The sequence below is a fragment of the Patella vulgata genome, chromosome 1 (genome assembly GCF_932274485.2).
Source record: "Patella vulgata chromosome 1, xgPatVulg1.2, whole genome shotgun sequence".
Taxonomy (NCBI): Eukaryota; Metazoa; Mollusca; class Gastropoda; family Patellidae; genus Patella; species Patella vulgata.
In genome coordinates, this window is record NC_065879.2 from 93779427 (window position 1) to 93915782 (window position 136356).

Consider the following 136356-nt stretch of genomic DNA (forward strand, 5'->3'; position numbering starts at 1 on the left):
GACGAAAAGTTGTGACAACGTTGTACGGACGTCAAAGCAACATTGTCACAACGTTGTGTGGTGGTTGACGAAAAGTTGTGACAACGCTGTACGGACGTTCAAGCAACATTGTCACAACGTTGTGTGGTGGTTGACGAAAAGTTGTCACGACGTCAGAATTTGTTGTTTTTCAACGTTGTGTGGTGGTTGGCGAAAAGTTGTCACGACGTCAGAATTTGTTGTTTTGAGGTTGTATAAAACCCAGTATAAGCCCCATCCGAACTCCCTACAGTTCTGCCCCCACTGGACTAACGAAGACGGGAATAGGCGGCCGGGCACGATGGAAGTTAAATTAGGTGTGTGTTCGGGGAAGGGGGGGGGGGGGGTGTGCTTAAATGCCCGACAGATTTGGGCCACGGTTTTGACATAGTGAAACGATACGCGAAGTTTCAACACCCTCACTGAATTAGAATCAAAGTTATTGTGTCCCATCACAACCAATCTAATTGCTTCTTTCTGAATAAAATCAGTATCAATTAATAGGACAGTACGTAGTTTCAAAACATTCAATTCAAACGATTATATTACAGTCAATATTAATGCTAGAGTCATATAACTTTGCAGTAATGGGTAAAGGTAATAGAATCTGATCATTAAATTTTACGTAATGGTCATGTAATGAGTAATGGAAGATTTCAAAAGTAATGAGTAATGGAAATGTAATTAATTACATTCCGAAAATCATGTAATGGTCAATTACATTTCAATTACATTTAATGGCGCATTCTTTGAATGGCATTTAGTAATTAGAACATAATCAAATAACGCACTTTTATGAAATAACAATTACTATGGTTTATTTCACTGCAACGTTTCAACAAGATTTCACAAGTCGTTTTCAAGCATATATACACAAATAAATAAAATGAGAAAGATATGAATATATATATATAAACATCAGTGCGAACTATCCAATGGTATGCATGTCTTTAAATCTGATTGATTAAATGCTAAATTAGCACTAATCTTTAAATAGTAATAAAATGTAATTATTTACTTTCAATGTAATGGGTAATGAATGATATTGCTAAAAATGAGAAAGTAATTTCAATGCAATTGGTACTGTAATAATAATAATAATTTATTATTTATAATGCGCCTATTACCAATATAAAACATTCAATGCTCAATGGCGCAGTTAACATTTTGTGGACATCACACATAGAAAATAAAATAAAATTAAATGGATGATAAAAGAACTTAAAATGGCTTATAAAGATTATAATAAAATATGACATGTAATAAACAAATTTAAACTGTACATGTACTTAATTGGTCCCTCTTCTGTCCGGCTCATATTTTAGATGAGCCGAAACTGCTGTTATTATCTCGGCTTCATTGCAGCTCGGCTGACTGATCATTACACTATCTGAAGAATACAAAAAACTGTATATTTACTCTGTCAAATTTTGTAAATTATATAATTCAGTCCGATCAAAAAGGTGGTCCTAAAGCTGTAACAGATAATTCTGCATCCCATGAATTATGGACCAAAGGTGGCTTATTGGGTAAAACGCTGGCTCGCTTGTCTGGAGGTCGCATTTTCGATCCCTACATTTGCCGAGAAAGTTCAGTAGGCCTGACAAGGACAACTGTTAGTCGTTTGGATGGTATGAAAAACCGAGGCCTCGTGTACACATTGACGTGCAAGTAAAAGATCTCTTGGCAGTTTGAATTCGAGTAGGCCATAGTGCCGCTGCCCGGGCAAATTTTTCCTTCATTGCACGCGGTATAGCGCATGCCCATCTTCATTAGCCTAGTCTGAGCAGAACAGTAGGACGTTAAACCCCATATGAATTATATTATATATGACCCAATAACACATTCTATATGAGACATCGCTTGTGTTATTACTTTCATATTCTCCATAAATTTGTACGTGTAAGAAAGGCATGGGTGTTAAATTACAAAAAAGATAGGTTGCCAGGCAACGAAACATACGCCCACAGCAGCTAAATCGTCCGGGCAGTCAACAAGAGTTGTCGCATATCTTTACTTTTTTCGGTAATGAAACATTTATAATACACTAAAATCTGATTAAGAGCAAAAACTCAGAAAACCATTAGAATTTGTTTGGTTTTTATAAAGTTCTGCCCCATGCTAACGTTTTGTATACAAAACTTTTAATACTGTATCATGGATTTAGCTGTCCAAGTCATAAAGATAGGTTGCCAGGCAACGAAACATACGCCCACAGTAGCTAAATCGTCCAGGCAGTCAACAACAGTTGTCACATATTTTTACTTTTTTCGGTAATGAAACATTTATAATACACTAAAATCTGATTAAGAGCAACAACTCAGAAAACCATTAGAATTTGTTAGGTTTTTATAAAGTTCTGCCCCATGCTAACGTTTTGTATACAAAACTTTTAATACTGTATCATGGATTTAGCTGTTTCAAGTCATAAAAATTCATTGAAAATCAATATACTTGTTTGCCTCAAGATCTTAAACTCTGTGTATCAATCTGAAGTCAATTCATTGAAAATCAATATACTTGTTTGCCTCAAGATCTTAAACTCTGTGTATCAATCTGAAGTCAATCGGATATTAACTTTGGCCTCTAGAGCGTCCCCAAGATTTTTCAAAGTGATCAAGGGCCATAACTTTGGCAGTAATTATCAGAAATCTTTGAAAATCAATAGGATTCTTCGCCTCGTGACCTCAAACACTGTGTATAAATTTAAAGTCAATGAGATTAACTTTAGCCTTTAGAGCATCCACAAGGTTTTTTGAAGTGATCAAGGGCCATAACTCTGGAAGTAATTATCGAAAATCACTGAAAATGAATAGACTTCTTCGTCTCATGACCTTAAACACTGTGTATGAATTTAAAGTCAATCGGATATTAACTGAGCGTCCACAAGATTTTTCAAAGTGATCAAGGGCCATAACTCTGGCAGTAATTATCGTAAATTGCTGAAAATCAATAGGCTTCTTCGTCTCATGACCTTAAACATTGTGTATAAATTTAAAGTCAATCGGATATTAACTTTGGCCTCTAGAGCGTCCTCAAGATTTTTTGAAGTGATCAAGAGCCATAACTCTGGCAGTAATTATCGGAAATCACTGAAAATCAATAGGCTTCTTCGTCTCATGGCCTTAAACACTGTGTATAAATTTAAAATCGATCGGATATTAACTTTGGCCTCTAGAGCGTCCACAAGATTTTTTGAAGTGATCAAGGGCCATAACTCTGGCAGTAATTATCGGAAATCGCTGAAAATCAATAGGCTTCTTCGTCTCATGACCTTAAACCCTGTGTATAAATTTTAAGTCAATCGGATATTAACTTTGGCATCTAGAGCGTCCACAAGATATTTTGAAGTGACCAAGGGCCATAACTCTGGCAGTAATTATCGGAAATCGCCGAAAATCAATAGGCTTCTTCGTCTCATGACCTTAAACACTGTGTATAAATTTAAAGTCAATCGGATATTAAGTTTGGCCTCTAGAGCGTCCACAAGATTTTTTGAAGTGATCAAGCAATTGTGGACGCCGGACCGACGGACGAACGGACGGGGGCGAGGACAACATACGACCACATTTCAATGTCGGCGTATAAAAAGATCAACACTCATCGATGAAGTAATAAAAACTCGTGTATGCCCATACCATGTTTGATTATCCGATATTTAAGGATATGTTCGTAAATTGAGTATGATAAAAACAAACCTCTGACAACTTTGTAAATTTCTAAGTCCATTATGGACCGCCTCCCTTTATTTCCCTTTAAATTAAATTGGGCCATTAGGGAATTAGACATCAACCTGTTAAAATAAAAAGACATACTGTTTATGCGTTTGACAATACCACGAATTTTGACTTTCCATTCCTTGACACCTAGAAATGGACATAAATGGGTTGCAACGCATATAATAATGTAATATGTTTGTATATTAACTGATTTACATTCAATCGTTTCTGTTTTTACTGTAATGTCTAATCAGTTATGTTCGGCGAAATACGCGAAGAGAGAGAGAGAGAAATGGGGTTTAACGTCCACTTGACACAAACTTGGTCATTTCGGGACTAACACATGGTTCAATTTTATTTCAATAATTCGCTAGCGCGTAGGGGTCTTTTTAGCAGTGGGAGGAAACCGGAGGACCCGGAGAAAACCCACCAGGTTAGACAGGCGACCAAACTCCTTGTCACGTACAACCGGGGAATCGAAACCCCGCCAGTTGACTCAATAACAGACCGTATGATACAGCGTGCGCGTGCTAACCATTCGGCCATCCAATCCCCCATACGCGAAGAGTCCAAACTGAATGCCAGTCTTTGGCGTCTGGTTATTCAAGTTTACACCCGCATATAGTATTCTCTTGGGTATATTTAACTTCATTCTTCGAGTCTCTCTATTACAAATGAAATTTGAAAGCATTCTTGCACGCGATTCGTGTGGCAATTTCAAAACTTTAACTTTGTGTTAAATATTGGACATTAGAAGCCCATCTTTTTACGGTTACAACATTGATGTTGGGTTTAATTAAACAATGAGTCCCATGGTTGCAATGTCGAAGACTGTGGATGATATTGAGTTAGAGACTTGACTCCTTTAAGACGAAGACGATTGGAAAACGAATGTACGATTATTTTATCAATTTGTTTTCAAAAGAAAGAATACGACTTTAAACTGGTAACCACCAAGGCTCATCAGATGGGTTACCTATATAGCTATAACATGAAATAAATGAAACACATCTAGTATATTATTATATTTCAATCACTGTAATATTTACAATCAATGTCAGTTCAATTATGCAGGTGTATGCTCATGGATATTGATGTTGTACATTTAATAATAAAATTACCCTTCACTTGAATTAAATCTAAAACCCACAAGCATGTAATTAAAGAGCTGTGGTGTTAACAGTCGCACTAGCCCGGCATTATATCCACCTGTCCGTAGATCGACAAAGTACAAGATTTAATTTTCAGAGCATATATGTTTTGTTGCGTGTCAACCTATCTTTTTAATTAAGATCGTAGACTTGGTTGCCTAATAATTAAGATGTATACAGCGACTTGGTTAACCGTTCATCGGTTACTACTGGTGAAACGGTTAAAAAAATTACAAACCGATATTCGTTTTCATATCACATTTGACATTCAAAACCAGGAATGGTAGCCAAATATGTTTTCATTCACTAAAGACTATATTAATAGTTCATACAGCACAAAGTTAATATAGCATTTGTCATTTGTAATATATCACGGGAAATTAATGTCTTATTAATTCCTGCTCGAAGTTTTGTACACGTTACATTATTATTAACACTCCCTGCAAAGCTTGGGGTAGTATCAACTTATCTAAACAATTCATGAAATTGGTAACCCTATAAATTTAAAGATGATAGATAATGGGAAAGTCCATTATACAATACTATAAATATTGAAATGGCCCCTTCCAATTCCAGACATAGATTGAAATAGCTCTTTCCAAATCCAGACATAGCAAATGACCAAAAACTAAATGATTAAAATGCAATACAATTATAAAATAAAAACACTAAATGGACACAAAATATTAATTAATCGTAACATACCTAATTCTCAACTGTTACGCCTTCTAGCAACTTATAAAACTCGATAGTTTATCACAGCTCTAAAAAAGCAGCCATGCCGGTTTGGCTGGGATTCCTTTTTGGCGGAAAGATGTTTAAATTTGATTGGGCCAACTGTCAACCTTGGGTGTGTTTTAAAATAAAATATGTATAAGATAATTAATCTTGACCTTTATTGGGTTTTTTTATATACCGGTACATTAAATATAGATATTTTGCAATTAAGTTATGAACGTAATTAAGTTTTAAAGGTGTAATAAACGTTTAATAAATGTTTTTTAAAAAAAAAAAAATTTCAAATGGCGTGTATAGGTAATTGTTACCTATTCATTGCGGGTTCTTTATAAACGGTTCATAAACGTTTAAAAAAATCATATTTACGGTACTACGTTTTAATGGAAAATTTTGTAAGAAAACATCAATTATGAACGTTATCTAAACATATTATATTAAACATTTTTATCAATATTTATCGAAAACTTCTGAAAAACTTACACTTAAAACATTTAAAAAACGTTTAATAAATATTTTTTTTTTTACATAACCTTTTAGAAACAAGAAAAATAACAAAAACAAAAACAAAAAACGTTTTTGAAATATTTTGTGCTTGCTGGGATTCACTTAGAACTGTAATTAATTAAATAATGGCCAGGTTTCACACTTATATATACTGAGCGCCATGGAAAACGCATCACTTAGTTTTTCGTATAACAAAATGATCCTGTAAACATATCTTATTTATTTTGCTTCTTATTGTGAACAATATTCAAATGGGAACACATCAATAACAACACATTTGTACACTTATGGATGTTTAATCTGTAATCAATGGTACAAAGTCAGAGGGGTCAAAACCAAAAGTACGGCACAGATGTCAGTAGCGCGTGTGTCCTCCACGGGCTTTTACGCACGCTGTGCAGCGACGTCGCATGGAATTAACCAATGTTTGAAAGAAGGCCTGGGGCAAATTGTTCCATTCTTGGACAAGAGCAGCTTCTAAAGCAGCAATGGTGTGCATCTGTGGTCTCCGATACAGACGGCGTCCAATCTCATCCCAGACATGTTCTATTGGTGCCATGTCCGGAGACATGGCTGGCCAGTTCAAGACATTGATGTTGTTAGCAGCCAGGAAGTCCATACTAAAACGGGCGGTATGCGAACGTGCATTATCCTGTTGGAAGTGCTGAAGTTGTGGGTGCGCTCGAAACATCGGAACAACAATTGGTTGCAAGACATCATCACGGTAGGCTACAGCATTAACGCGACCCCTGCAAATGTGTAGGGCGGTCCGGTGATGAAATGTGAAGCCTCCCCACATCATTACACTTCCCCCACCCCATCGATTCGTTTCGAAGACGCAGCAGTCTGCAAGACGTTCCTCAAGACATCTCCACACACGTTGACGGCCATCAGCGTGATAAAGATGAAAGCAACTCCCATCACTGAAGAGCACACTTTGCCAGTCTACTCTTCTCCATGTCTGGTGTGTCCTTGAGCCCCTATCAAACGCCGCTGACGGTGATGATCCCTGAGGATAGCTCCAACATAAGGTCGTCGTCGAGTCCTACTTCTCTTAGACGACGTCTTACGGTGTTGGCACTTACTGGTCCTTGTCTTTCGACCACTGCCGCACATGTTTGAGTCGCTGGGCAGAATCTGTCACGCAGATGAGTGACCCGGATGTAACGGTCTTGAGCCTGGGTTGTAACGCGTTGTGGACCAGGACGTTGACGGTCACGCGTTGATCCAGTAACTCGAATACGTTCCACCAACCTTACAGTAGTGGACTGATGACAATTGAGGTGGTGTTTGGCAATAATAGCACGCGTAGACATGCCAGCCCTGGACATTCCCATGGCTTCATTCCGTTGATTTTCAGTAAGTCTCGGCATCTCTAGCTCGATTCCTTCACACGTCCAACAACAAATTACGACAAATTGACGTTTCACAGTTCATGTACAACACATTAAGTTGAAAACATGCTTTTAAATGGCTCACACACAATGCTGCACGTGAATATTGGGTTTTTCATGTGCATCTCATGCAATTTTTTTTGTGCACACGGGCCGAAATTTTTTGCGTTTGGGAGCATTGTGTGAAACAATAGTTCATAGTATTGCATAATATTATACATACAAAACCAACTAGTAATAAAATAATTGGGAAAAAAAGTGATGCGTTTTCCATGGCGCTCAGTAATATAACGGTATCTACTTAAAATGATCATTTAAATACTTAAAAGAGATTGAATTGATTTCATTATTCTTTTATTATTATTTCTTTTTTTTTATACCGGAATAGTATTATTAAATTTACATTAGCACTATTAGATGTCGATCTACGGCTGTTTTTATTAATAATTTGTTTAGTGAAACCGAATGATAAAAATTGCGTTAAGTCTACGTCGATCGAGATTTTGCCGTGGGTAACAAAACTCCGTCAAATCAAATAGCCCAGTGACGTGTAGAATAGATCAAATGGCTTGCTATGTGTCGCAAATTATTCGTTTAACGGCTATGTATATGAGTAATATGAAAAAACTAATGATGAGAGATTTCATTTAGATTAGATCTACTTGCGCAACACATCAACGCAAATGTCTAGCCTAGACTAGTGCAGATCACGTCGGTTCTAAATTCTACGTCGCTTGGCCTAGACTCGTGTATTCTGAGCGGACTGACACAATCATGCAGCTGGTCCAGCTAGTTTTAATAGTTAAAGCAAGAATTTCATATTTTCTAAGAAAGTCAAAACATAATTATTTCTATATCTTATGCTCAATAGGCTGTCAACTCAATATTATAGGATCATAGGTATCATTATGACACTTATAAAATCATTCACACCGGAAATAATAACACAATTACCACCTTTGTTGTTCTACCCCCCCCCCCCCCATGGAAAAACTATCTGCAAACATTTGAATTTGAAGTTGAAAATGATATTTTGGCCAATTTCTCAACTGGCAATAGTGATCAAGGTAGAACTGTTTATAGATACCATCTATTTTAAAGCTTTACTTTAATACATTTTAAAAATATAACTTAAAAATATGAAATTCACTCGGCACAGTTGCAGTCTGAGTGTGTTTTGAAATGAACGTCGCCACTGACATCGCGGTCGTCAACAAAGTCCATGCCTACATTGCCGGTAATCATATTCGAGGGGCTTTCATATTCAACTTAATAATAATAGTCTCTGTTACTACATGATGTATGTATAGGTGCGCGTGTTTTACATACATGTAAATATAGTTGGTGTTTTTGTTGTTTTATAGCCATTGATAATGCTGTTGCGTAGGTAGCCTAATGTTTTGTTTGTATTTGTATGCTGTCTCTAATAGCCGAAGGGGGGGTTAAGATACAATATAATTTTATCTGATCTTATATTAGCCTTAGAAGAAGCCATTGACGATTTTTATATCCCTTCCACATACCCGGTTGAGAGTTAAAATAATAGAACTTACCTTCGGCACGAACCAAAAAACCAATATGGCGTCCCAGAAGCATCTTTCGCGGCAACATTTAGAGTCACGTTATCAGTTTCCGCGGGAAAAAAACCCGCTAGTGTTACCAGATAATTTACTGAAGAATTAACCGGAATATTTGTCAGCTTCTAGTTGTTTTACAATAAGCCTTAAATAAAATGTATTATAATTTGTATTGTGTTATTAAATCTCGATCTACGTCGTTAACCAATACAACTGTACCCAAGATCATACGTCAATTTCTATAGATAAGCGCATTGCAATTCCTGTTTTATGCACTGAATTTGTGTAGCAAACGCTGCACACTACACAATATGCATTAATCACCATTTTCTGTGCTTTGTGTTATTATTTCAATTGAAAAACACCGGATGTAAAAACAGCGACATTTAGGTGCGGGAGAGGCATCTCGTTTACAGTTCATAATACATTTTTATAATACTTGACGGACGCAAACGCCTTTTCTTGCTTTCCCAACCCGTGTGCTCAGCAACATGAAAGCAAGCCAGTATTGCCTATTTAGTACACCAATAACTTTAATGCATTAAAGGAAATTATGATTTCCGAAAAATTATAAAACAAATAAATGACCGATGTCGCACACCGCCGAGTGGGACCCGACGAAATGTTTCAATCCGCTATCAATGCAGTACAAATTCGCCGTGTTCAATGACAAGAAAGTGAAAATGTTTTATTATACTTAAAAATCATCGAATTTGGGGCTCTTTATTTGACTGACAAGAAAGCAAAATATTTTCTTCCAAATAACATTCTGAAAGTTCCGCTTTCACTTTCTCTCGGGATTTTGAATGTGACTTTTTACCTAAATTGCTGCCGGGAACAGGGAATGTCAGGCAATGTCATGACCTTGACTCAGGTTACAACCCCAAAATTGACCTTGCGGGTGCGGGTCACGACTTTGACCATGACATTTATTCGCGATATCTGGGTGGTACATGAAGTTTTGGGACTTTTTCGATCACAAGGTCAAGGGTCAGGTCAAAGGTCAAGGTCCCATTCGAAAGGTCAATGAGTTGCCTATCCATGGTCATGACCTTTGATTTGCCGCGTAGACCAGGGGCCCCACCATGTGCCCGGGAGCATCGAACTCAGTAGATATTTTGGTGACCTTGACCCTTTCAGATGACCTTGACCTACCGGGGTCATGTGGACCAAGATGACATTTTGGAAGGTCAAGGTCCAGTGGTTCTGACTTTATTAAATAGGCCCCTAGGGTTCAAAAACCAAAATACTTCCGGGGCCCCTAGCGGGTCAAGGTCACGACTTTTGGTTGGCGATTTTAAAAAATGAAGAACAAATGTTGGGTCAGTCTATCGGGTCACCAAACCCTGGGGCGATCGGAAGACATTTTTGGGGCAAATTTCCCTAGAAAGTGAAATAGCTGAGCATTACAGCGGTGTGGTCTAAGGGCAGATAACTCGCCAATCCCAAATCGGATCCGACGACCTTGAGGTCGTGGCTATTTAAACTAAATTGACCCCTGGGAGTCTCGTGGTGACCTTGGTTTGACAATCAGAGGTCAAGGTTCGAACTGCTATATATGACGTTTCGATAACGTTATGACAATGTTGTGACAACGTTTTAACAACGTTGTGACAACAACCTGTATATGAAGTTTTGATAACGTTGTGACAACGTTGTGACAACAACCTGTATATGACGTTTTGATAATGTTTTGAAGACGTTGTGACAACGTTGTGACCACGTTGTAACAACGCCGTGACAACAACCTGTATATGACGTTTTGATAACGTTGTGACAACGTTGTGAGAACAACCTGTTTAATAATGACGTTTTGGTAACGTTTTGAAGACGTTGTGACAACGTTGTGACAAAGTTGTAAAACCGCTGTGACAACAACATGTATATGACGTTTTGATAACGTTGTGACAACAACCTGTATATGACGTTTGAATAACGTTTTGATGACGTTGTGACAACGTTGTGACAACAACCTGTATATGACGTTTTGATAACGTTTTGAAGACGTTGTTACAACGTTGTGACAACGTTGTAACAACGTTGTAACAACGCCGTGACGACAACCTGTATATGACGTTTTGATAACGTTGTGACAACGTTGTGACAACAACCTGTATATGACGTTAGAATAACGTCTTGATGACGTTGTGACAATGTTGTGACAACGTTGTGACAACAACCTGTATATGACGTTTTGATAACGTTTTGATGACGTTGTGACAACGTTGTGTCAACAACCTGTATATGACGTAAATACAACGTCGAATATTGGTCGAAAACACGTTGTACAACGTCACGACCAATATTGACGTTGTCACAATGTTGTAACAACGTTGCGTGCCCGCTGGGAAACGGGTCCGACTAAAAGCCGGAATTCACCGGAATTCACTTACAATCGCCGGAATTCACTTGAAATCACTTAGAAAACACTCCCACAAAACTAATTTATTTTAAATGTATAATACATTATGGGGGGTTGGATGGCCGAATGGTTAGCACGTGCGTTCTGTCATTGAGTCAACTGGCGAGAGAGAGAAAATGGGGTTTAACGTCCACTCAACTTAAACTAGGTTATTTCGGGATTAACATATGGTTTAATTTTATTTCAATAATTCGCTTGCGCGTAGGGGTCTTGATCAGTGGGAGGAAACCGGAGGACCCGGAGAAAACCCACGAGGTTGGACAGGCAACCCTACTCCTTGTCACGTACAACCGGGGAATCGAAACCACGCCAGTTAACTCAATGACAGGCCTCATGATACAGCGCGCACGTGCTAACCATAAAGTGTTATGTACTTACGCGTAGTATTTTTTCATCATGAAGCACATCAAAGAAAATCAGTTAAAACAACGATAACTGAGTAGTGATTAATTCGTATGTATCTGTACTCAACCGGGTTACTACATGTAGCTGCAGAATCTGTAGCCGTGATATTTCTTAATTACGGCTATAATTGATAAACTATTCAAGGCTTTGAGCAAGTAAAAAGAGGTTCAATTGCAAAATAATCACAGTTTGCATGGAAATAAGTAATGTTACAAATAGTGAAGAGTGGAACACTGAAATCTTAATCTTATCTTACCAAACAATTATTCTGTATTTTCGAGCAAAACGGAAGACATCAGTAGTGGACTACTCGAACCAATAATAAAGTGTTGTTTTAATACTTGAAAATTGTGTTTGTTTTAATAAACATTGAAATAATAAAGTTTTATGTACTTACCCGTGGTATTTTTTTCATCATGAAGCACATCAAAGAAAAACAATTAAATTGTTGATGTAATAAAGATAAATATTTGCTAATATGTACTTACCGGCAGCGGACATTGTTAAGTTAATGTATATAGTCATCTATAAATTATTCGCCTCTTTGTATTGTAATTTAATTATAAATAACATATTGTCTGTATTATATTTTTAAAATGAATATGTCAAGCCTTATAATATAATTTTATTGGTCCGAGGGGTCCTTTGGGTTGGTCCGAGTAGCAAAGATAATATGGGTCCGATATTATGCAATATCGATACAGGTTCAATCACGCAACTTGCGTGTACACCGTTTTTTTTTTTTTTTTTTTTTTTTTAATAAATTTATTCACAGAACAATAGGTATATACATCACATATTTCAATTACATGTATTTTAATTTTTTCAAACAATAAATACATTTTATAATTAGTCGAGACTATAATAGAAATATAATTACATCCACGGAAACAATTATTTACATAGATACATCGAGGCAAAGAATATTTTACAATAATAAAAGCAAGTATTTTTGGGTATTTATATTTTTATAGTGTGCAAAAGTAAAAAGTAAAATATATTATGTACATTTAAAAACATTCCCCGGATTTATACACTTATATAAAGCAAAAATATACGGGTTTTAATTTCGGTCAATGCCAATGATAAAAAGTCCTTACTCACGGAGCCACCGTGACTCACCTAGCAGAAATGGCATTAAACCTGGAATTTTTTTTTTTTGATAATTTATAATTTAATACAGTGTATAGCTACTTTCTTATATACAGCTAAAAATATATTTGAAGTCTGTAGTGGAAAAGCGTCTGGTTGAAAGAGAGTGTGATGTTTCCCAGCACAAAAAGAACGTGCATAGGGAATTGTGGGATGTTATGATGGCCATGTTAATGTTAGAGGTGAGTGTTGATTACAGTGAATAAATAGCGGTAAAACAAACGGGTAAAACTTGAGTTAGTGTTTAAATGTTTTTAATGGATTTCTATTTTACTGTTGGACATATTTCAGTGGGTGTATAGGTATTTTATTTATATGACAGAGTGAGATAGTGCCATTTAACGAAAACGAAAGATGACTAAGATGTCAAATTGAGACAACTTAAAGTAAATAGCACGGTCTGTTTAGTCATATAGTAGAGTAATTAATATGGAAGCTTCATACAGGACGATAACTTGCCTTATACAGGAGAATTCGGTAAGGCAGAGTAGGCTGAAGCTTGGTGATTTCGATTTTATTTCCTTTTGTATAATATTGGTTTATCAATTAAGCCAAAATTTTCCAGAATTTATATGGGGTAGGCCTACAGGTGTTTGGTTATTTTCGCTTGTAGGCCTACATTCTTACTAAAAATTGCAAAGAGTGCTCATATACGAAAGAATTATAAGAAGATGTCTATGGTTGTAGCTACTTATTATAGTAGCAAAGTCAATATTTCATAGGCTTAAGGAGGGTCATAAGGTAGTGAAGACTCGAGCTTAAGAGAGTAATCTTTATTTTTGTTTTCTTTTTGTATAGAATTGGTGGATAGAGGGTATGTTCGGTTAGACCATATGATCGACAGGTATAGGTATATATCATGAATGTATTTAGATTTTATATTGTGTAGATGGATTGTATTGTTGTTGATTTTGAATTCTTTGGTGAGATGAATGTTGTTTATATGTGTAGTAATGAAACATTTATAGAATTTTAATTTGGGGCAATTCAGAAATAAATGATGGTAAGATTCAGTTGCTCGGTTACAATAGTGGCATTTATAGTTGATAGTATATATATTTCTGTATAGCATAATGTCTTTTGTTAGTACTGCATTATTGATGATTGTATACATGAAATCCTTTTCTTTTTCAGATAAGGAGGAGCATTTATAGAGGTTTGTCCAGACTTTTGAAAAGTCAACATGAGGTAATTGTTTATTTATTTTTGGTTGTGTCTGTAATAAGTCAATTAGGGACCAGTATATGTCTTTAAGTTTTGTATTGTATGTATATTTGATGGATGATTTGAGGCTATTGTAAGTTTCTTTTATATCTATATATGATTGGGGGAGTTTTTCCGAGTGGGTATAATAATTGGATGCATATCTTGGCAGAGTATCCCTTGTAGTAAATCCTAGCCAGTATATGTATAGGCCTAACCAGGGACTGTTGTTGTCTTTGATTGCTTTTACTATAAGTTGTTGTTGCATTGCCTGGATTTTTAGTCGAATGTTTGGCACTTTAAGGCCACCATTTTTATGCTCTAGGTTCAAGGTGTTTCGATTAATTATTTCACTTTTATTTTCCCAGATGAAATTGTAGATTATTTTATTTATGTTTTTAATAATTGAGTTTGAGGGAGGAACTATCCTAGCAACAAACCATAGTTTGCTGAGTATATAGGTGTTTAAGATGCATACTTTTTCTTTATATGAAAGAGAGTGATTTTCCCATGTCTGGATGGTTGAATTGATTATTTGAACAAGGGGTAGCCAGTTCTTTTCCATTTTATTTGAGCCAAACCAAATGCCTAGTAATTTTATAGCGTCTGTTCTAATATTAATATTTATATTTACAGGATAGGAGTAGTGTGATGGTTTTCCAACAGAAAGGATTTCAGTTTTATCATGGTTTAGTTTGGAGCCAGATATAGAGCCAAATGTTTTGAATTGTTCGAGGAGAGTGCTGTATGAAGAAAGTCTAGATATTATAGCAGAACAGTCATCTGCATGCTGAAATAATTTAATCTCTGAAGGGTGGTTAGGGATCCTGATGCCTTTTATGAGGATGTTTTTGTTTATGTATGAAGCAAGGGGGTTGATACACAATGAGTATAGAATCATGGATAGTGGACATCCTTGACGAATCGATCGGTTAATTTTAATATTTTGGGAAAAGGATCCATTTACTTGGACTTTACTAATCAAGCTTTTAAACAATATTGTAACCCAGTTAAGGATGTAATTTGGGAAATTAATATGTTTAAGTAGATTTATGATATAGTTGTGTTCAATGCGATCGAAGGCTTTTTCTTGGTCAAATGATAATATATAGGCACTGGACTCATTTGTGTTTATATAATTTAGTATTGTATCTATTGAATATAGGTTATCAAAAATGCTTTTATTTGGTCCAGCTCCAGTTTGTGTATTAGAGATTAATTTGTTAATAACAGAATTTATTCTTGTGCTTAGAATTTTTGTTATGATTTTATAGTCCACACATAACAGGCTTATCGGTCTATAGTTCTTGAGTAATCGATGGTCGCCTTTATTCTTGTAGTTAATTGTTATGATACCAGTTCTCATTGTGTTAGGTAATTCCCCCTGTAGATAGATGTTGTTTAATACTTCTGTTAAATCGTTTCCTATAATGTCAAAGAATTTTATGTAGAAGTCTCCTGGAATACCATCTATACCCGGGCTACGGTTTGTTCTAAATTTTTGTAACGCCTTAAGGACTTCATCTCTAGATATAAAATGTGATATTGAATCTCTTTCCGTGTTTGTTAGTGTGTTTATGTCACTGTTTTCGATATAGGACTTCATTAAGTTATCATTAATATTTTGAGAAGTATATAGTTGTTGGTAGAATTGGTGAATTGTGTCTAATATATCTTGTTTATTGTCACAGATTGTATTATTTTGATTGATCAGTTGTTTAATTTGCTTTTTTGCACCCTTTTTAACTTCTGCTAATTTATATATTTTAGAATTAGTAGATACATCAATTTGGGGTATTTCTAATTTTGAACGTATAACGTAGCCTTGTTTGGTATTATATTTTATAAGCTCAATTTTTGATTTAATCTCGTTTATAGAGTTATTCTTACTAGGTATTTCATTTTCTAGGGATTCCAGTTGTTGATAAAGGTTACTGAGGATATGTTTGTTCTCAACTGCTAAGGCTTGACAGTAATTTTGTGTAATATTTCTAATAGCGGCTTTACCTTTTTCCCACCATTGTATGTTGTCAATGATTTGGTATTTTTTGTTTTGCCAGCTTGACCAGAATGTTTTAATTTGATTTTGGTAGTTTTTATCATCTAGAATAGAATTGTTAAGTTTCCAATATCCTTTACCCCATTTAAGATTGTTAAGGTTGATATTTAGTTCCACTGCTTTATGGTCAGTGAAATGAAGTGGTATATGTTTAATTGATTTGATGTAAGTTGCATATTTATTACTTATGTAAATGCGGTCTAATCTGCTAGCATGTCCTTGTGAGTTGTGATAGGTAAAAAGGGGAGTGTCAGGGGAGATAATTCTGTAACCATCACTTATATTAAGTAGATTTTGTATATCAAGTAGATATCTTATAGCATCTTTTGGATGGTTATTCATGTTGCCATGTTTGTTATCTTTACTGTTTTCAATAAGGTTAAAATCACCAGTAATAATATAAGAATGTTGTGGATTATGAATAGTTTTGACATATTCAAGAAGTCTCTTGTAGTAATAAGTTTTCAATTCTCTCTTGCAGGGACCATATATATTGAATATTTGAATAGTTTCATTATTTGCATTTACCTCCAGATGTTGGAGCCTACCTGCTAATTCATCAGGTGTATTGTAGAGTTTATGTATAATGTTTGGGCTTAATAATAGGGCAATGCCAATCTTTGTTTCATTATATGCAGTGTATAAGTTATAGCCAGTTTCGTTTTCAACATTTTTTATTTGATGGACATTGGATTTTAAAATTTCTTGTATACAAACAATATCTAGTTTGTTAAATATATTGCTAATTTGTTTAATCTTTTGAAAATTTCCTTGTAGAGCATTTATGGAGTAAATTAACATACTAATTAGGTAAATAATAGGGATAGAAGGCTTCATTGTTAACTAATATGGTTTTAAGAACTTATAACGTCTTAATTTGTTTGATCTCTAAACTTCTGTTTCGGTAAGCGGGGATTCCGCTCGCGCCCTTTTATCATCTATTTCTGTTTCGGATAAACTATCAAGGCTTCTTTCCCTTTTACTTACTGTGTCACACTTAGTGACTGTAGAGTTATTTAACAATGAGACATCAGCGTCATAGTTAAGCTTTGACTGCGATGTTTCAGGGATATCATGGGATGAGTTGTCAATGATACTGTTATCCTCTAAATAACTTTGACCCACTGAGGATCCTGTGTTAATGGGGGTGGAAGAAACATGACCACTAGATGTATCAATAATAGACTTATTAACATCATTGATAAAATGGCTATCAGGGCTGAGGATAACATTTGTTGTATCGGTAGTGATAGGAATGTCATTGTTGACTACTGTAGTTTTTATGGAGTCTAGAGTAGCTAAGTCCTGGTTTAGACTTCCTGGGTTTGCGGGTTTGACTTGACCAGAATTATAGACATTTGTTTTTGTCGTATTATTTTTTGAGGGGATAATATTATTGACACCAGGGTTATTGTCTTCACTAGGGTCATAGCCTAAGACATGGTTATTGATATTTAGGTGCTCATGATTAGGTTCATAAATATTATCAATATTATGGGTGGGTTCAGTGGCTATATCAGCAGATACTATAGCACTGTTTGGACTAGTTTGGGGTTGAAGGGCAGGAAATTCCATTTGATCATCAGGATTTGGTGCATTGGGGTTGGTTGGCAGACTATATCTTTTGTCTGGTTTTGTACATTCACGGCCAAGATGCCCATGCAGGCCGCAGTTGTAACAAATTTTGCCCCTAGTTTGGCCCTCATATTTAATGGATACATGTATCCCTTTTATATAAATGTGCGATGGAATAGGTTTAAACATTTTTTTTACATAAACAATTCTAACACCGCTTTCGACCGTTGGAAATGGTTTGAAGCAGGATCTGTCACATTTAACCAATTCACAATAGTTCGTCAATTTGTTAACCAGATATTTATTGTCCATTTCGAATGGTAGGCCGAACACCGCAACAGGAATTGAATCAACAGGGTAGTCCCATGTGATGTTTCCAGCCGACTCTACTGTATAATTGCAATTCTTCACTGAGAAGGTCTTGAGATTCTCAAGAAATAACTCCTTGGCAAGTATATCCTTAAGAGTTAGGCAAAACTTGCCCTTACCTACATTTTGGAGACATTTTATATTGCTGATGTCAAAATCCTTAGCTTGTAGGAAATATAATATGTCTACTGAGGCAATACCAGTGGAGGGGTTATCATCGTCGGGAATCAGTTCAACAGTATTGTCACGAATTATACGGTTTGTTACACTCATCTCCCCATTAGGGTTAATTGTCATCTTTGTCGATTTTATGTAACTCATTGTCAATAAAACACTTCAACAGCTTGTATGTGGTCTTAATTAGAGTTTAAAGGTGGTGAATCACGGTGGCCATAGACCGGCCATGACAATATGGCTGACACCAACACTGAGAATTCAAATGTCTTGTCACAGTAGAACTCGAATAGTTTATACAATTATCAACTCTGAGATATTAATCCATTACAGGGTAGCTGGGTCGTATCTATACAAAAGATATGATGGCCATTGTCGGACACTAAATAAATAGCTCTTTATAAACGCCAGTAGAGAGAGAGCTATCAAGACACGTCTTGTCAGCTCGGCTACTACTGCAGATCTCCACCGTCTTGTATAACTCTCGAGCTTCTAGATTTTAAACGTAAACATACATGTATGTATAAGCTTATAGATTGCGGTTACACAGGGTACATGTATATGCAGTAGAAAATTGGGAAGTTGGACGTGCAATTAAATGGAATCATTCAGAAAGTGTACTCAAAATAATTAAATTATAACGAGGTGAAGGAGAGAATTAACACACTCGTGGCCATTGTATAAATATATGACACGCGCATGTAATTTATACGTCTGTGTGTGTGAAATGGCTTTATTCAATATCAGCTTCCACCGAAATGAATTGGCCAACAGTAGATGTATATTGTCACAGCGGGGATTTTTCTACGGCTGCGCAAGATCCCGTAAGAATATTCCTTGGTTGAATGCATGTAAATTTACAGTATTATATGTATACATAATTTGTAAAATAACAAATACATAGTGCTGTCACTTTTGTGACCTTCGCAGTGTACCCCCTCCAACCCATATCGTTTAAATGCTTCGTAATACATTATTATCATATACCGGTGACAGTCAAGATTTACTAAATACTTTTCGCCGAGTAACACAGCGTAAGAATATAGTTCCAATCTTTTGGCGCGTTTCTGACCACGTGACTTACCGTTAAGCGCACTGCGGAGTGATTTATGGTAGTGTGCGTGCTCTATGGATGGTTGATTTACATTAACTGAAGCTTCGAGTAATGAAGTAATGTGAAAAAGCTCATCGTATATAATTTAAAGTTTGGATTTGATAGCAGCCAATAATTGATGGATTACATCTAAGTTATAGACAAAGATGAAATGATACGTTTAAAAAATTGTAAGTTGTTCATAGTTTGCATACATTTTGGCCCCACGTAATGCATGTATACAGTGCGTTAGAAAAAGAATCCGACCTTAGCTTCCTCGCCAACGGTTAACATACCTTGTATTCAACTGAAATAAATTACTTTTTTTTCAACATGCTTAAATCGGGATAATATCGGCACTCAAGCGATTAACCGTGTTTCACCGCGAAACACTGTAATAAACCGCGAAACACCCTATTTCGCGGTGATTTGGCTAGCTGGCGTTTCGCTAGCGATTCTCCAAGATTCCGTCGCGGAACAGGGAGTTTTTCCGCCGTGTTCGGCGATTCTAGTCCCAAACTCCAGCAGCGTACCCAGTTAACATTGATGGTTAGATTTACGTAAAGTTTACGTCATTATGGTTAGATTTTGGTTAGCGTCCAATAATGGTAAAATTCTTTGGTTAAATTTACGTTACTTTTACGTCATAATGGTTATGGTTACTTTTACGTCAGAAAATGACGTAAATGTAACGTAAACTTTATGACGGATTACTAACCAATTTTTTTCCCTTTGAATACTTCTTGATTAAATAACATTACAAGTGTGTGCACATTCTAACAATTGATATATAGTCGGAATTCAGACATAATAATTATATATGTATTATTGGTTATAATTCTAACGTTAATCTAACGTAAATTTTACATCAGGTTTCTAACCGTTAGTTTATGGTTAGTTTTCTGACGTAAATCTAACGTTATTTTTCTGACGTAAATCTAACGTTAGTTTTCTGACGTAAATCTAACGTTAGTTTTCTGACGTAAATCTAACGTTAGTTTTCTGACGTAAATCTAACGTTAGTTTTCTGACGTAAAATTAGTTTTCTAACATAAATCTAACGTTAGTTTTCTAACATAAACCTGATATTAGTTGTAAAACGTAAAACAAATGTCAGTTTAATGTCATGATACTAACAATTAAGGGCCTGACAAGACAGCTGTCTAGTCATTAAAATGGGACAAAAATGGGTAAGACCCTGGCTCGCTAGCCTGGAGGTCGGGTGTTCGATCCCTGCATTGGCCGAGAAAGTTCATCCAGATTTCCGGCGTTTTTTCCCCTTGTCAGTGATGCAGGACGAAGAGCCTGACAAGGACAGCTGTCTAGTTGTTCAGATGGGATAAAAAAAAAACGAGGTCCCGTGTACACATTGGCATGCATGTAAAAGATCCCTTGACAGTTGGAATTCGATATAAGAGTAGGCCGTAGTGCCACTGTCGGGGCAAAATTCCCCTCATAACACACTGTATGGTGTATGGCCATCTTCATTAGCCCAGTTCGGAGCAGAACAGTTGGACGTTAAACCCCATTTCATTTCATTACATTTTATATCCATTTCTAAGTGGGGGATCAAGTGGCTAAGTGGGTAAGACGCTAGCTCGCTAGCCTGGAGGTCGGGTGTTCGATTCCTGCATTGGCCGAGAAAGTTCATCCAGATTTTCCAGCGTGGTTCTCCCTTGTCAGTGATGCAGGACAGAGGGGCTGACAAGGAAAGCTGTCTAGTCGTTCGGATGGGACGAAAAACCGAGGTCCTGTGTACACATTGGCGTTCACGTAAAAGATCCCTTGGCAGTTGGAATTCGATATAAGAGTAGGCCTTAGTGCCGCTGTCCGGGCAAAATTTCCCTCATAGCACACTGTATGGCGTATGCCTGTCTTCATTAGCCCAGGTTAGGAGCAGAAAAGTAGGACGTTAAACTCCATTTCATTTCATTTCATTTCTAAGTGCCCAAGAATAGAGATCTAGCTCCTTTAATAGTTGCGAACTGTAGGTGACACACAAAGAGAAAACGAATGAATGAATGATCTACTCTCATTTCAAATTCCAAATGTCAAGGGTTCTTTTACGTGCACACCCACGTGATGGACTAGACACTGTTTTTTTGAGGTCCTCTGTCCTACACCACTACTAACAAAGGGAACTTTCTCGACCAACATGGGGATCACATTGGCTAAGTGAGTTAGACGCTGACTCGCTAGCCTGGAGGTCGGGTGTTCGATCCCTGCATTGGCTGAGAAAGTTCATCCAGATTTTCCTGCGTGTTTTCCCCTTGTCAGTGATACAGGACGGAGGGCCGGACAAGAACAGCTGTCTAGTCAGGGATGAAAAACTGAGGTCACGTGTACACACAGGAGTGCACATGAAAGATCCCTTGGTAGTTGGAACTTGATATAAGAGTAGGCCATAGCGCCGCTGCCTGGGCAAAATTTCCTTCATAGCATACTGTATGGCGTATGCTCGTCTTCATTAGCTCAGTTTAGGAGCAGAACAGTAGGACATTAAACCCGATTTCATTTCATTTTTCTCGACCAACACGGAAATTGAACCCCTCATTTGCTAGCCAGTGTGTTACTAATTACTAGAGAGAGAGAGAGAAATGGGGTTTAACGTCTACTCGACACAAACTAGGTCATTTCGGGACTAACATATAGTTTAATTTTTATTTACATAATTCGCTTGCGCGTAGGGGTCTTTAGCAGTGGGAGAAAACCGGAGGTTGGACAAGCGACCCTACTCCTTGTCACGTACAACCGGGGATTCGAAACCACGACAGTCAACTCAATGATAGACTTTATGATACAGCGCCCGCACGCTAACCATTCAGCCACCCCCCCCCCCCGTTACTAATTACTAAGTTTGTGAAATGTAGGTTTTTCCTCATGTAGATTTGTCCTGATGAAATCGGTTTATTGTCCTACTGTTCTGCTCCGACTGGGCTAATGAAGACAGGTACATACCATACAATGTGCTATGAGGGAAATTTTGCCCCAGCAGCGGCACTATGGCCTACTAATATCGAATCCAACTGCCAAGGAATCTTTTCGTGCAAGCCAATGTATACATGGTACCTCGGTTTTTTGTCCCATCTGAGTGACTAGACTACTGTCCTTGTTCCTGCACCTCTGACAAGGGGAAACCATGTCGGAAAATCCTGACGAACTTTCTCCACCAATGCAGGGATCGAACACGTGCTCTGGATTATCGAGCCAGCATCTTACGCACTTAGCCACCGTGGCTTTATCAAAATTAGTAATGAAGATGTGCTATGACAGAAATTTTGCCTGGACAGCAGCATTACCGCACTTACTAATGAAGATGTGCTAGGAAAGACATTTTGCCTGGAGAGCAGCATTTCCGCATATAGTCATTACCAATACCCAGTTAACATTGATGGTTAGATTTACGTAAAGTTTACGTCATTATGGTTAGATTTTGGTTAGCGTCCAATAATGGTAAAATTCTTTGGTTAAATTTACGTTACTTTTACGTCATAATGGTTATGGTTACTTTTACGTCAGAAAATGACGTAAATGTAACGTAAACTTTATGACGGATTACTAACCAATTTTTTTCCCTTTGAATACTTCTTGATTAAATAACATTACAAGTGTGTGCACATTCTAACAATTGATATATAGTCGGAATTCAGACATAATAATTATATATGTATTATTGGTTATAATTCTAACGTTAATCTAACGTAAATTTTACATCAGGTTTCTAACCGTTAGTTTATGGTTAGTTTTCTGACGTAAATCTAACGTTAGTTTTCTGACGTAAATCTAACGTTAGTTTTCTGACGTAAATCTAACGTTAGTTTTCTAACGTTAATATAATGTTAGTTTTCTAACGTTAATGTAATGTTAGTTTTATGTCATAATTTTAACCGTTAATTTAACGTTAGTTTTCTAACGTAAATCTAATGTTAATTTTATAACATAAATCTAACTTTAGTTTTCTAACATAAATCTAACGTTAGTTTTCTAACATAAACCTGATATTAGTTGTAAAACGTAAAACAAATGTCAGTTTAATGTCATGATACTAACAATTAAGGGCCTGACAAGACAGCTGTCTAGTCATTAAAATGGGTAAGACCCTGGCTCGCTAGCCTGGAGGTCGGGTGTTCGATCCCTGCATTGGCCGAGAAAGTTCATCCAGATTTCCGGCGTGGTTTCCCCTTGTCAGTGATGCAGGACGGAGAGTCTGACAAGGACAGCTGTCTTGTTGTTCAGATGGGATAAAAAAAAAACGAGGTCCTGTGTACACATTGGCATGCATGTAAAAGATCCCTTGACAGTTGGAATTCGATATAAGAGTAGGCCGTAGTGCCACTGTCGGGGCAAAATTTCCCTCATAACACACTGTATGGTGTATGGCCATCTTCATTAGCCCAGTTCGGAGCAGAACAGTTGGACGTTAAACCCCATTTCATTTCATTACATTTTGTATCCATTTCTAAGTGCCCAAGAATAGAGATCTAGCTCCTTTAATAGTTGCGGTCTCTAGGTGACACACAAAGAGAAAACGAATGAATGAATGATCTACTCTCATTTCAAATTCCAAATGTCAAGGGTTCTTTTACGTGCACACCCACGTGATGGACTAGACACTGTTTTTTTGAGGTCCTCTGTCCTACACCACTACTAACAAAGGGAACTTTCTCGACCAACATGGGGATCACGTTGGCTAAGTGGGTAAGACGCTGACTCGCTAGCCTGGAGGTCGGGTGTTCGATCCCTGCATTGGCTGAGAAAGTTCATCCAGATTTTTCTGCGTGTTTTCCCCTTGTCAGTGATACAGGACGGAGGGCCTGACAAGAACAGCTGTCTCGTCAGGGATGAAAAACTGAGGTCACGTGTACACACAGGAGTGCACATGAAAGATCCCTTGGTAGTTGGAACTTGATATAAGAGTAGGCCATAGCGCCGCTGCCTGGGCAAAATTTCCTTCATAGCATACTGTATGGCGTATGCTCATCTTCATTAGCTCAGTTTAGGAGCAGAACCCCTCATTTGCTAGCCAGTGTGTTACTAATTACTAGAGAGAGAGAGAGAGAGAGAAATGGGGTTTAACGTCTACTCGACACAAACTAGGTCATTTCGGGACTAACATACGGTTTAATTTTTATTTACATAATTCGCTTGCGCGTAGGGGTCTTTAGCAGTGGGAGAAAACCGGAGGTTGGACAGGCGACCCTACTCCTTGTCACGTACAACCGGGGATTCGAAACCACGCCAGTCAACTCAATGACAGACTTTATGATACAGCGCCCGCACGCTAACCATTCAGCCATCCAACCCCCCGTTACTAATTACTAAGTTTGTGAAATGTAGGTTTTTCCTCATGTAGGTTTGTCCTGATGAAATCGGTTTATTGTCCTACTGTTCTGCTCCGACTGGGCTAATGAAGACAGGTACATACCATACAATGTCCTATGAGGGAAATTTTGCCTACTAATATCGAATCCAACTGCCAAGGGATCTTTTCGTGCAAGCCAATGTATACATGGTACCTCGGTTTTTTGTCCCATCTGAGTGACTAGACTACTGTCCTTGTTCCTGCACCTCTGAAAAGGGGAAACCATGTCGGAAAATCCTGATGAACTTTCTCCACCAATGCAGGGATCGAACACGTGCCCTCCGGATTACCGAGCCAGCATCTTACGCACTTAGCCACCATGGCTTTATCAAAATTAGTAATGAAGATGTGCTATGACAGAAATTTTGCCTGGACAGCAGCATTACCGCACTTACTAATGAAGAAGTGCTAGGAAAGACATTTTGCCTGGAGAGCAGCATTTCCACATATAGTCATTACCAATAGTTCTAAGTGCACGCCAACCTGTAAAACATGTCTTTACACACTTTTCCATCATTACCAATTACTAGTCTGCGGGTTCACTAGTCTGTGGGTGCACTAATCCGTGCATTCACTAGTCCACTAGTCTGACTCTATAAAATACTATAAATATGAGTATTAAAGAAACCCAGTAGATATGGTGACTGATATCACCCTTCGTAAGGCGATAACCCAACATCACGGCATTTTAACCCGAAATCACAACATTTTAACCATTATAGGATATGCCCTTCTTCATTAGCCCACTTGGAACAAAATAGTAGGATGTTCAAACCCCATTTAAAATTCATTTTTATACTTTTCTGAACCAATCGGACTATTGAAGATAGTCATACGCAATGCAGAGTGCTATGACGGAAATTTTCTATGGACTGTGGCAGGGCGGAGGATCTGGCAAGGGATAAGGTATAGTTGTTCGGGTCATACGAAAAATCAAGTCCTCGTGTACATATTGGCATACACGTAAAAGACACTCCGACAGTTGTAATTCAATATCAGAGTAGGCCATAGTGCCGCTATCCGTGCAAAGTTTCCGTCATAGTACACTGTATATAGTGTATGCCTGTCTTCATTAGCTCACTCAGAGCAAAACAGTAGGATGTTTAATCTCATTTAATTTTATTTAATTTTCCTACTTTTCTGCACCAATGGGACTATAAAAGATAGGCTGGCAAGCGGACGAGTGCACCCATTGACTATTGAGCATCATTTACTTGAAAACGTTGAGAGAACCCTCAACGAAATGTCGCTTTAATTAAAATAGTAATTGTGTTTTTTGTTGTATCATCGAGTCAAGTGAACGTTAAACCCCATTTCTCTCTCTCTCAATTTTGATACCCAAAAATTTGACAAAACAAATAATGATTGATTGTCGGAAACTGTTTCATAAAGCAAAGTTGTTCTCTACTAAAAGGTTATCACTGTCCAAATGTTAGGAGTAGTCCACACCTAGGCCGACTATGCATGAAGTGTTTTTATAATTAAATTTATTAAATATAGTACCTTGCATCAGTAAATATAAAATTAATGATCCTTTCACCAGTAAATATAAATTAAAATTACCCGATTTGATTATTCTTTTAATATAACGTAATCATGTAACCTCATATAAAATATGGTAGAGCGTATACAAACAAATAATATGAATAGATTCATTATCAGAAATATTACAGGCCTTTCAAACGAACAGTCGCCATTTTTAGACCTAAATACATGTAGATGTACAAATATATTTTTATCGTCTCGGGCAAGGTCAAGGTCACGATCTGTTCACGGTTGATGATTGTGTTTAAATCGGTTTATATCATATTATTTCTATTCACATTACAATATTTTTTTTATAGGTTACGGTTATTGTTGTTATTTATCAAAATTGCTTCAATTATTTATTAAATATTTTTTGTTTGTTCGTTTGACCGGAACGTACGGAATTCTGGGATTTAAAATGGCGGCATAGCTTATTATTTTTCCCAAAGAAGAAATGATGCCGTGATTTAAAGTTAAATAAAGCTATTCCACACATACACACACGATTTTGGATTCAGCAAAGTAAAGTTGAAGGTAAGTGCACTTTTTATGCGAACTTCCGTTGACAGTATACCGATAGATCTAATGTTCATAAAAAAATAATCTGGCCGTGGAAAAAGTTTGCACGCAACTTTGTATATCAGACAGTCAGTATTTGTTTTTAACACGATGCAGTTACATTGTCCGTAAACCATACTATTCATAAACAAAATCAACATTGCTTTAAGTTATCGAAAGTAATACTGGTTCCAAAATTGTTTTTAAAAAATCTGGATCCAAAAATTATCAAACACATAACGAATTTATTAATGATGTAGACTGTTAAAATTCAGGCTGTGCTAATTATAATATAAGTACATGTAGTATTTTCTAAACATTTTTATGGGTGTTTCAGGTTGGGTTTTTTTGTTGTTATTGTACTGATATTTTTACAAATTTAATAATGCATAATGCAAGAGCTAAATCTATATATTGTACGTAGGTTAAGTAGGTATTTCTTGAGACTGTAAATGTTAAATTTTTTTATAAGACATTTTAATGTATTAACTTGCTAAGTCTATAATCAAGTCTCAATGCCATCGGGTGCTCGAGATGTTCACAGATTCAAACACTGGCGGTTAATGTTAATGATTTAATTTAATTGAAAAATGGATAATCAAGACTTTAAGCTTATATACATAGGCCTATTTATATGATATAACATTAAATAACAAGTTTGCCCGTACATACTTGTACATAAAGATTTCAGTCCTACTCCCCTGCTTATTTATTCTTGTGGTGGCCAAGAAAGTTCATCAGGATTTTCTGGCATGGTTCCTCTTTTAACTGGTGCAAGACAGAGGGGCTGGTAAGGGCTAATGTACAGTTGTTCGGATAGGACAAAAAACCAAGCTCTTTTGTACACACGGTCCAGTCAAAATTTTCATCATAGCACACTTTCAAGCATTTGTCCAACTTCTTTAGCCCAGTTTGAGCAGCACAGTATGATGTTGAACCCCATTTCATTACAGATCCACAGTAGGTTGGCTGTCAGCCCAGTTGGAGCTGAACAGTAGGCCGTTTAACCCAATATCGTTTTTTTGGGGAGTATAAAGTTGCTTTTTATTTATTTATTTTTTTTTTTACAGATCCTACATGTATATTTGAGCACCCGTGGTGGCAGTAATGACAAAGAAGTTCTAAAAAGATTTATATGGGCTTTATAATGAAAGTTAGACAACACTACTACTTGCCAAACACTACTACTTGTCACATAATGTAATGATATAAATATATATGTATCTATGGTAGCACAAATATCATCAGAATGTAGGCCAAAGCTTTACAAGCATTGTAGGCCTAAAATACTTTCTGTCTGAACTTTTGACAGTCAATTCTTTGATGACTAGTTAGTTTAGAGCAGATATCCTGTCACAGTATTATATAACAGCTCTTTGGCTTAAAATTTAAACTGAGTTGTATCAGTGAGTTGAAAATCATCTGTGTTCCTGTTATTGCTCCCTGCTGCAGCCAGTAAACAATAACCTTTTGCGTTCCTTACAAATCTTCCAATTTTTACTGATAGATCAACCATAGCAAAGATCTCTATTAAGATTATATTTGTAATGTGTGTAACAAATTCTATGACATAGGTATAATATTGGTGTAGTTAAGTATATACCATATTTATGCACACATTTCAATATTGGCATATTATTAGTCTCTATCATCTAGAAAAAAATATTCTATATTCTACGAATATTAGTGTGGTTGCGTTGTCAACATTTGAGAATAATCGGTCATAGGCTAGATTATCCGGTCTTTTACATTATCATAAACAAAGTCTAAGGGAGGTAACTAGTCCTAAAACAAGATGTTGACGCCCATGAAATTTATATAAGAATGCCATTTCCGAAAATCCATTTGATTGCATTGTCAGTTCAATATCCAACACTCTTAATTTTTTTTATTGTAAAATTTCTCTCTTCATGGGCCATATCTATGTTGTTTTTTTTATTGAATCCTAATTCGTCATCACTATTCATGTTTGTTTATAAATGCAAGTGTTATTGACAACTGTCCCAGACCCTCATTATTTATATGGCCCAACTTTTCTTCGGGGTACACCGGCACGGTATTAGACTAGGATAAACATTAGTCTTATATACCGCCTCTACTTAATTATGGATGTAGGTCGGAAAAATGTAAAATTTGGCAATTTGACTTATACTCAACATCGACTTATGCTATAACTGTTTCAAATGACAAGTGCTAAATGAAGTATTTATGTGGTCTTTGGTGAAAGAAATGAAATGAAATGGGGTTTAACGTCCTACTGTTCTGCTCCTAACCTGGGCTAATGAAGACGAGCATATGCCATACAGTGTGCTATGAGGGAAATTTTGCCTGGGCAGCGGGGCTACGGCCTACTCTTATATCGAATTCCAACTGCCAAGGGATCTTTTACGTGCACGCCAATGTCTACACGGGACCCCGTTTTTTTGTCCCATAACGACTAGACAGCTGTCCTTGTCAGTCCCTCTGTCCTGCATCACTGACAAGGGAAACCACGCCGGAAAATCAGGATGAACTTTCTCGGCCAATACAGGGATCAAACACCCGACCTCCAAGCTAGCGAGCCAGCGTCTTACCCACTTAGCCACTTGATCCCCCCCTTTGGTGAAAGAGAGAGAGAGAGAAATGGGGTTTACTGTCCACTGGACACAAACTAGGTCATTTCGGGACTAACATGGTTTAATTTTTCATTTACATAATTCGCTTGCGCGTAGGGGTCTTTAGCAGGGGGAGGAAACCGGACGACCCGGAGAAAACCCACGAGGTTGGACAGGCGACCCTACTCCTTGCCACGTACAACCGGGGATTCGAAACCGCGCCAGTCAACTCAATGACAGACTTTATGATACAGCGCGCGCACGCTAACCATTCAGCCATCCACCCCCCCCCCCCCCCCTTTGGTGAAAGAAAACAGAGCTGTGGCTAGTGAAATGAAAGTTTAACGTCCTACTGTTTTGCTCTGAACTGGGCTAATGAAGATGGGCATACGCCATACAGTGTGCTATGTGGGAAATTTTGCCCGGACAGTGGCACTACGGCCTTCTCTTATATCGAATTCTAATTTCAAGGGCTCTTGTACGTGCACGCCAATGTGTACATGGGACCTCATTTTTTTGTCCCATTTTAATGACTAGATAGCTGTCTTGTCTAGCCCTCTGTCCTGCATCACTGACAAGGGAGAACCACGCTGGAAAATCTGGAGTAACTTTCTCGGCCAATGCAAGGATCGAACACCCGACCTCCAGACTAGATAGCCAGTGTCTTACGGACTTAACCAACGTGATCCCCGTTGTGGCTACAATTCCTGGATTTGAAGGTCAGGTATGATATGAAACGAATATTTTGAACCAATGCAACCAATCTGTGACGGGTTAACTGATAGAGGGTTACATCCTTGATATAAATATACTTGTCGCAGGTTTTAAAAATAGAAAGATATATATAAAGGTAGCTCAAAATTCATCTCTACATATACATAGGCCAAGGGGGGATCATGTGGCTAAGTGGGTAAGACGCTGACTCGCTAGCCTTGAGGTCGGGTGTTCGATCCCTGCATTGGCCGAGAAAGTTCATCCTGATTTTCCGGTGTGGTTTCTCATTGTCAGTGATGCAGGACGGAGGGCCTGACGAGGACAGCTGTCTAGTCGTTTGGATGGGAAAAAAAAACAAGGTCCAGTGTACACATTGGCAGTTGGAATTCGATACAAGAGTAGGCCATAGCACTGCTGCCTGGGCAAAATTTCCCTCATAGCACACTGTATGGCGTAACCTTTTGCGTCTCTTCAAAATATTTCAAATCTTTTGTCATGGATCAACCATTGCAAATATCCGTGTTACAATTATATTTGAAATGTGTTAAACCAATTCTGCAACACATGTAATATTGGTGTAGTATATATCTTTGTTTATACACCCACATATCAATTTTGGCCCTGTTTGTCCGTACACTGGGTGTGAAATGTGAATCATTCCGATTGTGAGAGGACAAGCATTATCAATATACAGCTTTTCAGGACTTTGCCTTCCTTGGTTAATTCTCCTTTTTTCAAATGCAATAGATGCTGTCTTTATTCTTAATTGATCTTTTTCAAATTTGTGTTACACACTGGAATCATGAGAGGACGAAACCTATCAATATTCAGTATTCCACAACATTCCATTTAAGTGTCGGCCGAGAAAATTCTTTGTGATTTCCAGACTTGGTTTCCTCCCCTTGTCAGAGGTGCAGGACAGAGGGCCTGACAAGGAGGGACAGCTGTCTAGTCGTTTGGAAGGTACGAATGACCGAGGTCCTGTGCACACATTGGTTCGCACGTGAAAGATCCCTTGGCAGTTTGAATTCGATATAAGAGTAGGCTTTAGCGCCGCTGTCTGGATAAAATTCCATAATAGGACACTGTATAGCATATTTCCATGTCATTAGCCCTGTCGGAATAGGACATTAAACCCCATTTCATTTCACTCATTCCAAAGTTAACTCCTATTCCATCAATACCTTGAGCAAATAAGATAGAGGCTATAGGTTTTGGCCCAATTTGGTCAATATCCCAGTTTTTTTCTTTCTTATATGCATATCAACACTTTCATAGCGCTAATGTAGACCTTTTTCTTGAACATTTTCCCTTGTCAGTGATGCCGGACAGAGGACCTGACATGGATGGCTGACTAGTCATACGGAAGGGACAAAAAAAACCAAGGTACAGTGTATACTCAAGTGTGTGTGTGTGAAAGATCCCTTGGCAGTTGGAATTTTATATAAGAGTACGCCATAGCTCTGCACACTGTGTGGCATATGCCCGTCTTCATTTCTCAAACAGCTGTGGATAAAAACTGTTAATATTTAAATGTGTATTTTGTATTTTATAACATTATATTTTTGTCTTTTAAATAAAGTATATGTATACATACTTGTAGTATATTTTGTCATATAATTCTGCTAGATTTTTAACTTTTCTGTGCAATACATTTAGAATTCTGACTGGTTATGGGTAGATAGAGAGCAGTGGGGTAAAACATCCAATAGACATAAACTGTCCTTTGGGACTAAGTGATTCAATTCAAGTTGAATAATTCATCCGCACCAGGAATCTTTAGTAGTAGGAGGACCCAGAGAAAACCCATGTTCAAGTTGGGTGTGGAAAGAAACCACTTGACTCAATGACAGACCTTATGATCTAAAGCGCACACGTTGGACCACTCAACTTTTAGCCTCACCCACGGGTCAGGAAAATTTGATTATTGGTTGAATGTACTTCCCATTTACTGCGGCGAATAATGAATAATTTTGAAGGTTTTAATGCTCATCAAAATTTGACATTAGAATTGCATCCGTAAATGATGTTAATTTAATGTTAGATTTACGTTATAATGGTCGGTTAGATATCCATCATTTTGCTCATCCTTTTAACGACAATTTAACGTCAGGAAATGACGTTAATCTAGCGTAAAGTTTACGTCATTTTTATGTTATATTTACATCATTTTCTGACGTAAATCTAACGTAAAGTTTACGTCATTTTCTGACGTAAATCTAACGAAAATGACGTAAACTTTACGCAAATTTTACGTTAGATTTACGTCAGAAAATGACGTAAAGTTTACGTTAGATTTACGTCAGAAAATGACGTAAATATAACGTAAAAATGACGTAAAGTTTACGTTAGATTAACGTCATTTCCTGACGTAAAATTATCGTTAAAAAGATGAGCAAAATGATGGTAAACTGACTGACCATTTTTACGTAAATGTAATGTAAAATTAACATCATATTGTTATGTGGGTAGGTGCACTAATCCGTGCATTCACTAGTCCACTAGTCTGACTCTATAAAATACTATAAATATGAGTATTAAAGAAACCCAGTAGATATGGTGACTGATATCACCCTTCGTAAGGCGATAACCCAACATCACGGCATTTTAACCCGAAATCACAACATTTTAACCATTATAGCATATGCCCTTCTTCATTAGCCCACTTGGAATAAAATAGTAGGATGTTCAAACCCCATTTAAAATTCATTTTCATACTTTTCTGCACCAGTCGGACTATTGAAGATAGTCATACGCAATGCAGAGTGCTATGACGGAAATTTTCTATGGACTGTGGCAGGGCGGAGGATCTGGCAAGGGATAAGGTATAGTTGTTCGGGTCATACGAAAAATCAAGTCCTCATGTACATATTGGCATGCACGTAAAAGACACTCCGACAGTTGTAATTCAATATCAGAGTAGGCCATATAGTGCCGCTATCCGTGCAAAGTTTCCGTCATAGTACACTGTATATAGTGTATGCCTGTCTTCATTAGCTCACTCAGAGCTTAAATCAATGTGTGTTGTTAATGTCATTTAAAATGGCGGCTGTCTACATATACAATAGGCGTTTTTGTGAACCGATTAGATTAGACCGATTAGCTATTATACGCATTTGTGAACCAAGTTGATTATGCTAATCGTTACATTTGTGAGACGATTTAACTCAACTGATTAGGCAAATCGACCTAATCGTCCCAGGAGGTGTTTAGGCGATTAGATTTGACGTTTTCAAAATGGCGGAATGTTCGACATCGTAAGTAATTTTTAATGCTTATTGTTGTTTTTCTCCATAAAAAATGTTTTTTTAAAACGCATTTGATGTGTTTAAAGTAGCTAAGTCTCTAACTCAATATCATCCAAAATCTTCAACATTGAAAACACGATTTATTTGTCAAATTCTATCAACATTCATGTTGTGATCTTAACGGGAAAAGATGGGCTTTTGATATCCAATATTTAAGACAAAATAAACATTTTACCATTGGTACACGAATCGTGTACCATAATGCGCTTCAGCCCTAGTTGTATCAAGAGACTCGAGGGACGAGGCTAGACACATTGCACCAAATCAAACGGCGTATGTAAACTGGAATAACCAGACGCTAGAAATTTGCACTCGCTTGAGACTGCTGGCTTATTTCGCCGAACATAACGGATTTGAAATTGGAGTAAAAACGGAAACCATTGAATGTAAATCAGTTTATATACATTCATACTACAGTATTATATGCATTGCGACCCACTTTTGTCAATTTCTAGGTCCCAAATGTTAGCAATTTAGCTCCTTTAATGTTAACTTTATAGTCCACAAGAATGTTAGATCACCTCTGGCTCTAAGCAATTTTAGGCCCTCTAGGTGCCAGCAGTGTCACTGTAATCTGTAGGTAACTTGGACTACACGTGAAACACACGCCCCCCTCGTCATGTTACCAGAGACAATTTTTTTTCTGATCAGTGTCCGTGGTGGCAGCCATCTTACCAAATCGTAATTATCAAATTTCACATTTGTGTACCATAGCTAATCAAATCGAAATCATACCAAATCGTACTAGCAAATCAAAACCTAATCTAATCGACTCACAAAAACGCCTAATATATAAAATAGGTCATGAGTCGATTGGTGCCGTTTTTTTATTTCGAATTTAAAAGTTCAACACTTAATTATATAAGTTGTAAAACCATATAAAAATAAAGGTTGGACCAAGACTAGTTCCATTTTTTTAAGTTATGAATCTGAAAAATAGATAATATAGAGCGAAGCTCTACAGCATCGCGCGAAGCGCGGTGCTTGAGCAAAGCTCTTTTCCGGTAACACAGGAGCGTAATTGAAAATGTTACCCACAGACTGTTGATTAAGAAAAAATTCAGACCGAAACCGGATACACTGGAGAAAACAGGCAATGCGCATGTCAACTTACCAAATCTCGTCCAAGCAAGATTACACGCCTCATAGAACTATTTCTATGATGCGTCTAATCAATGACGTCACATATTTTTTACGTCAATGAAAATAATTCTCACACTTTTTTGTTCTTTTTTTTAAAAACAAAATTAATGTATAAAATTTAGATCTAAATAAAAATCAATTTTGAAAAACTAAATTATTTAACATTTTTTGTATCACTTGAGAAAATTAATTATGAAGGTTTTATATTTGACAATAATCAGCTTCGCTCTACTCAGGCAATGCCTGTTACATATTAATGACCCAGTCAATTAACATAGAGATCTACTCTAGCTAAAAAAGTCCATATATTTATCGTCTCTCGATAAAAGACCTATCTCTGAAAATTAAAATTCCCCGATTTGATTATTCTTTTAATATAACATAATTATGTAACCTCATATAAAATATGGTAGAGCGTATACAAACAAATTATATGAATAGATTCATTATCAGAAATATTACAGGCCTTTCAAACGAACAGCCGCCATTTTTAGAACTACATAGATGTAAAAATATATTTTTATCGACTCGGGCAAGGTCAAGGTCACGATCTGTTCACGGTTGATGATTGTGTTTAAATCGGTTTATATCATATTATTTCTATTCACATTACAATATTTTTTTTATAGGTTACGGTTATTGTTGTTATTTATCTAAATTGCTTCAATTATTTATTAAATATTTTTTGTTTGTTCGTTTGACCGGAACGTACGGAATTCTGGGATTTAAAATGGCGGCATAATGTAATTATTATTTTTCCCAAAGAAGAAATGATGCCGTGATTTAAAGTTAAATAAAGCTATTCCACACATACACACACGATTTTGGATTCAGCAAAGTAAAGTTGAAGGTAAGTGCACTTTTTATGCGAACTTCCGTTGACAGTATACCGATAGATCTAATGTTGATAAAAAAAATAATCTGGCCGTGGAAAAAGTTTGCACGCAACTTTGTATATCAGACAGTCAGTATTTGTTTTTAACACGATGCAGTTACATTGTCCGTAAACCATACTATTCATAAACAAAATCAACATTGCTTTAAGTTATCGAAAGTAATACTGGTTCCAAAATTGTTTTTAAAAAATCTGGATCCAAAAATTATCAAACACATAACGAATTTATTAATGATGTAGACTGTTAAAATTCAGGCTGTGCTAATTATAATATAAGTACATGTAGTATTTTCTAAACATTTTTATGGGTGTTTCAGGTTGGGTTTTTTTGTTGTTATTGTACTGATATTTTTGCAAATTTAATAATGCATAATGCAAGAGCTAAATCTATATATTGTACGTAGGTTAAGTAGGTATTTCTTGAGACTGTAAATGTTAAAAATTTTTATAAGACATTTTAATGTATTAACTTGCTAAGTCTATAATCAAGTCTCAATGCCATCGGGTACTCGAGATGTTCACAGATTCAAACACTGGCGGTTAATGTTAATGATTTAATTTAATTGAAAAATGGATAATCAAGACTCTAATTATATACATAGGCCTATAACATTAAATAACAAGTTTGCCCGTACATACTTGTACATAAAGGTTTCAGTCCTACTCCCCTGCTTATTTTTTCTTGTGGTGGCCAAGAAAGTTCATCAGGATTTTCTGGCATGGTTCCTCTTTTAACTGGTGCAAGACAGAGGGGCTGGTAAGGGCTAATGTACAGTTGTTTGGATATGACAAAAAAACAAGCTCTTTTGTACACACGGTCCAGTCAAAATTTCCATCACAGCACACTTTCAAGCATTTGTCCAACTTCTTTAGCCCAGTTTGAGCAGAACAGTATGATGTTGAACCCCATTTCATTACAGATCCACAGTAGGTTGGCTGTCAGCCCAGTTGGAGCTGAACAGTAGGCCGTTTAACCCAATTACGTTTTTTTGGGGGAGTATAAAGTTGCTTTTTATTTATTTATTTTTTTTTTTTACAGATCCTACATGTATATTTGAGCACCCTTGGTGGCAGTAATGACAAAGAAGTTCTAAAAAGATTTATATGGGCTTTATAATGATAGTTAGACAACACTACTACTTGCCAAACACTACTACTTGTCACATAACGTAATGATATAAATATATATGTATCTATGGTAGCACAAATATCATCAGAATGTAGGCCAAAGCTTTACAAGCATTGTAGGCCTAAAATACTTTCTGTCTGAACTTTTGACAGTCAATTCTTTGATGACTAGTTAGTTTAGAGCAGATATCCTGTCACAGTATTATATAACAGCTCTTTGGCTTAAAGTTTAAACTGAGTTGTATCAGTGAGTTGAAAATCATCTGTGTTCCTGTTATTGCTCCCTGCTGCAGCCAGTAAACAATAACCTTTTGCGTTCCTTACAAATCTTCCAATTTTTACTGATAGATCAACCATAGCAAAGATCTCTATTAAGATTATATTTGTAATGTTTGTAACAAATTCTATGACATAGGTATAATATTGGTGTAGTTAAGTATATACCATATTTATGCACACATTTCAATGTTGGCATATTATTAGTCTCTATCATCTAGAAAAAAATATTCTATATTCTACGAATATTAGTGTGGTTGCGTTGTCAACATTTGAGAATAATCGGTCATAGGCTAGATTATCCGGTCTTTTACATTATCATAAACAAAGTCTAAGGAAGGTAACTAGTCCTAAAACAAGATGTTGACGCCCATGAAATTTATATAAGAATGCCATTTCCGAAAGTCCATTTGATTGCATTGTCAGTTCAATATCCAACACTCTTAATTTTTTTTTATTGTAAAATTTCTCTCTTCATGGGCCATATCTATGTTGTTTTTTTTTATTGAATCCTAATTCGTCATCACGATTCATGTTTGTTTATAAATGCAAGTGTTATTGACAACTGTCCCAGACCCTCATTATTTATATGGCCCAACTTTTCTTCGGCGTACACCGGCACGGTATTAGACTAGGATAACAGTCTCGAAACTCGTGGAGTTGAAAAACATTAGTCTTATATACCGCCTCTACTTAATTATGGATGTAGGTCGGAAAAATGTAAAATTTGGCAATTTGACTTATACTCAACATCGACTTATACCCTGTATGGTAATGTGATGATGCCCCCTCTTCCAGACAAGACATAGGCTATTACTGTTTCAAATGACAAGTGCTAAATGAAGTATTTATGTGGTCTTTGGTGAAAGAAATGAAATGAAATGAAATGGGGTTTAACGTCCTACTATTCTGCTCCTAACCTAGGCTAATGAAGACGAGCATATGCCATACAGTGTGCTATGAGGGAAATTTTGCCTGGGCAGCGGGGCTACGGCCTACTCTTATATCGAATTCCAACTGCCAAGGGATCTTTTACGTGCACGCCAATGTCTACACGGGACCTCAGTTTTTCGTCCCATAACGACTAGACAGCTTTCCTTGTCAGTCCCTCCGTCCTGCATCACTGACAAGGGAAACCACGCCGGAAAATCAGGATGAACTTACAGGGATCGAACACCCGATCTCCAGGCTAGCGAGCCAGCGTCTTACCCACTTAGCCACTTGATCCCCCCCTTTGGTGAAAGAGAGAGAGAGAGAAATGGGGTTTACCGTCCACTCGACACAAACTAGGTCATTTCGGGACTAACATATGGTTTAATTTTTTATTTACATAATTCGCTTGCGCGTAGGGGTCTTTAGGAGTGGGAGGAAACCGGAGGACCCGGAGAAAACCCATGAAGTTGGACAGGCGACCCTACTCCTTGCCACGTACAACTGGGGATTCGAAACCACGCCAGTCGACTCAATGACAGACTTTATGATACAGTGCGCGCACGCTAACCATTCAGCCATCCAACCCCCCCCCCTTTGGTGAAAGAAAACAGAGCTGTGGCTAGTGAAATGAAAGTTTAACGTCCTACTGTTTTGCTCTGAACTGGGCTAATGAAGATGGGCATACGCCATACAGTGGAAATTTTGCCCGGACAGTGGCACTACGGCCTTCTCTTATATCGAATTCTAACTTCAAGGGCTCTTGTACGTGCACGCCAATGTGTACATGGGACCTCATTTTTTTGTCCTATTTTAATGACTAGACAGCTGTCTTGTCTAGCCCTCTGTTCTGCATCACTGACAAGGGAGAACCATGCCGGAAAATCTGGAATAACTTTCTCGGCCAATGCAGGGTTTGAACACCCGACCTCCAAACTAGATAGCCAGTGTCTTACCGACTTAACCAACGTGATCCCCGTTGTGGCTACAATTCCTGGATTTGAAGGTCAGGTATGATATGAAACGAATATTTTGAACCGGTTCTCCAATGCAACCAATCCGTGACGGGTTAACTGATAGAGGGTTACATCCTTGATATAAATATACTTGTCGCAGGTTTTAAAAATAGAAATATATATATAAAGGTAGCTCAAAATTCATCTCTACATGTACATAGGCCAAGGGGGGATCATGTGGCTAAGTGGGTAAGACGCTGACTCGCTAGCCGTGAGGTCGGGTGTTCGATCCCTGCATTGGCCGAGAAAGTTCATCCTGATTTTCCGGTGTGGTTTCCCATTGTCAGTGATGCAGGATGGAGGGCCTGACAAGGACAGCTGTCTAGTCGTTTGGATGGGACAAAAAAAAAACCAAGGTCCAGTGTACACATTGGCATGCACATAAAAGATCCCCTGGCTGTTGGAATTCGATACAAGAGTAGGCCATAGTGTTGCTGCCTGGGCAAAATTTCCCTTATAGCACACTGTATGGCGTAACCTTTTGCGTCTCTTCAAAATATTTCAAATCTTTTGTCATGGATCAACCATTGCAAATATCCGTGTTACAATTATATTTGAAATGTGTTAAACCAATTCTGCAACACATGTAATATTGGTGTAGTATATATCTTTGTTTATACACCCACATATCAATTTTGGCCCTGTTTGTCCGTACACTGGGTGTGAAATGTGAATCATTCCGATTGTGAGAGGACAAGCATTATCAATATACAGCTTTTCAGGACTTTGCCTTCCTTGGTTAATTCTCCCTTTTTCAAATGTGTGTTACACACTGGAATCATGAGAGGACGAAACCTATCAATATTCAGCATTCCACAACATTCCATTCCAGTGTCGGCCGAGAAAGTTCTTCGTGATTTCCAGACTTGGTTTCCTCCCCTTGTCAGAGGTGCAGGACAGAGGGCCTGACAAGGAGGGACAGCTGTCTAGTCGTTTGGATGGTACGAAGGACCGAGGTCCTGTGCACACATTGGTGTGCACGTGAAAGATCCCTTGGCAGTTTGAATTCGATATAAGAGTAGGCTTTAGCGCCGCTGTCTGGATAAAATTCCATAATAGGACACTGTATAGCATATTTCCATGTCATTAGCCCTGTCGGAATAGGACATTAAACCCCATTTCATTTCACTCATTCCAAAGTTAACTCCTATTCCATCAATACCTTGAGCAAATAAGATAGAGGCTATAGGTTTTGGCCCAATTTGGTCAATATCCCAGTTTTTTCTTTCTTATATGCATATCAGCACTTTCATAGCGCTAATGTAGACCTTTTTCTTGAACATTTTCCCTTGTCAGTGATGCCGGACAGAGGACCTGACATGGATGGCTGACTAGTCATACGGAAGGGACCAAAAAAACAAGGTACAGTGTAAACTCAAGTGTGTGTGTGTGAAAGATCCCTTGGCAGTTGGAATTTTATATAAGAGTACGCCATAGCTCTGCACACTGTGTGGCATATGCCCGTCTTCATTTCTCAAACAGCTGTGGATAAAAACTGTTAATATTTAAATGTGTATTTTGTATTTTATAACATTATATTTTTGTCTTTTAAATAAAGTATATGTATACATACTTGTAGTATATTTTGTCATATTATTCTGCTAGATTTTTAACTTTTCTGTGCAATACATTTAGAATTCTGACTGGTTATGGGTAGATAGAGAGCAATGGGGTAAAACATCCAATAGACATAAACTGTCCTTTGGGACTAAGTGATTCAATTCAAGTTGAATAATTCATCCGCACCAGGAATCTTTAGTAGTAGGAGGACCCAGAGAAAACCCATGTTCAAGTTGGGTGTGGAATCAAACCACTTGACTCAATGACAGACCTTATGATCTAAAGCGCACACGTTGGACCACTCAACTTTTAGCCTCACCCACGGGTCAGGAAAATTTGATTATTGATTGAATGTACTTCCCATTTACTGCCGCAAATAATGAATAATTTTGAAGGTTTTAATGGTTTGTTATATTTTCGTAACTTTGGTCATCAAAATTTGACATTAGAATTGCATCCGTAAATGATGTTAATTTAATGTTAGATTTACGTTATAATGGTCGGTTAGATATCCATCATTTTGCTCATCCTTTTAACGACAATTTAACGTCAGGAAATGACGTTAATCTAGCGTAAAGTTTACGTCATTTTTACGTTATATTTACATCATTTTCTGACGTAAATCTAACGTAAAGTTTACGTCATTTTCTGACGTAAATCTAACGAAAATGACGTAAACTTTACGCAAATTTTACGTTAGATTTACGTCAGAAAATGACGTAAAGTTTACGTTAGATTTACGTCAGAAAATGACGTAAATATAACGTAAAAATGACGTAAAGTTTACGTTAGATTAACGTCATTTCCTGACGTAAAATTATCGTTAAAAAGATGAGCAAAATGATGGTAAACTGACTGACCATTTTTACGTAAATGTAACGTAAAATTAACATCATATTGTTATGTGGGTAGTGTATGAGGGAAATTTTGCCCGGGCAGCAGCGCTATGGCCTACTCTTATATCGAATTCCAACTGCCAAGGGATCGTTTACGTGCACGTCAATGTGTACACGGGACCTCAGTTTTTCATCGCATACGAACGACTAGATAGATGTCCTTGTCAGGCCCCCATCCTGCATCACTGACAAGGGGAAACCACGCTGGAAAATCTGGATGAACTTTCGCGACCAATGCAGGGATCGAACATCCGACCTTCAGGCTAGCGAGCCAGCGCCTTACCCACTTAGCCACCTTTAAAATGTGATGTTTGTGATAATAATTTACCTTGAATTCTGCTCTACAAAAAAATACAATCATACAGGAGAAAAACCTTCTAGATGTGATATTATAATAAATTATTAGTTTCCTGTAATATATAAAAGTTATAACATTATTAGTTTCCTGTAATATATAAAAGTTATAACATCATTAGTTTCCTGTAATATATAAAAGTTATAACATTATTAGTTTCCTGTAATATATAAAAGTTTTAACATCATTAGTTTCCTGTAATATATAAAAGTTATAACATCATTAGTTTCCTGTAATATATAAAAGTTATAACATCATCAGTTTCCTGTAATATATAAAAGTTATAACATCATTAGTTTCCTGTAATATATAAAAGTTATAACATCATTAGTTTCCTGTAATATATAAAAGTTATAACATTATTAGTTTCCTGTAATATATAAAAGTTTTAACATCATTAGTTTCCTGTAATATATAAAAGTTATAACATCATTAGTTTCCTGTAATATATAAAAGTTATAACATCATCAGTTTCCTGTAATATATAAAAGTTATAACATCATTAGTTTCCTGTAATATATAAAAGTTATAACATCATTAGTTTCCTGTAATATATAAAAGTTATAACATCATTAGTTTCCTGTAATATATAAAAGTTATAACATCATCAGTTTCCTGTAATATATAAAAGTTATAACATCATTAGTTTCCTGTAATATATAAAAGTTATAACATTATTAGTTTCCTGTAAAATATAAAAGTTATAACATCATTTGTCTCCTGTAATATATAAAAGTTATAACATCATGAGTTTCCTGTAATATATAAAAGTTATAACATCATCAGTATCCTGTAACATATAAAAGTTATAACATCATTAGTTTCCTGTAATATATAAAAGTTATAACATCATCAGTATCCTGTAACATATAAAAGTTATAACATCATGAGTTTCCTGTAATATATAAAAGTTATAACATCATGAGTTTCCTGTAATATACTATTCAAAAAAAGTAGGGGATATTTGATTTTGGGGGCATAATACTAAAATATGAAAATGACTACGAAAAAAGTCACTATAGAACCTAACAGAAGAAACATTTCCAGTTACATGTGACGCCCAAACGCACCAATAGCTACCGCATGGAATGCAGGTGATGCTTGGGATCATCATGGGGGTTCAACCCAAGATTTGCACGACTCTGACTTTGAATGTTACAGTCATTGTGGCATTGAATTCCAGGGTGGAAACATCAGTTTAATTGTTTTAGTGACCAGAAAACAAATTTTGATATGCGTCGGCTTACCCAAAATGAAAGGTTACGTGCCCTTGGCGTGCTACAGATCGGCACAACACAGGCGGTTGTGGCGCGGACGATGAATGTTTCTCAGTCTGTCATAAGCAGGCTATGGTCCAGATACCGTGATACACAATCTGTACAGGACAGACCACGCTCAGGTCGACCAAGGGCGACAACTCAAGCCCAGGATCGATTTATCCGTACCTTAATTGGCCTTGAGAAATCGTGTCATCACAGCAAATCAGATCAGCGCTCGTCTTCAAACAGACACTGGTGTGAGAGTGAGTGGCCAGACGATTCGGAATCGACTGCATAGGGGTCACTTTCGCGCCCGACGTCCTCGCGTGATCCCTTGTTTGAGAGATCATCACATTCAGGCAAGACGTCGTTGGTGTAGGGATCGTCAACACTGGGATAATCGACGCTGGAGCAATGTGATGTTTTCAGACGAGTCAAGGTTCACTGTTGATTTTTTGGACAGACGTAGGAGGGTGTGGCGTCGTCGAAACGAGCGCTTCCAAGACGTTAACGTCATCAGACATGATCGATTTGGGGGTGGTTCTGTTATGGTGTGGGGAGGCATCACTGTTGCTGGAAGAACGGCTTTACATGTTGTTGCAGGGCGTGTTACAGGCCAGTACTACCGGGACAACATCTTGGCAGTCCATGTTGTGCCGTTCGCACGACGTCATGGCCGTCGTTTCATCTTCCAGGATGACAACGCAAGATGTCACAGGGCCAGGATCGTTACAGGTTACCCCCAACAACAGAACATCACCACATTAACTTGGCCAGCACTGAGTCCCGACCTCTCCCCCATCGAGCATGTCTGGGACATGCTTGGACAGAGGTTACGTCAACGTCAACAACGTCCTGCCAATGTCCAAGAACTTGCTGCTGCGTTGCAACAGGAATGGGACAATCTGGACCAAAATGACCTTAGACGTCTCATTAGGAGTATGCCACGTCGGATCAATGCTTGTTTGCTGTTTGACCCCGGGTATCATTTTACCCTTATAATGGTCAGTCTGTGCCTTACTTAGTCTAACGATCATTTGGAATAAATCGATGAATGTGAACTTCATTTCATTTTGTCATTTGTTTCTTCGTCAGTTACATTAGGTGACTTTAATAACACTTAAAAATCAAATATCCCCTACTTTTTTTGAATAGTATATTACAGGAAACTAATGATGTTATAACTTTTATATATTACAGGAGACAAATGATGTTAAAACTTTTATATATTACAGGAAACTAATGATGTTATAACTTTTATATATCACAGGAAACTAATGATGTTATAACTTTTATATATTACAGGAAACTAATGATGTTGAATTGTTGGGCTATATAAATTAATAATTTATTATTATTATTATTATAATAAATCATTTACCTTCAATGCTAGTCTACAGATAAAAGAATTCATCACTACAGACTTGAGAAAAACCTTCACTTCAAAATTTTAGTCAGATTATTTTTATTCTGGACAAAGTTATGAGTGTTTGAAGTTGAGACAAGGTACAGTGAGAAGAACAACAATGTTTGAAGAATATAAATAAATTGTTTTGTTTTCTGGTGTGATATTTTATTGTGTTTTGGGGGGGTTGGATGGCTGAATGGTTAGCGTGCGCGCGCTGTATCAGAAAGCCTGTCATTGAGTCGACTGGCGTGATTTCGAATCCCCGGTTGTACGTGACAAGGAGTAGGGTCGCCTGTCCAACCTCGTGGGTTTTCTCCGGGTCCTCCGGTTTCCTCACACTGCTAAAGATCCCTATGCGCAAGCGAATTATTGAAATATGTTAGTCCCGAAATGATCTAGTTTGTGTCGAGTGGACGTTAAACCCCATTTCTCTCTCTCTCTCTTTATTGCGTTTTTAGAGATAATTGAAATGGGGTCTAACGTCCTACTGTTCCGGCCTGACAAGGACAGCTGTCTAGTCGTTCGGATGGGATGAAAAACCAAGGTCCCGTGTACATATTGGCGTGCACGTAAAAGATCCCTTGACAGTTGGAATTCAATATAAGAGTAGGCTGTAGTGCTGCTGTCCGGGCAAAATTTCCCTCTTAGCACACTGTATGGCGTATGCCCGTCTTCATTAGCCCAGTTGGAGCAGAACAGTAGGACGTTAAACCCCATTTCATTTTATTTCATTTCATTTCCTACTGTTCCGAATAGGCTAATGAGAATGAGCATATGTTACACAGTGTGCTATGAGCACATTTTGCCCCTGCAGCGGCACTACGGTCTACTCTTATATTGAATTCCATCTGCCAATAGATCTATTACATGTGTACACTGAACCTTGGTTTATCGTAACATCTGAAGAACTATACTATGGATAAAGCAAGAAAATTGACTATTTTACGGTATATAAGGATAGAGCCATGTACCATGTATGTTAAGGGGTGAGATTGCAGTTAAGGAGGGACAAATTACGGTTAAGGGGCGGGATTATTATTAAGGTTGTATTATGGTTAAGGCGCAAGATTATGGTTAAGTGGTGAGATTACGGTTAACAGATGGATTATGGTTAAGGGATGTGATTACGGTTAAGACACAGGATTGTGGTTAAGGGGTGAGATTATGGTTATTGGGTGGGATTACGGTTAAGGCATGGGATTGCGGTTAAGGCATGGGATTGCGGTTAAGGTACAGGATTACGGTTAACAGACAGGATTACAGTCAAAACAACAGAATATTAAAGGGGTGGGATTATGGTTATTGGGTGGAATTATGATTAAGGCACAGGATTTTGGTTAAGGAGTAGGATTACAGTTAACGGGCAGCATTACAGTTAAGGCACAGGATTACGGTTAACAGACAGGATTACCAACAAAACAATGAGGGAAATTTTGCCCGAAAATGCACGAAAATGTATACACGGGTCCTGGTTATTCATCCCATCCAAATGACTACACAGTTGTCCATGTCGGAGAGGGGTTCACTATGGGTATCAAAACACCTAATCTGAACCCTAACCCCTAATAATAGTTATCGGTGGTCGACGGTGGACTAATGAACCCTGCGGACTAATGAGCCTTTCCCCCTTGTTGGGCCCTCCATCCTACACCACTGACAAGTGGAAACCACGTTAGAAACTTTCTAGGCCAATGCAGGTATCGAACACGTGACCTCCATTCTAGCGGGCCAGCGTCTTGCCCATTAAGTCACCAATCATGACTCCTAAGGTCCAAAAGAACAATTAGACGATGTGGTTAAAAGCAAGATCTATTTATCAAGGGCACCTGTAGATCTTCTGACCTTGAGAAAATCTGCAGATGGCCTTGTGAAATAGATCTAGCCTGGTTAAATGAACAAAGACAGTATAAATTTTGAAACAGTGAGTGACAGTCTCCTAAATAAGGCCCCGTCTTCAGTAGCCCAGTTCGGAGCATTTCATTTCCTAAATAAGGCACAGGTAAAATTAACTGTGGGCTTTTAAAGTCATGAAGCACGTGTATCATGCACTGACCTGTGTTGTTTATCAGTTGCTTGGATTGATTAGATCCAGTACTCTATTCAATATACAACCGGATCCGCACATTTCTTTTCCGTATCCGTTTTCTACCGGAAATGAACGTCTGAAATAAAACAAAACAATTCTTCCTCTTCGTGAATAATACTAGATCTTTGTGTCATCTGGAGAATATCTTCTCTAGGGTTAGGGTTCGGGTTAGGTTTATAAATTACATGTCAAACGTACAAATTGAAGCTGTAACAACGGTGGATTGACCATTTACTTGGTTAACTGTAGCAGAACAGTATACCTGAACATTTTGTTGGTTAAATGTAGCAAAACTCCACAGAATGATGGTGAGTCTCGACATAGAGCACACTGATCAGCAGTAAATATTTGCTAGGCCGTTATAGTTTTTTTGGGGGGTGTGTCCCATTTTCTATAGGATAAAATTCTATAGTATTCATAGAATTTTGGGGGCCTGTAGGAAATAACGGCCCCAAATATTCTACAGTTTCTGTAGCGCACATCCTATAGTTTTTCCTACAGATTTATGACAAAAGTTCTATAGGAAAATACTATAGTATTCTATAGGGTTTTTTTTTTGCACTTTCTGTAGGAAATTCTATAGTTATGTATAGGAATGAATACTATAGTATTCTGTAGTTTGGAAATTGGACCACTATAGTTTTCTGTAGGAATGGGTACTATAGAATTCTATAAACTTTTTATTTTATTAAATCTTATTTTGGGAATAAAACTATAGTTGGTCCATGATTTCTTCTAAATTGATAAGCTTATTATTCTCTCATGGATTCTTCTAAATTGATAAGCTTATTTTTTCTCTCATGGATTAATCTAGCGATGCCAAACGCCGCTAGAGGCGCTGGCTGTCCTATTATTGGTGTGCTAAAAAACCTGACCGAAAAATGTACCGTTTCTACTACGGGGTCTTATGAATATTCAGGAAGTCAAAACGTGGTCACGTGGCACTTTTCCGGAACCTGGTGAGCTGAAGTTAGCGGACTGCCATAGCAGGTAAGATTTTGATCGAATTTTCGCTTATTTTTCTTGTTTTTAATTTTTAAATGTAATAGAAACTTTGAAAAAAAGAGCATTCCGCTCGAGATATCGACATTTTTGGATAGCCTGGTATATATTTTGTATAGTTTGAGCTTTTGTTTTGCCAAAATCCCCCGTAGGAATTGGCAATAAGACGGAAAGTAGAACCGGGGAAGAATCAGGGAAAGACAACTCTTGGTAGGTGCGTGTATGGGATCAGACCACAATGAATGATTTATTTTTTTTTAACCCAACTTTTGCAAACTTAAGTGTGAACTATTTAGATGTTTTTGCAAATTTAATAACATTACTTGTAAAAAAAAATGGACTTTTGAGAAAAATATATCCCCAAATATTGAAATAAGACTGACTTGGCATAGGCAAAATGAAAATGTGTTTCTCATTTATTTTAAAGCTTATATTTACTATGGAAGAAGAGTATTCACAACCATTATTCATAACAGATTCTGAGGAGAGTGAAAAGGAAATTGGAGAAAGTGAATCTCAAGTAAGGAATTTCAATCTGTACTTTAGGACAATTATTATACTATGTTTATTTGATGCAGCACTCTTTTATTATAACTTTAAAAAACATAATCGGAAGAGGCCAGGGATTATATTGCTCTGTACCAAATCAATTTTATTTTCCAGGCACAGACACAAGCTCCAAGATTCATGCCACTTTTCACTCCACGCTTTAGTTCTGAGAATACAGATTCTGATGACCAAAGTTTAAAAATTATTTTGTCATGTGTAATCCCTGTGATTTTTTAAAGTTTTGTTTTGTAGTTGGTAAATTATTTTGTCATGTGTGATCCCTGTGATTATATCATATATTGTTAATTTCTTAAAGTTTTAGTTTTGTTTAGTAGTTTTCATATGATTGATGTTGATCATGATACAGTTTTGTTTTCTGCTATTTTTTTTACAATGTATGCTTTAGCATTGATATATTTATCTGTTTATGGGATATTAAAAAAAATATTGTTACTCATTGTTGCAAGCTAGCATATTGTGGATTTATTTTTTCTTAATAATTTATAACCATAGATATTTGTTTAATAATGTATCATTACATACAATTATGTATATTTTTTTGTATATGACTTCGATGACGTCCAGCCATGTATGCCAAAAAGTTTTATTAGGTTTGTTAAGAATATATCTATTTAAGAATATATCTATTTATTAGCCATGTGCCTTTAGCATTGATATTTTTTATCACTGTATGCAATTTTTTACTCATTGTTGTACATCTTTTTTTTTTTAAATTTTATAACCAGAGATATTTGTTATTTATAGAGAAGGGGTGATTCTTTCTTTAATAATGTCATAACATTCGATTACTTATACATGTAACTTTTTGTATTTGCATATGACTTTGATGACGTCCAGTCATGCCAAAAAAGAAATTATTTTGTCATGTGTAATCCCTGTGATTATATCATATATTGTTAATTTTTTTAAGTTTTATATTTTTGGTTTTGTAGTTGGTAGTTTTCATATGATTGATGTTGATCATGATACACAGTTTTGTTTTCCGTTATTTTTAGATTTAGGTCATAAGTTTTCACCCAGAAAAATTCTGTTATTTATTTATTTTTGTTGATTTTAAGTTTTATTGATTTTGTTAATTGAAATAAAGATATTTTTATTGATCATAATACTTGTGATTTTCCATTCCTGAAACAACTATTTTTGTCAGGTAAAAAATGAACGCTGTCTGTGTGTTTTGCATGTGTATGTATCCAGGAAAAGACTGTGAGTATTTTAATAGCCTCTAGACCTACAGGGGGGTTGGATGGCTGAATGGTTAGCGTGCGCGCGCTGTATCATAAAGTCTGTCATTGAGTCGACTGGCGTGGTTTCGAATCCCCGGTTGTACGTGACAAGGAGTAGGGTCGCCTGTCCAACCTCGTGGGTTTTCTCCGGGTCCTCCGGTTTCCTCCCACTGCTAAAGACCCCTACGCGCAAGCGAATTATTGAAATAAAATTAAACCATATGTTAGTCCCGAAATGACCTAGTTTGTGTCGAGTGGACGTTAAACCCCATTTCTCTCTCTCTCTCTAGACCCACAGTTGACCCGTGACCTTACACTTTCTGTATGACCTTGACATGGTATAGTCAAAAAATGCAATTCGAGTAGCTGATGCCTAATAAAAAAACACGATAACAATGTGAAAACATTATTTGTGTATCTATCACATCAAAAAACGGGTTGGGTAAATATTTCAAAGCCCTGGGACTTCTACATGGTTTGTTATTAACTATCACGTCATTTTTTTGCTGTGACCTTGAACGAAAATTGTCTCGGTCGTAAGTTTGAGAGTCTGTAGCATACACACTATATAACCGAAGAGTCTCCCGATAATTTGATTCAATCCAGTACATCTTGAACTTCAAATTCGGCAAGTTTCGTGGATCTACCTATTATAGTGTCTGAGATATTAGCTTCGGTCAGGTTTTTTACATTTTAAAAAAAAAACGTATTTTGGTGCCTCCAATTCGCGGTCTTCAAAATGCCATAACTTTTTTAATTTTCAATATTTTTTCAAAATTCTTTCAGATTATTGAATCTAAATAGTTGACGCTTGCAGTGCAATAATCATATTAGAGACATTTTGTGTATTTAAAAACCCTTTGGCAACGCTAATTAATCTGAATTCTGTTGATGATTCACCAGCCGGAACCATGAAAAATTCTTTTCTTGGTAAAACTGAAATATAGGGAAAAAAATAGGTAATAAAGTTAAATAACAAAATCACATAAATCTTATCTAAAGTAATTTAATATTATTGTTAAGAAAGTAATAAAGTATACTTATCTTTCTATCTTTAATCAAATCTGTGAAAAAACACCACCATTCTCTTCAGTTTCTTGTTAATACTAACATATTAAGTTGTTATACACTGAATTTTTGAATTTTAAATTCAGCCAATGGCCAAACAGATTTCAAGAGAGGGTTAAGAGATGAAGTTTGTTATCTAGACTGAGCCCTGCAAGATGGCGTCCAACGATGATTTGCTATCCAGCATTGGATTTGACAAGTACCCCTATGATTTGAGCACTGTAACCAAACTACCCATGGCAAAAATCACAAATAGGCTTATACTAGGCATTGTGAATAAATTCCTGACAACTACGGAGCATCGGTCTATCATAACTGCTTTACATGGCGATTGTGTGTGTGTGAAGTTTGGTCACAAAGACATTCAAAATAAAATGGTCAGACTGGAGACAAAAACTAGGAAGCTAGGTAAAAGTAAGGCTAAGTCCAAAAAATCTATAAAATCATACCACGATTTTCTTGACACCCCATTTTCCCCGGCATAGTGGATGAGATTCCATCGGCAGATACTAGTGGAATCAATTTCATAAATAGAGAGACTCAGACATCTGCCAATGCGACCTTGACTGCTTTAATTAGTAAAAAATAAGTATTTGCAGCAATCGTCAAAGTGTCATCAAAAAACAATCGTCCGGTTAAAAATCGACTTAGTACGACTAGAAAAGAAATGATCCGCATGAAGTCTAATAATGAAAAAAAATAAAAAAATTTAAGCATGGCAAAATTGTTATATCCTCAAAAATCGAACATGGCCAGAAATATGCCCCATTTAAGAATTATCCTACATAGTAGAATGGAATATTTGTTAGTTACAACACTTAAAGGCTAAAATAACAGTAACATGTGATGCATGAAAACAATTACATGTCATTTCGGTCCCGCATCATTTCTGACTTACAACATTTCTGACTCCCAAAAATATGGTAGATGATGTCGAGTGACGTTTCTGACTCTGTGTTCAAAATATTTTGTATATGTATGGTTAAGAATTGCTCTTGAATTACGGCACAAGATAGACTTTTAAATGGTAAACTATAGCCCCGTTTGCATTTGGCCGCAATAAGCGTGCTGTTCTGGGCACAGTACCAAGCTGCGATAAATTTCAAGAAATTGACCCGTTTACATTACTCTAAAATAACCCGTCTCAGAACCATGCCAAGCATGCTAAATGTGGAACTCTTCACAGAAGAGAGGGGATCACGTGACTAAGTGGGTAAGACGCTGGCTCGCTAGCCTTGAGGTCGGGTGTTCGATCCCTGCATTGGCCGAGAAAGTTCATCCAGATTTTCCGGCGTGGTCCCCCCTTGTCAGTGGTGCAGGACGGAGGGCCTGACAAGGACGCCTGTCTAGTCCTTCGGATGAGACAAAAAACCGAGGTCCCGTGTATACATTGGAATGCACGTAAAAGATCCCTTGGCAGTTGGAATTCGATATAAGAGTAGGCGATAGTGCTGCTGCTCTGGCAAAATTTCCCTCATAGCACACTGTGTGGCGTATGCCCGTCTTCATTAGCCCAGTATAGGAGCAGAATAGTAGGACGTTAAACACCATTTCATTTCATTTCACAGAAAAGTTAATTTCAGTCCCTATACAAATTACCCAGATGAAAACAATCATGATGGTTGATTTTGTTTGAGCAGCCATTTTGATACAATGTAGAACTGATGACAGAGCTGTCAAAGTTTGCGGGAAAAAAGGTCAAGGTTCATTTGGCACTTGCGCAGTAATCCAAGCTCAGACCGGTTAGCGTTTACACTACGAAAATTTAAAGCAAGCCGGTCCTGGTACCATTCCGAGACCACCTTACTTCAGTGGGCCAGATTGGCACCGAACCAGGCGCGGCACGCTTACGTTTGACCCGTTTACACTACAAAAAAGCGAAGTGTGCCGCACCTGCATGATACCGTGCCTGGTACGCTTAAAATTTGTAATCTAAACGGGGTTTATAAAGCTATTTTGTTTTTTAGTCTTACAAAAAGAAATACATCTAGGAGATAACTAGAACTTGAAACAGCAATCGAAAGTGTTTTCAAGTCAGACATAAGCTCGTACTTACCATAAAAATATTCATTTGATATTCACAAATTAGACAATAGAAATCATGGTACTGATTGACGATGGACGTACTGTACATTGGGTCACATATGTTTAACTAGCCCTAATAGTATAAAATTAACTTATTTTTATGATGTTACATGCATTAATAAAGAAATCGAGTTTGCCAGGTGAAACTAAAGGCATCCAATCGTAGCTAAAAACAAGCACTTCAGTATATATCAGAGTTTTTAGCTTTGTTCTCATAAGGCCTGTCATTGAGTCAACTGACCTGGTTTTGAATCCTCTGTTGTTCGTGACAAGGAGTAGGGTCGCCTGTCCCACCTCGTGGGTTTTCTCCGGGTCCTCCAGTTTCCTCCCACTGCTAAAGACCCCTACGCGCAAGCGAATTATTGAATTAAAATTAAATCATAAGTTAGTCCTGAAATGACCTAGTTTGTGTTGAGTGGACGTTAAACCCCATATCTCTGTCTCTCGTCTCAAATATGCCCCAAAAATGGGTAATTTGCTACGCGGAAGATTGTTTGAACGTGAAAATATATCCAGCTCTTGAGAGAAGGTATACAGATGTTTTGCCTTTTATTTCTCTGTTAGTCTTACCTGTTAATCTTACTGATTTTAAAATACATGACACAATAATGTCAAGACCATTGTTGATGAAAAATTTGATCTAAAACCCTCGGACAAAATTGAATTTGGGGGAAAACCTATGTACTTTCGAGTTGCTGGTGAAATCAGAATAATTGTTGTCAAAATTCAAACATGATTAACCTTAAACTTGTATTTAATAGTTTAACTATGAAATGAAATAGAGCACAAACCTGGCATCTCTGATTGTGTCCTGCCAAACCATGGAACAGTTATTGAAATAATATAATTTCAATTAACGTTTATATATTACAGGATGCTGATGATGTTATAACTTTTATATATTACAGGATGCTGATGATGTAAGAACTTTTATATATTACAGGAAACTAATGATGTTATAAATTTTATATATTACAGGAAACTAATGATGATATAACTTTTATATATTACAGGAAACTAATGATGTTATAACTGTTATATATTACAGGAAACTAATGATGATATAACTTTTATATATTACAGGAAACTGATGATGTTAAAACCTTTCATCAATGTGTTGTTTGTGATGAGATTTTTCAACAACATGATGATTTAGAAAAACACACAAAAGTACATATTAAAGAAGAGAAAACTGATGATTTAGAAGACTATTTTCATGTTAAAGAAGAGAAAACTGATGAGATAGATGAATATTGTCATGTTAAAGAAGATAAAACTAAAGATGTAGATGAATATTGTCATGTTAAAGAAGAGAAAACTGATGATGTAGATGGATATTGTCATGTTAAAGAAGAGAAAACTGATGATATTGAAACTGTTTATCAGTGTAATTTATGTGATGAAGAATTTAAATCTGACACTGGTTTAGAAAAACACTGTGAAATACATGTTAAAGATGAGAACATGGAACATGTTACACAAAATAATGAGACACATTCTCAGAAACAAACAGACATAAAGACACCTGAAATACTTTATAAATGTGATGTTTGTAGTAAATCATTCACAACCAAGTACAATCTACACAGGCACGCCTGGATTCATACTGCAGAAAGGCCTTATAAATGTGATGTTTGTAGTAAATCATTCACAGATAATAGTTACTTACAGAAGCATAAGGGGATTCATACTGCAGAAAGGCCTTATAAATGTGATGTTTGTAGTAAATCATTCCGAGATCGTGGTGGGCGGCAGCAACACATGAGAACCCATACTACAAACAAACCTTATAAATGTGATGTTTGTAGTAAATCATTCATCAAAAGCAGTCATCTACAGAGTCACACAAGAATTCATACGGGTGAAAAGCCTTATATATGTGATGTTTGTGGTAAATCATTTACAGAGAATAGTTCTCGACGGAGGCACATCAGGATTCATACCGGCGAGAAACCTTATAAGTGTGATGTTTGTAGTAAATCATTTTCAGACACTAATTACCTACAAAAGCACATGAAAAGCCATACTAAAGAGAAACTCATTACATGTGATGTTTGTGGAAAATCGTTCAATGACAAGAACTATGTTAAGATACACATGAGAATTCATACCGGTGAAAAACCTTATAGATGTGATATTTGTGATAAATCATTTACATACATCAGCTGTTTTACCACACACATGAGAAATCATTCTGGGGATAAACCTTATAAGTGTGATGTCTGTGCTAAAGCCTTCGTTCAGATTAGAAATCTTCAGATTCACATCAGAAATCATACTGGCGAAAAACCTTATAAGTGTGATTTTTGTAGTAAATCGTTTTCTAGAATTGATGGTCTACACAGACATACAAGGACACATACCCGAGAAAGACCTTTCAAGTGTGATGTTTGTAGTCAATCGTTTTCTAGACGATATGAAGTACGAAATCATGCAAGAACACATACCTGAGAAAAACATTTTAAATAGGATGTTTGTAGTCAATCGTTTTCTAGACGATATGAAGTACGAAATCATGCAATAACACATACCTGAGAAAAACATTTTAAATAGGATGTTTGTAGTCAATCGTTTTCTAGACGATATGAAGTACGAAATCATGCAAGAACACATATCTGATGAAAAACATTTGTGATAAATTGTTTACCTTGAATTCTGCTACGCAACCACAAAAATAAAAAATCATACCTAAATGTATAATTGTGATTATTGATGCATCTGTTAAATGGGGTGGGGGTGGGGGGCGAATGGTTAGATCATGCACGCTGTATCATAAGATCTGTCATTGAGTCAACTGGTGTGGTTTTCATTCCTCAGTTGTACATCGCCTGTCCAAACTCGTGGGTTTTCTCTGGGTCCTCCCATTGCTAAAAACACCTACGCACAAGCGAATTATTGAAATTCCCCAAGGTCTGTCATTGAGTCAACTGGCGTGGTTTCTATTCCTCGATTGTAGGTAATCAGGAGAAAGGTCGCCTGTCCAACCTCGTGGGTTTTCTCTGGGTCCTCCCACTGCTAAAAGCACATACGCGCAAGAGAATTATTGAAATAAAATTGAACCATGCGTTAGTCCTGAAATGACCCAGTTTGTGTCGATTGGACATTAAATCCCATTTCTCTCTCTTGTTAATCAGATTTGTGGTCTGTAAAGTTGCATTGAAATTTATACAGGAGAAATAAACCTTTTAAATGCAATGTTTGTGGTAGATCATATACCTTGTATTCTGCTCTAATCACAAACCAAAGAAAAAGTTTTAAATGTGATTTATGTGGTAACCTTTACTTATAAATTTCAAATTGTTCTGAGCATAGTTATGAGAGAGAGAGAGAGAAATGGGGTTTAACGTCCACTCGACACAAACTAGGTCATTTCAGGAGTAACATATGGTTTAATTTTATTTCAATAATTCGCTTGCGCGTAGGGGTCTTTAGCAGTGGGAGGAAACCGAGGACCCGGAGAAAACCCACGAGGTTGGACAGGCAACCCTACTCCTTGTCACGTACAACCGGGGATTCGAAGAAATGAAATGGGGTTTAACGTCCTTCTGTTTTGCTCCGAACTGGGCTAATGAAGATGGCCGGGGATTCGAAACCACGCCAGTTAACTTAATGACAGGCCTCATGATACAGTGCGCACATGCTAACCATTCGGCCATCCATCCCCCCTAGCATAGTTATGCGTATTTAAAGTTAGAAGAAAATAAATGAAATTGTTTTGTTTTCTGGTGTGATATTTTATTGTGTTTTTAGAGACGATTGAATTGGGGTTTTAACGTCCTACTGTTCTGCTCCGACTAGGCTAATGAGCATATGTCACATAGTGTTCTACTCTTATATTGAATTCCATCTGCCAATAGATCTTTTATATAAATTTAAAGTAGGGTCGCCTGTCCAACCTCGTGGGTTTTCTCCGGGTCCTCCGGTTTCCTTCCACTGCTAAAGACCCCTACGCGCAAGCGAATTATTGAAATAAAATTGAACCATGTGTTATTCCCGAAAAGGCCTAGTTTGTGTCGAGTGGACGTTAAACCCCATTTCTCTCTCTCTCTCTATAAATTTAAATGTGTACACTGAACCTTGTTTTTTTTTTGTACCATCTGAAGGACTATAGTATGGATAAAGCCGGATAAATGACTACCGTTCAATAAGACTGCTCCCATATTTCACAGAACACAATATATATATTCGTCTTTTTGTCTGTTTTGAACTATTTTACAGAACTTAAGAATAGAACCATTGTTACATCAATATGTTTTCGTCTATTTTACAGACCATAAGAACAGAAGCGTTAATGGGCGGGACTACCGCTATCTTTGTTATCCAGTTTTATCTATCAATATATAGAGAGAGCGGGAGATGGAGTTGAATGGCCACTTGACACAAACACCATTTCTCTCTCTCTCTCTCTCTTTCCCCATATACTCTTGGCCCAATGCCATACATGTATATTCATGGAATGTTTTATTGTAGATTAGTCCCAAAATGACCTAGTTTAAGTCAAATGGATGTTAAACCCCATCCATCCATTAGAAAAACATGTCTCAAAGGATTTTACGATCAATTGCTTGAAACCCCTCTACTACCCAACTGATTGTCATGCCTCCTGAAACCTCTCCACTATCCAACTGGCTGCCATGCCTCCTGATTGGCACCCAGTTTGAGTTTTCTTCTTGCAGCCCCTTTTTGTGGAGGTATTTATATTTATTTATATCAAATCATTACATGGTGACCATGTTTTAATTTGTTTAAATCTCCACCATCTGATAATCTCGAATTTGAATAAATAATTATAATGTTAGAGGTTGACCAAGTTGCTCGAACTCTACGGTAGATTTGGGACATGTATGGAATTGCACATGTTTCACATGTTGTATGCCACATGGTGCTGTACAAGGATGATTTGGGACACGTACGGTGTGGCACGTTTCATATGGAGCTGTAGATGGGAGATCAAACTATGCAACCGGGAACATCTCTGCTAAATTAGGACTGCATCTTACCTACACTTGTGCTATGATGTGACTCATCCACCACCAAATACGCTAATCTACAACTTGCCCATAACAGCAGCTAAATCTAATTATAGCCAAATACTTAATTATATCCAATGGGATCTACACAATAATTAATTAATTACTTTTTTAAAAAAAAATTTATTCACAAAACATACAGTCAAACAAATATAGATACATACACGTGTATATGAAAAGTATAATATATATGGATACAAAAGAGAGAGAGAACATATTTGTGGATGGTCGAGTTTTTTTATATCACATGTTCACAGCTTGTCATTGAGTCTAGCGTATGGTTTTGATTCCCCGCCATAGGTGATGAGGGGTAGGATCGCCTGTCCAGCCTCATGGGTTTGCTGGACATTAAACCTCAAATAAAATTGAACCATATTTTAGTCCCTAAATGACCTAGTTTGTGTCAAATGGAGGTTAACCCCATCCATCCATCTCTCTATGTATATATATCAATAGATGTATGAAGTTAAACCGTAGTAGTGTTAATATAGAAAAAATAAATGTTAAAAATGCCTAAAGAAAGAACTATTGTATGTCTTGACAAGCTCAGGCAAAACATGTAGACAATTAAACAATAGTACATGTACTTTTTCTTAAGCATTTTTAACCTTTATTTATATATATATATATATTAGCACAACCGTAAAGCTGCACTAACGATGAAAAGATAAAAGGTATGCCGATACAAACTGATTTCAACACTGGTTTAATAACATTTTAACATTTGAAAATACTTTTTGTCCGTCTTGGGACTATTCATAAATATATCTATAGTCAGGGACATGAGTACCTTTAAAGACTATTGATCACCCTAATTTGGTTTGAATAAAAGCAAACGCTAATACCTCTCAAATATCATGCAAACAGACAAAGGCTTTTGACAAATTTCCTAGCATGAAAAACAGGATGAATAGCTATGGATTCCCGAGCATGACAACACAGCAGAACACAGTAAATCACAAGGGATTCCTTGGCATGACAGTACAACAGAACACAGTAAATCGATAGGGATTTCTAGCATGACAAAACAGCAGAACATAGTGAATTGATAGGGATTCCTATCATGACAACACAGTAAATCATTAGGGATTCTCTAGCATGACAACACAGCAAATCGCTAGAGATTCCCTAGCATGAAAATGTAGTTGAACACAGTAAAAGCTAGAAATTTAATCCACAGAAAACATTTTCCATCAATATGAGTTCTCATGTGCCTTTGTACATGAGCTATTATAAACATCACATTTTTCTACAGTATGGGTGGATGGCCGAATGGTTAACACGTGCATGCTATATCCTACGGTCTGTCATTTAGTCAATTGGCGGGGTTTCGATTCCCTGGTTGTTCGTGACGAGGAGTAGGGTCACCTCTCCAACATCGTGGGTTTTCTCTGGGTCCTCCCGTTTCCTCCCACTGCAAAAGACCCCTAAGCGCAAGCGAATTACTGAAATAAAATTAAACCATATGTTAGTCCCGAAATGACCTAGTTTGTATCGAGTGGACGTTAAACCCCATTTCTCTCTCTCTCTTTTTCTACAGTAGAATGAGTTCTCAAGTGTTTCTTTAGAGGAGTACGGCCAGCAAATGATTTACCACAAACATTACACCCATAAGGTTTTTCCCAAGTATGAATTCTCATGTGCAGTCGAAGCTGCATTGGCCGAGAAAGTTCATCTCGATTTTCCGGCGTGGTTTCCCCTTGTCAGTGATGCAGAAAGGAGGGCCTGACAAGGACAGCTGCCTAGTCGTTCGGATGGGACGAAAAACCGAGGCCCCGCGCACACATTGGCGTGCACGTAAAAGATCCCTTGGCAGTTGGAATTCGATATAAGAGTAGGCCGTAGTGCCGCTGTCTGGGCAAAATTTCCCTCATAGCACACTGTATGGCGTATGCCCGTCTTCACTTAGCCCAGGTTAGGAGCAGAACAGTAGGACGTTAAACTCCATTTCATTTCATTTCATTTCACATACAACACATTTAAAAGGTTTTTATCTTGTGTGAGTTCTTTTGTGAATTTGTAGATAGCTACTCCTGGTGAATGAAGCACTACAAACATCACATTCATATGGCTTTTCACCGGTATGAATTCTCATGTGCTGCCGAAGCTGTCCCGCTTGTCCAAATGATTTACTACAAACATCACAATTATAGGGTTTTTCACCGGTATGAATTCTCTTGTGTCTTTGTAGATCACTGCTCTTGGTAAATGATTTACTACAAACATCACACTGATAAGGTTTTTCGCCAGTATGAATTCTCATGTGAAGTCGCAGTCGACATGTGCGTCGAAAGGATTTACTACAAACGTCACATATATAAGGTTTTTCACCCGTATGAATTCTCATGTGCAGCTGAAGTTGACCTGTTCGTCCAAATGATTCATAACAAACATCGCATTTATAAGGTTTTTCACCCGTATGAATTCTCATGTGTTGTTTAAGTTTACCCTTTTCTCCAAATAATTTATTACAAACATCACATTTATAAGGTTTTACGCCCGTGTGAATTCTCAGGTGTCTCTGTAGACTACCACCTTGAGTGAATGATTTACTACAGACATCACATATATAAGATTTTTCTACTGAGTGACATTTGTTAGAATCTTTTTGATTTTGTAAAACAGACTCTTCTTCTTTAACATGTTTTTCACAGTGTTTTTCTAAATCAGATTCTAATTTAAATTCTTCATCACACAAATTACATTGATAAATGGTTTCAATATCATCAGTTTTCTCTTCTTTAACATGACAATATTCATCTACATCATCAATTTTCTCTTCTTTAACATGATAATATTCATCTACATCATCAGTTTTCTCTTCTTTAACATGACAATATTCATCTACATCATCAGTTTTCTCTTTTTTAATAAACTTAACTTGACAATATTCATCTACATCATCAGTTTTTTCATCTTTAACATGTATTTTATTGTGTTTTACTAAATCTTCATATTGTTGAAAAATCTCATCACACACTGTACACTGATGAAAAGTTATAACATTATTAGTTTCCTGTAATATATAAAAGTTATAACATCATTAGTTTCCTGTAATATATAAAAGTTATAACATCATTACTTTTATGTAATACTAACAGGATACCCGGCTTCGCTCGGGGGTAATAACTCCGAAACCGGAAGTGGTAGACTAACGCCACATGGCCTATGTTACTCCCCGGTCCGAGCTACCCCTATACCCCAAATTTCAGACCCGGGGCAGACCTAGTGTAGCCGCCAACCCCGAACAGACAGACAGATACCCGGCTTCGCTCGGGGGGGGGGGGGGGGGGTCATAACTCCGAAACCGGAAGTGGTAGACTAACGCCACCTGGCCTATGTTACTCCCCGGTCCAAGCTACCCCTATACCCCAAATTTCATACTCGGGGCAGGCCTAGTGTAGCCGCCAACCCCGAACAGACAGACAGACAGACAGACAGACAGACAAACGACAGTCACAAATATATATATAGATATAAAAGTTATAAAATCATTAGTTTCCTGCAATATATAAAAGTTATAATAATGTGTTGGTTGTTTTGGGTAAATCTATCGCTCATAGATGATGATAAAAATCAACTCACCATATTTGTTGATGATTTGGCCTACATCTGAACTCTGCAGATACGATACAAGTTGATATAACGTATCACAGCAAAGTCATGCAATTGGTACACATCAGTCTTCATCTTCAAGGGGACCTAGTATATTGATGTATAGAGGTATATTGAATAAATTGACATCAAATAAAGAAAACAATTAAACGCCTTTATTCGCTATCCCATGTTCATTTCCGGAATAAATTTGTGGATAGTTGCATATTGAAATACGCCATGGATCTACCCAACACGAATAACTCGTAATTTATATATCTCATTCACGTCTCATTCAGATGACGTCAATCAAATAGAAATGAAATGAAATGGGGTTTAACGTCCTACTGGTTTGCTCCTGACCTGGGCTAATGAAGACGGGCATACAACATACAGTGTGCTATGAGGGAAATTTTGCCTGGGCATCGGCGCTACAACCTACTCTTATATCGAATTCCAACTGCCAAGGGGGGATCTTTTACGTGCATGCCAATATGTACACGTCCCATCCGAATGACTAGACAGCTGGCCTTGTCAGGCCCTCCGTCCTGCATCACTGACAAGGGGAAACCACGCCGGAAAATTGGGATGAACTTTTTCGGCCAATGAGGGGATCGAACACCCGACTTCCAGGCTAGCGAGCCAGCGTCTTACCCACTTAGCCACGTGATCCCCCATGCCAGTAATGGAGGGCCTGGCAATAGACAATATATAGTCGTTTGGATGGGACAAAAGAATGAGTTCCTACGTACACATTGGCGTGCATATAATGAATCACTTGACAGTTGGAATTAGATATAAGAGTGGGCCATAGGGTCCCCGTCCATAAGAAATTTCACTCACAGCACACTGTATGGCGAACAACTAGACAGCTGTCCATGTCCGTTCCTCCATCCTGCATCACTGATACTAGGAATCATGCCAGAAAATCTGGATGGACTTTCTCGGTCAATACAGGGATCAAACACCTGTTCTCCAGGCTAGCGAGCTAGCGTTTTACCCACTTAGCTACCGTGACCCAGAAATGTTGAGATACACTGTATGGAGTATGCCCGTCTTCATTAGCCCAGTATAGGAGCAGAATAGTAGGATGTTAAACCCCATTTCATTTCATTTTGTTGTTTGAAGAACAGTGTTTTCTCCATTGTCATTGTTAATGTTGTTACGTTAATAAACAAAGTCTCCATTAACCGACAATCGTGTTTAAAAATTAAAATGCCCTGATAGTCTAGAGAGTTATTATGGACTTGACATGTGAATAAATATCTAATTAATGATTTATATAGAGAGACAGAGAGAAATGGGGTTTAATGTCCACTCGACACAAACTAGGTCATTTCGGGACTAACATATGGTTTAATTTTATTTCAATAATTAGCTTGCGTGTAGGGGTCTTTAGCAGTGGGAGGAAACCGGAGGACCCGTAGAAAACCAGAGAGGTTGACAGGCGACCCTACTCCTTACCACGTACAACCGGGGATTCGAAACCACGCCAGTCGGAGCAGAACAGAAGAACGTTAAACCCCATTTCATTTCATTTCATTTTGCTGATTAGGCCTTAGACCAGTAATCATGTGTAAACAAAATATTCAAATTCGTCCGTAATAAAAAAAAATAGGTGCACCTTGTTATTTTTCATATTTCATTCCTGTACGGTCTTCAAATTTATGTCAGTAATATTCCTACAAAATTCGTAATACGATAGAATGAAAGCGTGCCGACTACTGCCAATCTGTACTGTTTCAAATTCCTCCAAAATTACCGTATTTTTGGGTCATAAGTCGCTAAAGAGTTCAATACGATCGAAACTACTCACTAAAAATTGGTATAACTGGACAAATCGCCCATCTTTATCTACCCTGTGTAACATTCGTTTGAACACCCTGACATCGTAATCTTTATAACACACAAAGAGCCGAACATATGACAATCATCTGATAAAAATATGGAAAAGGGGCTGTGGGGACAATTTTGATTTATTTGCTAGACCTTGTGAAAGAAATCTATTGACAGTGACGTCATTCTAGTAGGCTGATCATGAATAGTCACCAAACCTGGTTGATAAATGGGACCATGTGAAGAGGGAGAGCAATTACTAGTCTTGATTCTGCTTAAATTTTTCATTACGGCCTCAACTGAATAAAATCAGTCCAATATATTGTAAATACGAGGGAGGTATTCATCTCCAAAATGAACAAATATTTGAATGGCATTTAAAATTAAATAAAAATTGTGACCGATATGGGGTCTATAAGCTAAAAACTTGATTTTTTGTCAAATCAGGGGCAATAATCCAGGAAGTTACATTCTGTTACATGCCAAATTTTAAACCAATTCCAGATCTTTGGAGATCTAAACATATATTTTTCGTACAATCAGGAACAATAATCCAGAAGGTTAAGGTTCGATACATGTCTAATTCTAAGATTGTGTAATATAAACATGTTAACTTTGATTGAAATCGGATCAAGATGAGACATGTTGACACAGTACTAATTAAAAAACAAAACACAGCTAAATATAAGTGATTAAATGTTAAAGGGCCAATCCCGATAATTTTTTTGAGACTAAAACTGCTTAATATTGTGTTAAAATGCCTTAAAACCCTCTACCTACGGGCCGAGCAAATAACTCAATATTTGTGATACATTTGCAAACAACTTAAACCCGTCAGTCTTCATCTGGAAATGGAGACCGGTGTCCCAAACGGTATTATACGGTGTCTGGATAAAACCATACCTTTTGTTTATAAAAATAATGTGTAGGTGAAATTTACCGTCCGCTATCAAGTACAGCACATGGGTCATTCACTGTATAGACCTCTCAAGAAACGGGAATCGATTATCAGGTCACCCAACGAAAACATTGATCCGAAATCTTAAAAGGGTTACTTGTCCGGATAAGCAGTTTTGACGTTCACGTCCAAACGACTCAATATTTTGAGCAGAAATTTTGAGACAAGGTCAATACACCATTCCTATATATTTTGGTGCTTAAATTTCATACGTACTTGGACTTTTGAGACTCTTTTCTAATCGGGATAGTCCCTTTAAGCTTTTAATCTGTTTGATGTTGATCTTTGTTGATTGTGATAATTAATTGGCAGTGATTTCCATTTGTGGACTACTGAACACTGTTAATTTTATTATACCCGACAGTTCACAGTCAAACATCACGACAGTACAGAGTTTTATCGTATCCTGGGATTTTATAATTTTGCACAAAAATATGCTATTTTTCCGGCGTGCAAAATGACCTACGGGTCTGATCCAGTTTCGGTCATTTTCCAAAGCCCTCGGTCCCGACCGGCATATACGGTTGACATGGAACCCATGGCCTTAACCAATGTGAATGGACAGATAGGGACCACAATATAATATTTCCATGTGAAAATGTGGGTGTATAAAAACTTTTAGGAAATGTTATCCTTTATTCAGCTTCAACTGAGTTCAATTGAGAGATGTTTTAACTCACACTCGGACCAATTAAAGATTCCAGACAAAATAACCGGCAATACTATATACCGGAAAACAACCAGAAAATACCAGAAAACTACCGGAAAACACCATGCTATATTGAAAACCGGAAAAACACCAGTATATAGTATAGCCCCAAAATTACTTAAAGCATTTATTTACATCTTGTACCACATTAACTACTATACAGATGACTAACTTAATTTTGATTTCTTTTACACTATTATTATTGTGATACTTTTAATGTGTACCAATTTATTGTTTTTATCATTCCAGTTAGTTTTTTTATCATATTGTCTATCTGCATTTTATAATTTTATTGAATTGTAAAGCACATCTGAGCACTTATAATAATGGATAAATCCTTTTTATATCAACACAGTCTTGTTAAGATTGTTACCGGGGATTTTCTACTATGAATAATAATACAACATGTGTCATATTAACTACTACAAATGGCTACAGCATGTATTATCTTTAACACAGATGGCTACAGCATGGGGTGTTGCCGTTTCCACTCAAGTTCCTTTATTGCAATGGGCACTTTATATCATTGTTTATTGCAAAAAATAATTATTAGAAATCATTGAAAACCAATGGGTTTATTAATTACTGAGTGTAAATTTCATATATTGTCACATTAGGCTGTTGGCCTGATAATGTTTTCCAAAAATCATGGTTGTTCCACAGTATGTGTTTTCATGTGTCTCTGTACATCACCACTTCGCGAGAATGATTTACTACAAACGCCACAAGTATAAGGTTTGACTCCATTATGAATTCGGATGTGCGCTTGTAGATTACCATTCTGAGTAAACGATTTACTACAAATATCACATTTAAAGGGTTTTACCCCTGTGTGGGTTCGTATGTGTCCCTCTAAAATAGTACTGTTATAAAATGATTTACCACAAACATCACATTTATAGGCCTTTTCTCCCGTATGTAGGCTCATATGTCGTTTTAGCTTACCCCCAAACGATTTACCACAAATATCACATTTGAAGGGTTTTTTCCCAGAATGGGTTCTCATGTGGGTCAAAAGGTGACTGTGCTGGACAAATGATTTACTACAAACATCACAATTATAAGGTCTTTCACCGGTATGGATTCTCAGGTGATTTTCCAGGTAATAATTCTTACAAAAAGATTTACCACAAATGTGACATTTCATGGAACCCTCTCGCTTTTTTTTCTTTGTTTCATTACACTGACTAAAACTTGTCTCCTTATTTTTACCATGTTGTAAAACAGACCCCTCTTCCTTAACATGGTTTTCGCAGTGTTTTTCTAAATCAATGTCAGATTTAAATCCTTCATCACATAAATTACACTGATAAACAGTTTCAATATCTTCTTTAACATGACTATTTTCATTTACATCATCAGTTTTCTCTTCTTTAAATTGAACATGACAATATTCATCTACATCATTAGTCTTCTCTTCTTTAATAAACTGAACATGACAATATCTATCTGAATCATCAGTTTTGTCTTCTCTGGCATGCATTTTGTAGTGGTTTTCTAAATCATCAAATTGTTGAAACATCTCATCGCATATTGTACATTGATGAAATGTTACAACATCATTAGTTTCCTGTAATATATAAAAGTTATAACATCATTAGTTTCCTGTAATATATAAAAGTTATAACATCATTAGTTTCCTGTAATATATAAAAGTTATAACATCATTAGTTTCCTGTAATATATAAAAGTTTTAACATCATTAGCTTCCTGTAATATATAAAAGTTACTACAACATTAGTTTCCTGTAATATATAAAAGTTATAACATCATTAGTTTCCTGTAATATATAAAAGTTATAACATCATTAGTTTCCTGTAATATATAAAAGTTATAACATCATTAGTTTCCTGTAATATATAAAAGTTATAACATCATTAGTTTCCTGTAATATATAAAAGTTATAACATTATTAGAATGAGAGAGAGAAATGGGGTTTAACGTCCACTCGACACAAACTAGATCATTTCGGGACTAACATATGGTTTAATTTTATTTACATAATTCGCTTGCGCGTAGGGGTCTTTAGCAGTGGGGGGAAACCGGAGGACCCGGAGAAAACCCACGAGGTTGGACAGGCGACCCTACTCCTTGTCACGTACAACCGGGGATTCGAAACCACGCCAGTCGACTCAATGACAGACTTTATGATACAGCGCGCGCACGCTAACCATTCAGCCATCCAACCCCCTTTTAACATCATTAGCTTCCTGTAATATATAAAAGTTATAACATCATTACATTAGTAGGAGTCAAGGTGGCTTGCTAGTCTGGAGGTTGCGGGTTCGATCCCGGTGTTGGCAGAGAAAGTTCATCTGGAGCAGACGGAGGGCCTGGCAAGGACATCTGTCTATTGTTTGGATAGGACGTAAAATCGAGGTCTTATGTATATAGTGGTGTGCAGATAAAAGATCCCTTGGCAGTTCGAATTTGACATAAGAGTATGTCCGTCTTCATTAATCTCTGGTTGGAGCAGAACAGTAGAATGTTAAACCCTATTTCATTTCATTTCGTTAGTTTCCTGTGCACATGTCAGGTATTCCCCCAGCGACTCTGTTTTAATTTTCGATTTCTCTCTTCTTTGTGTTGTGTCGCACATTCTAGCTCTATAGTGAAGTAAGCAAGATATTTATTTTCTTACTAAAATGATCCTTTACATTGTACAGGCATTCACAGGGAATAATATGTGACGGTTTACTTGTAAAAAACTGACAAGTAAGATTGACAGGTTCCTCTTGTCAACGATGTGGGATGGAGGGTCGTACAAGAAACAGCGTCTAGATAGTCATTTGGATGTAACGAAACACTGGTAGCATGATTTACCCCAAATCTACCATTATTTCACCTCATAAGAACAATTTATATCGATTTTTGATAACTTATCATTCTTTATGCAAGCCAATCTGTCATTTTTAATTTAAGATATATACGGTAGTGTTTTTATTATTATAAATGACAATTTGGCACAAAGAACAGTACACAGAGGCTATTTTATAAAAAATCAATATAAATTATTGTGATCCATGTATTGGGTAAATCGTGCTACCCCACAAATTGAGGTCCTCTATGCCTACACGTTGGCGTGCGTCTTAACGAGCCGAAAACAGTTGGAATTCAAAATAAGCATTAGTGCAGAGATGTAGAACTTACCATTATGATGTTATGACTGTTAATTGTTGATGTTTATAGCTGAGCTCTATAGATACAAGTTGATTTAAGGCTTCAAAACAAGGCCACTCATCTGGTGAACAATGGTCTTCAGTAGTGGGGCTTAACGTTTACACTGTCACTACAGCTGAACAACAACAGGAATCCTGTTTAGCCTGTATGAAAATAAAAACGAGACGATTGGTGGTTACTTTCCTGAAATTGCAATAGGGTGACTCTGAACAGGGACTTTTCACAGTTTTGTTAGCCCCGAAAACAGATCGTGCAAGACAAATCTAACATTTCAGCTGTGACAGTAGAGTTCAGAGTTCAATTCCACAATTATGATTCAGTCGTCTGCATTCTTTCTTCGCTGTCACAAGTTCATTTCCGGAATAGGCCCAGCCTATTTCCGGAACAACTTTGAGATAGTTGTATATTGATAAAAGCCGAGGATATACATGTATCAAGCACAACACAATTTATATGGAAAACAATCACTGTTTATTGACATGTTGCACGGCGTTTCTACATGTATTCTCAAGTAGAAAAATTGAAAAGAAGCTGATAAAATTAGCGTGTGTATAAAAAATACAGCTGTGTCGTTTTGAAGATGTTTAGATTAGATAGATCCAATACTTTATTCAAGATAAAACCGAATCTGTGCTTTCAGAAATTCATTTCCGTATCCGTGTTGTACCCGAAATGAACTTTAGAAACAACAAAAGCATTTTTTGCGTTCGTTCGTTTTCTTTCTAAGAAATAACCCTTCTGTGGAAGCGGACGATAAAACACAACAAAGACAGTTTACCGAACGATTGACCGGTTACTTTAATTTTAATTCACTAACAAAATTTTAGTTTTTTTAGAATGGTGAGTATGTTACGTATTAGTTCAGCTCTGAACGTAAGTCTCATTATACTCGTCCTGTACGTTCAGGAACCGCCCTATTGAATCCAGATCAGCCCCCTCCCGACCCCACCCCAGTCAATTTTACTGGACAACTTTTTATTGCTAAACAGTCACAGTGCTTCACGTTTGAAAAAAATAGAGGAGCCATAAAAAGTTCTTCTAAAATTACAACAGTTGAAAATCGCTCCTGCAAAAATAGCACTTCTCAACTCAAAATAGAGGAGCAATCCATTATTTAGAATGACCATTCATGTATTTCATACTATACTTTGACCATAGATGAAGCCATTTATCGACCATTAATACTTAGAAAATAAAGATATGTGTTTCGATATTTATTAGAATAATTAAAAAGAAAAATGAAATTTCAGTATCAATCTTTCACTCCTACACTGACTCGATGGTTAAAACACAGATCCTATTTCGTTTTTATACTTCAAAATTTCGTTTTACTGGTCTTTACTACACTTGGAACTGGAAGACTTGTTATTTAACTCGTGTTCTGCTTGAAATGAGGGGTCAGCCAAATGAATGGTCTGTCGAATCGAGTGTTTGACCTTTTTTGCCCGGAACTGTGGGTAATCCACTAGTAACATCAATGCTGATTGGTTAATCAAATGTCTGACGTCATAGGTCAAAAGTCGGTCTTTTGACCCCTGACGTGACCTATCGCTATAACTTGTCAGATCTTCATGTAGTGTAGGCCATCGAAAGTATAAAAAAACGAAACGGAATATAGATCTTTATTGTAATCAGATTGGACTTGATGAAAACCATAAACAAAAGTCACAGAAAAAATCATAAGTTTAACTTTGACGCCCTGATAATTTTGGCACAAAGTCTGCACCGTAACAATTCGATGTTTCCCGTTTTGTCTCCAATGAAAATATAAACATTGAAAAAATTCAGAACAATGTTCGCAAATAAAGTTTATGTATAATTACTATAATTTACAGGACAATTTGAGAAAATTAAACAATTTGGTCCAAAGAGTATTTTATACATACATGTATATAAATTTTAACGTAAATAAGTCAGAATGTGAGAAATGAATTCCAGGGGGCTCGATAAACTGTCCTCTGCACGTGATTAACAATAGTATAGTGTCATGTACAGGTGCAACGACGTGTTTGATATTCCATTTTATACCGATATTTTAGAATCCGAATTCTACACATTTCTCAACGGCAGGGTCATAGACCTCTAAATTAAACTTAAAACATGATTTGAGACGCATGTTTTACTAAGCGGAATTCACATCAAGACTTACAGCTAGTGCGGCGATTCGCGCGAATTTTTAGTCCTGCCGATGTCGAAGAAATTAATTACGATATTCACATGGATCAAAATAAGAATCAAAACCATTTAATCGTGTTTGTGTGCATGGATAATGTGTGACGTGGAAAATTATAAATGACAGGTCAGTTACTAAAGCGACATTTCGAGGCTTGTCTGATTAAACTCTATATTTATTTCTATTTATGTAAATTATTTTTGAAAACCATTAAAAAACACCCACCCACACTTAGTCCTATAGGCTACTTATTATAGAAAATCGCGTGAGAAGCTCCAATCCTCGATGCAACTGCGTACGTGATCAATTGAACATTTGGAAAACTGTTCTGACTGTATCTATTTTCTTTCTTTTTTGTACGTATTTATTTTAAGGTTCAATAATTATTCTCTGATTCGACATAATTATTCTTTTGTTGGTCATATTCAACCAAGAGGAAATTTCAAAATTTCGCGGGGAAAATTTACTGTTACTATTGGCTGACAGCATGCATGCAGGAATCAAACAATCTTATTTGCATATTGCATGCTTTATAGTATATAATGGCTGGATCGGTAACCTCAACGACCAACATGTATTACCTTTTATTAGTGTGCTACTGAGTTTGCCATTATATACAATAAAAATAAGGAATATTTTCACGTTAACAAAAATATTTACTGTTTACACTAATTTCGAGCACCTAGAATCAAATTTAGCGATATTTTCCTGTGGGCCAGAAACACAATTCCCATTAGACAATTATTCGAGGATTGGTTACATGGGCTTTATTTGCAGTTTGGGGTTCGTTTTTTGACAAATGTAAAATATGACGAGAGCGATTTTATCCTCGACGAGAGCGATAAAAGGCTCTTCTATTTTGACGTTTGCGCGAGCCGAGAAGAGCGAAAGCGATCGCTCGCGTCAAACGTGAAGCACTGCAGTCATATGTCAGTCTCTGTGAACGCCTGAACAATGTAAAGGAACATTTTAGTGTTTTTTTCACTTGATTTTGATAAAGATATATAAAATGAACAAAAATATCATTAGCGGCCAAGAGCAATGCCACCACGAACACGCGGACAACACCTTGCTCTGCCATGACCACGTGCAGATTGCAATACCTTGTTTTTACCATCACTTTCACTTTCATCCCCAAGTCTTTTTTGGGTCTGACTGGTCTGAATACCAGTATGTGCAACATAACATGCTGTTAAAAATATGTAAGACAAAATTGGAATTTTTGAAAAGTTGAGAATCTTCAGTCATTTATGGATTTGCCTAGCCCAGGTACCAGTGACCTGTATTAGGCTTGGACGATAATGAAAAAAAAAATATCATGATAATAATTGATCAAATATCACGATAAACGATATTATCGTGATAATTTATACATGTGTCTAAAGAAGTCAAATTTTGAATACTTCATCGTCGCTTGATACCACATTTTTGTTGCTAATGTCGGTGAAGGAGATTTATCTTAGACCAGCTGGTACTTAAAGCAGGCCACGAAATTTCACGCGAACGATACCAATCGGTTACGTGCGGTCGCGCCACCTCAAAAACACGCAACCGATTTCCTGGTTACGCAAATTGAAATATCGGTTACGTTAAAAAATTTCATTAACAGATTTATTCACATTTGATCAATTTTTGTACAGGATGACTTTTTGACACGGGTCTAAATTATTTGTATTATAGCACAAACTCCATTCATTCATTCTTGGCATTTCATTTCTCCATCTTACCGGTACTTTGACAGATCACATATTTTGACACCACGTAGGCTATTGACCAGTTGCAAGCAGGTTGATTTAAAAATGCGCCTCACCCCTAATTCTTTAAATGATTAGTTATGCCATAAACCCGCAACCATTTTTCTGGTTACGCCAAAATTTGAAATTTCGTGGCCTGCTTAAAGATACATTATGGGAGTTTCGATAACGAGTTGGCAGTTCTCACTATAATAGTTAAAAACTAGATGATATAAAGGCAATTTGCTGGAAATTTCATTCAAATTGATCCACTATGAACCGAGAACTAAGCCTCTATCATCATTACTAAAGTAAGTACAATAAACAGCATAGTCTTGATTATCCATTCAATCGTTAAATCCTGAAGGAAAGTTATGCAGTAAATCGGCTCATAATCCACTTAAGATCGCAGACTAGCGATGCCATCTAGAGTTCATTATGATCTGGATAGGTTAATTAATGTCTAATTAATAATTTAGATAACATTTCAGGCCTAAAGAAAGACCTGAAATAGACAGATTTAGCTCTTTTAAAATGTATGTTTAATAATGCTATTTTTTACTGATGAATTTAATCCTTATCAATAGAATGTTGTACAAGTTAGTTAAAGTAAAATATTAATAATGATAATACGTAGGGGTGGGTATTGCCAAAAAAATCGTATTGCGATACGATTTGTCGTATTGCAATACATATTGCAATATATTCTGAAAGTGTTAACTCCAGATTTATTGCAAAAGTACAGCCTTAAATGTATCTCATAGCAACACTGAAACTCATGTGAAGGTCTTTGAACATGCAATTCCTCTATTGTACAACTAGTCAACTACAAGAACAAGATATCCACAAAACCCATGTGTTTATTTTTTTCTTTCAACAATAAGTAATCTTTGAAAAAATGTCCAATGTGACACTGGGAGTGACAGTCGGACAGACTGATAGAGAATGAGTACATTGCAGAATAATATCTATCAATGATTAAATGTCATTCAATGATCAATTCAAAATAGTTTTGAAATGATTGTCTTGTCACTCACAACTTCACAAGTCACAACAAAGTCTTAACTGAGGACTGAGGAGTGACTAGAATAAGGCACCTGGAAATCTCAACACTTCAAACTTGAATAACATTGTTAACAATGTAAAACTTCTTAACTGGTTAAAACTTCTTTACTGGTAAAAACTTCTTTACTGGTAAAAACTCCTTAACTGGTGAACAACTTAAAAAGCAAGTGAGACATTATTCTAATGATTGTCTGTCAAAAAAGTTGAGTAAAAATCTACTTAGTGTCAGTTAGTGACAATGTAACCACTTTCACTATTGAGGCAATAGCCGCACACATTTGTAAAATCGGCGTCTGCTTCGACGCCCGCCATTTTGGTTTGTTTACGGGACAACGAAAGATGAACAAGACTATCTTTTTTAAATTTACATGGTTTAGCCATAAATAAAGCATAGTTTTATTTCTTAAATGACCAAATGACATTCTCGCAACTATTAGTGTGTAATATTATTAAGGAAATTCTCAAGTTTTCAATAAAATTGACAATCTCACGGAATATTCCGATGATTATTACGGAAGTTGCCGATCGTATTGACTGAACCGGTTCTTGGACGTGTATCACCATATGATATATGGGCAAGTTTGAATCGCAATACACCGGTATACCGGTTATATCGCCCACCCCTAATAATACGTAAACATAACTGGAAGGGTTCTAAAATCTACATTTTTATATTTATAAAACAGTGACAGTTGCGACTGAGGTAAATACCATATTTTACAGGGTATAATCCCCCTCTCATTCTAGCGCCCGAAGAGTGTGATGGATGAGAAGGATTATATGAATATATAGCCCGAAGGCTCGAGGATTTATATTGCATATTACTTATTACTCTTTCTAACCATGCACATTCGCTCAAACTTAAAAGGCTAAAAATAGCTCACTACATCGGTGTGTGTATGCACTAAATGACACGTGACCACACCCCATATAAACGATCACAACACTTCCCGTATTGTCTTTTCAAAGATTTGTTGACAACCTAATATAGCACAGGGAGGGCTCAAGGGAGAGAAAGATAAATCCTCGAGCCCTCAGGCTATATATTCATATAATCCTTCTCATCCATCACGCCCTTCGGGTGCTAGGATGAGAGGGGGATTATATTCCATATATCGAGGGTTTAGAACATAATTGTGATAAGCCAATATATCAAGCATTGTGACTTATCACAATTATGTTCTAAACCCTGGATATGCCCTTCGGGCATCTCAGATTTATATTGCATAGTTTAAAGGGTTGTCAACAAAGGAAATAACAACTATAACACATTAATAATCCAAAATTATTTATTCCCCAAAACACAGTTTGAAAAACTCTCCACATCCCGGTGGTAAAATTTGGCAAACGTATCCGTAGACTTCCAGTCCGCAGCCTTCAAAATCTCTGAAATAGAACAACCTGCATTAAATGCCGAAGAGGTTGATGCCCCTCCAATTGAATGGGCTTTAAAAATGGAAGTATCAATTCCTGCTAACTTCAACAATTCTTTTAGCCACCTGGCAATAGTACCTGGGGCTACAGCCTTCTTGGTATGAAAGGAAATAACAATCTGATTGGATTTGCGGCATTCTGCTGTTGTACGAATATAATGTCTCAAAGTAAAACAAGGACATATTCTAACATCTGTAAAATTTGGAATTTTAACCATAAACAACAGTGTTGAAGGACGAGAAGTTTTCAAAACCTTATTCACTCCCAAGGTTATGACAGAACCTGAATCATGAAAAGCATTCAGACAGAAGGCTGTTAAAGTTTGACATCTCTGAGCTGTAGCCAAATCCAACAAACCAATTGTTTTATACGTCAGAAACCTCAAAGATAAATCTTGCAATGGATACAGCGTACCCAAGCATATTACTAATATTGAAGCATCCCAAGTAAAAAAATATCTAGGCTTAGGTGGATCATTATCATATAATCACTTCATGAATCGACCAACCAACGGCTGATCTTTAATTACAGAATTGCCCAAGGCTACAAGTGTTTGAATTACAGAAGATCTAATAATATTTATGATGCTATAAGAAAATTGTTTAGACATGTCTCCCAAGAAATTTATACAAATTTTTACAGATGGATCCAATGGATTAATTTGTTGTTTACAACACCAAAAATTCCACCTTTTCCAGGCCAACCCATACTGTCTGTTGGTAGATGGCCGCCAAGAATTAAGGATGATATCTGCAGACTGCTTTGATATTCCTCTATTAGAGAAGGATTGCTTGATATCCTGCATCCTGTTAGATATAGGTTCTTCCCGTGAAGAGGATGCAACTCCCCATTGTGAGTTAAACGTAAAAGGTCCCTGCGGACAGGTAACCGAACTGGGTCGGCTGTAAGCATTGATAGTAAAATCGGATACCACACCTGAGTTGACCACCCTGGAATGATTATAACTGCTTGGTATACTCTGTCTTGGGTTACCTTTGCCAGAACCCTTGATATCATGCTGAAAGGTGGAAAAAGATATGGTTTATATTTTGACCAAGATATTGAAAAAGCATCACATGCTAAACAAAAAGGGTCTGGATAGGGTAGACAACAAATTCATTTAATTTCTTTAAATTTATAACTGGTCTAAAATCACCAATTTTTTTAAGAACAAGAAGAATATTGGAAATAAACTGACCAGAACAGTCTGATGCTGACACATAATTAATGTTTTTTTAATAACCATTTTATTGACTTCCTCGTCTATTAAAGACATCTGTTCCAGATTAAAAGGTGGGGTATTTGGAATAGCCACCTGAACAGGAGTTGAAATAATGTCAATTCTATATCCACTAACAATATCCAACACCCATTGATCTGAGGTAATAGTGGCCCAGTTTTTATAAAACTTTGAAATTTGTCCTGCATAAAATGTTTTAGTATTACTTACCACATCTAATAGTAGTTTTAGCGAGGGAACCTGCCTCTCGCCCTTCCCTTGTTGGAAAAGGGACAGCCCCTGAAAGTCTTGCCGGAACGATCCGGTGGCTGTACTTGGCGCCTGAAGCATTGGCCTAAAAAAGATCTCCTGCCATTACCTCTAAACACGACCTTATTAGAAAATGAATTGTGGATCCTATTTGATTGATCAATCTCTCTGATCCTGTTAGCTACATCAGGGCCAAATAATGTTTCCCCGACAGTTCTCGTAATAGAACAAAGAGGATGGTACTTTTTACTGAGATACTTGAGAAGAAATAATCTACACTTTAATGACAACTCTAAGTGCGCATTCCCTAAAGTTATAATAGAGTCTATTATCGAGGACTTGACCTCAGTATCGATATTTTTATTCAAAAGCGGAATCAAAGGGGATAAACCCAGACCCACGAGTTTCTGAACTTCTTGTATTGAGGAGTCCTGGGTTTGAGCCGCTCTGGGCAAGACATGCCAAATGTCCTGATCCACCAAGGGTGGCAACAATCTCTTGCAATTTACCGGCAGAGGATATTTAGTTTCTCTATCTCCACCTTTTTATTTGTAGCTTGAGTAATCAAGCTGAGAACAGACTCAATGACGGGATCATTAAATATATCATCACCCTGAAAAATTTTGGGGATATCCACTTCAGGTTCTTGTGTTTCCTCCATAAATTCATCATAAAGACTTTGAGGATCTACAATATCTAATACCGGTTCAAAGTTATCCACACTGTTTTTATTAAAATCCAGATCATCCTGATAAACAGGTAACTTGTCTTTATACCCCTGTGAAATGGGCCTATTAACTGACGTTGACTGATGAGCAAGAACATCATGAGATTGTATTGTTGAAAAGACGGATTATTACTTAAACCCAGATAATTGGACATCAAAGAGACCTGATTCTGAAGAGACTCAAACTCATTTTTATCAACTAAAATACTATCATTAGTATGCCTTGAAGGAAAATGTATGTTATTAAAATCTTGAACATTATTATTAGGAGTTGGCCTAGTATTATTACTATTAGTGTAATTTAAATTGTCAGTATTACTGGTACATGCAGTTGCACCGTTAAAGTCTATCGCAGTGGCCGTAACGGCTCGTTTTGTCGTAACGACATTATTAGTTGCAGACTTTTTATTAGCTTTATTAAAGTATTTATTACCACTACTAATATTAGGGTAACCTTCCTTATTGTTACTGTTGGCATTTTTATTATCAATTGTCTTATTATGTTGACTTATAGCAACTGGATCTGGATACAGTGAAATAAGTGGTGATTGAAAAGAAACTTCACCAACTGCATTATTATTATCGTTAGATTCTCGTTTACGAGATTTACAAGCCTTTTTTGGCACCTTTGCGGAAGATTTCCGTTTATTACTACCGACTACGGAAGAATGACCTACATCATCGGACTGTAAACATCCGGTTTGTACTCGATTGTCATCCCTTAGGAATTCCCCCACGATCACAGCATGTCTAGGACGTTATACTACGTCCTGGACAACTGCCACTCACTGTGTGTAGGGCGTAATATAATGCCTTGGAGGTATTTTCGCCAACCTATTCTTAGAACATAGTTCTTTGTCAAATTAATTACACAATAGGGGTAGTTAACGTTTTAAAAACGTCACGCTTAACAGGTTAATGAGCTCAGGTACCTGATCCGCAACACCACTTGAACCAAGTGCCAGTCTGTGTGCAATACAGTGAGTGCCCAAAATAACTGGATTTAATGCCTTCAACCTATTAACAATACAACTCTTAGAACCCACCATGACAGCTGCCTCATCGGTAGCTATTCTAGGCATTTTATTATACGCCCACATTTTAATGTGGACATATATTGTCGTCGCCCCTGTCCGTCCGTCCGTCCGTCCACAATTTCTTTGTGGACACTCTACAGGTCACAATTCTTATCCGATTTTGACATAACTTGAAATATAGGTTTATCTTCAAAAGATCTTGGTTGCTTTCTATATTGACATGTATCGGTTCGAAACTTCATGGATTATGGCCCCCGTTTGTACGAAAAATCACGTTTTTAGCTTGTGGACCCTATAGAGGTCACAATTTTTATCCGATTTTGTTGAAACTTGAAATGTAAGTTTATAACCTAAAGATCTCGGTTCCTTTCAATATTCGCGCATATCGGACTGTAACTTCCTGAATTATGGCCCTTGATTGTAGGAAAAATCACTTCTTTTTAGCTTGTTCTCTATCCATCTCTCGAAAATGTGGGCGTATCCTGCCTGGCAGCCGCTGGTTTTATATAAAACAAATTTCGTGTCAAATTTTTACTATGATTTTCGTCTTCAGCATGTCTGAAAACCTATAGAAAAAAATATCAAACGACATAAAAGCAAATAAACAACATGGTTGCTACATGAACTTGCTTTTTCTCAAAACTCACTTTCCTTGCTTGGGTAGCTGCGAACGGACACACCTCAGTCAATTTTGGTCTGATTTAAAGAAACCAAATATCATTTTGAAGGCATTGAGATGGAGAATGTGAAAATAATAACTCAATTTTTAAAACTTCCTCATTGCAACTTAGTTAGTGGAAACTAATGATATCAAAACTTATTGCCCCAAATCGTGATTGGACGGTTGATTAGGAGCATGCCACGACGAATTGCTGAATGTCTGAGGATTGGATTGGTGGAGCAATTAATTACTCATTATTAAGACAAAAATCAAAAACGTCTATTTTCACTTTTGACAGTGTATCTCTTTGCGAGGGAAATGGGGCCTTCAGATAAGCCGCCCATATGAACTGTTTATGTTCATGTGTAGTCAATTGACCTGTTATTAACAGCAGTGCATTTCCGCAGTTTTGTATTGTTTCTGAATATCCCCTAGTTTTTTTTTGAAGAGTATATTACAGGAAACTAATGATGTTATAACTTTTATATATTACAGGAAACTAATGATGTTATAAATTTTATCTATTACAGGCAACTAATAATGTTAAAACTCTTCACCAGTGTGTTGTATGTGATGAGATTTTCCAGCAATATGATGATTTAGAAAAACACAATAAAATACATGTTAAAGATGAGAAAACCGATGAAGAAGATGAATATTGTCATGTTAAAGAAGATAAAACTGATGATGTAGATGAATATTGTCATGTTAAAGAAGAGAAAACTGATGATGTAGATGAATATTGTCATGTTACAGAAGAGAAAACGGATGATGGAGATGAATATTATCATGTTACAGAAGAGAAAACGGATGATGGAGATGAATATTATCATGTTACAGAAGAGAAAACGGATGATGGAGATGAATATTGTCATGTTCAATTTGAAGAAAACAAAACTGATGCAGATGCTGAAGAAGAGAAAACTGATGATGTAGGTTTCTATCAGTGTAGTTTGTGTGAGAAATTATTCACATTAGAAACTGATCTAGTGAAACATTCTGAAATGCATGTTCATTCAGCAAAGTCTGATTTGCAGCCTGGTAAACGAGGGAGAAAATTCATACTGGAGCCAAAACCTGTAAAATGTGATGTTTGTAGCAAGTCATTTACTAAGAAAGATTATCTGAAGATTCACATGAGAATCCATACGGGTGAGAAGCCGTTCGAATGTTATGTTTGTGGTAAATCATTCACGAACAATTGCACTCTACAGCGGCACATCATCACCCACACAGGGGAAAAAAAATATAAATGTGATGTTTGTGATAAATCATTCAGACAATCAGGTTCTCGATCCACACACATGAAGACGCACACCGGCGTAAAACCCTTTAAATGTGATGTTTGTGGTAAATCATTTAACCAGAACCGCGATCTTAAGAGACATTTTGGATTGCATTCCGGAGAGAAACCCTATGCTTGTGGGGTTTGTGGGAAATCTTTCCGAGAAACGGGGAATTTAGTGCAACATATGCGAACCCATATTGACGAAAAACCGTATAAATGCGATGAATGTAGTAAATCATTTACTACTAATAGTAGTCTACAGAGGCACATGAAAGTTCACACTGAAAAACCATATACCTGTGATGTTTGTGGTAAATCCTTTGGCGAAAAGTGTGATTTAGTGCATCACATGAGAGTTCATAATCCTACTGATGAAAAAACTTTTGAGTGTGATGTTTGTAGTAAATATTTTACTAATAATAGCCATCTTCAGAGACACATGAAAATTCATACTATAGTTACGGATGAAAAAACTTTTGAATGTAATGTTTGTAGCAAATATTTTACTAATAATAGCCATCTACAGAGACACATGAAAATTCATACCAGAAAAAATGTTTAGGTGTGAAAAATTATATAAATGTGATTTTTGTAGTAAATCTTTTGCCGTAAGTAGTAGTCTACAGAAGCGCAGGTGAACACATACAGGTGGAAAACCTCATAATTGTGATGTTTGTAGAAAATCATTTACTCTGAGTGGTAATCTACAGAGACACATGAGAATTCATACTGAAAAAAAAACCCCAAAAACTTTTAAATCATTTAGTCAAAGTGGAACTCTTCATATTTATAAGATCAAAATCATTCACTGTTTGTGATTTTATTATTCAGAATTTTAATCTACAAATGTAATTTTTGTGTTAAATCATTTAGGAAATGCCTTTAGAGACCAGTTGACTGAAGCCTGGAAATAAGGCACCTGTCACAGACAATGTCAGGCGCAGATTCAGGCTATGTCAGGCACTAAACCTCTGGTGCCTGTCACTTTGTCTGGCACTGATTTGTCTTTTTTGTTGATATTATTAATACATGTCTGGCACTAAGTTGAAAATGCCAGGTACTATTTCATTAGTGCCTGACATTTTGTCAGGTACATCAAAAGCCGTTATTTCCAGGCCCACAAGTGACCAGATACATGTACATCTATAAATAGAATATCCTGATAATTACTATTTATAGTAACATCTAACAGTATCTACTTTTATCATTTATTAATTAACGCACGTTATTTACAATTTTAACAGTATTTACTTATATGATTTATGATTTACCAAGAGAATATTGACAGTAAATCACACACTTGTTAATTAACGCACCTTATTTACAATTTTAACGTGGTAATGCTGAGTAATAGATGGGAAATTAATTTTCGTTCGATAGACGTGCAAATAACACCCCAAACATAGATTTCTATAAAGTCTGTGCATAGATTAACCCCTTAGTAGTTCTCAGTATATACTTAGAGGAGAGAATATTGATATTATAGAGGATATATACATGTGTAACAGTACTGTATAAGAATATTAATAAAATTCAAGACTATGATGAATTAACTTTTTACTAAAAGTCCTGACGATTGGTGGAAGAATCCCTGTACAGTTCAGGCAAGATCGGATCAACCGTACTGACGATAGGTGGAAGAATATCTGTACAGTTCAGGCAAGATCGGATCTATAGTCCTGATGTTGGGTGGAAGAATATCTGTACAATTCAGGCAAGATCGGATCTATAGTCCTGATGGTGGGTGGAAGAATCCCTGTACAGTTCAGGCAAGATTGAATCAATTGTAAAATATTAAAGTAGAGTTTATATTCCCAGAACAACGAACTTAATAAGACTGTGAAATGAAAATGAAATGAAATAGGGTTTAACATCCGACTGTTCTTCTTCGAACTGGGCTTATGAAGACAGGCATACGCCATACAGTGTACTATGAGGGAAATTTTGCCCGGACAGCGGCACTACAGCCCACTCTTAGTCTTATATCAAATTCCAACTGTCAAGGTTTTTTTTACGTGTACACAGGACCTCGTTTTTTTGTCCCATCCGAACAACTAGACAACTACTTCATTCTGAGCCAAGTTGTCATTGTAGTTTTGACAAGATGTGTGTATAGGGATAAACAGGGCACGGGTATATTCAAGACTTATCTTTCCCATTTTTAAATGGGGAACCGTTCTGATCTAGTTAAAATATCAAGTACATGTATCTGATGCCATCAAGAGTTGATTATGGTCTTCTTTTGTTAATAAATGTCTAATTAATAGTTTATATAACATTTCAGGCCTAAAGAAAGACCTGCAATAGACAGATTTAGCTCTTATATAATGTATGTTTAAAGGACAATATTGGTGTCCGTCATAATAACATATGTGATAGAACTGGTTAAATACATTCCAAATATAATTTTAACACAGAGATCATTGCTACGGGAGATGTGTAGCAGGCACGTGAAGAAACGGGAAGTGATGACAAACACGAGTTATCCTTCTACGTATCTGACTGATGTAACAAGCGATAACAGACAAATGATCGAATTTCATTTCACTGATAATTCCGTTGAAGTTGAAAAGTTATTATATGGGACGGTGAGAGGGTATCTCACAATTCAAAAATAGAATTGGCTGTCACTAGATAAGGGAAAACGAGAAAAAAAGAAAAATCCTGTGCATTCCCTCCTTTTTATTCATTCTGTTCTTAATAAAAACATGGTAATGCACAGACTTTTTCTAATATGTTCGTTATCTTTTATCTAATGACAGCCAATTCTTTTTTTGAATTGTCAGATATACTCTCACCGTCTCATATAATAGCTTTTCATCTTCAACTGAAATATCAGTGAAATGAAATTCGATCGCGTCTGTTACCGCTTGTTGCTTCAATCAGTTATATAGTAGGATAACTCGTGTTTGTCATGTTTGTCGTCACTTCCCGTTTCTTCACGTGCTTGTTACACATCTCCCGTAGCAATGATCTCTGTGTTAAAGTTATATTTGGGATGTATTTAACCAGTTCTATCACATATTTTATAATGACTGACACCAATATTGTCCTTTAAACAAACTGTTGAATAGAGTTTTGCTTGTTTATTTATATCCAATGTTTGTGTTTAACTCTGATTAAATAAAATATAAGCAAGCTACTGACCTTTGTACAAATTTGCATACCCCGCCAAGAGGGCAACCCCGATAACCCCGCCCGCCAATTAGTAACCATGGAATCCCCACCCGGGTTTCGGAACAGTATGAATAAAAATGCCTGCCACGAGAGTCCAATCAACTGTCCATAATATCATATTTATTGTATTGGATGTTAAATCTGTAGTAATGGGATTTAACGTTCTACTGTTCTGCTCCTAACCTGGGCTAATGAAGAGGGGCATATGCCATACAGTGTGCTATGAGGGACATTTTGCCCGGGCAGCGGCGCTACGGCCTACTCTCATATCGAATTCCAACTGCCAAGGGATCTTTTACGTGCACCCCAATGTGTACATAGGACCTGGGTTTTTCGTCCCATCTGAACGACTAGACAGCTGTCCTTGTCAGGCCCTCCCTCCTGCATCACTGACAAGGGGAAACCACGCCGGAAAATCAGGATGAATTTTCTAAGCCAATGCAGGGATCGAACACCCGACCTCCAGGCTAGCGAGCCAGCGTCTTACCCACTTAGCCATGTGATTCCTCTATAGTAAACAACAACAACATCAAGTCCAATCAGTCTGAAGAGTTCAATACGAACGAAACTAGTCACTGACACCTGGGATAACCAGGTCTTCATAGCTACTCTTATTAAATTAAATATTTAAACCAACAAAATAGCAGCATTATAAGATAAACAAGCGGGTATGATGTCCGAATGGTTAGCACGTTGGATCATAAGGTCTGTCATTGGGTCAAGTGGTGTGATTTCGATTCCTCGCTTGTATGTGACAACGAGTAGGGTCGCCTGTTTCCTCCCACTGCTAAAGACCCCTTAGCACAAGTGAATTATTGAAATAATATTGAACCATGTTAGTCCCTTGGGGAGTTGGATGGCTGAATGGTTAGCATGTGTGCGCTTTATCACAAAGTCTGTCATTGAGTCAACTGGCGTGGTTTCGATTCCCCGGTTGTATGTGACAAGGAGTAGGGTCACCTGTCCAACCTCGTGGGTTTTCTACGGGTCCTCCAGGTTCCTCCCATTGCTAAAGACTCCTTCCCGCAACCAAAATATTGAAATAAAAATTTAACCATGTGTTAATCCCAAAATGACCTAGTTTGTGTCAAGTGGACATTAAGCACTTTCTCTCTCTGACCTTGCATCCTGAAAAAGTTTTATCAATCTTAAAATGCCTGAATTAGAAATGTAATGGCCTATCATATGATTAACATATTCGATAAAATGGTTATTTCGATTATAACCGGGAGGTTGGGTGGTCGAGTGGTTAGCACGTGCGCGCTGTATCATAAGACCTGTCATTGAGTCCATTGGCGTGGTTTCAAATCCCCAGTTGTACATGACAAGGAGTAGGGTCGCCTGTCCAACCTCGTGGGTTTTCCACGGGTCCTCCGGTTTCCTCCCACTGCTAAAGACCCCTCAGCACAAGCGAATTATTGATATAAAATTAAACCATGTGTTAGTCCCGAAATGACCTAGTTTGTGTCGAGTGGACATTAAACCCCATTTCTCTCTCTCTCTCTCTCGATTATAACCTCCAGTGCTGAAGTAGGGGAGTTGGATTGCCGAATAGTTAGCATGCGTGCTATATCATACAGTCTGTCATTGAGTCAACTGGTGGGGTTTCGATTCCCCGGTTGTATGTGACAAGGAGTAGGGTCACCTGTCCAACCTCGTGGGTTTTCTCCGGGTCCTCCGGTTTCCTCCCACTGCTAAAGACCCCTACGAGCAAGCGAATTATAGAAATGAAATTAAACAATATGTTAGTCCCGAAATAACCTAGTTTGTGTTGAGTTGACTTAAACCCTATTTCTCTCTCTCTCTCTCTCTGGTGTAGAAGTATGAGGGTTTGAATACTCTCAAGTAATAGAAAACGTACAATTCTGAGGTATATATTGAAATTGCCACAACATTCATGTACATCAGCTGTATTAGGAGAAACTGGGCGTTATCCATTATATACTATATACTTTGTTAAATGTATCAAATACTGGCTGAAATTATTGACTATGGAAGACACCAGATTCCCGAAACAGATTTACAAACTGTTGTATAATCGTAATCATAATGGTAGACAAAATTTGGCATCATGCATAAAAGTTTTATTATTTCGCTACGGCTTTGGGTATATTTGACTGTCTCAATCAGTTGGTAAATCGAAGGATACAGGATATTGGACAACAAGAATGGCATTATATATAATAAGTCAAATAATAGCAGATTGCCATACTATTCAATAGTAAGTGCAGGGGGTCTGCACAACACATGATTCACAAAAAAATCAAATATATGGACAAGACACAATACGCAGAAATAGCATACACACGAACAATTCAAAAAAAGTGAATGGATCCGGGGGCTGTCCGGGCCTGTAGTGATACAGACTTGAAAACAAATTTGAAAACAATGAGAATATAATTTAACTCTATAAGTGGAAAGAGACCTAATTAATTTGACAATCGACCAAAAATATGTCAAATCTCTATTTAGACTTAGAATAGGTAGCCACAATCTTATGGTTCTGCTGGGTAAATGGAAACAGATTCCATACAAACAAAGACTTTGTAAGTTATACCATACTAATACCATCGAAGACGAATGTCACTTTGTAATTACTTCTACTGCTTGTAACGATTTTTGTAATTCATATATAAACCAATATATAGCTTTAAATTATAGCTCTAAAGTAGCTATGGTAATATAGCTTTAAAATAGTAACTTTAACAGGGTTATGGTGATGTAGCTGTACAGTAACTATGGTAATGTAGCTTTTTAATAGCTTTGGTAATATAACTTTAAAGTAGCTGTGGTAACTTTAAAGTATCTCTAACGGGGCTATGATAATGTAGCTTCACAGTAACTATGGTAATATAGCTTTACAGTAGCTATGGTAATATAACTTTTAAGTAGCTATGGTAACTGTCAAGTAGCTATAGCTCTAAATGATCTAAGGTAATATTTCTTTAAAGTAGCTAAGGTAATATAACTTTAAAGTAGCTAAACATGTATCTTTAGTATAGCTGAGATAATATAGCTTTAATGGATCTAATATAATATAGTTTTAAAATAGCTGAGTTAATTTAGCTTTAAAATAGCTATGGTAATATAGCTTTAAAAGTAGCTGGCCGAAGTAATATAGATTGAATGGATCTAAGGTAATATAGCTTTAAAATAGCTGGGGTAATATAGCTTTAAAAGTAGCTGGCCGGGGTAATATAGATTGAATGAATCTAGGGGAATATAGCTTTAAAGGGGCTAAATATCTGTACCATCTAATCAACACTTTAAAAAGAAACCTAAAATCAATATTAAACTCTTTTTTTCCTTTTATTTGGGTGTCGTTTTATTTAGGAGTAGCTGGCCGGGGTAATATAGATTGAATGGATCTAGGGGAATATAGCTTTAAAAGGGCTAAATATCTGTACCATCTAATCAACACTTTAAAAAGAAACCTAAAAACAATATTAAACTCTTTTTTTCCTTTTATTTGGGTTTCCGTTTTATTTAGGCCTACATAAATTCCTCGAGTCTTCAAAAATAGGACATGTTTTCTAAGCAATGTTCGGTGCTTTGGTATATAGTGAACATCGCAGCTTCTGGTAATCTAGTTCAGCTCTATGGGGCGAGTGTAATGAGACCTACGTTCAGAGCCGAACTACTGGTAATCCAGAGACGACAATCCACCTATTCATACTAAACGCCCTGATATCTAAACAATATAATTTCAATTGTGAGCTATTCGGGTTGGAGAATTCTCGGACTATATCATGTATACAACCTTCTACCGGAAACGCGTTGATTTGCAATGGTAGAAAGAGATAGGTCAGCAATCCTGTGTTGTGTTTTTATTATATACAGTCATCATTCATTCGCACAGCAGCTTCACAAATAGACAGCAGAAATTGTTAACAAAATAATGGTGAGGTCATGATCATTTATTTAAAGATGGGTTCCCAGAAAAGTATTTATCGGGTGGTTATTTCCAATAAAAGTATGGCAATTTTGGTATATATGGAAAGTAGAGATATCCAATCTTACTAGAAAAATACTGGATTCCCCGAAAAACACTCATGGAGCGTATACAGGACAAAAATGTAAGGGTTCCCCTAATCAACAACCCGATGATTAAAAATTTCTGCATGCGTGATGTCAAAGGTCACACGCGAACATTGAGCGCTTGATGTACAAGTTGATAAACTTTATGAAGAGTTAGACGTACAACACTTTCTGAAATAAAAATGACGGAAAAAGACGCGGGTAATGGATAATCCGAGAATTTCATTAGGATTCGATATTTGTAATAAATAGTAAGCGATTAAAGACAACATCGTCTTATGTATGCAATAAATTCTCCTCTGATTTCCAAGACGTGATCGAATTTTAATAGCAGGGCATTCCTTCGCAATTACAATGTTTGAGAAGGATTTGAAGCATAATTATGACAAATTAATTAGTTTGAATATGTTTTTAGTCCATATATACCATTAAATCACCCAGTTTGTACGCGGGAACCCATCTTTAATATTTTTTTTTTTTTTTATAATACAAGTACTGTATTATAGTTAAGAGCTTGTCCGATGTACGACCATGCAAAATTCGAAGAAAGCAATAAGAGTTCAGTCAGCAGATTTTAATGGGACTTTCGTAATTTAGTCTTGTATGGTGAAGAATCGTTGTGCTAGAGAAGTTTTGCCTGAAAGTGTTTAACAGTGTTAAAACTGAATAAATAGACATGTTAGGCCGAATTTTAGCCACTTTTGTTGAGTATAACACACTTCTGGAAAAATAATGAATAGCTCGAACTCCGCAATATGATGATAACATTGGTGAAAAAACCCATTATATTCATGTCCTACTGATCACCGACTAAGAGCGCTTTTTTGTCAAAGTAAATTGACCGACAGGAAAAGGTATCTTTTAGATCTTTATTTTCTACATCACATCCAGAATTTAAATGATTTCATGAAGACTAAAAAATGTTTTAGATAATTGAAATTTTGACTAAGCGTTGTAATAACCGTTTGAATGCTGACTTTACAGGCAAACCTCAAGATGCAAAGTGCGACCTACTTTTTATGCAAATGAAGCAGTAATCACTCTGGTAATATTTTCTCTGTGGAAAGATTGAAATTACAACTATACAGGTATTGACTTACACAGGTACACACCTACACAGATACACACCTACACATGTACAGGTAGATAGAAATCAAGGTAGACATCCCAACTTGGGGGGTGGATGGCTGAATGGTTAGCATGTGTGCGCTGTATCGTAAGGTCTGTCATTGAGTCAACTGGCGGGGTTTCGATTCCCCGGTTGTACGTGACAAGGAGCAGGGTCGCCTGTCCAACCTTGTGGGTTTTCTCCGAGTCCTCCGGTGTCCTCCCATGGCTAAAGACCCCTATGTGCAAGCAAATTATTGAAATAAAATTGAACCATATGTTAGTCCTGAAATGACCTAGTTTGTGTGAGTCGACTTAAACCTCTCTCTCTCTCTCTCTCTCTCTCTCTCTCTCTCTCTCTCATCTGATGTACCTTTGTTGTTTGTGGTGTCTCAATGTCTTTATATAAATACTGTCCTGTCACTATCGTCACGTGGCTAAGTGGGTAAGACGCTGGCTCGCTAGCCTGGAGGTCGGGTGTTCGATCCCTGCATTGGCTGAGAAAGTTCATCCAGATTTTCCGGCGTGGTTCCCCCTTGTCAGTTATGCAGGGCCTGACAAGGACAGCTGTCTAGTCCTTCGGATGATACGAAAAACCGAGGTCCCGCGTATATATTGGAATGCACGTAAAAGAACACCTGGCAGTTGGAATTCGATATAAGAGTAGGCGATATTGCCGCTGCCCGGGCAAAATTTCCCTCATAGCACACTGTATGGCGTATGCCCGTCTTCATTAGCCCAGTATAGGAGCAGAACAGTAGGACGTTAAAACTCATTTCATTTCATTTCGTCAGTATCGTCTCAAGTATACACAAAAAGCCAGGTAGAAATCAAATAGGACCTACCAGGTAGAAATCAAATAGGACCTACCCAGGTAGAAATCAAATAGGACCTACCAGGTAGAAATCAAATAGGACCTACCCAGGTAGAAATCAAATAGACATACACAGGTAGAAATCAAAGAGGAAATAGACCTACCCAGGTAGAAATGAAATAGGACACTTACCCAGGTAAAAATCAAATAGACCTACCCAGGTAGAAATCACAACTTTTAAAGACGGGGCTTGCTATGTGATCTCCAGTGTAGTTATTCCATGCATAGAATTTAATTTAGTATTCAGATATAATAGTACTCCATGAAAGTGGTAAGCGTAACACCAGTAGATGACAGAATTTTCTGTATCTTTACTATCACTCTATGTCTGACAAGTTATCACTTTTTACTGATGTCATATCGAAAAAATAAATTGAATAATGCCAAATATGTTACTTTTCAATAACGTGTCAAGTTTTGAACTAGTATGGTACCAAAATTTAGGTTTTAAACTGATGTAATGACTTTTATCAATCTATATATATATTTGTGACTGTCGTTTGTCTGTCTGTCTGTCTGTTCAGGGTTGGTGGCTACACTAGGTCTGCCCAGAGTCTGAAATTTGGGGTATAGGGGTAGCTCGGACCGGGGAGTAACATAGGCCAGGTGGCGTTAGTCTACCACTTCCGGTTTCGGAGTTATGACCCCCGAGTGAAGCCGGTCTGTTCGGGGTTGGCGGCTACACTAGGTCTGCCCCGAGTCTGAAATTTGGGGTATAGGAGTAACATAGGCCAGGTGGTGTTAGTCTACCACTTCCGGTTTCGGAGTTATGACCCCCGAGCGAGGCCGGGTATCCTGCTAGTAATTATATATTACAGGAAACTAATGATGTTATAACTTTTATATATTGCAGGAAACTAATGATGTTATAACTTTTCATCAGTGTGTTGTATGTGATGAGATTTTCCAACAATATGACCATTTTGAAAAACACAATAAAATACACGTTAAAGAAGAGAAAACTGATGATGTAAATGAATGTTGTCATGTTAAAGAAGAGAAAACAGATGATGTAGATGAATACTGTCATGTTACAGAAGAGAAAACGGATGATGTAGATGGATATTGTCATGTTAAAGAAGAGAAAACTGATGATATTGAAACTGTTTATCAGTGTAATTTATGTGATGAAGAATTTAAATCTGACATTGATTTAGAAAAACACTGTGAAATACATGTTAAAGAAGAGGATTCTGTTTTACAACATGGTAAAATTTGGGAGAAGAATTTTGGCCGGAAAGACCAGCTTCAAGCAGATACAAGTACTCATACAGGTGAAAACCCTTATAAATGTGATGTTTGTAGTAAATCATTCATGCGGAAAAGCCAATTTCAAGCTAACAGTAATCTACAGATCCAGGTGAGGACACATACAGGTGAAATAACTTATAAATGGGATGTTTGTAGCAAATCTTGCACTGATAGTGGTAATCTACAATCACACAGGAAAACTTATAAATGTGATGTTTGTGGTGAATCATTTATTCAGAATGAAACCCTACAGTCACACATGAGAATTCATACTGGTGAAAAACATGTTAGTCAACAGGGGCAAACAGGAGAAACTCCTTATAAATGTGATGTTTGTGGTGAATCATTTATTCAGAATGATACCCTACAGTCACACATGAGAATTCACACTGGAGAAATACATGTTAGTCAACAGGGGCAAACAGGAGAAACTCCTTATAAATGTGATGTTTGTGGTAAATCATTCACTTTAAGTGGTAATCTAAAGAGACACATGAGAATTCATACTAAACAAAAACCTTATAAATGTGATGTTTGTGGTAAATCATTTGCTCAGAATGAAACTTTGCAGGCACACATGAGAATTCATACTGGTGAAAAACCTTATAAGTGTGATGTTTGTAATAAATCATTTACTCAGCTTTGTAATCTACAATCACACACAAGAATTCATACTAAACAAAAACCTTATAAATGTGATGTTTGTGGTAAATCATTTACTCAGAATGATACTTTGCAGAAACACATGAGAATTCATTCTGGAGTAAAACATTACAAATGCGATGTTTGTAGTAAATCATTTTCCCGGCCAGCTGAATTACAAAGACATACAAGAACACATACCCGAGAAAAAAACATATAAATGTGATGTTTGTTGTAAATCATTTAGTCAAATTTACGGTCTACAAAGTTACATTCAAATTTATACACGAGAAAAAACTTTCAAGTGTGATGTTTGTTGTAAATCTGTGAGAGACTGGTATATTGGACCTAGCTGTGAATATTATCATGTGGGTTTAGCTGTGTATTTATATAATTTCAGAGACTGGTATATCCAGGTCTAGTTTAATATGACAACAATTCTGCTCCATACCTTATAATTGTGTTACTATAAGAGCCTTCATAATAAAGACACATTTAATATTCTTGAATTCCATCAGTACATTATATGTATTATCTTATACACATCATTAATATTCATTAGTTCCAGCATTACCTTATATGCATTATCTTATACACATTGTTAATATTCATTAGTTCCATCATTACCATATATGTATGTATTATCTGATGCACATCATTAATATTCATTATAACATATTGTTATATTATATTGTTATGATATATGGTCATGAAATTTGTTTAGTGGTAATAAATTTTCTTTGTCCCAGCCATTACAAATGAAATGAAATGGGGTTTAACGTCCTACGTTAATGAAGATGGGCATACGCCATACAGTGTGCTATAAGGGAAATTTTGCCCGGGCAGCGGCGCTATGGCCTACTCTTATATCAAATTCCAACTGCCAAGGGATCTTTACATGCATGCCAATGTATACACGGGGTCTCAGTTTTTTTTCGTTCCCTCCGAACTACTAGACAGCTGTCCTTGTCAGACCCTCCGTGTCAGACTGATGAAATAAAATGAGCTAACGAAGATGTGCTTACATCATACAGTGTGCTTGATGTCCAACTGTCGGGGGATCTTTTACGTGCGTATCAATGACTAGACTCGGTTTCTTTTCAGGTCCTCTGTCCTACATCACTGACGAGGGGATCCTGAAAACCTCCAGGTTATAGAGTCACCATCTTACTCAGTGAACCACAGCAGCTCCAGGTTATAGAGTCACCATCTTACTCAGTGAACCACAGCAGCTCCAGGTTATAGAGTCACTATCTTAGTCTCTGAGCCACAGCAGCTCCAGGAATGATAAAATAGAAAACCACACAGTTTTAATAAAGAAGAAAGAAAACCTCCTAGAATCAAGTTTGGTCAGGGAAAAGATATGAATTTGTTTCTCACTTTTACACAGGCCATTTACCAGTAGTTGTTTGTACCTGCCTTTTTTATACAATTTATACATTTCACCTTCAATATGCTTACATTCATATTTCATGTAGCATATAGCAGATCATGATTCATACTAGTATTACACAATGGTTTGGGATATATTCCTTCTTATTGTTAGTTTTCATTTTGGAGTCAAGTCTGTATCACTACAGGCAAACACTGTACCTTAACGGCAGGCAAAACCCTCTTCCTTGCGAGGTCCACCATCCTTCACCACAGACAAGACACTGTTCCTTGCCAGGTCCACCATCCTTCACAGACATGGGGAAACAAAGCTGAAAAATGTCAACATTCTCGAAAGGCCAAGACCAATATTGAAACCCATATCTCCAAAACTGCATAATGTCCTCAAGATGTGCTGGTGCTGTCCCTTACACAAGACGTCTTACCCTAAACCTTACCCACAATTCTCGAAAACAATCCCAAGTCCTAACCCTGTTTACATCTTGTGACCTTGAGGAAATATGCAGTTGGCCTTATCAAACAGATCTAGCCATATGACTGTTATGACATACATGACATTCATCCATATTCCATTCACTCAACACAGACTAGGTTATTTAGGGACTAACGTACGGTTTGATTTTATTTCAATGAATCACTTGCAATTTTTTTAGCAGTGAAAGGAAATTGGAGAAAACCCATGAGTTTGGACAGGGGACCCTGCCGCTTGTCACATTCAAGTTGGGAATCTCGAAACCACACCACTTGACCGAATGATAGATCAGATCTTATGTTCTAAAGCGCATGCATGCTTGAAATTTAATCAAGATTAGTAAATTAATGCTTTGCATCCATGAAATTGAATCACAATGTCATTGTATTAATTCATAATAAAAATTGATGTCAAACGAGGTGTTGAATTTCTCTGTTTAAAAAGCTCAATGTGTATGTATATACGCCAAAATGACGACAGAGACCATGCGGGGGGGGGGGGGGGAGAAACATTGTCTCAGGAACCTGGCAAACCCCCTCCTGCAAAAATTCCTGGATCCGCCCCTGGGCTGGGCCACTGTTCAGCCAATACAGGTATAAAAGATGCTGAAGAGATGAAACTCCCTGTAGATTAAAACAAATCAGATAAAATCAGTACACAGGGATTCCACGTTAATGAGTTTTTCGTGTTGATGGGTCCTGGTCTGAAATCTATATACAACCATCTCTGCTGTACCGGAAATAGAGATAGAATAACGGTCAAAGGCCGAAAATCTGATCTAAACTTGTGTCGATGGAATGCTGTCGGGGGGTGTAATCGATGGTTGTTTGGTGATCGTATCGTATGACTGGAACAGTTCCAAGAATCGTCATCCAATCTGAATAACTATAAATAAACAATAACCGTTGCTAATAAAATTATGGTGAGTTGCGAGAAATTTGTTATCAAATATTTAATGAAATTAATGACGTTAGCAGAACTTCACCAATCAATCTAGACACGAAAATCAGTAACAGGCATTGACTGAGTAGAGACATGCTGATTGTTGTCAAATAAATGAAACCTTCATAATTGGGGTTAATATTTTAAAGTAGCTAATTAATGAAAATAATAATAATTAATTAAGCCCTGACTATTCAACTCAGCGAGCTGCTCACAGCAAAGGCATTTTACAAAAGTACAACTAATATAAAATTACAGCAATCACAACACATTAATCCATTAAAAAGACAAAGAAAAAACAGAGAACATTATTTAGCACACATGATAACACTGTAACCCGGGTATCATTTAATCTTGTGTATTTAGCACTATTTTTGTTCACATTCATTTAATATCAAATCTTTGTTTAAAAATTTGTAAAAATCATGCAAAATCATCTAATTTATACTTGTGTCTAATTTAAAGCTGACTGATTAATTTTGATAGTGAGTGTCGGACTGTATGATTTACAAACGTTTAATTTCCTGACACTGTTAAAATATAAACAACCCAACTGATTATTGATGTATGATTAATTTTTTAACAGTGGTCAGAAAATTAAATACTTGTAAATTGGACACTCATTATCAAAATTAATCAGTCAGCTTTTAATTGGACACAAGTACAAATTAGACGATTTTGGGTGATTTTAAATGATTTTTAATTTTAATAATCTCTTAACAAAGATTTGATATTGAATGAATGTGAAAGAAATTAGTGCTAGATACACTAGATTAAATGATACCTGGGTTACAGTGTAGAAGTCTGACACAAACAGTTCGGTTCACGAACCGACCTATGAATCTTTGTTGAAAAAGTTTCTGACCCCAGTCAATTTTACTGGGCATGTGTTTACTGCTAAACAGTCATATGTCAGTCCCTGTGAATGCCTGTACAATGTTAAGGAACATTTCAGTGAGAAAATAAAACCTTGCTTATAGGGCTGTACGATATTCTCGATATAGTCATTTATCGCAATATGGTATTTTCAGACCCAACTATGATATCATGTGGCCAAAAATCGTCGATATAGTGGTTTATCGAATATCACCAAAAAATTCAAATATCAAAAAAAAAAATCATAAAAATAGATAATAAATACACTATACAGCAGTGGAAATTAGCCGACGGCAATAAACTATAATAAAACTAATGTTTTGAGAATCGTTAAATGTTGAAAACACTTGCGCAGTGTCCGCAGCTGTTTTTAGTCGACAATAAATTGTCAGACAGTTGTTACTACATGTAAAGCTTAGGCTTACTAAACGCCTGAAATTTCCGACTACTGCGGCTAATTACCAGGCTATAAATAGGTTGTCATATTTTTAAAAAACGGATATTTTTAGAAAACTCTACAAAACTTAATTTCTGAAAGCAAGAATAAAACGATCTATAAAAAGATTACTGTCATTGTTCGGCCAGGAATACCGCAGCCAATCGAATGCTTGAATGGAAGATAGTCCGGATCATTTAGTATTTGTTAAACTGTTTGAACTTACAATACAAGACTTGAAGACCGCACCTACGTACTTCCGCTGCAGGTGATATTTGAGAATTTTCTTACACAAGGTCACAAGCAGACGCTTTTTAAACATCAGCGGTTGTATTTAATTTTTATCCCAAAAAGATGTTGTTTTGTTCATTTTAATAAAAAATCTATATTATAAAATTTTTATATATTACAGGAAACTAATGAAATTATAACTTTTATATATTACAGGAAACTAATGATGTTATAACTTTTCACCAGTGTGGTGTATGTGATGAAATTTTTCAACAACTTGATGATTTAGAAAAACATATAAAAATACATGTTAAAGAAGAGAAAACTGATGATTTAGATGAATATTGCCATGTTAAAGAAGAGAAAACAGATGATGTAGATGAATATTGGCATGTTAAAAAAGAAATAACTAATGATGTAGATGAATATTGTCATGTTAAAGAAGAGAAAACTGGTGACGTAGATGAATACTATCATGTTAAAGAAGAGAAAACTGAAGATATTGAAACTGTTTATCAGTGTAATTTGTGCGATGAAGAATTTAGATTAGAAAGTGATTTAGAAAAACACTGTGAAATACATGTTAAAGAAGAGGATTCTGTTTTACAACATGGTAAAAATTGGAGGAAAAGTTTTAGCGAGTGCAATGAAACAGAGATACAGAATCAAACAAGTTGTGCAGTTTGTGATAAATCATTCAGACATATTAGTATTCTAAAGCAACACATGAGAATTCATACAGGAAAAACACCTTATAAATGTGATTTTTGTAGTAAATCATTCACACTGAAGACTAACCTACACGGACACATGAGAATTCATACTAAAGTAAAACCTTTTGAATGTGATGTTTGTAGTAAATCATTCACCACCAATGGTATTCTACAGCAGCACACAAGAATTCACACAGGAAAAAAACCTTATAATTGTGATGTTTGTAGTAAATCATTCACACAGAAGACTAACCTACACGGACACAAGAGAAGTCATACTGGTGAAAGACCTTATAGATGTGATGTTTGTAGTAAATCATTCATACATAGTAGTAATCTACACTCGCACATGAGAATTCATACGGGTGACAAGCCTTATAAATGTGATGTTTGTAGTAAATCATTTAGAAGGAAAACTGCTCTACAGAAACACACAAAATCTCATACATGTACCAGAGAGAAACTATATAGATGTGATGTTTGTAGTAAATCGTATTTTACAGAATCTGAGCTCCAAACACACATGACAGGTCATACTGAAGAGAAGCCATATAAATGTGATGTTTGTCTTAGACTATTTGCTAGTGAATATAATCTAACCGTGCATATGACGATTCATACGGAAGGAAATAAGCAGAGTTGTGGTCTACAGAGTCACATGACAATCTATACAGGAGAAAAATTTTTTAAATGTGATGTTTGTAGTAAATCATATTTTGCAGAATGTAATCTCCAAACACACATGCGAATACATACCAGAGACAAGTTGTAAATCATTTTCTCAGACACAACAAAAGACACATGTTAACTATCTCTCTGGTTAACAAAGACACAGGTTAACTCATTCTGGTGCACAAAGACACATGATAACTCTAACTGGTGCACGTAGAAGATCCACTCTTTCTGGTGAACAAGACACAGGTTAACTCATTCTGGTGCACGTAAAAGATCCACTTTTTCTGGTAACCTAGAGGTATCGTGTTTGATGAAATTCGAAATAAGAGTAAGCTGTGGAGCCGCAGTCCGGGTATAATTTCCCTCATAAAACGGAAATCCACCGTCCTTACTCACATTCAAACAGAGAAACTAATTACATGTATGTGATGAACGAAGCTATCCATTCCAGTCGACACAAACTAGGTCATTTCGTAACCAACATATGATTCAATTTTATTTCAATAAGGCATCTTTAACAGTGGGAGGAAACAGGAGGACCCGGAGAAAAGACACGAGGTTGGACAGGCGCCTCTACTCATTGTCATGTACAACCAGGGAATTGAAAACGCAGAATTTGACTCAATGACAGACCTTATGGCCCCTGATTGTACGAAAAATCGCGATTTTGATGAAACTTGAAATGTAAGTTTATAACCCAAAGATCTCGGTTCCTTTTGATATTCGCACATATTGGACTGTAACTTCCGGAATTATGACCCCTGATTGTACGAAAAATCACGGTTTTAGCTTGTGGACCCTATAGAGGTCATAATTTTTATCCGATTTAAAAAAACGTTTGAATTTTCTTCTGATTTTGATGAAACTTGAAGTGTAAGTTTATAAGCCAAAGATCTCGGTTCCTTTCAATATTCGCACATATTAGACCGTAACTTCCGGAATTATGGCCCCTGATTGTACGAAAAATCACGGTTTATAACCCAAAGATCTCGGTTCCTTTTGATATTCGCACATATTGGACTGTAACTTCCGGAATTATGACCCCTGATTGTACGAAAAATCACGGTTTTAGCTTGTGGACCCTATAGAGGTCATAATTTTTATCCGATTTAAAAAAACGTTTGAATTTTCTTCTGATTTTGATGAAACTTGAAGTGTAAGTTTATAAGCCAAAGATCTCGGTTCCTTTCAATATTCGCACATATTAGACCGTAACTTCCGGAATTATGGCCCCTGATTGTATGAAAAATCACGGTTTATAACCCAAAGATCTCGGTTCCTTTTGATATTCGCACATATTGGACTGTAACTTCCGGAATTATGACCCCTGATTGTACGAAAAATCATGGTTTTAGCTTGTGGACCCTATAGAGGTCATAATTTTTATCCGATTTAAAAAAGCGTTTGAATTTTCTTCTGATTTTGATGAAACTTGAAGTGTAAGTTTATAACCCAAAGATCTCGGTTCCTTTCGATATTCGCACATATTAGACCGTAACTTCCGGAATTATGGCCCCTGATTGTACGAAAAATCACGGTTTTAGCTTGTGGACCCTATAGAGGTCATAATTTTTATCTGATTTAAAAAAACGTTTGAATATATCACCGTTACACCCTAAGGATGGTTGAGTTCGAATTTCGTAAAAATAGGACCAAAACTGACAGACAAAATGGCCGCCCCTTGTACTCAATTAGCATAAAAATATGGTATATCAAGGTTGTGGACCCTCTAGAGGTCACAATTTTCTTCTGATTTTGATGAAACTTGAAATGTAAGTTTATAATCCAAAGATCTCGGTTCCTTTTGATATTTGCACATATCGGACCGTAACTTCCTGAATTATGGCCCCTGATTGTATGAAAAATCGCTTTTTGTTTAGCTTGTTCTCTATCCATCTTTTGCAAAATGTGGGCGTATCCTGCCTGGCAGCCGCTGGTTCTCTCTCTCACATTGTCACATTGATCTGATGTTGTAAAAAGCAATATTTAGAGACATACCATGTGTAGGTGACCTAATTTAATGTCAAACCGCTTCAATGAAATGTGCCAATGTGAGCATCCATAGAAAATAGCGCTGGGTTAGGGTAAAGGATTTCTATGATCTTATTTGTAGTGTAAAATAAATTTCTCATGTTACGAGTATATAATATTGTTACATTAATATGTGATATTATGACTATATAACATGATGTTATTGTTATTGTTATATTAAGATGTGATATTATGAGTATATAACATATTGTTATTGTTATATTAAGATGTGATATTATGACTATAAAGATGTGATATTATGACTATATAACCTACATGTATTGATATTGTTACATTAAGATCTGATATTGAGTATTGTTAATAATTATTGATGACCGATCATAAACATTTCAGTAATTTACTGGTTGAGTACAATAACAATAAAAGATAAGTGACTCGCCCTCTTTTCTCACGACAGCGAATTTCTACACCATGTTTTAAAGTGACATTTTGATATACAAGAACTTGTTCTGTTCTCAGTAAATTTCAACTCTGTGTTTTAAAGTGACATTTTGTTATACAAGGACTTGTTCTGTTCTCGGTGAATTTCAACGCTGTGTTTTAAAGTGACATTTTGATAAACAAGTTTTTATCATTATCTATTGACCGCTCAGACGATTTAGCTGCTGTTGGTGTTTGTTTCATTGCCTTGCAACCTTTTTTAGGTTTTTATCATTATCTATTATGCTATATTACGCCTTGATATGTAAATAACTATTGGACGTTGAATTTTTAATAAACAACAACAAACAAGAACTTGTTTAGTGGTAATAAATTTTATTGGTCCTAGCCATTACAAAAATATAAATAGTTTTTTGTCTGTCAGACTGATGAAACAGGATTTAACGTCCTACTTTTCTGCTCTGACTGGGATAATAAAGACGGGCGTACGTCATACAATGTGAAGTTTCTCAGCCTCATAATCTTCTTTACTGGACAGTGGACAAGTATAGTTGGCACTGGCTTAGGATGGAAATTTTAGATTGATCATTTTGTGGCAAATTTTTGTGGCAAATATTGCCTCAGTATCTACTCCACAAACCTCTGGGTTTACACGCCTATGGTTTTTAGCAATAGGGGTAGCAGGGAAATTGGAGAAAACCCACAAGGTTGGAGAGTCGACCCTGCTCCTTGTCACATACCAGTTTGGAATGGAAACCGGGAAACCACACCACTTGACTCAATCATAGATCTTATGATCTAAAGTGCATGCATGCCTGGAATTTATTCATTATCTGTGTTGCTATTGGAAACGTCCAGAGTAGGTAAAAAAAAGTGATGTCCTATTTATAAACGTCCTCCTATGGTGTCAAGGCCACTGTTCAGTCAATACAGGTATAAAAGATGCTGAAGGGATGAAATTAGACATTGAATTGTATGTCAAAAATTTATAACCCCCTGTAGACGCGTTCTTAATTATGACTGAAACAAATCAGATAAAATCAGTACACGTTAATGAGTTATTCGTGTTGAAGGGTCCTCGTCTGAAATCTATATACAACCATCTCTGCAGTACCGGAAATAGGAATAAAGTGACGGTCATAGGCCGAAAAATCTGATCTAAATCTGTGTCGATGGAATGCTGTGGTGGATGTACATGTAATAGGTGGTTGTTTGTTGCTCGTACAATCGGAACAGTTCCAAGAATCGTCATCCAATCTGAATAACTATAAATAAACAATAACCATTGGCAACAAAATTATGGTGAGTTGGGAGAAATTTGTTATCAAATGATTTCCATGACTTTAGCAGAACTTCACCAATCAATAACAGTAGGACTAGGGGTTTCAGGTCAAAGTTCCAACCTTGTGGGTTTTCTCCAGGTCCTCCGGTTTGCTCCCACTGCTAAAGACCCCTACGCGCAAGCGATTTATGTAAATAAAATTGAACCATATGTTAGTCCCGAAATGACCTAGTTTGTGTCGAGTGGACGTTAAACCCCATTTCTCTCTCTCTCTTTCAGGTCAAAGTTTCAAATGACAGAAAATTTTTTAAAAATATTTTGTGAAAATATACATAAAATGCTACCCAAATTTTTTTATTTCATCAAAATATTCTAATTAGATCCAACGTTATGGAATTTTAAAATCCGAGATTGACGTCAATAAATGCTCTATACCAGTCAATGCGTGACATGGCACCAAAATAAGTGCTTTTCAGTCGAATGCATGACCACTCGGACCAAGACCACTCGGACCAATTGATAGACCACTCGGACCACAAAAAAAGACCACTCGGACCAAATAAAAAGACTACCCGGACCAAGTGTTTTAATAGATAAATAAGTGTTGTTTAAATAAATTGTGTTTGTTTTAATATGACTACTCAGACCGCTAATAAATTGTTGTTTAAATAACTTGTGTCTGTTTTAATATGATGTAATAAATATGAATATTTGCTCTTATGTAAGGAAGACATTTTTAAATTATGTGTATATTCACCTATAAATTATTCGCTTCTTTGTATTGTGATTTTTTAATAAATAATATTTATTTAATTTAAAATCTGTATTTTATTTCTTAAGTGAATAATTGGATCGAGAAGCGATACTTTGGGTTGGCCCGAGAGGCAACATAAATATTGATCCGAGTGGTCTTCCAACATAAATTGATTGGTCCGAGAGGCAACATAAATATTGGTCCGAGTGGTCTTCCAACATAAATTGATTGGTCCAAGTGGTCTTTTAGGTTGGTCCGAGTGGTCCTTTAGGTTGGTCCGAGTGGTCTCCGTTTTGGTCTGAGTGGTCTTCTTTTTGGTCCAAGTGGTCTTGGTGCTAGTGGTCTTGGTGCGAGTGGTCCGGGTACCTTTTCAGTCATAGTTGAGTGACGTCATAAGTGGTATTTTCCCATCAGAATCGCTAGTACCAATTTTAAAACTGAAATCTGCACGTTATTGTCAGCTAAGATTTATTAAAATCGTAATAATTTGAATGATAATATGTCAAATATTTATAATCTGGATGATACCACAAGAAAATATTTTATATTTAGTCGAAATTTAGCAAATTTCAGTCATCAAAACCGATAAATCCCGTTTTCTACGGCTGTAATTGTCAAATCACATGGTATCAACAACCATAATAAGCACAAAAATGTTATCTATCGTTTGATTGGTTCTATATCAAATTCTACCGGAAACTAAGGTGCGGATTCATCAATGAAGTGAGCCGTAGCAGTGGAAAATCTCAGGCTGCGTGACGTCAGAGCGGTGTTTTCCCGAGAGCGTCTCTTGTAAACAAACGGTAATTTCGCTTACATTTCGATAATTTTTGAGTCTGAATCTTTACAGATATTGAGATTGATATTAAACTATTGCAATACAATTGCTTGTTATAAATTTACATAAAATAGTAATTCAGAATCGTAAATTGAAGTGGGCTACATTTCAGCCGCTGGCTGTCTGATTTCACGACAAAGTCACGTGTCCTGAAACTTCTTTATTTATATAGCACTGATAATTCAACTATGCAAGCTGCGCTCGAACGCTTTACATAAGTACAACTAATATAAAATTACAACGATTACAACACATTAATCCATAAAAGAGACAAACAAAAAACCAGAGAACATTATTTAGCACACATAGTAAAAGTCTGACACAAACATAGTTTGGATCTGAAGGTAGGTGTCATTACTATTGTGTTGAGGGTGTCCCACTTGGCATGTAAGACATCCGCATAAACTAAATAATTTACCTTTGTAAGCATGTAGAAAAACTGTAGACCGAATAGTGATCGCTGACTGGTTTTATACTAGCATTAATAAAATCAAATCAAAATTTCATTTAACAGATAATGTGTTTTTCGCCTTTTTACTGCATGCAGGCTGCTTCAAAGGTGAAAAAACTTTTTAAATTTTCAAAATCGGTCTATTAACAAGTTTTCTATGAACATTTTCCTCATCGTAGATGGCTGTAGAGAAATTTATTATCGTCAAATGTTTTTATGACGTCAGCAGAACTTCACCAATCTAGACACAAAAATCAATAGCAGGCATTGACTGAGTAGAGACGTGCTGATTGTTGTCAAATAAATGAAACGGTCATAATAGCAGTTTTGGGTCAATATTTTAAAGTAGCTAAGTCTCGAACTCAATATAATAATATTGCATTTAAAGTCAATAATACATCATTAAATTCATTATTTTTATCAACTGTCCAGTTTTATATGTAACAAGCACTAGGATCTCCTCCAGGATGTTATAACTGTTATATATTACAGGCAAGTTATAACTTTAATATATTACAGGGAACTAATGATGTTATAACTTTTATATATTACAGGCAACTAATGATATTATAACTTTTATATATTACAGGCAACTAATGATGTAATAACTTTTATATATTACAGGAAACTAATGATGTAATAACTTTTATATATTACAGGAAACTAATGATGTTATAACTTTTCACCAGTGTGGTGTATGTAATGAGATTTTCAAGCAATATGATCATTTCGAAAAACACAATAAAATACATGTTAAAGAAGAGAAAACAGATGAATATTGTTGTGTTAAAGAAGAGAAAACAGATGATGTAGATGAATATTGTCATGTTAAAGAAGAGAAAACTGATGATGTAGACGGATATTGTCATGTTAAAGAAGAGAAAACTGATGATATTGAAACTGTTTATCAGTGTAATTTGTGTGATGAAGAATTTAAATTAGAATCTGATTAAGAGAAACACTGTGAAATACATGTTAAAGAAGAGGATTCTGTTTTACAACATGATATAAATTGGAAGAAAAGTTTTAGCGAGTGCAATGAAACAGAGATACAGAATCAAACAAGTTGTGCAGTTTGTGATAAATCATTCAGACATATTAGTGTCCTAAAGCAACACATGAGAATTCATACTGGAAAAACACCTTATAAATGTGATGTTTGTGGTAAATCATACAGACATATTAGTATTCTAAAGCAACACATGAGAGTTCACCCTGGAAAAAACCCCTTTAAATGTGATGTTTGTAGTAAACCATTCACACGGGTTGGGGGACTACAGAGACATATCAGAATTCATACAGGTGAAAAACCTTATAACTGTGATATTTGTAATAAATCATTTACTACCAGTAGTCATCTACAGAGACACATGAAAATTCATACTCGAGAAACACCTTTTAAATGTGAAATTTGTAGTAAATCATTTCCCACCAATGATAATTTACAAAAACATGTGAAAATTCATGCTGGAAAGAAACCATTTAAATGTGATGTATGTAGTAAATCATTTACTCGGAATACTAACCTACAATCACATATGAGAATTCATACTCGTGACAAACCTTATAAATGTGATGTTTGTGGTAAATCATTTACCCGTTGTAGTACTATAAAATCACACATGAGAATTCATACTGGTGAAAGACCTTATAGATGTGATGTTTGTAGTAAATCATTCACACAGAAAAATGATTTACAGCAACACATGAGAATTCATACTGGTGACAAGCCTTATAAATGTGATGTTTGTGGTAAATCATTTATCCAGTTTAGTGGTCGACTCACACACATGAGAATTCATACTGGTGAAACACCTTTTACATGTGATGTTTGTAGTAAATCATTTAGTCTGAAATCTACTTTACAGAAACACATGAGAAGTCATACAAGAGAGAAGCCTTATAAATGTGATGTTTGTAGTAAATCATTTGCTAGAAAATATGATCTACAGATACACATGACAATTCATACGGAAGGAAATATACAGAGTTGTGGTCTACAGATACACATGACAATTCATACGGAAGGAAATAATCAGAGTTGTGGTCTACAGAGTCACATGACAATCCATAATGGAGAAAAGCTTTTTAAATGTGATGTTTGTAGTAAATCATATTTTGCAGAATGTAATCTCCAAACACACATGAGAATTCATACCAGAGACAAGTTGTAAATCATTTTCTCAGACACAACAAAAGACACATGTTAACTCTCTCTGGTAAACAAAGACACATGTTAACTCTTACTGGTGAATAAAGACACATGCGCTGTCCAGGCATACATGTAATTTCATCGGTCCGTCTGTCCATCGTCCACTATTTCTTGAGAACGCTCTAACGCCAAAAGTTATCGTCCAATTGTTTTCAAATTGATATATGTTGTTTACATTAGTGAGATGAAGACGCCTGTTGAATTTCAATAATTTCCGTTTATTACATCTAGAGTTATGCACTTGTTTCACTTTGTTGAACCGTGTGAACGCTTTAATGCCAAAAGTTAACATCCGATCTTTGTGAAATTTATATGTAATATTTAAGCCTATTGAATTTCAGCAATTTCTGTTTATTATGTCTAGATTCATGGCCCTTGTATCACTTTATTGAACCTTGTGAATGCTCTAACGGCAAAAGTTATCATCAGATCTTTCTGAAATTTATATGCATTATTTAGATTAGTGAAACAAAGAAGCTTATTGAATTTCAGCAATTTCCGTTTATTATGTCTAGAGTTATGGCCCTGTTTCACTTTGTTAAACCTTGTGAACGCTCTAACGCCAAAAGTTATCACATGATTTTTGTGAAATTTATATGCATGATTTAAATAAGTCAAACGAAGAAGCCTATTGAATTTCAGCAATTTCTGTCAATTATGGCCCTTGTTTCACTTTGTTGCACCATGGGAATGCTCTAATGCTCTGCCGAACTGTATGAAATTTACATGTGTCAAGAGAAAAATCCTATTGAATTTCAGCAATTTCCGTTTATTACTTCTAGAGTTATGACCCTTGATTCACTTTGTTGCACTTTGTGAACACTCTGAGCTCGCCAATCTGTATGAAATTTATATGTGCCATTTAAGTTAGTAAAAAGAACAATCCAATTGAATTTCAGCAATTTCCGTTTATTACGTCTAGAATTATGACTCTTTTCACTTTATTGAACCTTTTGTAAACGCTCCAACGCCGAAAGTTATCATCGGATCTTTGTGAAATATATATGCATTATTTAAATTAGTGAAACGAATAAGCCTATTGAATTTCAGCAATTTCCGTTTATTACGTCTAGAATTATGACTCTTTTCACTTTATTGAACCTTTTGTGAACGCTCCAATGCCGAAAGTTATCATCGGATCTTTGTGAAATTTATATGCATTATTTTAAATTAGTAAAACCATGAAGCCTATTGAATTTCAGTTTGTAGAACCTTGTGAACCCTCAAACGACAAAATTTATAATCTGATCTGTATGAACTGTCTTGTAAAGGCCTCCAATTACCTACAAAGGAATAAATATGTGACAACCTTTGTCGACCCCTCGGACGATTTAGCTGCTGTGGGCGTATGTTTTGTTGCCTGGTAACCTATCTTTGGAGCAAATGATTATTTTTAGACTAGAGCTAAACTTTTTTGGGGGAAATTGTCTATGCAACTTATCTAACTTAACATATTCATCACTCTTAAACAAGCATTATGCAGGAGCTCAATATGATGATATCAGGAGGCAGACCATCATTAAATTTCACCATCTCGGTACCCACGAATTGTAGTTCGTCTATTTATAGCAATTCTCTCTCTCTCTCTTTTCTCAGCTTTTGCATGCCCATTTTTGTTGATTTTTTGGTCTAGAATGGACGAAAAGGGTTTGAATTAACATTTTCTGCCAGGTTTTGGTAAATATTCATGATTTTGAGGCGGATGGATAACAGGGTTATCAGGTTGACTACGGCGATATGTACGGCAACTACTTACATGTTTTTAGTATGCTTCTTCAAGTTTGTGTATCTCAAAATTTTGGTGGTCAACCTCATACAAATTTTAGTGCAAAGACATGACCATTTGTTCCTCTGTCTGTAGTGAAAAGCATTCAGCCCAACGAAAATTTGGGGAAAAGTTGGAGGTGGGCAAAGAGGCCAGAATTAGGTCTGTTTTATGTTGAAAATTGATACGAAACGGTTTACTAAGCAGTTAATAGCTTTGATTATTCGAATAACAAAAAATCCTAACCGTAGGAGCGCTAGGAGCTGCAGTGGCTAAGTGGGAAAGACAATGGCTTGCTAGCCTGGAGGTCGCAGGTTTGCTCCCAGTGTTGGCCGAGAGAGTACATCACGATTTTCCAGCCTGATTTCACATTGCCAGTGGTGTAGGATGAAAAACTTAGGTCCTGGGTACACATTGGAGTAGGTCATATTGCCGCTGTCCAAGGATAATTTCCCCCTTAGCACGCCATGTGGCGTATGCTCGTCTTCATTAGCCCAGTCGGAGCAGAACAGTAGGACGTTAATCCCCATTTCATTTCATTTCTTTAGTTATCCAGATTCCAATTGGTGTATGCTTTTTATTTGCTAGTCAAATTATCTGTACTTCGATAAAATAAAATATATTTAAATAAGTTTTTAATTTCTTTATTATTGACCTTGGAATTTAGCTTTTCACCAGGATTTACCGACGTGGTTTCCCCTTGTCAGTGGTGCAAGACATAGGCCTGACAAGGCCAGCTGTCTAGTCATTTGGATGGTACGGAAAAACCAGTTCTGAGTATACACTGGCGTGTACGTAAAAGATCCCTTGGCAGTTGGAATTTGATATAAGAGTAGGCCATAGTGCCCCTGCACGGGCAAAATTGCCCTCATAGTACACTGTATGTTGTATGCCAGTTCTTCATTAGCCCAATCGGAGCAGACCAGTAGGACGTTAAACCCCATTTCATGGAATTTAACTTTTAATAATTTAGCCCTGAATAAATCAGGAATAACCTGGAAAACAATAAACCAACAAACGATATAAAAATTGTGATATAAAGATGTGTGAAGTAAATCTGCCTATTGCACGTCTTTCTATAGGCCTGAAATGTTATCTAAATTATAAGACATTAATAAACTTATCCAGACCATAATCAACTCCCAATTCCATCATTATCCTGCAATATTTCATTGATTGGAATAAGTTTTTTGAAAAAAATAAAAAAGGAAAATCGAGACATTAACATTGATGATCGAGGCTGGCCTAAAATTCAAAAACTAATATCTTAGTTCCGTTTTGACTGAAATTTTCCGCATATTCTATCTATGTTGTCTATTTTTAACTAATGTAGCGTAACTGTCATTCTAATCTCCCATAATGCCCCTTTTAATCATGTTGAGTAACTAAAAGAGAGAGAGAGGGAGAAATGGGGTTTAACGTCCACTCGACACAAACTGGGCATTTTGGGACTAACATATGATTTAATTTTATTTCAATAATTCGCTTGCGCGTAGGGGTCTTTAGCAATGGGAGGAAACCAGAGGACCCGGAGAAAACCCACGAGGTTGGACAGGCGACCCAACTCCTTGTCACGTACAACCGGGGATTCGAAACCACGCCAGTTGACTCAATGGCCGTATGATACAGCACGCACGTGCTAACCATTCGGCCATCCAGGTGGGAGAAAACCTACGAGGTTGGACAGGCAACCCAACCTACTCCACTTGATTAAAACAGAGAGAGGGGGAGAAATGGGGTTTAACGTCCACTCGACACAAACTAGGTCATTTCAGGACTAACATATGGTTCAATTTTTATTTCTTCATAATTCGCTTGCATGTAGGGGTCTTTTGTAATGGGAGGAAACCGGAGAAAACCCATGAGGTTGGACAGACGACCCTTGTCACGTACAACCGGGGATTCAAGCTTTATGATACAGCGTGCATGTGCTAACCATTCGGCCATCGAACCCCTGACTATAACCGACCTTACGACATGTTGAATAAGAAATATGTAACGCTGCAATATATGTCGACATTACTGCTTTAATTTACATCTTACCATTTAAAATGAAGAGAATGAATTGGCAGCAACGACTAATGTGACAAGAGACACAGAATGCCAAATTTACAGACTAAATATTAAAGGTACATTATGGGAGATTAAATAAAGAGCTGGCAGTTCTCATTACAATAGTTAAAAACTAGATAATGTTAAGAGAATTTTCTGAAAATGTCAGTCAAATGGATTCACTCTGAACCAAGATTTTAGCGATTGAATTTTTGGCCTAGCCTCGATCATCATTACTAAAGTCAGTACATAAAAACATAGTCTTGATTATCCATTTTATTATTAAATGATGAATGAATGTTGAGCAGCAATTAAACCAGATCAAACCAGATCCTAATCCAGTAAATATCACAGGCTAGCATTGACACCGAGAGTTGATTATGGTATGGATAAGTTAATTAATGTCTAATTACATGTAATAATTTAGATAACATTTCAGGCCCCAAAAAAGACCTGCAATAGGCACATTTAGCTCTTGCATAATATATGTTTAACAAAACAAAGTGGGTGTGTATAAGGAATAAATATTTCAAGTTCCAGGACGATTTATTCTTCAAATTCCAGGATGATCGATCCATTCAGAATTGCGGCCTGTATGCGATAAACACTAAATTTGGCATTGCTGTGCCCCTGGCGATTGGACATGGACCAACTCTGTTGAGTATTTAAAGACAAAGATGGTCGGATCATGCACCAAAATTGTCGCCTGTCCAACCTCGTGAGTTTTCTCCGGGTCCTCCAGTTTCCTCCCACTGCTAAAGACCCCTACGCGCAAGCGAATAAAGGAAATAAAATTGAACCGAATGTTAGTTCTGAAAGGAGAGAGAGAGAAATGGGGTTTAACGTCCACTCGACACAAACTAGGCCATTTCGGGACTAACATATGGTTTAATTTCATTTCTATAATTCGCTTGCGCGTAGGGGTCTTTAGCAGTGGGAGGACACCGGAAGTTCTGAAAGGACCTAGTTTGTGTCAAGTGGACGTTAAACCCAATTTCTCTCTCTCTTGCACCAAAATCAATAGTTGCTGTCCTTAGGGTATAAGCATGGACCTTATAATACGGTATTATAAGGTATTACCTGTATTATAAGGTATTACCTGTATTATAAGGTCCAGGGTACCAGGAGAATAACAATCTGATTAAAATACAGATCTATATTTCGTTTCCTTTTTTCATACTTTCGATGGCCTACACTACATGAAGATCTGACAAGTTATAATGACAGTTCACAGCAGGGTCAAACGAGTGGCTTTTGACCCTATGACATCAGACATTGATTAACCAATCAGCGTTGGTGTTTCTAATGGTTTACCCACAGATCCATGCATCAAAAGGCCAAGAAATCGCTGTAACAGACCGTTTCTTTGGCTAATCCCTCACATAATCCAGAACACGTCAATGATAACAACTCATCCTGACCTTACCACAGCGATTGTTCTTCTTCACTAGAAATGGTAGAACGTTCCAAACCATCGTAATCGTTGTTCATCGCATTTTTAAATCGGCTCGTACTGATAGGGAAGAATATTCAGGGCGAAATCAATGTCTGACATGCTGTCACTTTCTGTCGATTCCATATTGAAATCTGCACCGACTGGTAAACAAGTGTCGACTCGAACGTCATGTCGGGTGTTTCCGTAATTGCAGTAATCTATTTGTTACTAAAACTATTTTTTTTTTTTAAATAATTCTGAAATGTGTTACACAATGAACTAATGATAAAATTCTCCTTGAAGTACAAAGTAACATGTTCGGCCCCCACCTCCTAAAAATAGAATCCTACAAATGCCTGTACTTATTGGGTGGGATGGAGAGAGAGAGAGAAATGGGGTTTAACGTCCACTTGACACAAACTAGGTCATTTTGGGACTAACATATGGTTTAATTTTTTATTTCAATAATTCGCTTGCACATAGGGGTCTTTAGCAGTGGGAGGAAACCAGACGACCCGGAGAAAACCCACGAGGCTGGACAGGCGACCCTACTCCTTGTCACGTACAACCGGGGATTAGAAACCACGCCAGTCGACTCAATGACAGACTTTATGATACAGCGCGTGCACACTAACCATTCAGCCATCCAACCCCCCCTGGGTGGGATGGGCGTGGTTGGGTGATTAAGATGTTTTCTTGTGGCCTCATCCAGACGATAAAACCACCCAAATATCTTGATCGAATACATCAGTCGAATATATAAAGAGATAGAAATGGGGTTTAACGTCCACTCGACACAAACTAGGTCATTTTGGGACTAACACATGGTTCAATTTTATTTCAATAATTCGCTTGCGCGTAGGGGTCTTTAGCAGTGGGAGGAAACCGAAGGACACAGAGAAAACCCACGAGGTTGGACAGGCGACCCTACTCCTTGTCACGTACAACCGGGGAATCGAAACCCCGCCAGTTGACTCAATGACAGACCGTATGATACAGCGCGCCTGCTAACCATTCGGCCATCCAACGCCCCCCCCCCCCCCCAGTCGAATATAGCAGTCATCCAGTATAAAGCAGTGGTGGCAGTGAACTAAGATAATATAGATTTTCCCACCCTTCCTAAGTATTTTCAACTTTGATTTTTCGGGCAAATGTTATCTGAGAATTAAGTATTTAGGTGATGCTTTGGTTCATAGTAATTTTTTCGGCTTCACCTCCTAAAGAACAAGAGTCCCTACATGTGCCCTTAGTTAGGTAGTGGTAAGTGTGGGGAGGGGCTGTCGTCAATTTTATAAGGGGATCACGGTGGCTAAGTGGGTAAGATGCTATAACGCTAGCCTGGAGGTCGGGTGCTGGATCCCTGCATTGGCTGAGAAAGTTAATCCAGATTTTCCGGCGTGGTTCCCCCTTGTCAGTTGTACAGTGGTTTGGACAAGACGAAAACTGAGGTCCCGTGTACACACTGTCATGCACGTTAAAAATCCCTTGGTAGTTGGAATTTGATATTAGAGTAGGCCGTAGTGCCACTGTCCGCCCATAATTTCCGTCCTACATGTACACATAGCACACTGTATGGCGTATGCTAGTCTTCATTAGCCCAGTTCGGAGCAGAACAGTAGGATGTTAAATCCCTTTTCATTTCAATTTTATGCATCGGACACAGACTAAAAACAAGCTAATTATAGTCAATGACCCCTGTCGTTGAACTTTGACCCCACTCGTCAAGCGCAGTGTTCATGTTATTTTAAGCGGTGGACACACTAGCTGAATCAATCGCCGTCCACTGCCATTCGACCAAATCAAACATGTTTGATATATTCTGCCAAATTTGTTCAATCGGCTGAATTATAATCGCCTAGTGTTCATGATTGATTGAAAACCTAGACACCGCCATGTTTAATCATGTGACGTGAAAGGTGAATCGCCTAGTGTGTCCACCCATTTGGCCGAATATGATTCGGCTAATGTGTCCACCTCATTAGGTCGAATCATATTATGTGTCCACCTCATTAGGCCGAATCATATTATGTGTCCACCTCATTAGGCCGAATCATATTATGTGTCCACCTCATTAGGGGATTGTTATTGAAGGGGAACGGCAATGTGTCCACCTCATTAGGTGTTTGTTATTGAAGGGGAACGGCAATGTGTTCACCTCATTAGGGGATTGTTATTGAAGGGGAACGGCAATGTGTCCACCTCATTAGGGGATTGTTATTGAAGGGGAACGGCAATGTGTCCACCTCATTAGGGGATTGTTATTGAAGGGGAACGGCAATGTGTCCACCTCATTAGGTGATTGTTATTGAAGGGGAACGGCAATGAAGGTTTAATATTAACAATCAAATTTGAACTTGAGGAAAATAAAAAATACAAACCAAAACAATAATAAATGATGCTTGAATTAGTCTGTCTAAACTATTCCTAAATTTTAATCAGCCATCGACATATATATTCAATTGTAAATCCTAGTGGTACTTAGGGGTGATCAGCCATCGACATATATATTCAAATGTAAATCCTAGTGGTACTTAGGGGTAATTGCGTTTTATTTTATCTCGATTTCCGATACAGCAGAGATGGTTGTATATAGATTTCAGAAGAGGACCCTTCAACACGAAAAACTCATTAATGAGGAATCTATGCGGTGTACTATCTGATTTGTTTTAATCATAACAAGCCAACAGTGAGGCTGATGTCCCCAGCCAAAATCCCAAAATAAATAGATGACACATATTAATTAATCGCACATTTATTTTTTTCAAAAGCATCGAGCAATCAAACTATACATAAAGTTTCACCACTCTCTATCAGATAGAATCAAGATTATCTTGTCCCAAAGCATCAACCAATGAAATTGATTAGCCCTGCTTAGCTTTAGCTCGAAATGTTAATCATTGAACTCAGTCAAGACATTCACCTAATGAACATCAACATCAAGTTTAAACATTCTACCTCAATTAAAAGCAGAGTTGTTATCTTCCAAAGTCTTGATCAATCAAATTGCTTATCGCTCCTTAGCCTAAGCAGAAAATTCGCACCATCGAACTTAGTCATGGTAATGATATAATGAATCTATATTCGGAGTTTCATCACTCTCACTTCAGTATAACCAAAGTTATGGTGTCTACTTTAAAGACAATGTTCATCTTCGAACTCCATCAAGGCATTCACCTAATAAACACCTACACCAAGTTTGAACATTCTAGCCCAATTAGGAAGAGAGTTACATGTACTGTGTCCCAAAAAGTGTGACGAACGGACGGACGGACGGACCCATTTGAATAGTCCCCTGCTTTCTTCGAAAGGCGGGGAACAATTAAGAACATGTCTACAGGAGGTGATAATTTTTTGACATGCAAATTAACATCTAATTTTATCACTTCTGCATCTTTTATGCTTGATCTGACTGGTCTCCTTTTTTGTCCAACTAGTCTTGGTCCGAGTTGTCCCCTTTTTGGTCCAACTAGTCTTGGTCCGAGTTGTCTGGATACAGAATTCCAAGATAGAAAACACAGTAATATCATGTGCCGTCCAACCATCGCAATGACCATAGTTTACCTCTCCAGGTTTTTTCGCCAGAAAGAGTTAACATGTGTCTTTGTTGTGTCTGAGAAAATGATTTACAACAAATAAAGCTTGTCTCTGGTATGAATTCTCATGTGTGTTTGGAGATTACATTCTGCAAAATATGATTTACTACAAACGTCACACTTAAAAAGTTTTTCTCCATTATAGATTGTCATGTGACTCTGTAGACCACAACTCTGCTTATTTCCTTCAGTATGAATTGTCATGTGTATCTGTAGATTATATTTCCAAGTAAATGATTTACTACAAACATCACATTTATAAGGCTTCTCTCTGGAATGAATTGTCATGTGCATCTGTAGATCATATTTTCTAGCAAATGATTTACTACAAACATCACATATATACGGTTTCTCACTGGTATGGATTCTTGTATGATTCAGTAGAACAGATTTCCTACTAAATGATTTACTACAAACATCACATTTATGAGTTTTTTCTACTGTGTGAGTTTTTATGTGTCTCTGTAGATCTCCACATTCAGCGAACGTTTTACTACAAACACCACATTGATAATGTTTTTTTCCAGTATGAATCATCTTATGTATATTGAGAGTACGATGTAAAGCAAATGATTTACTACAAACATCACATTTATATCGTTTGGTACATGTCTGAGATTTCGTGTGTTGCTGTAGAGCAGCTTTCCTATTAAACTATTTACTACAAACATCACATGTAAAAGGCTTGTCACCAGTATGAATTCTCATGTGTGTTTGTAAATTACCATTAGTGGTAAATGATTTACTACAAACATCACATTTATAAGGACTTTCACCAGTATGAATTCTCATGTGTCTCTGTAGATGACTACCGGTAGTAAATGATTTGCTACAAACATCACATTTATAAGGTTTTTTCCCAGTATGAATTCTTGTATGTGTTTGCAAATAAAATTTTCGGGTAAATGATTTACAACAAACATCACATTTATATGGATTCTCTTCTATATGAATTCTTGTATGTTCTTCAAATTGGCCTTTCCATGCGAATGATTCATCACAAACATTGCATTTATAAGGGTTTTCGCCAGTATGAATTCTCATGTGTGACCGTAGATAACTACTCTGTGTGAATGATTTACTACAAACATTACACTTAAAAGTTTTCTCTTTGGTGTGAATTCTCATATGTTGCTTAAGAACACTTATATTTTTGAATGATTTACTACGAACATCACAATTTGTATGAGTTCTCCTGTGTTGCTTTATGTAATATTGTTCAGTAGATGATTTACTACAAATGTCACTGTCAAAAACTTTCTTAGAGCATTTTTTACTTGTTTTAAAATTTGTTTGATTCAATATCTCTGTTTCATTATACTGACTAAAACTTTTCTCCCAATTTTTATCATGTTGTAAAACAGACTCCTCTTCTTTAATATGTATTTCACAGTGTTTTTCTAAATCACTTTCTAAAGTAAATTCTTCATCACATAAATTACACTGATAAACAGTTTCAATATGTTCAGTTTTCTCTTCTTTAACATGACAATATTCATCTACGTCATCAGTTTTCTCTTCTTTAATGTGACAATATTCATCTACGTCATTAGTTTTCTCTTCTTTAACATGACAATATTCATCTACATCATCAGTATTCTCTTCTTTAACATGACAATATCCATCCACATCATCAGTTTTCTCTTCTTTAACATGACAATATTCATCTACATCATCAGTTTTCTCTTCTTTAACATGACAATATCCAGTTATATCATCAGTTTTCTCATCTTTAACATGTATTTTGTTGTGATTTTCTAAATAAACATCAGTTTTCTCATCTCTTTCATGCATTTTATTGTGTTTTTTGAAATGATCATATTGCTTGAAAATCTGATCACATACAACACACTGATGAAAAGTTATTACATCATTAGTTTCCTGTAATATATAAAAGTTATAACATCATTAGTTTCCTGTAATATATAAAAGTTATAACATCATTAGTCTCCTGTAATTTATAAAAGTTACGTCATAAGTTTCAATCCTATTTCTTGTTACATATAAAAATGGACAGTTCACAAAAATAACGAACTTAATGATGTATTATTGCAGGTGGTTATTTTGGCTTTAAATGCAATGTTAACTATTATTTAAACATGTATTCAAATTACAAGCCCATAATCAGCTCTCCAGAACATCAGATGGCCGGGATTTCAATGGATTAGAACTCCTGCAAGACTTAGTATCACATGACAATTCATAATCAACTATCTTGACCATAATAAGAGTTTCTTATTTGGAACCAATGAAAAAATAGATAACAGTTTTCTTATTATTTTGGTAGTTGATAGGGCTGGATGGTAATTTCAATAAATCAATGTATCGCTGTTTGGAAATTATATTGACGATAATTTTAAGACCCTTGACAATACTGCAATATTCCAATATATCATTTGACGCTAAATACCGACGTTTGCACTGCAATATTCTCTGAAAAATTAGTTCTGATCATTCAGCAGAACAATTAAAATGTTCCAAGTATCGTTAAAAATTCTTCACTGACACCAACGACGAATAAGTAATCGGACGTATCACTTGTTGATAATGGACTAAGAAAAAATACACATTATTCTGGTAAATATAACTCGGGCAAGTCGATGTCCTGACGTCCAGTCACAAACCATATATGATCTCGTCACTGGCACACCGAGACTATAAAAAATATTGAAAGTGAAAATAAGAAAAACTGGAAATACTGTTACTAATTTTGGCATTTTTCTAGTCTTGATTTTCAACGTTCAATTTTAATTTGTAAAGTTTCGGCTGGTCGGCGATGTCTATAGTCATTGATAAGATAATATTTTATTGTATCATAACACCCATTGCAGGCCGCATACAATTCATATACATGACATAAAATAAATAGCAATATACATATATAATATATTTATAAGAATACGAAACATGAAATACAGGTTCGTGTTAAAAGTTAAAATATATATATCAGAAACATTATTTCAAAATGTAAAGATGTTAAAAAGATAAAACTAAAATGTGAAATTTTGCCTTGTAATACCTTATTAGGTTGAGGCTTGATTTCTACGTTGAAATGCTTTATATACATTACATGATGACATACACTCACAGAGACTGAAGGGGGAGGGTCAAATAGATTTTGAACGTTATGGCCAAATTGTTGTTACTGAATGTAGCAGAAAGAATATTTAGCCTAAGAGATTGATAGTGTGGACATTCAATTAAAAAAGGAAATTCGGTTTCTGTTTTAAAGAGGTTATGTTCACAAATGGCAGAAACGAAGTAGTAGAAGTAGAAATGACGTGGTTCTGGTTAAATAAAATATATTTAGTATGATGCAGGGTGATTAAACATGCATTATGCAAGAACAAAATCTGAATATTGCAAGTCTTAATTTAGGCTTCAGGGACCTGTTTCACGAAATTTTAACCAAGATAAAATCCAAATTTTAGTAATTTGATTGGATAATATTAGGTTGATTTTAGTGCTTACCCAATCAAAATTAAAGTATCTACTAAAATTTGGATTTTATCTTTAGTTAAGATTTCGTGAAACAGGGCCCTGATGTTAAAGTCTGTATACCCACGGATGGCTCGGCTACAGCTCGGATTTAAATAGGATTTCACTTATTGATAAATTCAAATATGGCGCACCCTGGTGAGAATACATCAGTTAGATCGAGGCTAAATGATAGAGTGTACTTAGCGAGGCCGCTGTAGAGCGTTTCCGCATGCCATTGAAAACTTTACTTGATAATCGAGATATGTAGGTGGAGTTAACGCCTGTCAATCAAACGTTCGACCAAGGTGAAGGCACATTTCACTACCATTTCTAGTCAAATATTACAACGATGATAACGATGTTCAGAATAAAGTAATTTGACTGAAATTTTCAATATATTCTTCTTTCATCATCTACTTTTGAACTGTTATAGCAAGAATAGCCAACTCTCTATAAAAATCTCCCATAATGTATCTTTAATAAAACAATTCTAGGCCCAGATTTAAACTATAAATAAGAGAGATTGCTGTTTGATGGGACTAGCACCCGATTTTAAACAACACTTGCTTGGTGCACAAAAGTATCGCAATACTGACAATATATTGAGGATTTTTTAAATAATATCGCAATATTGAAATTTTCAAATACTGTCCAGCTCTAGAAAACAGGATTTATCTGTTCTGCTTAATTTCCACTAAATGAAGCCTGTTTGTTTTTTTATCTGGTATTATAAATATTTGTATCAAGATTATAAATATTTGTATATTATCATTCAAGTCTCTAATTGGTCCAAGCGATTCAGCTGAAGGAGAAATACAACTTACAATATCAATCAGATATGACTGAAAAGCACTTACTTTGGTGCCATGTGATGCATTGACTGTTATGGAGCATTTTGATCACATTATTGACGTCGATCACAGGATTTTAAAATTTTGGATTTAATTAAAATATTTTAATTAAAGAAAGTGTTATGGGTAGCTGCTACACTAGGGCTGTCCCCGAGGCAGAGATTTAGTGTATAGGGGTTTTCTCAGACCGGGGAATAATAAAGGCCTGATGGCGATGGCCTAGCAGAACTACTACCACTTCGGGTTCGCAGTTATGCTACGGGTCAAACGGCTAACTAATATTTTCATAAAATGACTACCAAACTTTTTCTTTTATCATTTAAAGGAACTAAATCGATAATATTTTGGACCTAGAAATTGACACAAATGGGTTGCCACACATATAATAATGTAATCTGAATGTATATAAACTGATTTACATTCAATCGTTTCCGTTTTTACTCTAATTTCAAATCTGCCAGAAGTCTCAATCAAATAGCAATCTCTAGCATCTGGTTATTCAAGTATATTGTGCATGCTCTCCAGATAAGAATATGGTGTCACTGCTTGACATGACTTCTGGAATGTCTAGCCTCATTCTTCTAGTCCCTTGTTACAAATGATGCTGAAACACACAAAATTTACATTACTAGGCCATATATGACGTAACTAAATTTTTCTAAGCGGGGAGAGGGGGGCTGGGGTATGGTATCTTTGTAAAGTTGAGGATCTTTAGTCATTTATTGCTTTGCCTTGTACAGGCGTTCACAGGGACTGACACGCGACTGTTTAGCAGATTCATCAGGGTGGTTCTTGAACGTGTTACCAACAATATTACGGTATATAGCCTACCGGAAAACTCTGAAAAACAATCGGAAAACACCATGTTATACCGAATACCAACGGAAAACACACTAAATACCAGAAAACACCCTAAATAGGCTGGTCCGCTGTATGCTGGGGGGTAGGGTTAGGTTTTTTCTGTATTCAGTATAACATTGTGTTTTCCGTAAATTTTAGTATAGCCCTGTGTTACAGGGCAAGTGTAATGAGACCAATGTTCAGAGCCGAACTATGTTTGTGTCAGACTTTTACCATGTGTGCTAAATAATGTTCTCTGGTTTTTTTTTAAGGAAGTGGATAAACGACCGGATTCGGTTCCTGACGAAAATTTACTAGGAAACCGGATATCGTCTCTGATTGGCCAATTTCATCACTTCCTTTTATTAAATGTCTTTTTTATGGATTAATGTGTGGTGATTGGTGTAATTTCATATTAGTTATACTTATGTAAAGTGTCCAAGAGTCAGGCATCGATATTTCCGCGCACATGCGCACGGCGTGCACAGGCACATTTGCTTTAAAAAACTTTTTTGCAGGCACATTTTTAAAATTTTTTACTGTCACATAAATCATGTAAAATAAAGAATACTATTTGTTTGTTTTTTTGTTTACTTTGATTACCGTATAATAATTTACTAGAATAAGCTAATCGATGATAAAAATATCAGCATGCGACGTTAGCGATTCCACCTGTGACTTATGACCTATCACCTGTGACCTCTGCTTAATTTAGTGACAATTCTAGTAGAATGCCAGTCGATGATTAAAAGAATAGCACGCGACGTATGAACTATCACCTGTGACCTCAGCGACCCCTAAACACCAGTACCGTGTAGTAATCACACTTACACCTGATAATTCTATAACGATGGCTTCCTATAGAGTATCAAGTGGAAAAAAGAACAAAGTCTCTTGCTGAGTTTGTGGTGATGTTATTTTATTTAGTTACGGTGCATGAATATCTTGTCATCGTCAAGGGAAACAACTCTTGTTAGTATCCAAACTATACTGGAAGTTAAGTTAAACGAATGAAATCCTGGCAAAGGGATTTAATGAACTTGTTTGAAGCCGGTAGGCATCTATTCTATGTTTATATCAACCCCAAACAACAATATGCACATCAAACATAATCTTTATTATTAAAGTAATCTATAATACATTAATACAATTTAAAATACAGATGTGACGTCACCCTTTGATGTTGGCGTACCATTATTTCAAATAATCGTACGGGCAACTTGCCAATCGTACCTTGTCAAATATTAGACTCGAGTGACGTATTTCACTGTAAACGCACGTGCGGAGTGTCTGTATTTTAAGATGTTTAATGGTCTCGAGCTGAGACATTGCGTAATATATTGTAAAAACACTCGGACCTGACGGTCCTCTTGTTGTTACAATATATTACTTAATGTCTCGCTCTCGACCATTAAACAATACTTAGAAACCATAATAAAAAAGGTACTAAAAATTTATTATAATTTCTTCTTCTACTGAGACCAAACCAAGAAGCTTTCGTAAGCCCCCCCCCACCCCACAATCATACTATATACCTGGCAATTGAATAATCTCCTTTTGAGTTAGTCCAGCTCTGAACGTAGGTCTCATTACAGTCGCCTCTACGTCCAGGGAAGCTAGCATAGAATCAATGTCGACCGCCCCAGTCAATTTTACTGGGCAACTTTTTACCGCTAAACGGTCGCGTGTCAGTCCCTGTGAATACCTGAACATCTTAGTGAGAAAATACGACCTTGCTTACCTCGCTAGATCCAGTATGAGCGACACAACAGGCTGTTAAAAAATACGTCTCCACCTATCAAGTTGCCTTTTCGCTGCCATTACACTCTAAATGTAGATCAACGTCCATATTTAGGAATGTCAGCCAAAAACACGACGAAACGAAATTTGGATAAAAATTAGAATCTTTGAAAAAAATTAGAATCTTCAGTCATTTATTGCTGTTGTAATATTAAAAGGTGGGAAAAGCAATAACAGGCTGTTGTGTCGCTCATACTGGATCTAGCGAGGTAAGCAAGGTCTTATTTTCTCACTACGATGTTCCTTTACATTGTTCAGTTATTCACAGGGACTGACACGCAACCGTTTAGCAGTAAAAAGTTGCCCAGTAAAATTGACTGGGGCGGTCAATTACTTTCGACATTGATTCAATGCTAGCTTCCCTGGACGTAGAGGCGAGTGTAATGAGACCTACGTTCAGAGTTGGACTACTTTTGAGTATGACCCTGTAGGCACATTTTCAAGTGTGTGCGCAGGCACACTCAACTTTTATAGAGCCCTGCCAAGGGCAGCTCGCTAAGTTGAATTGTCAGCGCTATATAAATACCGTATTATAAATTAATTATTATTATTATTTTTATTAGTTTTAGACTTAGCTACTTTAAAATATTGACGTGAAAGTGAAACCACCATTATGAAGGTTTCATTTATTTAACAACAATCTGCAGGTCTCTACTCTGTACTCAGTCAATGCCTGTTACTGATTTTCGTGTCAAGATTGGTGAAGTTCTGCTGACGTCATAAAAACATTTGATGATAACAAATTTCTCCCAACTCACCATTATTTTGTTAGCAACGTTTATTGGTTATTTATAGTTATTCAGATTGGTTGACGATTCTTGTTGGAACTGTTCCAATCGTACGAGCACCAAACAACCATCGATTACACCCCCCACCACACCATTCCACTGACCGTTATTTTTATTTCCATTTCCGGTACAGCAGAGATGGTTGTATATAGATTTCAGACCAGGACCCATCAACACGAAAAACTCATTAACGTGGAATCCCTGTGTACTGATTTTATCTGATTAGTTTTAATCATGATAAAAACATGTCTACAGGAGGTGATAATTTTTGACATGCAAATGAATGTCTAGTTTCATCCCTTCAGCATCTTTTTATACCCCTAATGGCTGAACAGTGGTCCTGCCATAGGAGTACATTTACTAATCTCAAATAAATTTCAAGCATGCATGTGCTTTAGAACATCAGATCTGATCCATTATTCGGTCAAGTGGTGTGGTTTTGATTCCCAACTTGTATGTGAAAAGCAGCAGGGTCATCTGTCCAACCTCATGGGTTTTTTCAATTTCCTTTCACTGCTAAAAAATTTGCAAGTGAATCTTGAAATAAAAACATATCTTAGTCCCTAAATAACCTAGTCTGTGTTGAGTGAATGGAATATGGATGAATGTCATGTATGTCATAACAGTCATATGACTAGATCTATTTGATAAGGCCAACTGCATATTTCCTCAAAGTCACAAGATGTAAACAGGCTTAGGACTTGTGATCGTTTCCGAGAATTGTGAGTAAGGTTTAGGGTAAGAAGTCTTGGGTTAGGTTTAGGGTAAGAAGTCTTGGGTTAGGGTCAGCACCAGCACATCTTGAGGAAATTATGCAGTTTTGGAGGTATGGGGTTCGATATTGGTCTTGGCCGAGAATGTTGACAAGAGATTTTCAGCTTTATTTCCCCATGTCTGTCGTGAAGGATGATGGACCTCACAAGTTACAGTGTTTTGTCTGTCGTTAAGGATGGTGGGCCTCGCAAGGAACAGAGAGAGAGAGAGAGAGAGAGAGAGAGAGAGCATCCTCGGTTACCCAGTGTACTCATTCCGTCCTACTCCACTATACCCTGGGTTAATCCATAGGGTTTCCACGAATTCAAATTATCTGCCCTGGCCTAGAATGTAGCTACAGTCTACAAACCAATCAGAAAACAGTTTACAAACCAATCGTTTCGCCTTCGTTTTTGTAAGGGTAGATAACCAAATTCATGTCCATTTACTGAATGATTTATGAAATAATGTATATATTTATAATTTATTTATATTTAATTGTATTATCAAAATCTGTAGTATGTGTTGATGATTTCAAATATGTATAACATCTATATGTTTGACTTTTGTTATTATTATTACTATTCGTTCTTTGTCTGAAATATGTCATTCTGTTATGTTTATTATTATTGAACTTATAATTGGCAATTTGATTCACAATAACTTGTCAACGATATCACATGGACATAAAATTCCGGGAACGAATGAACGATTCTAAATAAAACTAATGACCCTACATTGTTATATGAATGTCCGGTCTTCATTAACATAATATATAATTGGTTGTTAATAATTACGCATTTAGAATAGGCCAACTCCTAACATTGTCCGATGAGAGTTACTTCCATTTGCCAACTTCCTTTTCAAATAACAATTGATGGGATTGGTCGATAAAAATAACAAATTCATCAAGGGCGGATAACTTGAAAACGTGTCTCCTCCATAGATTAACCCAGGGTATAGTGGAGTAGAACGGAATGAGTACACTGGGTAACCGAGGATGGAGAGAGAGAGACATGGGGTTTAACGTCCACCTGACACAAACTAGGTCATTTTGGGACTAACATGGTTTAATTTTATTTCAATAATTTGCTTGCGCGTAGGGGTCTTTAGCAGTTGACTCAATGACAGACCTTATGATACAGTGTGCACGTGTTAACCATTCGGCTATCCACCCCCCTGGACATCAAGCACACTGTATGAAGCAAGCTCATCTTCATTATCTCATTTTATTTCATCAGTCTGACACATAAAAAAAATATTCATATTTTTGTAAAGGCTGGAGGGAGCCACGCTGGCTAAGCGGGTAAGACGCTGGCTCGCTAACCTGGAGGTTGTGTGTTCGATCCGTGCATTGGCCAAGTAAGTTCATCAGGATTTTCTGACGTGGTTTTTCCCTTGTCAGTGGTGCCAGGACGGAGGGTCTGACAAGGACAGCTGTCTAGTAGTTCGGAGGGAACGAAAAAAAAAATGAGGCCCCGTGTATATATTGGCATGCATGTAAAAGATCCCTTGGCAGTTGGAAATCGAGATAAGAGTAGGCCATAGCGCCGCTACCCGGGCAAAATTTCCCTCATGGTACACTGTATGGCGCATGCCCGTCTTCATTAACCCAGTCAGAGCAGAACAGTAGGACGTAAAACTCCATTTCATTTCATTTGTAATGGCTGGGACAAAGAAAATTTATTACCACTAAACAAATTTCATGACCATCATAACTATATAATATAACAATATGTTATAAGGAATATTAATAATGTGCATAAGATAATACATACATATATGGTAATGCTAGAACTAATGAATATTAATGATGTGTATAAGATTATACATTTATGGTAATGTTGGAACTTATGAATATTAATAATGTGTATAAGATAATACATGTACATATAATGTCCTGATGGAACTCATGAATATTAATAATGTGTATGATATTAAACATACATATATGGTAATGCTGGAACTAATGAATATTAATGATGTGTATAAGATAATACATATATGGTAATGCTGGAACTAATGAATATTAATGATGTGTATAAGATAATACATATATGGTAATGCTGGAACTAATGAATATTAATGATGTGTATAAGATACATGTAATACATATAATGTACTGATGGCGCTAATGAACATTAACCCATTTTTGATCACAGTGAATCCGTTCGCACCCATCATTTGACGGTAGCGAATCAACTCGCATTAGCGAACAAAAGCGCCAGATCAATCAACAGATTTCTATTGTTTTTATTCCATAAATTAATGGTGATTGAGTAATAAAAATAAAACACCCAATGAAAAGGAATGTTATATTCGCTAATTATCGAATAGAAAACATACGTTTCAACAAAGGATCTTTCAGTATTTACGTAATAGGTCAGAGGTGAAAATTCACACCGTGTCAATGACTTTGGCATTATTCCAATATTTTCACGTTGTCACTTATGGCTAATAATTTTAAGATATGAAGAGTGAAATGGAATCAGATTTTTTATGATTTACTGCCAGGCATATCGTAGAATATGATAATGTCGAAGAAATCAACTATTTGTTATTTTTTTTGACGTGATGATGTGAAGAATGTGTATACTCGAGCCGAGATCAAGCGTGTCGCCGCCATCTTGGATACGCTTTCTGACAGACGATAACACAAAACTTACGGCTAATAATTCTAGACTTTGGAAAACTAAATTGAATCAAAACTTTTGGGATTTAATACAAGCTACATAAAGGAATATTACATTGTCGAAGATTTCAACTATATATTTTTATTTTCGACGCAATAAAGCAAAGAAGACGACCATTCCCGTCATACATGTATATCCAAAGAAAGGCAGAAATGTTAAAATGCCGATAGCGATGAGGTGACCAAGTGACCGTCACTTGGGGTGATATTTCTTTTTCAAAGTTATATTTATATTTACTATTGTTACGAGGAGTTTGAGCCAAGTTTAGAAACGAATTCCAAAATGGCTGCCAATCTCCCCTACACTAGCTTTGAAAAAGGAGCAGTATTTTCAACTTTTTCAGAACTGAAGACAGCAATTAAGAGATGGGAAGGGTTAGGATTAGGACTATTTTTACGAATATTCAGTTTTTAACTTCTCCGATGGAGGGCTGTGAAAGCATCGTCGTAACAATAGCCTAAGGACTAATTTTACGATTTGTCGTAACAATAGCCACTGCCTTACTTTAAACACTGCTGCCAACGTGAGGGACTATATTTGTCTTCTATTTTCAAAAAAAAAAAAATATTAGGGGATACTTGTTCATGTTATTTTACCATTATGACAGAGTAAAGTCATAATTTTAGTGGAACTGACTTTTCAATGTTATTTATAGTAATATAATTTCTACTTTGTACAATTGAATTTTATATCATTGGAAAGAACACGACAATCTGTACATTTTTGTAACAGAGCATTTCTGTGTATAGAAAATATTTTTTTAGTTACATGTATTTGCAATTTTGTAGTGGATTTTAGGATTAACAATAATCCCCTAATTGGCTTAGGGAGATTGGCCCCGCTGATTTAATTGGCTTAGGGGTAGGGTAGCTAATCTTTTAATTGGCTCAGGGTTAGATGGGATAAATTGTCTTTATTATAGTAACACAATTATAAGGTATGGAGCAGAATTGTTGTCACATTAAACATACATTTCAATACATACAACTAGACCTGAATATCCCAGTCCCTGAAATTATTCGCCTGTCCAACTTTTTTGGGTTTTCTCCGGGTCCTCCGGTTTCCTCCCACTGCTAAAGGTATGGAGCAGAATTGTTGTCACATTAAACATACATTTCAATACATACAACTAGACCTGAATATCCCAGTTCCTGAAATTATTCGCCTGTCCAACTTCGTGGGTTTTCTCCGGGTCCTCCGGTTTCCTCCCACTGCTAAAGACCCCTACGCGCAAGCGAATTATTGAAATAAAATTGAACCATATGTTAGTCCCGAAATGACCTGGTTTGTGTCGAGTGGATGTTAAACCCCATTTCTCTCTCTCCCTGAAATTATATAAATATGCAGCTAGACCCACATGGTAATATTCACAGCTAGGTCCAATATACCAGTCTCTGACAGATTTACAACAAACATCACATTTGAAAGTTTTTTTTTCTCTTGTATAAACTTGAATGTAACTTTGTAGACCGCAAGTTTGACTAAATGATTTACAACAAACATCACATTTATATGTTTTTTTCTTGGGTATGTGTTCTTGTATGTCTTTGTAGTTCAGCTGGCCTAGAAAATGATTTACTACAAACATAACAATAAAACGGTTTTTGTCCACTATGATTTCTGATGTGAGTCTGTAGTGTTCCACTCTGACTAAATGATTTACTACAAACATCACATTTATAAGGTTTGTCACCAGTATGAATTCTCATGTGTGACTGTAGAGTTCCACTCTGTGTGAAAGATTTACTACAAGTATCACATTTATAAGGCTTCTCACCACTATGAATTCTTGTGTGTTTTTGTAGATGAGAATGCTGTGTAAATGATTTACTACAAACATCACATTTATAAGGTTTTACGCCAGAATGAATTCTCATGTGAATCTGAAGATCACTAATCTGAACGAAGGATTTTCCACAAGTATCACATTCAAAAGGTTTATCACCAGTATGAATTCTTGTGTGTTTTTGTAGATGAGAATTCTGAGTAAACGATTTACTACAAACATTACATTTATAAGGTTTTATTCCAGAATGAATTCTCATGTGGTACTGCAAAGTATCATTCTGAGTAAATGATTTTCCACAAGTATCACATTTAAAAAGTTTTTCACCTGTATGAATTCTTGTGTGTTTTTGTAAATTACAATTCTGAGTAAATGATTTACTACAAACATCACATTTATATGGCTTTTGACCAGTTTGAGTACTTGTATCTGCTTGAAGTTGGTCTTTCCAGCCAAAACGCTTCTCCCAAATTTTACCATGTTGTAAAACAGAATCCTCTTCTTCAACATGTATTTCACAGTGTTTTTCTAAATCAGTTTCTAATCTAAATTCTTTATGGCACAATTTACACTGATAAACAGTTTCAATATCATCAGTTTTCTCTTCTTTAACATGACAATATTCATCTACATCATCAGTTTTCTCTTCTTTAACATGACAATATTCATTTACATTATCAGTTTTCTCTGCTTCAACATTAAATTGAACATGACAATATTCATCTACGTCATCATTTTTCTCTTCTTTAACATGCATTTTATTGTGTTTTTCTAAATCATCATATTGTTGGAAAATCTCATCGCATACACCACACTGATGGAGTGTTTTAATATCATTAGTATCCTGTAATATATAAAAGTTGTAACATCATTAGTTTCCTGTAATATATAAAAGTTATAACATCATTCATTTCCTGTAATATATAAAAGTTATAATATCATTAGTTTCCTGTAATATATAAAATTTATAGCATCATTAGTTTCCTGAAATATATAAAAGTTATAACATCATTAGTTTCCTGAAATATATAAAAGTTATATCATCATTAGTTTCCTGTAATATATAAAAGTTATATCATTATTAGTTTCCTGTAATATATAAAAGTTATAACATCATTAGTTCCCTGAAATATATAAAAGTTATAACATCATTAGACCTGAAATGTTATATAATCTATTAATTAGACATTTATTAACAAAACAAGACCATAATCAACGCTCTATGGCATCGGATGCTCAAGATTTTAACTAGATTGGAACGGTTCGCCATTTAAAAATTTGATTTAAAAATGGGAAAGCGAGGCGAAGGCTCGAATATACCTGTGCCCTGGTTACCACAATGTACAATGCATGTGATTTGATGTTAACTGACTTTCGTTCGTTGGTTCGTTTCTGGAGTTTAACGTCCACTTCTATATAAACTGTAACAGCAAACCTGGCTTCATTTATTAGCTGTACGGGCAAAAGGAGTAAGAAAAAGATAAAACAGACGTCATAATCCAATAATCCCAAACAAATCGAACGAGTATTATTCTAGTGTACACCATTTTGAATATATAGAAACCGTCAAAAAAGCCACCGATTCGTATTTGTAAACAAATAATTAAATCTTTTGTCTCTTAATTATTACTACTCTTACTGTAAATACTAATCCGAGATTGATCAAGAGACAAAGGATTGGTACCTAATTTATTGATAACTGACTCAGCCAAGCGCAATAGACTGTAACGTGTGTGCACAGCATGGAAACCAAAGCTTTGTGGCAAGAAAATTTTATTGCCACGGTTAAAAAAGAATCGCCACACTGGAAAAAGTTATCGCCAAAAATTTTGCCAGATTAAATATTTTATCGCCAAAATTATATTTTTATCGCAATTGGCGTAATTGTCGATCGACAGCGTAAGCGCTGAATACCATGATCTATGACAATTACAGTCGTAGGAAACAGGATTTATCTGTTTTGATGAAATACTAATCCGAGATTGATCAAGAGACAAAGGATTGGTACCTAATTTATTGATAACTGACTCAGCCAAGCGCAATAGACTGTAACGTGTGTGCACAGCATGGAAACCAAAGCTTTGTGGCAAGAAAATTTTATTGCCACGGTTAAAAAAGAATCGCCACACTGGAAAAAGTTATCGCCAAAAATTTTGCCAGATTAAATATTTTATCGCCAAAATTATATTTTTATCGCAATTGGCGTAATTGTCGATCGACAGCGTAAGCGCTGAATACCACGATCTATGACAATTACAGTCGTAGGAAACAGGATTTATCTGTTTTGATGAAATAAAGCCTTTTTGGTAGCTGATACACAAGGGACGTCCCAAGGCTGAAATTTGGTGTAAAGGGGTATCTTGGACCCCTATTATGAAGGTTTCATTTATTTGTCAACAATCAGCTTGGCTTTACTCGGTCAATTGGTGAACTGACCTAAAATCTAAAATCATAACGCCAATTTACAAACAATACGAATATACAGCGGTGAACTAATCTTGATTGTGATCGGTAATCAACAAAAATCAACGAGTAAAACTTATTTATTTCATACATTTAAATTGTGTACGAGCCAATTACTGTCTGAACCATCGTAAATTTTAAATTGATTTCTTCGAATGTGAACAAACTTTTTAACTTTTGTTATTATAAACTTATCTGTATGTTTGAAATCAACTCCCATTAAATAAAATCCATTGCATAACTAAATATCCCAAAGAATACAAAAGTTCTCTCTTCAAAAATTGGACTATTTACTTGTAATTAAGACTGAGTGTAAGGCAACAATGCTTTCATCACGTGTTGGGCGAAACCAATGCAGCTGTTGCAGGGGTGGTTTACTTTTGACGAATACATGTGTTGGAATCAAAACAAAGCGCGATCATTACGATCGTTTGAGTTTGGGCAACGAAAAATATCAACTGAAGGCAATTACAGAGGAGATCTGTATTGAAACCATTGATTGCCAGTCTGTCAAATTTTATTCACAATTCCACTGATTCCATGGATACTCGTAAAATAAAGTCTAAAAGTCATGTATAAATTAAAAATTTCCTATTTTCTTCATGTTATAAATAATTTAACAAGGATCATAAAGCTCACCTCCGAAGTGTCCAAGTGTATTGTTAATTTGATAGCATTCTTTCGATCAAATAACCGCTTCAATAACATCTATAAGCGTGTTGCTTCAGCCCTCAAAGTGCCTATATTAGGTGGGTTTATAATGCCTATAAGCCTGTAAGACCCCATAAGAAGAGTAACATTAATTCACGTTTCCATATGACGCTGAAAGACATTATGGCACAAGATTTGTGTACAAATGGTAAAATGTTTATTTTGTCTTAAATATTGGATATCATAAGCCTACCTATCTTCCTGGTAAGATCACGACATCAATGTTGATTTAAATTGACAAATAATTTGTGTTTTCAACGTGTAAGACTTTGGATGATAGGCTATTGAGTTAGAGACTTAGCTACTTTAAGTAGTTTGTTCATAATCAAAAAAATCGTTTAAAATTTACGATGGTTCAGTCAGTAAGTAAGAATTAGTTGTGGACGACTTTGCTTGTGGACGAGTTAACTGACAACCGTCATGATAACAAATTTCTCTGTAAAATCAACTCACCATTTATTTAAAGTTATTCAGATTGGTTGACGATTCTTGGAACTGTTCCGATATCGTAGGAGCACCAAACAACCACTGATTACACCCACAACAGCGTTCCAGTGAGACAAGTTTAGATCAGATTTTTAGACCTTTGACCGTGATTCTATCTCTATTTCCGGTACAGCAGAGATGGTTGTATATAGATTTCAGACGAGGGCCACTCAACACGAAAAACTCATTAACGTGGAATGCATGTGTACTGATTTTATCGGATTTGTTTTAATCATAATTAAGAACGTATCACAGGGGGTTATAATTTTTGATATGCAATGGAATGCCTAGTTTCATCTCTTCAGTATCTTTTATACCTGTATTGGCTGAACAGTGGCCCTGCCATAGGAGTACGTTTATATATAGGACATCATTTTTTTACCTGCTCTGGACGTTTCCAATAGCAACACAGATAATGAATAAATTCCAGGCATGCATGCACTTTAGTCAAGTGGTGTGGTTGCCTGGTTTCCATTCCAGACGTATGTGACAAGGAACAGGGTCGCCTCTCCAACCTTGTGGGCTTTCTCCAATTTCCCTGCTACCCCTACTGCTAAAAACCATGGGCTTGTAAACCGAGAGCTTAGTGGAGTAGATACTGAGGATGATATTTGCCACAAAAATTTGCCACAAAATGATCAAATTAAAATTTCCGTCCTAAGCCAGTGCCAACTATACATGTCCAGTAAAGAAGATTATGAGGCTGAGAAAGTTCACACTGTATGACGTACGCCCGTCTTTATTAGCCCAGTCAGAGCAGAAAAGTAGGACGTTAAATCCGGTTTCATCAGACTGACAGACAAAAAATTATTTATATATTTGTAATGGCTGGGACCAATAAAATTTATTACCACTAAACAAGTTCTTGTTTGTTTGTTGTTTATTAAAAATTTAACGTCCAATAGATTATGAGATGATATTAAAGGCAGGTTGATTTAATCAAGTTTTATTTACATATCAAGGCGTAATATAGAAAAATGTGATAAAAACCTAAAAAAGATAGGTTGCCAGGCAACGAAACATACACCCACAGCAGCTAAATCGTCCACGCGGTCAATAAGGGTTGACACATATTTATTCTTTTTCAGGTAATTGGGGGCATTTACAAGACAATTTCATACAGATCAGATTATAATTTTTGTCGTTTGAGGGTTCACAAGGTTCTACAAACTGAAACAACGGCCTTAACTCTGGAAGTAATTTACCGACAATTCTGAAATTTCACAGGCTTTTTCGTTTTACTAATTTAAATAATGCATATAAATTTCATACAGATCGGATGGTAACTTTTGTCATTCGAACATTTACAACGTTCACAAAGTAAAACAAGGGCCATAACTCTAGAATAATTGACGGAAATAGCTAAATTCAATAGACATCCATTTCACAAAATTAAATGATGCATATAAATTTCATACATATTAGATGATAACTTTCATCAATCGAGCATTAACAAGGTTAATAACTCTAGTAGTAATTATTGTAAATTGCTGAAATTCAATAGGTTTTGTGGTTTCATTAATCTAAATGATGTATATCAATTTCATACAGATCAGATGATAATATTTAGCGTTAGAGTGTTCACATGGTTTAAGAAAGTGAAAAAAGGGTCATAACTCTAGACATAATAAACGGAAATTGCTGAATTCAGTAGGATTCTTCTTTTTACTAATTTAAATGACGCATATAAATTTCATACAGATTGGCTGTTAACTTTAAATGTTAGAGCGTTCACAAGGTGCAACAAAGTTAAACAAGGGCCGTAACTCTAGAAGGGAAATTGCTGAAATTCAATAGGATTCTTCTTTTCACTAATTCAAATAATGCGTATAAATTTCACAAAGATGATAACTTTTGGTGTTAGAGCGTTCACAAGGTTCAATAAAGTGAAACAAGGGCCATAACTCTAGACGTAATAAACAGAAATTGCTGACATTTAATAGGATTCTTCATCTCAACAACATATATCAATTTTAAAACAATTGATTCATAACTTTTGGAGTTGAGTGTTCACAAGAAATTGTGGACAACGGACGGACGGGGACGACGGCAATATATGTTCACATTTCCATGTGGGCGTGTAAAAAGACATGATCTTGTATATCAAAATGTCACTTTAAAACACAGTGTTGAAATTCACTGAGAACAGAGTGTGGGTCACAAATCTTTTACTGTTATTGTACTCAACCAGTAAATTACTGAAATGTATATGATCGGTCATCTCAAATAATATCAGATTTTAATGTAACAATATCATCATGTCATATAGTCATAATATCACATCTTAATGTAACAATATCATCAACAGGGGTCTCGACAACCGGGTTTGCATCGCACTTTGCGGATCGATTCTTGCCCGTTGCTAATCAATTTGCCACAAAATAGATAACTTGATTCGCACAAATGCTAATCATAAATATTGATTCTTTTATTTCTCACATGGACAATTTTATGTCACTGTAAAGAGTTGTGGATAGTTTTTATAACGATTTTTCAACATTTCTTCGCCAGTTTAGTCACGATCATCTAGAATCTAATATCTATTACTGGTAAAAGCAAAGTTTTAGCGCCCCCTATATGCGCGGAGTTACATCCCCCTGATTGTTTTTTTTTTTTAATGACAGCCGTTTTTTTTTGGATAAAATAAAAATAATCCATTGATTTTCTTCACAAAATGGGATAGATATTATGGAATATATAACAAAGATAGGCACCAGTATTAATGCGGATACTAAATGACGAATTTATAACGGATATTGGCAGCAGGGAATTTTCCATCGACAACAGCGATCTTCGTAGTTGTACTAAAGTTGTAGGCTAATGTCTGTCAATTTTTCCGATGTATGACCGATGCATCGCATGTATCGATGTTAGATCCTGATGCATCGACACGTAAAATATTATTTGATTGATATCAGCACTGACGAGTGAATGGCTGTTACGTCAACAAATGACATGGTTGTGAATATTGAATGTTCAAAAGACGAATCAACCCAGAAATGTCATCAAAATTATTCCGATAGGCCTACTACGTGTCATGAGAGAAGATACACAGCAATGAGCAGACATTAAAATATTTTTAACAATAATTTTGAAATAGTGGGACTGAATAAACCTTTGCATAATATTGCAAAATTCAACAGATAGATTTTACTTCACAGTTTTCCGAAATTGTAGTCAATGGATATTCACACACTGCTAATCAAAACTGGACATTGCTAATCAATTTGCCTGAATTTATCTAACCTGATTAGCAGTTTTAGGAAGGGCATTTGCTCCTGGTGCCCACCCTCCCTTGGATCAGTGCCTGTTGTGGCGTCCCATAGCCTCCACATAAGTGATATAAGAAAGCTTCTATCAAGGCAAACGAACCAGGCGCCCAGACCTGTCATTGAGTCAACTGGCGTGGTTTCAAATCACTAGTTGTACGTGACAAGGAGTAGGGTCGCCTGTCCAACCTCGTCGGTTTTCTCTGGGTTCCCCAATTTCCTCCCATTGTTAAAGACCCCTCCGCACAAGCAAAATATTGAAATAAAAGTAAACCATGTTAGTCCCGAAATGACCTAGTTTGTGTCGAGTGGAGGTTAAACTCCATTTCTCTCTCTCTCTCTCGCACCAGAAAGAGTTAACATGTGTCTTTGTTGTGTCTGAGAAAATGATTTACAACAAATAAAGCTTGTCTCTGGTATGAATTCTCATGTGTGTTTGGAGATGACATTCTGCAAAATATGATTTACTACAAACATCACATCTAAAAAGTTTTTCTCCATTATGGATTGTCATGTGACTCTGTAGACCACTACTCTGCTTATTTCCTTCAGTATGAACTGTCATGTGTGTTTGGAGCTCAGATTCTGTAAAATATGATTTACTACAAACATCGCATTTATACAGCTTCTCTCTGGAATGAGTTCTCATGTGACTCTGTAGATTAGTTTTCCTACTAACTGATTTACTACAAACATCACATTTATAAGGTGTTTCTCTTGTATGAATTCTGGTGTGCTTGTTTAGAGTACTATTATCTCTGAATGGTTTACTACAAACATCACATTTAAATGTTTTTTTTACAGTGTGAATTCTCATGTGTTGCTTTAGATCACTATTATCTCTGAATGATTTACTACAAACATCACATTTAAAGGGGTTTTTTCCAGGGTGAACTCTCATGTGTTGCTTTAGAATACTAATATGTCTGTATGATTTACTACAAACATCACATTTAAAAGTTTTTTTCCCAGTATGACTTCTCATGTGTTGCTTTAGGACACTAATATATCTGAATGATTTACTACAAACTGCACAGTTTGTTTGATTCTGTATCTCTGTTTCATTGCACTTCCTAAAACTTTTCTCCCAATTTTTACCACGTTGTAAAGCAGAATCCTCTTCTTTAACATGTATTTCACAGTGTTTTTCTAAATCAGTTTCTAAATTAAATTCTTCATCACACAAATTACACTGATAAACAGTTTCAATATCTTCAGTTTTCTCTTCTTTAACATGACAATATTCATCTATATCATCTGTTTTCTCTTCTTTAACATGATAATATTCATCTACGTCACCAGTTTTCTCTTCTTTAACATGACAATATTCATCTACATCATCAGTTTTCTCTTCTTTAACATGACAATATTCATCTACATCATCGGTTTTCTCTTCTTTAACATGTATTTTAATATGTTTTTCGAAATGATCATATTGCTTGAAAATCTCATCACATACACCACACTGGTGAAAAGTTATAACATCATTAGTTTCCTGTAATATATAAAAGTTATAACATCATTAGTTTCCTGTAATGTATAAAAGTTATATCATCATTAGTTTCCTGTAATATATAAAAGCTATAACGTCATTAGTTTCTTGTAATATATAAAAGTTATATCATTAGTTTCCTGTAATATATAAAAATTATATCATCATTAGTATCCTGTAATATATAAAAGTTATAACATCATTAGTTTCCTGTAATATATAAAAGATATAACATCATTAGTTTCCTGTAATATATAAAAAAAGTCGAAAAATCGTGAAATTTTGCAAAATGCTCTATTACTTTATTATTTAAACAAATTTTTACAAAAAGATTACAGATTCGGATAGCTGACCTAATTACGATTCTAACGATGTATAATACGTATTGAGTTATTGAAATGTAATTTTCGATATTTTGACATTTTTTGCATTTTTGGCACCTTTGAACATAGGATTTCTCAGGGTCATTTTATCTGATCAGATAATGTAATATATCATTACAGAGCCCTGCCGCTATTTAATTGCCCAAACTGGTTATTAAAACTATTCCGACAATAATCTCCATTCCGAAAGTATTCAAAAAATGAAAAAAAAGGTTAAAAAATTGTCACTCTTGCAAAAAGCTGGATTTCTCGGTCAGATATTACCGAACCAAAAGAAGTAAAGTGTCTTTGGATAGCCCCATTAATGGACTATTATATGGCATCTCAATGGTACGATTTCAATGGTTAGAAAATAAATTGTGGTACACCGAAAATCTAGTATTTTCCGTTTTTGGACCCTTTTTAGACGTCTTTGTCTCGAAAACGACAACTCCGATATTTCTAAAACTTTTTTAACGCAGATTCCTATGGGTGGGCTATGGCGTGAGTCCAACAATAAAAGCATTGAAATAACATAAGTTGTCCAAAAAGAACCTCAATCTTGGAAAAAAGTTGAAAAATCCTTAGATTACTGAAAATGATCTTCTAATTTTCTTTCTTTGGAAAACAGCTGAATGGATTATTCTGAAACTTCTTGTACAGAAGGTAAGGTAACCAAACAACTTGTTAAAGCTATCCCGACAATGATCCAAAAAACGGAAGTAGTCGAAAAAATTTCGGATATTTTGAGAAAAAAAAAACGTAAAAATTAAAAAAATGGAGATCTTGCGAAAAAAGTGATTACTACGCCAGATTTCACCGAATCAAAAAAACTAAAGTGTCATTGGATAGTTCGAACAATGGACAATCTTATGAGATCTAAATGGTAAAAATTCGCGGGTTAGGCAATATATAATGGAAAGCTGAAAATCTATTATTTTCCTGTTTGGAGCCTATTCAGACGCTTTTATTTCGAAAACTTCTCTTATTTCCTTTCTTAAACTTCTGTTACTTAGAGTCCTAACGGTGGTCTATGGTGTGAATCCAAATTTAAAAGCCTCAATATAGTAAAAATGGTCCAAAAGGGCCACAAACTTTGAAAAGAAGTCGAAAAATCGTTATATCTGTAAATCTGCTTCTAGTGGTATAAGGGAGGTAAAACTATTCAGTGGATCTTTCTGAAACTTCTGGTACAGGAAATTAAGTTCCCATACCACTTGTTAAATCTATCCCGATAATGATCCGTAAGCAGGAAGTAGTCAAATAAATATTCGATATTTAAAAAAAAAAAGACAGTAAAAAAATCGGTGCTCTTGGAACAATCGGGATTTCACCGTCGGGTGTGACCGGATCAAAACATCTAAAGTATCGTTTGGTAGCTCGATAAATGGGCTATTGTATGACACACTTCCTGTCTGATTCCTGAAAGCCGGTTCAGTGCTGCTTGCAGGTCTAGTTATTATTATTTTTATTATTATATTGAGTTCGAGACTAAGCTACTTTAAAATATT

General features: G+C 36.3%; 6 protein-coding genes and 2 long non-coding RNA genes across 8 annotated transcripts; 4 read left to right on the plus strand and 4 right to left on the minus strand.

Annotated features, from left to right (window-relative positions):
• Nucleotides 1-1131: 1131 nt before the first annotated feature.
• Nucleotides 1132-5732, minus strand: LOC130012487 (uncharacterized). Its single transcript, XR_008787924.1, has 3 exons — nucleotides 5594-5732; nucleotides 3717-3811; nucleotides 1132-1408 (listed from the first exon to the last, which is right to left on the minus strand). It is a non-coding gene; the product is annotated as an uncharacterized LOC130012487 (long non-coding RNA).
• A 40912-nt stretch (nucleotides 5733-46644) lies between these two features.
• Nucleotides 46645-56236, plus strand: LOC126817925 (zinc finger protein 664-like). The gene is made up of 2 exons (XM_050545101.2): nucleotides 46645-46876; nucleotides 53600-56236. Exons 1-2 carry the CDS (start codon nucleotides 46871-46873, stop codon nucleotides 54965-54967), a joined length of 1374 nt encoding a protein of 457 aa, XP_050401058.1. The 5' UTR covers nucleotides 46645-46870; the 3' UTR covers nucleotides 54968-56236.
• LOC130012490 (uncharacterized) lies at nucleotides 47445-48335 on the plus strand. Its single transcript, XR_008787927.1, has 3 exons — nucleotides 47445-47558; nucleotides 47998-48090; nucleotides 48234-48335. It is a non-coding gene; the product is annotated as an uncharacterized LOC130012490 (long non-coding RNA).
• A 3131-nt stretch (nucleotides 56237-59367) lies between the features above and the next one.
• LOC126818572 (zinc finger protein 239) lies at nucleotides 59368-61505 on the minus strand. Its single transcript, XM_050546036.2, has 2 exons — nucleotides 61132-61505; nucleotides 59368-60562 (listed from the first exon to the last, which is right to left on the minus strand). The coding sequence occupies exons 1-2, from the start codon at nucleotides 61132-61134 to the stop codon at nucleotides 59537-59539; spliced, it is 1029 nt and encodes a 342-aa protein (XP_050401993.1). The 5' UTR covers nucleotides 61135-61505; the 3' UTR covers nucleotides 59368-59536.
• Nucleotides 61506-63438: 1933 nt separating this feature from the next.
• LOC126818758 (zinc finger protein 596) lies at nucleotides 63439-68196 on the minus strand. The gene is made up of 2 exons (XM_050546312.2): nucleotides 67794-68196; nucleotides 63439-66213 (listed from the first exon to the last, which is right to left on the minus strand). The coding sequence occupies exons 1-2, from the start codon at nucleotides 67794-67796 to the stop codon at nucleotides 65290-65292; spliced, it is 927 nt and encodes a 308-aa protein (XP_050402269.1). The 5' UTR covers nucleotides 67797-68196; the 3' UTR covers nucleotides 63439-65289.
• A 299-nt stretch (nucleotides 68197-68495) lies between these two features.
• On the plus strand, nucleotides 68496-82538 carry LOC126818008 (zinc finger protein 501). The gene is made up of 2 exons (XM_050545185.2): nucleotides 68496-68663; nucleotides 78673-82538. The coding sequence occupies exons 1-2, from the start codon at nucleotides 68661-68663 to the stop codon at nucleotides 79990-79992; spliced, it is 1323 nt and encodes a 440-aa protein (XP_050401142.1). The 5' UTR covers nucleotides 68496-68660; the 3' UTR covers nucleotides 79993-82538.
• A 3850-nt stretch (nucleotides 82539-86388) lies between these two features.
• LOC126818100 (zinc finger protein 235-like) lies at nucleotides 86389-91081 on the plus strand. The gene is made up of 2 exons (XM_050545309.1): nucleotides 86389-86508; nucleotides 89480-91081. Exons 1-2 carry the CDS (start codon nucleotides 86506-86508, stop codon nucleotides 90737-90739), a joined length of 1263 nt encoding a protein of 420 aa, XP_050401266.1. The 5' UTR covers nucleotides 86389-86505; the 3' UTR covers nucleotides 90740-91081.
• A 30972-nt stretch (nucleotides 91082-122053) lies between these two features.
• On the minus strand, nucleotides 122054-129843 carry LOC126818371 (zinc finger protein 239; the record flags this gene model as incomplete). The annotated part of the gene is made up of 3 exons (XM_050545762.2): nucleotides 129690-129843; nucleotides 125925-126906; nucleotides 122054-122070 (listed from the first exon to the last, which is right to left on the minus strand). Coding segments are annotated over exons 1-3 (1002 nt in total), but the record flags the coding sequence as incomplete, so codon positions are not given.
• Nucleotides 129844-136356: the final 6513 nt, after the last annotated feature.